General features: G+C 42.2%; 6 protein-coding genes and 1 non-coding gene across 15 annotated transcripts; 2 read left to right on the plus strand and 5 right to left on the minus strand.

Moving 5' to 3' along the window:
* Positions 1 to 12143: 12143 nt before the first annotated feature.
* Positions 12144 to 27451, minus strand: grb7 (growth factor receptor bound protein 7). 3 transcript variants are annotated; one of them, XM_042305926.1, is made up of 14 exons: positions 27295 to 27451; positions 21562 to 21748; positions 21117 to 21237; positions 18376 to 18532; positions 17965 to 18086; positions 17248 to 17322; positions 16767 to 16904; positions 16127 to 16237; positions 15936 to 16034; positions 15585 to 15776; positions 15039 to 15096; positions 14823 to 14910; positions 14590 to 14683; positions 12144 to 13994 (listed from the first exon to the last, which is right to left on the minus strand). In XM_042305926.1, the coding sequence occupies exons 2-14, from the start codon at positions 21732 to 21734 to the stop codon at positions 13848 to 13850; spliced, it is 1575 nt and encodes a 524-aa protein (XP_042161860.1). In that variant the 5' UTR covers positions 21735 to 21748; positions 27295 to 27451; the 3' UTR covers positions 12144 to 13847. The 3 variants fall into 3 exon arrangements, with proteins under 3 accessions (XP_042161860.1, XP_042161859.1, XP_042161861.1); XM_042305925.1 differs by having other exon boundaries at positions 21562 to 21744; positions 27295 to 27449; XM_042305927.1 differs by lacking the exons at positions 17965 to 18086; positions 18376 to 18532 and having other exon boundaries at positions 21562 to 21744; positions 27295 to 27449.
* A 9591-nt stretch (positions 27452 to 37042) lies between these two features.
* On the minus strand, positions 37043 to 43389 carry arf2b (ADP-ribosylation factor 2b). The gene is made up of 5 exons (XM_024387544.2): positions 43283 to 43389; positions 39484 to 39636; positions 39250 to 39360; positions 38991 to 39115; positions 37043 to 38754 (listed from the first exon to the last, which is right to left on the minus strand). Exons 2-5 carry the CDS (start codon positions 39629 to 39631, stop codon positions 38593 to 38595), a joined length of 546 nt encoding a protein of 181 aa, XP_024243312.1. The 5' UTR covers positions 39632 to 39636; positions 43283 to 43389; the 3' UTR covers positions 37043 to 38592.
* A 10930-nt stretch (positions 43390 to 54319) lies between these two features.
* Positions 54320 to 92013, minus strand: LOC112224181 (progranulin). 3 transcript variants are annotated; one of them, XM_024387546.2, is made up of 17 exons: positions 91913 to 92013; positions 89073 to 89172; positions 86517 to 86648; positions 86051 to 86188; positions 85745 to 85858; positions 81579 to 81714; positions 81207 to 81301; positions 80834 to 80963; positions 65623 to 65714; positions 65363 to 65510; positions 65107 to 65204; positions 64604 to 64855; positions 63989 to 64225; positions 60835 to 61104; positions 60476 to 60709; positions 59180 to 59437; positions 54320 to 55689 (listed from the first exon to the last, which is right to left on the minus strand). In XM_024387546.2, the coding sequence occupies exons 2-17, from the start codon at positions 89073 to 89075 to the stop codon at positions 55546 to 55548; spliced, it is 2481 nt and encodes an 826-aa protein (XP_024243314.1). In that variant the 5' UTR covers positions 89076 to 89172; positions 91913 to 92013; the 3' UTR covers positions 54320 to 55545. The 3 variants fall into 3 exon arrangements, with proteins under 3 accessions (XP_024243314.1, XP_024243315.1, XP_024243313.1); XM_024387547.2 differs by lacking the exon at positions 91913 to 92013 and adding an exon at positions 89350 to 89507 and having other exon boundaries at positions 81207 to 81298; XM_024387545.2 differs by lacking the exon at positions 91913 to 92013 and adding an exon at positions 89350 to 89507.
* Positions 92014 to 92608: 595 nt separating this feature from the next.
* LOC112224182 (delta-1-pyrroline-5-carboxylate synthase) lies at positions 92609 to 102856 on the plus strand. Of its 5 annotated transcripts, none has more exons than XM_024387550.2 (18): positions 92611 to 93322; positions 93645 to 93770; positions 94639 to 94790; positions 94963 to 95112; positions 95357 to 95461; positions 95572 to 95730; positions 96294 to 96384; positions 96993 to 97117; positions 97392 to 97536; positions 97768 to 97841; positions 97931 to 98030; positions 98273 to 98493; positions 98646 to 98783; positions 99089 to 99284; positions 99370 to 99491; positions 100528 to 100714; positions 101308 to 101403; positions 101487 to 102856. In XM_024387550.2, exons 2-18 carry the CDS (start codon positions 93671 to 93673, stop codon positions 101690 to 101692), a joined length of 2367 nt encoding a protein of 788 aa, XP_024243318.1. In that variant the 5' UTR covers positions 92611 to 93322; positions 93645 to 93670; the 3' UTR covers positions 101693 to 102856. The 5 variants fall into 5 exon arrangements, with proteins under 5 accessions (XP_024243321.1, XP_024243318.1, XP_024243317.1 ...); XM_024387549.2 differs by having other exon boundaries at positions 92611 to 92794; XM_024387551.2 differs by having other exon boundaries at positions 92611 to 92794; positions 95572 to 95724.
* LOC112224815 lies at positions 98891 to 99021 on the plus strand. Its single transcript, XR_002949496.1, has one exon. It is a non-coding gene; the product is annotated as a small nucleolar RNA SNORA15 (small nucleolar RNA).
* Positions 102857 to 105174: 2318 nt separating the features above from the next.
* LOC112224183 (gamma-crystallin M2-like) lies at positions 105175 to 110237 on the minus strand. Its single transcript, XM_024387554.1, has 3 exons — positions 110141 to 110237; positions 107805 to 108047; positions 105175 to 105809 (listed from the first exon to the last, which is right to left on the minus strand). Exons 1-3 carry the CDS (start codon positions 110147 to 110149, stop codon positions 105534 to 105536), a joined length of 528 nt encoding a protein of 175 aa, XP_024243322.1. The 5' UTR covers positions 110150 to 110237; the 3' UTR covers positions 105175 to 105533.
* A 577-nt stretch (positions 110238 to 110814) lies between these two features.
* Positions 110815 to 113746, minus strand: LOC112223976 (gamma-crystallin M2-like). Its single transcript, XM_024387272.1, has 3 exons — positions 113645 to 113746; positions 111612 to 111854; positions 110815 to 111146 (listed from the first exon to the last, which is right to left on the minus strand). Exons 1-3 carry the CDS (start codon positions 113696 to 113698, stop codon positions 110871 to 110873), a joined length of 573 nt encoding a protein of 190 aa, XP_024243040.1. The 5' UTR covers positions 113699 to 113746; the 3' UTR covers positions 110815 to 110870.
* Between the last annotated feature and the right edge of the window lie 30433 nt (positions 113747 to 144179).

Here is a 144179-nt window from a genome sequence, read left to right on the forward strand (position 1 = left end):
CAGTAAGGAACAACGCAACTGGGCTGATTAGTGCAGACTGGTTTGGGATTCAGGCTGAAGTCTGTGTGGCAGAAATGTAGAGGGACAGACTCACTTGTAAAGAGTATGGGCAGGGTAAGGAACAAGCTTTTGCAGTGTGTGTGTGTGCGCATATGCATGCGCGCATGTGTGTGTGTGCGCAGGCGCACTTGCATATTCGTTTGCGTATGTGTGAGCAAAAACCCAAGTTAAGCGCGATCTAATCAGCAAGCACTTTCTTGCTCTTCCTCTCCACTCCCTCTCTGCCTCTCTCTTTCTCTTCCATACTCTTTCATTACCTACCTTTCAGGTTGTTGTTTTTTTCATCTCGTCAAAGGATTGCTGATAGGAGATTGACATTGTCAATCAGTTTTTGATCCATGCCACCCAATAATGAACCAATGCCTAAAGACCAGAACAGATAAGGAACAGAAATAAGAAGTGCTACGTCTGCTTGTGATGCAGGACTAAACATGACAGTTCACTGTCAGATATCAGGTTTTCAGATGGGCCGAGTGTATAATCAACAAACGGGTAGTTACACATCCACACTGCAATTTAGTAATCAGACATCAGTCTCGGGTTTGTTTGCTCTCAGTCAACACAAGTCGAATCATCAAACCTGCTTAGGAGTAAAGAAAGGTGGGGAAATGCCACATCTGTCACATACAAAATGCCGGAGAGGGAACCCTGAAGACTGATGTCTATTTCTGAACTCGGACAGCAATCATGGCTCCATTTCCTCCATGACAATCCACTGTCAGTAAGACCAGTGTGAAAATAACCCCTTGCCCCCTATGTCTTGGCAGTCAAGGCTCAACCTAGCCTTCCACTGGGCGTAAATTATGGGAGCTCCGGCCATAAAGCTTTCAACCCTGGAAATGGATTTGGGCCAAATCGGTATGGAAATTCAATACTGTTGTATCCAAAGGCATTCAGCTAAGAACCCTTTTCACAAGTCAAAATGTATCAATTTTCCCTGAGAGTTTCACTTTGGGAACTCTCACTCCCTCCAGCGGTATTGGTTGTTGTGGGTTATATGTTTAAAGGTGATATATGTGCATATGTAAGTATACAGTACCAGTCAAAAGTTTGGTTTTAAATATATTTTTACTATTTTCTACATTGTAGAATAATAGTGAAGACATCAAAACTATGAAATAACACATATGGAATCATGTAGTAACCAAAAAAAAGTGTTAAACAAATCAAAATATATTTTATATTTGGGGCCTCCCGGGTGGCGCAGTGGTCTACCAAACTTTTACATATGCACATATATCACCTTTAAACATATAACCCACAACAACCAATACCGCTGGAGGGAGTGAGAGTTCCCAAAGTGAAACTCTCAGGGAAAATTGATACATTTTGACTTGTGAAAAGGGTTCTTAGCTGAATGCCTTTGGATAGACTGCATCACAGTGCCCTGTGCCACCAGAGACTCTGGGTTCGAGCCCAGGCTCTGTCGCAGCCGTCCACGACGGTGTTTCCTCTGACACATTGTTGCGGCTGGCTGCCGAGGTGGATGCGCGCTGTGTTAAGAAGCAGTGCGGCTTGGTTGAGTTGTGTTTCGGAGGACGCATGGATTTCGACCTTCGTCTCTCCCGAGCCTGTACGGGAGTTGTAGCGATGAGACAAGATATTAACTACTAACAATTGGATACCACGAAATTGGGGAGTAAATTTCAACAACAACAAAAAATATATTTTTTTTATATTTGAGATTCTTCAAAGTAGCCACCCTTTCCCTTGCTACACACTCTGAGCATTCTCTCAACCAGCTTCTGCTGGAATGCTTTTCCAGAAGTCTTGACGGAGTTCCCACATGAGCTGAGCACCTGCTGGCTGCTTTTCCTTCACTTTGCAGTTCAACTCATCCCAAACCATCCCAATTGGGTTGAGGTCAGGTGATTGTGGAAGCCAGCACTCCATCACTCTCCTTGAGAGATTGTGATTGTGGGGCCCTTACACAGCCTGGAGGTGTGTTTTTTGGTTACTACATGATTCCATATGTTATTTCATAGTTTTGATGTCTTCACTATTATTCTACAATGTAGAAAATAGTAAAAAATAAAGAAAAACCCTGGAATTAGTAGGTGTGTCCAAACTGGTACTGTATATGAATATAAAGAACCCTATATTTCACTTCAGGGCTACATATATGTTACTTTAACCCTGGACACAGGGAGTAACAGGCTTTCTCTCCTATAGTATTCAATCTCATCTCTCCTACAGTTGACTGGCCTGAGTAATCATCAGGACTCAAAGTCATCTCACCTGCTGTGTGTGCTTGGAGTGAATGAGCTCTTTCAGGTCTACGCTTCAATGCCCTTCCTAGTGCTCTCTGTATCTCTCTGTATCTCTCTGTATCTCTCTGTGTCTCTCTGTATCTCTCTGTATCTCTCTGTATCTCTCTGTATCTCTCTGTGTCTCCTTGCCTCTGCCATCTCTCCCACTGTCAACAAGCTCGATTAAATGATGCAGTGGTTTAAAGTACTTATTTTACTTCACGACATTCCAAAAGAAAATAATGTACTTTTTACTCTTTACATTTCCATGACACCCACAATTATTTGTTACATTTTGAATGCTTAGCAGGACAAGAAAATGGTCCAATTCACACACTTATCAAGAGGACATCCCTGGTCATTTCTACTGCGTCTGATCTGGCAGACTCACTAAACACCCAAGCTTCATTTGTAAATGATGTCTGAGTGTTGGAGTGTACCCCTGGCTCCTTAAATAAAAAAACAAGAAAATGGTGCCGTTTGGTTCGCTTATTGTAAGGAATTTGAAAAGATTTATACTTTTACTTTTGATAGTTAAGTATATTTTAGCAATTACATTTACTTTTGATACTTAAGTATATTTAAAACCAGGGCTTTGACTTGAGTCATTTTGTATTATGGTATCTTACTTTTACTCAAGTATGACAATTGGGTACTTTTTCCACCACTGCACAGGAAAACCTTATTTTCCCCATTTCCGTGAGACAGACCCTTTCCTGTATCCCTTTACTTCCTCAGTCAGTCATTTGCACTTTCCATGTATCTGATATCATGTTTGTTTGTTCCGCGAGGCTTTTGGAAGCGTGAGCTTGACTCATTCCGAGAAGAACTTGACTCATTGTCACTACACAAGAAGAGGCCAATTTCAGGCATTCAAGTCTGAGAAAACGCAACAGTACCTAGAAAACCTCTGTACAGGGTCAAAGAAATATTCTAAATACAAACACATAACATATTACAGACATTTATGGAACAACACAGGGCAATCTCTTCATTCAGTAAAAAATCTCAACTCATGTATAAGGCAAACCTTCTTCACAGACAGGGAATAATTGTTTGCCCACAGTGCTTCACGATTACATTTTTATGCACAGAAAACGTCAAACCTAATACACAACCCATATATTTCATCTTAAATTTACTCTGACGTCCTTTCCACTTAGGCCAGCATGAGACAGCTTCCTGTTTAAAAATCAATATCAATTGTATATATACTTCCTGTTTATTAATCAATATCAATTGTAGATAAAGTGAGGGCTACCTTGATGTACAGCCCAAGGCAACATCTCCACGTGGAGTTTAGTAATACCAATTTAATGTCACAGTGGGGATAATATCAACATCTTGACCAGAGAGCACAGCATTGGCATCCCTTACCCCTATCCTCTTATTTCTCTCTCTCTCTCTCTAATCAATATCATCAACACCTAATTTTATTCCCATTTTGCCTGTAAAATATCCTTTCAAACCACTGTAATACTTTATACATAAACTGTCCCATTCTTAAAAAAACACAATTCAACCAACTGATAGTCCAAGTCACTGACATCCCACCTGCAACCGTATTTGAAATACAGCATGTCAATACAATACTGTACATTTTAAAACATTTATCAATAATCATCATCTCGAAGCGATGAAACACGTGCACAAATAAGACTTCAAACCAGGAAATGAAACGTTAGCATATCAATGAGAACATGAAAATGCTCCAAAGAAATTCCCAAATCAGCTTCCATCCCCCAGGTAAACAGATCAAAGAGAACTTCCAGCCCCCAGCGTTTGAGAGAAAGCCACTCAAGTTTAAAAATAAAAAATACCTGCAGTAACTACAGTATGCACGGAGATAGAGTTGACATGCCTGGGGATGAAGAATTGCCCATTCTGCGCCACGACAGAGTCGCACTTCTATGCTGTCCTGTGCCGTGTTAGTACAGGATCCCTCTCTTCACAGCTCTGCTTTTTATCATTTCCCTCTGGTTTCTGCTCCCGTCATAGTATTTCTTCTTCTTCTACTATTATGTCTTTCTTTCAACCCTCTTCTGCTCTTATCTTCATTCTTCTGTTTTCTCTGCATCCATATTTTGTCTGAGTTCAGTTTTTCTGGTACAACCACACTGCACGGGAGAGTGTGTTAGGTATGGTTGTGAGTGTGTCTGTTTTCGGTGGGTTGGTGGGGGTGGGTGGGTGGGTGGGTGGGTGTGTATGTGAAAGCCAGCATGCTACAGAGCAGGAGAGCCTCTCCCCAATGTCTTTGCATGTCCACTGAATAAACTCATGTTTTATAAATGTAGACCCCTCCCCCCTACACATTCTGCTTAAAGGCACAGTGGTCTTAAATTCAGGGACTGGTATCTGGTCCAAATGACCAGGGACGCTAGATTTAATCTAGGCACGTTATTTAATTGGATACTCTTCAGGAAGTGCGACTTGTAAGGGAATTATGTTCTTATGAGAAATGATTTTCAACCAATGATAACGTCCCAACTATGTATTTATCACGACCACTATGTTTACCATTGATGGAAGGTGTGACATTTTGGACAGTGTGCGGAGTCATCTCATACTTTTCTTTTTAGAGATGTGTCTGACGCTTCAACCAAACTTACTGACGGTTGCAATAAATAATGAACGAAGATGATGTGTCTCGACAAGAGCCCTAAAAAGTGTCCCATGTATGGGTGTACATGAGATGAAGTGGACACAGATGATCTATAAGCAGTGTGTGTTTTGTGTGTATCTGTGTGTGCATGCGCTAGTGTGCGATAATGGACACAGGACAGACACAGTCAAAGTAAATCCTGTGTCACCTTAGGCTGTAATTCAATCCAGTATTAAAGGCCATGAATTAATGAGAAGGTAGCCATGTGTTTTCAGGGTGAGGAGTCCAGGACTGGTATACATCATGTGCTGTATGACACAAGATAACACACACAACATGAAGGCTACCGTCCGTTCAGCACAAAGTCCCATTTAGTTTGTTTGTTGCACAGAAATTGATGCATATGACTTTTTAAAGAAATGCATGCTTGTGTGTGTGTGAGTGTGTGTGTGTGTCTAGGTTTATGCCTGGGTGTGTGTCATGCAAGAGCCTCACACTCTTCTCAATTTACATCAACAAGATAGCCCAGGCAGTAGGAAGTTCTCTCATTCATTTATATGCAGATGATACAGTCTTATACTCAGCTGGCTCCTCCCCGGATTTTGTGTTAAATGCTCTACAACAAAGCTTTCTTAGTGTCCAACAAGCTTTCTCTACCCTTAACCTTGTTCTGAACACCTCCAAAACAAAGGTAATGTGGTTTGGTAAAAAGAATGCTGCTCTCCCCACAGGTGTGATTACTACTTTAGAGCTAGAGGTAGTCACCTCATACAAGTACTTGGGAGTATGGCTTGAAGGTACACTGTCCTTCTCTCAGCACATATCAAAGCTGCAGGCTAAAGTTAAATATAGACTTGGTTTCCTCTATCGTAATCACTCCTTTTTCACCCCAGCTGCCAAACTAACCCTGATTCAAATGACCATCCTACCCATGCTAGATTATGGAGTCATAATTTATAGATCAGCAGGTAAGGGTGCTCTCGAGCGGCTAGATCAGATTTGCCACCAATGCTCCTTACAGGACACATCACTGCACTCTATACTCCTTGGTAAACTGATCATCATCTCTGTATACCCGTCTCAAGACCAACTGGTTGATGCTTATTTATAAAACCCTCTTAGGCCTCACTCCCCCCTAGCTGAGATACCTACTGCAGCCCTCATCCTCCACATACAACACCGTTCAGCCAGTCACATTCTGTTAAAGGTCCCCAAAGCACACACATCCCTGGTCTCTCCTCTTTTCAGTTCACTGCAGCTAGTGACTGGAACGAGCTGCAAAAAACACTCAAATTGGACAGTTTTTTTTCTCAATCTCTTCATTCAAAGACTGAATCATGGACACTCTTACTGAGAGTTGTGGCTGCTTTGCATGATGTATTGTTGTCTCTACCTTCTTGCCCTTTGTGCTGTTGTCTGTGCCCAATAATGTTTGTACCATGTTTTGCGATGATACCAAGTTTTGCTACCGTGTTCTCATGTAGTGTTGCTACCATGCTGTGTTGTCATGTGTTGCTGCCTTGCTGTGTTGTCTTAGGTCTCTCTTTATGTAGTGTTGTGTTGTCTCTTTTGTCGTGATGTGTGTTTTGTCCTATATTCATATGTAATTTCTTTTTCATTTTGAATCCCAGCCCCCCGTCCCCACGGGAGATCTCTTGACTGTTGGTAGGCCGTCATTGTAAATAATCATTTGTTCTTTACTGACTTGCCTAATTAAATAAAGGTTTAATAAAATACATGAAAAAGAGAGAGAACATGTTTGTGTACTGTATATCCTGTGTGTAGTCATGATGTGCCACAGTGCCCGTCTAGTTGTCTGATTTGTTTGTTGGCTGCTTAATAAAACATAGCGATAGATTAAAGATGGACAGGCCTGGCCTTGAGTCCTGTGAGTGGGCGATGCTCTCACTGGGCCAAGTTGGAGTGAGGCCTTCACTTTGCCCTTGAGCGAGCTACTGTATTCGCGAGGAGCGCTTCTCTCTAACGGCACGTCACTTTCAGGACAGGTCGAGAAGACAGGTCGAGATGGGAAGATACTGCAAGATTCATGTTAGTTTCCACTGAATTCCTTGCGGTTCAAAACACTTGAATTATTTCAGAGTATAATTAAAAAATGGAGAACTGGAGAGTTAATCACACCTACAAAAGAGTGAGAGGTTAATGAGATCTGCAGAGAAGAGGGGAAGAGCAGGCAAAGAGTGACCAGAAGGGAAAAGGGGAATGTAGAGGTGGAAGAAAAGGGAGAGAAGGGAGTTAAAGGAAAAAGACAGAGTGGAGGGAGAGAGAGAGAGAGGACAGGGAGGGTGACTGTGAGAGGAGAAGGGAGAGAGAGACAGAGAGAGCAAGAGAGAGAGAGAGACTATAGTGACAGATTCATTGCTGCCCTTTGACAGCAAGTGCAGTTCCTCTTGCACTGTCTAGGCACAGCAGCTGAATAATGAATCTGGTTCCAGGCAACGCTGCAGAATGATTCAGTAATGCTACATTCATTAGGCTGACCCAGCAACAATCCCCACACAGAGAGAGGGAGGGAGGGAGGGAAATAGATGGGAGATGAGAAATCAAACATGAACAGATGTGCAGGATATCAACATGAACAGTTATGCAGGATATCAACACATTGTCTTTTACGGTGACAATCTGTCAAATATATGTATAGGATATTTAACCCTCTTATACTGCTACAGTCTTGGTCCACTTCTCTCCATATCCGCCATTCATTAGAACCTAGCCTTTCACGATCATCTGACACTTCCTCTTCTTCAAGCCATTAATTTACCTGCCCATCTAAAGGCCTATGGAAAAAAAACTGTTGCTGTGGCAACCCCTTGGTGTAGGGCTGGTGAAGCTTGCCCGAGTGGATCTGAAGGGTTAGCCAAGCTATTTATTTAACCACACACAGTTCTAGACCACCAGCGAAATCAAGTCTTAAGCTTTATAACCTACACAAAGCTATACAGCATGGTCTGCCTGTGCACTCTGCTGTCAAACGGCACATGCAGTGCCTTCAGAAAGTATTCACACCCCTCAATTTTTCCCACATTTTGTGTTACAGCCTGAATTTAAAATACACTGCTCAAAAAAATAAAGGGAACACTAAAATAACACATCCTAGATCTGAATGAATGAAATATTCTTATTAAATACTTTTTTTTTTACATAGTTGAATGTGCTGACAACAAAATAACACAAAAATTATCAATGGAAATCAAATTTATCAACCCATGGAGGTCTGGATTTGGAGTCACACTCAGAATTAAAGTGGAAAACCACACGACAGGCTGATCCAACTTTGATGTAATGTCCTTAAAACAAGTAAAAATGAGGCTCAGTAGTGTGTGTGGCCTCCACGTGCCTGTATGACCTCCCTACAACGCCTGGGCATGCTCCTGATGAGGTGGCGGATGGTCTCCTGAGGGATCTCCTCCCAGACCTGGACTAAAGCATCCGCCAACTCCTGGACAGTCTGTGGTGCAACGTGGCGTTGGTGGATGGAGCGAGACATGATGTCCCAGATGTGCTCAATTGGATTCAGGTCTGGGGAACGGGCGGGCCAGTCCATAGCATCAATGCCTTCCTCTTGCAGGAACTGACACACTCCAGCCACATGAGGTCTAGCATTGTCTTGCATTAGGAGGAACCCAGGGCCAACCGCATCAGCATATGGTCTCACAAGGGGTCTGAGGATCTCATCTCGGTACCGAATGGCAGTCAGGCTACCTCTGGCGAGCACATGGAGGGCTGTGCGGCCCCCCAAAGAAATGCCACCCCACCCCACACCATGACTGACCCACCAACAAACCGGTCATGCTGGAAGATGTTGCAGGCAGCAGAATGTTCTCCACTGCGTCTCCACACTGTCACGTCTGTTCAGTGTGAACCTGCTTTTATCTGTGAAGAGCACACGGCGCCAGTGTTGAATTTGCCAATCTTGGTGTTCTCTGGAAAATGCCAAACGTCCTGCACGGTGTTGGGCTGTAAGCACAACCCCCACCTGTGGAAGTCGGGCCCTCATACCACCCTCATGGAGTCTGTTTCTGACCGTTTGAGCAGACACATGCACATTTGTGGCCTGCTGGAGGTCATTCTGGCAGTGCTCCTCCTGCTCCTCCTTGCACAAAGGTGGAGGTAGCGGTCCTGCTGCTGGGTTGTTGCCCTCCTACGGCCTCCTCCACGTCTCCTGATGTACTGGCCTGTCTCCTAGTAGCGCCTCCATGCTCTGGACACTACGCTGACAGACACAGCAAACCTTCTTGCCACAGCTCGCATTGATGTGCCATCCTGGATGAGCTGCACTACCTGAGCCACTTGTGTGGTTTTTAGACTCCGTCTCATGCTACCACTAGAGTGAAAGCACCTCAAGCATTCAAAAGTGACCAAAACATCAGCCAGGAAGCATAGGAACTGAGAAGTGGTCTGTTGTCACCACCTGCAGAACCACTCCTTTATTGGGGGTGTCTTGCTAATTGCCTATAATTTCCACCTGTTGTCTATTCCATTTGCACAACAGCATGTGAAATGTATTGTCAATCGGTGTTGCTTCCTAAGTGGACAGTTTGATTTCACAGAAGTGTGATTGACTTGAATTTACATTGTGTTGTTTAAGTGTTCCCTTTATTTTTTTTGAGCAGTGTAGATTGAATTGGGATTGTGTCACTGATCTACTGTGCAGCGACACTCCCCATCCAACCTGACAGAGCTTGAGAGGATCTGCAGAGAATGGGAGAAACTCCCCAAATACAGGTGTGCCAAGCTTGTAGCGTCATACCAAAAGAAGACTCAAGGCTGTAATCGCTGCCAAAAGTGCATCAAAGTACTGAATTAAGGGTCTGAATATTTATGTAAATGTGATCAGCTTTTCTAATAAATGTGCCTAAATTTCTAAAAACTGTTTTTGCTTTCTCATTATGGGGGTATTGTTTGTCGATTGATGGAAAAAATACAATTGAATCCATTTTAGAATAAAGCTGTTACGTAACAAAATGTGGAAAAAGTCAAGGGGTCTGAATACTTTCCTAATGCACTGGAGTTACTTACCAAGTCAGCATTGAAGTGACCTAGTTACAGTTTACTTAAAATGGCATGAAAATCATAGTCAGCACTTGAAAATGGCTGTTTTTAGCAATGATCAACAGCCAACTTGATAGAGCTTGAAGAATTTTGTGGGTTGAATATGTCAATTATTCTTAATCTAGGTGTGCAAAGCTCAAAGTCTTACCCAGAAACACTCATAGCTGTAACCAATGCCAAAAGGTGATTCTAACATGTATTGACTTAGGGTGTTGAAAACTTACAGTGCCTTGCAAAAGTATTCGGCCCCCTTGAACTTTGCGACCTTTTGCCACATTTCAGGCTTCAAACATAAAGATATAAAACTGTATTTTTTTGTGAAGAATCAACAAGTGAGACACAATCATGAAGTGGAACGACATTTATTGGATATTTCAAACTTTAACAAATCAAAAACTGAAAAATTGGGCGTGCAAAATTATTCAGCCCCTTTACTTTCAGTGCAGCAAACTCTCTCCAGAAGTTCAGTGAGGATCTCTGAATGATCCAATGTTGTCCTAAAAGACTAATGATGATAAATACAATCCACCTGTGTGTAATCAAGTCTCCGTATAAATGCACCTGCACTGTGATAGTCTCAGAGGTCCGTTAAAAGCGCAGAGAGCATCATGAAGAACAAGGAACACACCAGGCAGGTCCGAGATACTGTTGTGAAGAAGTTTAAAGCCGGATTTGGATACAAAAAGATTTCCCAAGCTTTAAACATCCCAAGGAGCACTGTGCAAGCGATAATATTGAAATGGAAGGAGTATCAGACCACTGCAAATCTACCAAGACCTGGCCGTCCCTCTAAACTTTCAGCTCATACAAGGAGAAGACTGATCAGAGATGCAACCAAGAGGCCCATGATCACTCTGGATGAACTGCAGAGACCTACAGCTGAGGTGGGAGACTCTGTCCATAGGACAACAATCAGTCGTATATTGCACAAATCTGGCCTTTATGGAAGAGTGGCAAGAAGAAAGCCATTTCTTAAAGATATCCATAAAAAGTGTCGTTTAAAGTTTGCCACAAGCCACCTGGGAGACACACCAAACATGTGGAAGAAGGTGCTCTGGTCAGATGAAACCAAAATTGAACTTTTTGGCAACAATGCAAAACGTTATGTTTGGCGTAAAAGCAACACAGCTGATCACCCTGAACACACCATCCCCACTGTCAAACATGGTGGTGGCAGCATCATGGTTTGGGCCTGCTTTTCTTCAGCAGGGACAGGGAAGATGGTTAAAATTGATGGGAAGATGGATGGAGCCAAATACAGGACCATTCTGGAAGACAACCTGATGGAGTCTGCAAAAGACCTGAGACTGGGATGGAGATTTGTCTTCCAACAAGACAATGATCCAAAACATAAAGCAAAATCTACAATGGAATGGTTCAAAAATAAACATATCCAGGTGTTAGAATGGCCAAGTCAAAGTCCAGACCTGAATCCAATCGAGAATCTGTGGAAAGAACTGAAAACTGCTGTTCACAAATGCTCTCCATCCAACCTCACTGAGCTCGAGCTGTTTTGCAAGGAGGAATGGGAAAAAATTTCAGTCTCTCGATGTGCAAAACTGATAGACATACCCCAAGCGACTTTACAGCTGTAATCGCAGCAAAAGGTGGCGCTACAAAGTATTAACTTAAGGGGGCTGAATAATTTTGCACACCCAATTTTTCAGTTTTTGATTTGTTAAAAAAGTTTGAAATACACAATAAATTTTGTTCCAATTTATGATTGTGTCCCACTTGTTGTTGATTCTTCACAAAAAAAACAGTTTTATATCTTTATGTTTGAAGCCTGAAATGTGGCAAAAGGTCGCAAAGTTCAAGGGGGCCGAATACTTTCGCAGGGCACTGTATCTAAATCAACAGTGTTTAATTTCCCATTAATCAAAATTATTCCGCTGACTTGTGTTAGACAACTAAATACATTTTCTAAAATCACACTTTGTAACAAAATGTGAAAAAAAAGGTGTGAATATTTTCTGAAGGCACGGTACATGTTGGTATTAAGGTCCATTCTTGTTATTTTTGTTGTTGTAAAGTGCTTCGATGGGAAGATATTTACAGTAAATGCAAATACTGTAACCATAGCGATGAGACAAAAATCCATCTGATCCCGACCATGATTACAGTGCAAACATTTAAAATCAGATCCAATTCAACAAACCGTATAAGAAAATCTATTATTTATTAAACAGTTATGAAAGAGATATAGATATTTGCCATGTTGCATATCACACAATACAATTTAATTCAATGGGGGAAAAAAAAAAACTTAAAACGTGGCACAAAAGTAAACTGGCCTTGAATAACTTGAGATGTATATGTTGTACATCGAACACCACTTAATTCATATAAATGCTATGAGCAATTGCAAGATTTCAAATAAGTCTCAGATGTCATTGATTGAAAGCCCATACAAGCATACACTATGAACATGCAGGGTAGGAATGAACAGCCCGCATCTCTTTTTACAGCTAACTACAAAAACAAGACATCAGAATAGTTCTCCCTCAACCAACATTGTGCAAAAAATATGCATTTAAGAGTGCTTAGTGTTATATGAATTTACAAGGCACTTACTAGTAGTGTGTCCTAGTATGAAAACCATACACAGTGAACTATAAAATAATAATTAAAAACATACATATGCACATTTAGAAGGCATGCCGAGTAGCTACAGTATTTCACCAATCCTGGGGCTTATTCAAGATGGTGCAATTTTACAGAACATTCAGATAGAAATGTATTGTGCTGAAAAGGCTTGATAATTCCTGATGTGAAGAATATGGATTTTCAATAGCTCTATGGAGTTTATTTCTAACTGATTCTAAACATTGCACCTCGCTGGGTAAGCCCCTGATGAATTCCTCAATGACAAATCAGCTCTCACGTCTTTGGCTCTGCTGTCCGGTGTACGAAGAGTGCTCCCTAGTGGTACACTCAGGAACTTGCACACTGTACATTCCACACAGTGAAAGGGGCTCTATTCCACATGTAAATCGCCAAGCCCCTAAAGGATGTGAAAACAATGTTTTTTTTTTCTCAAATTGAAGAACCTACTCAGTGATATCAGTTATAGCCATCCAGCCAACTATCCACAGACGTATTGCTTCACAAGGGAGTGAACAAGCCCTTTAGCAAGTCAAATTCTTTAGGTTTCAGCACAAAATCCTACCACGAACGATGGCGCTCTAAGATCCTAAAGCTGTGCAAAATGCGTAATTAAACTTACCCTCACAGGGATTGCAAGTAATTCATTAAAATGTAAAAAAAATGGGGGGGAGGGGGGAGTGTCTGAAACGACAAATGAGTTAGTTTCAATTAAAAATACATGATTTAAAAGCTACTGCTATGGGTGTATAGCTGTGACCACCCATGTCTAGACCCCTACACACTAGTTACTGCATGTGACTTCAAGCTGCAATTTGTAACTCTTCAAAGTGTGCAACTGCAGCTCACAATTAAGGGTGTTCCCACCTCGAGCATCCCATTGGTTCTTTCATGAATGCCCCCCCCCCCCGCTAGCACAGCAGACGGGCTGCTAGAGCAATACTGTGTCGTGTACTAGCTAACTGGATAGTTAACGACACAGTGTGCTAGCTAGCTTGTTAGTTAGCTAGCGAACAGTGTTGTTCGCGCCTACCGTGTACCGGAGTCGTCCTCAGGATTAGCTGGCTAAGCTAGCACACAGTGTCGTTCGCTCCCGCCTGCCAAACACCTGCCCTCGCCATCTGGAAAACAGTGCCCGAAACACAGGGGCAAAAGACACAGTCTACCGGTGTACAGCTAGCTACAGTGAAACTGACAGCGTTTGAACTACTTTGCCTATATACCTAGCCCAGTGGTCATATGAGGTGTCCCTAACCAAGTGGTCAGAGGGTGACACAGACACAGGGGTGTTTGAGGCAGACAGGGAGGATGCCTCTGTTGATCTGGTGAAACTCCACCAGCTGCAGTAGGTCAATGAAGAGGGTGAGGCCATCATCCATGGTGTAGTACTTCCTACCGCCCTCCTCACACTGCACAGAGAAACATGGGTTTCACAATAAAATAATCTCATCTGTAATCTGCATACCTGTCTGTACTAAAAAAAAAACATTTTTATTTAACTAGGCAAATTCTTTTTTATAAATGGACAGCCTACCAAAAGGCCTCCTGCGGGGACAGGGACTGGGATTAAAAATACAGGACACATCAGTGTGACTTGTGACTTTTGGGTGACTTTCACTTAAGTAAAGTTCTACTCAAGTATGACAATTGGGTACTTTTCCACCACTGGTTATAATAGGATAGGAGGCCAAGAGTCTGTGTAAACAATAGAGAGTCGGAGTCCGGAGTGTGGGAACAAACAGTCTGTCCCACGATTGGGTAAACATGTAAGTTCATAGTCAAGTTGAGGCAAATAGCATAAAGCACAATAAAAAAAAAATTACGACGTGGGGCTAGCCATTGTAATTTCAGAGTCACTCGCCCCAACTGTGCATGTGTGCTGAAGGCGAGCGTTGTTTTTCATATCTACCTAGTATAATTATGACTAGACTGTCTTTATAGCCTTGCTATCTCATAATGAAAGGGCAAGGTTCACATGATGGGGGGAGAGGAAAGTCCACTCACAGGGATGACGAGGTAGTGTTTGGTCTTCAGCTTGTAACACAACGAGAGGACAAAACACTGGGCATGCTGCTGGCTCTCACGAATCAGGAACATCCTACACACAGACACACAATGCGGTAGATGTCACCCAAGGTGAGCATGTTGTTTACAAACTAAAGCTACATGCAAAGGAGCTACATTCAAAGGAGCTGCATGCAAAGATGTGCCCACAACAAGCACACATGCATACATACCCATCCACCAATCCCTGTTCCTCGATCAGCCTCTGGGCCTGCTTTCGCGACACACCACCGTGGAACCAGAGCTGGGTCCGGTGTATGGCTGTGTAATACACACACACACACACTCTTTTACCATTTAGATCAATGTACTGAACAAATATATTCTGTTTGGGGAAAAAACTGTGAATGTGAAACACTTTGACACGGTAGTTGTTTGACTGGACTCACAAGAGGGCCGAGATCCTGGGTTAAGGTTGGGTAGGCTGCACCTCAAGGCTTCTCTCCTCTGAGATACAAGAGACAGGTCATAGTCACTAGTAACTCCAGACTGTTAGGTTGTTGTTATTCCTCCTGTGACCCTCTTGGCCCATTGCCTATTTTTCTTCTCCTCGTCACCTCTCCTCTCTTTTTCCATCATGGAACTTTGCAGAATGACTTAAAATTAGATCATTGTATTCCGATTGAAGATTTTAAATCCCGGATCGGAGGGCTGCTGACCACAGCCTGCACATGTTTTTAGTTTTTTTTATGCTCTCTTATGCACTTTGCACTGTTTTAACTTCCATTCATTGTTATGTTTTACGTGGTGGTGTTCTTCATGTGGAACTATATGTAAGCTGTACTCTTGGCCAGGGATGTAAATCCAAATGAGACTTCTCTGGTTAAATAAAGGATAAAATAATTGATACAAATAAAAATACTACAACACGTCACCCATCTGTATCCTTGTCCAGTCGCATTCTCCACCCCACCATCCGACCCAGTTATCCTCACCCTCCATGCCTGTCCCTCCTCCCTCTCCGCGCTCTGGGCCTCCCAAGCATTCTGGATGACCCGGCCCCCCGCCTTCCCTGAAAAGTCCATGGCGACCAGGCTGGCCTCCGACTCACACCGTTGAGACACAACCTCCTGTAGACGAGGTGCCGACTGGGACAGCTGGTAGTTACAATGCAGCTGCCTCCCATACTGCTCCGGCAGACACAGGAGGAAAAAGTAAAAGGGTATGCAGTATGGGTTTGCCACATTTTGTATGTTTTTATTTGTGTTTGTTTTGGGCATGAATCTGCTTCTATAATAAAGTTCAGGTCATGATGTAATGATATCCGAGTATTGGGTTCTCCTCACCTTGAATAATCTAAATGCAGAGGTCCAGCAGGTGCGCGTTTGTTCATTCTCCGCACACAGCAGCTTCAAGTCCTGCGCACGAATACGGTCTTTGCTGGGCTACACACAAAGAAACGTGTAAGCATCCTATTTCAGAACAATTTCAAAACATTGCCCTCTTGAATGAAGCCCTGGACGGTTGTAGTGGTTACCTTGACGCAGAAGGTGAAGTCCACAGGGGCACCGTAGAGCTTGCGGCTGTTGGTGATACTGTAGACGTTCAGGTCTTCCAGGTCAGCCACGTACTGGAGGTGACGGGGCTCCTAGGACACACAGACCATCAGACGTCACACCGACCAGGCTATCCGTCGATGGGGCATATCGAAACAATATACTACAAATATCTTCATACCTGTACAGTAACTATGCCGCCCCAAGTCATTTAACCATTGACTTGAAATGGAAAGCGTAAAACTAAATTAAATGGCCGTTAAATAGTGGAGGTTAATAAAAATGGTGGATCACATACACTTACCACAAAGGCCTTGTGTGCTAAGTTTGACGTATTGTACATTACTCTCAGTCACCCTTTTTTGGTGTCGTCATTAGCACAGTATACATGATCCCAATTTTAGCTCCAAGACGTCACCAATTTGAAAAAACTAAAAAAGTAGATTGTGACATGGTTCGATAAATAAGCACACACACCGTAGTTTAGAAACTGGGCGTAGTGCTAAAACAATTAAGACATTTCTGAAATCCACCATTTTCATGTACCTTTGCCATTTCTTGTAAATTACTTTCAGTTCTGGATGTTCTATTTCTATCAAAATCTGGTGCCCCATGGCTGACCTTTGATGAGCCTTTGGTGGAGCAGTAGAGGCCTGAACGTCGGAGGAAGAAGTAGACCTTCTTCCAGGCTTTGCGGCTGGGCTCTCTGACGTGGAGGAAGCCCTGGATCTCAGGACATGTCCCTGACTGCAGCAGATTCTAGATCGAGGCAAGGAAACAACATCTGGGTCAAATCCAATGGATCTTTGTCTAAACCGAAGAGAAGCATAGAAAAATCGACAAGGTTCAAAATGTAATCAATTCAACTACTGAACTAAAAACCATTCCAAAAGATTGTTTCTGTACATCCTCTGACATGATTGAAATGTCATTTTCAATATCTGCCAATTCAATTTGTTTCCTGATACACTTTCCTGGCAACCTGATATAGTTTCTAGTTCTAGTTTCTCCTCAGCTAGAGTGAAACCTAACATACACCACAAAGGAGAAGCTATAGTAGAGCACATGGCCTTGCTCCATTTCCCTCCAATTGGCTGCTTACCTGGATGAGTTCTGCCGAGGTCATGCCCTTGGTGACATCAGCACTGTCTGAGATCATGTGCTTGGGGAAGAACAGCTGTAACAGGAAGCTACAGTTGTAAACCAAAGGGCTATTTCAATAACATAAGGTCTCTCTGGTGCCTGTATGGAGGGTTATGAGCAATGGCTTGAGTCTGATAGCAGTGTTTCAAGGGGGTTAAGGCAAGACGTCACGCAAATTGAAGCAAATGTTTAAAACCTGACAAAAAAGGTTTATTTTGCCCACTGTCTGTTAAGACACGCACACCTGTGTGAATCAACCTGCATTACCATCCTTATAAGTAAAGTTTTTTTAATTAAAAAAATAAAAATACTGTGTGTGTGCGTGCATGAAGTCAAACGTTTTAATGAACAGGATGAGCAACATGAATGTGATAGGAACACAATGTTAACACTGATTCCACCAGGACATCCAGATGACGGTGATTATTAACATACTAACCCGTTGCGGAAACGTCTGACTAAAATCTGGCATAACATAAGATCCTATCAGAATCCTTGGACAGAATACAAGTTAGAGCATCTTGTATGTTATACTATTCATCACCATTTCCTTCCAGCCATCTAAGCTGATCTCTGTGTGACCATGCATTCAGAAGGGCCTTTGGCATTTGGCTTTGAAATAGCTTCTCTTCCTAGACAAAATGGTGGAGGATGCAGAAGAGCTCAGCAGGCCTACCACAGGTGTCCTGAAGAACTCATATTTGGCGTAGTTCTTGCGGAACAGAAGCTTGGTGTCGCTCTCGGAGGGCCAGGCAGCCTGCACCTCCACCACCACCTCGTGGTCCTCCAGAACTCGCTCTGGGGGGGGAGAAATATACTTCACACAGTGTAGGACAGGGGGTGACCAACCCTCCTGGAGAGCTACTTGGTATGCAGGCTCTCTCAAGCCAGAGTGAGTCGGAAACCAAACCAACTTTGAGGCTGTCCTAATATGGACACCGTACTCCAGTTGTCTCATCTCGTCGAAACTTTTTGATGTAGACTCGCCTTTAGACAACCCACGAACATTCCAAAAACAATTGCAAATAATTGGAATGCCAATGGCATTTGCTGGGCAATGTTTGGACAGTGTGCAGTCCAGTCTTACCCAGGCCCAAGGCTGAATGCAGCTCGATCAGAGCCCAGTTCTCCTGGTCGCTACAGTGGGCTGTCTGCACCAACAAATGGCACACGTCCCTGGCTGTGGCCCTGGGTATCACCCACAGGGACCGACTGTGACTGTCCTCGCCGAACACCTTGATCAGCTAGACCAGAGAAGCAGACAGAGACACTACATTGAGAAAACAGAGTACATTGCGTAATATTCAACGAACATACACATGCATACCAAGACAAATCCAAAAGAAAACAAATCCAAAATAAAGGCAAAAATTACATAATGAAAATAAATTAAAAGGATTAAAAGAGATCATAGATGAATTATAGGAATGAACAGCAATAGGCCAATTCTGGAACTGTCACATTATTAAGCTTAACCAGGGTGAGAGACTGGGTTTCTGATGGCAAGAATCAGTCAACAGCTTTTATAGTGACAGCCAAAAAGAATCCTTTATTTAACTCCCTTGACACTTCACCCTCCCCTTGAACTTGTCTTATTCAATCTCTCCCGCTCCCTCTCTTATTTACAAGAACTCACACCTCCTCCCATCTTGTTCCAGAACCGGTCTGATGGGATTGGCACACGGCCTAGCCCGAGCCCCCAAGGCCTGAGAGGAGAGCCAGGTACAGGTTAAATTGAGGACTTGTGACAACCCTGACGTAACATCTAGCTCAGTCTCTCTCCTCAGCCAACTCCAAAACCAGTACAACCAGATTTAAACTTCACCTGTTATTTAGCGAAAGCAGACTCGTTCCCGCAAGAGACAACAGGCCAAATAATGAACAAATGCTTGGAGTCTCGTGGGCAGTGTTAAGTAACGCATTAGAGTACTCAGATTACTTTTTGGTGGTAACAAGTAACCTAAAGCGCAATTTTTTAAATTTAAGTAATCAGTTACTTTTACAATATTTCCTTTTTTCTTTGTTGGCGCAAAAAAAAAAAAAATGTTCATCATAATCTTCCTGTTTCTGCACAAACGTTGAGGTGGGTTGCTGGCATGGTAGCTGGCAGATAGCTAGCGAGATGGCAGAGACAATAGCCGTTATCGCGGCAGTATTCACATTACTTTGAATTGGTAGAAGAAAAGGACAGAGGTGACCCCTCGAATCTTGACTGATACTTGCAGTATTCACACGCAAACACAGGATCATCGGGTTCAGGAGACTGCCCCATTTATTGCCTGGTAATAAAGCAAACAATGTAGCTAGAGAATCAAGTTAGGCTCAGTTGATAAGAATTGAAATTTCTCCTGCTCCGTCGTCACCATAAACAGAAAGGAAAGGGAACAACAATTACATTGTTCACAGCCCAGTTCATATTGGTGGGTAAAAACAGAGTGGTAGCCAGTTGTTCTTGTATTTGAAATCTCATTTTACTTTGCCCAGTTGGTTTTATACAGTATATGTATTTACTTATGAATAAATAATTCAACAAAATAATTTATTTAAAGTATAGTAAAGGAGATATTGCATCTGTCATTATTAGTCGAGTTGGTATAGTCCAGAGCTATAGATTAGGCTGTGGATGGTTTAGACCAGGGGGCAACTTTGGTTTTAGAAGTGGGGGGGACATAATTATTATATATAATTTTTTTCTGTCAGATAAACACTCCAAACAGCCTACCCAACCACTCGAAGGCGGCCGCATGGTCCTAAAGCACACCGTTGCCTCGTTAGTGTTATTATTGGAATGTGATACAATGGGGGACAAAAATGCAATTTCAGAATGTGGGGGGGGACGACATGTTCCTGTCCCCAGTGAATGTTGCACCCCTGGTTTAGACTACGCAAGCCATTCAAAAGGTAGTGTGCAACCTTTTACTGGGGATAGGAATAAATGACTAAACGCGTAAGGCATCTTCAGAGGGTTTTCTGTTTTTGGTAACGCAAAAGTAAAGTAACATTTTACTTTTCATAGTCGGTAACGTTGTAAGATAAGTTATTTTTTTAAATGATGTTCTCCAACACTGCTCGTGGGGGATGTTTGCACATTCTTTCCGGGCGAGGTATCAATATCCGCTGAATTCATCCTTTCAGCAAAATAGCTTAGATAAAATGGTCAACATTTTTCCTCTGATGTTTGCAATAGCCATGGGGCAAAACAAAACCAATCTGTACCTAGTAGCTAGGTACATACAGAACATTAAAAGACATAAGTATGGCATTTTAAACAAACTAATACATCTATGTTAATCCAGACAATGATGGATGGTGTCACAACATGATGGAATTTGTCTGTGCAACTATACCACAAGTAAAGATACCGTGGCAGTAACTGGAGGAAAAAGGTGTGTTTTTGTTTGTCTTTATGTGTGTGTGTGTGTGTGTGTGTGTGTGTGTGTGTGTGTGTATTAGAATGTGCTTGTGGCACGCTTGTATGTGGTGAGTGTCATGCCCAGGAGCATCTATGGCATAGTGACAGTCTGTCGCCTATCGTTAAATGCGCACAAGCATACCCAGGGGCCTCTGCCAATCAAATTAACCCCTGCGAACCACTCAGTCAACAACATGAATCCATACAATCCCCTCTGGAGGCTCCTCTGCCACACCAGTCAAATGAACTTGTACTGTATTCTGTATTCCAAAGAGGCAATGTTATCAATGTGACAATTCTACCTACCCAATGCCAATCAAATTAATTCAGAACAATAACCCTGAATATTGCATAGCCAATTACATCATAATAATCATAATAATGTAGGCTTTGCTGAATTGAGCCCTTGATCTTACATGCGTGTCACTTCTCGGCGGTGAGAGAGAGCCAATCAGGACTGGGGATTGAGAGGGGCTGCACAGCTCTGGAAAGGGATTGGGTATAGAAGGAACAGAGGACAGTTCCACGCTATTCATTCTGGAAAAATGTGAAAAAAATACAATTTAAAAAAATAAAACTGAATACAAATACAATACAACTGGATACAACAATGTATAAAAAAGGAAAATAACATTTCACACAATATAACCAATACATTTCAATTAAAAAGGGTCTGTCTATTTTTATGAGTCTTTTGTAATCGTCATGAACAACAGGATGTGACATATGACTCAATATCCGAACATGACTCATTGACTTCTGTGCAGGTAGCAAGTATAAGACGTGTCAAATGGTATTGAGTCATTCACTGTCAACCAATGGAGTCATGGCCATTGGGTAAGTCAAGTCAGGTAGGCCTACCTGCTTCTGCGGATGACGAGGGGCTGGGAGCGGCGAACGGGAGGGGGAGGAGTGTTGACCACCAGAGGAGCCAAGGTGATTGTGGAGCTACCCAGCAGCTCACCCTCCCCACCAGAGTCCTCTTGTCTGTCAGAGCCCTCGAAGACCTCCGCCCATTGCCCTTGGACCTCCATTAAAAATGACCTGGCTCAGTATGTGAGTGAGAAAGTATCTTCGTTATCACATGCAGTATTTAAGAGTTTTGTGACAAAAAAATATATACATTTACAGCCAATGGGCCATGTGCCTAAAATAAACAAGGAAACCAGTATTTCCATAGTGCGTGACAGATTTCACAACATGTACTAATGTCTAACACCTTCTTGCTCGGTTTCAGTGTTATGACAACGTATTAGTCACAGAAGCAACAGTTGAGAATGAAAACGTCACACCTGCTCCCAACTCCGTGGCATCCTCAACCACAATGCCAGCCCAACAAGACATCAAAGCCCTCTCCCTCGTTCAAATTGACAAGCTATATCCTTTGCTTAGTGTTGCTATGCAGAACATAGCACTTATAATGAGCAGAGGAATGCTGGCAGACAACAGTTTTGAAAGAAAAAAAATTGTCTGAATCAGGCAGGCAGACTAGACTGGGTGAGGTGCAGTACTTGTTTCAGTGGATGGCAGAGTTATGGGTCTCCCGCTGAGTGTACAAAGGGGCCATTGTCTGGACAAGATGTACAATGTGTATCGGGTGAAGCCTGCTGCTTCTCTTTATTTGAGCAGCAATTATCAAATCAAATTTTATTGGTCACATACACATTTTAGCAGATGTTATTGCGGGTGTAGCAAAATGCTTGTGTTTCACAACTGTATTGTTGTGAAAGTGTTAGATACTAACAATTTCACAACAATACACACAAATCTAAGCAAAGGAATGGAATTAAAAATATATGGACAAGCAATGTCAGAGAGGCATAGACTAAGATACAGTAGAATAGAATACCGTAAAAACAAATGAGATGAGTAATGCAAAATATGTAAACATTAAAGTGACTAGTGTTCCATTTATTAAAGTGGCCAGCGATTTCAAGTCTGTTCATAGGCAGCCTCTAATAAGCTACTGATGGCTGTTTAACAGTCTGATGGTCTTGAGAAGTTGTTTTTCAGTCTCTCAGTCCCAGCTTTGATGCATCTGTACTGACCTTGCCTTCTGGATGATAGCCGGGTGAACAGGCCATGGCTCGGGTGGTTTTTGTCCTTAATGATCTTTTCGGCCTTCCTGTGACATCGGGTACCATAAGTGTCCTGGAGGGCAGGTATTTTACCCCCGGTGATGAGTTGAGCAGACCGCACCACCCTCTGGAGAGCCCTGCGGTTGCGGGTGGTGCATTTGCCGTACCAGGCGGTGATACAGCCCGACAGGATGCTCTCAATATGCTCTCAATTGTGCATCTGTAAAAGTTAGTGAGGGTTTTACTTGACAAGCCACATTTCTTCAGCCTCCTGAGGTTGAAGAGGCACTGTTACGCCTTCTTCACCACATTGTCTGTGTGGGTGGACCATTTCAGTTTGTCAGTGATGTGTACACAGAGGAACTTGAAGCTTTCCACCGCATCTCCACTACGGTCCCGTTGATGTGCATAGGGGGGTGCTCCCTCTGCTGTTTCCTGAAGTCCACAATCATCTCCTTGGCATCTCCTGGCACCACACTCCCAGAGCCCTCACTTCCTGTAGGCTGTCTCGTCATCGTTGGTAAACAAGCCTACTACTGTTGTGTCATCGGCAAACTTGATGATTGAGTTGGAGGCGTGAGTGGCCACGCAGTCATGGGTGAACAGGAGGGGGCTAAGCACGCACCCTTGTGGGGCCCCAGTGTTGAGGATCAGCGGAGTAGAGGTGTTGTTTCCTACCTTCACCACCTGGGGACAGCCCGTCAGGAAGTACAGGACCCAGTTGCACAGGGCGTGCTTCAGACCCAGGGCCTCGAGCTTAATGATGAGAATGGAGGGTACTGTGGGGTTGAATGCTTAACTATAGTCAATGAACAGTATTCTAACATTGGTATTCCTCTTGTCCAGATGGGATAGGGCAGTGTGCAGTGCAACGGTGTGTTTGTTTGTGAGCGTGTATGTTCTTAAATACGTCAGCAAATAGTATTACATAATTAGGTCACAAGACTTAATCAAAATAATCCTTCAAAAAACATACTGTTACTCCTGATACTGACTCAAGGGTGGACAAATATTTGGAAACTGATTAGTTGGCCATCAATCAACAAAAGAGATAAGCAAACAGTGATGAGGTCACCCACGCAAGAGAGCAATAGAGTGAGCTGCCACTTCACCCGTGCACCCTGCCAGAAAGGTACATAGTGTCCAGACAGACAGAAACTCCAAACAATTATCTGTGGCACTGTCATGTCCTGACTGTGTGTCAACAACACATACTGATACTCAGACACCTGTCCTCATCCAGTCTAAAAAAAAGAAAAAGAAAGACCGAGAGAAAGAAAGAAATTGTTCTAGGCAAAATTTTGATGTAAAATCGGTAGGCAGGTAGGCTAGACCAGCGATTCCTTTTGAGATAGCGAATTCAGAGACGGTGTCAAAATCAGAACACAACTATGACTTCAGTGCAATAAAAATAGCATACAACTTGTTTTACTACGACTGCTGCAGCGCATGGTTGGACAGAGAGAACATTTTGCAGTTTAAATCTTAAATGACAGTGTAAAACATATATTTTTTTAGGGAATACACGTATCGAGTTGAATACTGGATCATTGATGGAGTAATGTGGATCCCTGTGAGCCGCCCAGGCCCTGTCGTGCATCGAAGGGTAGCCTATTGTACTATTACGTTGCATTTTATTGTACCCTCTAAATTTGTTTGACATACCCCAAAAACAGACTTAAGTAGTACTTTAAAGTATTTTTACACCACTGCCAAGAGGTATCTGTACTTTACTATTTATATTTTTGCCAACTTTTACTTCATTATATTCCTAAAGAAAATAATGTACTTTTTACTCCATACATTTTCCCTGACAAAAGTACTCCTTACATTTGGACATGAAAATGGTCCAATTCACACACTTATCAAGAGAACATCCCTGGTCATCCCTACAACGTCTGATCTGGCAGACTCACTAAACACAAATAATTCATTTGTAAATTATGTCTGAGTGTTGGAGTGTGCCATTTGGCTATTCTTCAATAAAATAAAAATTTAAAACAGGAGAATTGTGCCATCTGGTTTGCGTAATACAAGGAATTTGAAATGGTTTATACTTTTACATTTGATACTTAAGTACATTTTCACAAATCCATTTACTTTTGATACTTAATTAAGTATATTTAAAACCAAATACTTTTAGACTTTTACTCAAGTAGTATTTTACTGGGTGACTTTCACTTTTACTTGATTCATTTTCTATCAAGGTATCTTCACTTTAACTCAAGTATGACAATTGAGCACTTTTTACACCACTACCCCTAGGCCAAATTAAGTTAATATCCCACTGGGAACACCACGCCATTTCAACATAGAAATGTGGGTAATACGGCCTCCCAGGTGGCGCAGTGGTCTTAGGGCACTGCATTGCAGCGCTAGCTGTGCCACCAGAGACTCTGGGTACGCGCCCAGGCTCTGTCGCAGCCGGCCGCGACTGGGAGGTCTGTGGGGCGACGCACAATTGGCCTAGCGTCGTCCGGGTTAGGGAGGGTTTGGGCCGGTAGTGATATCCTTGTCTCATCGCACACCAGTGACTCCTGTGGCGGGCCGGGCGCAGTGCACGCTAACCAAGGTCGCCAGGTGCACAGTGTTTCCTCCGACACATTGGTGCGGCTGGCTTCCGCGTTGAATGCGCGCTGTGTTAAGAAGCAGTGCGGCTTGGTTGGGTTGTGTTTCGGAGGACGCATGACTTTCGACCTTCATCTCTCCCGAGCCCATACGGGAGTTGTAGCGATGAGACAAGATAGTAACTACTAATAATTGGATACTACGAAATTGGGGAGAAAACGGGGGTAAAATTTAAAATAAATAAAAAATGTGGGTAATATTTGGTTGACGTGGAAATCTCATTGATCAACCTTTATTCACTCACTCAAAATGTGTCAGAAGTTCGTTCAATTCCCAATGTAATATCACTATGCTTACAACCATCTACACTGAACAAAAATATAAAACACAACATATAGAAGTGTTGGTCCCATGTTTCATGAGCTGAATTAAAAACTGCCAGAAATGTTCCATACACACAAAAAGCTTATTTCTCTCAAATTTTGTGCACAAATTTGTCTACATCCCTGTTACTGAGCATTTCTCATTTGCCAAGATAACCCATCCAACTGACAGGTGTGGCATATCAAGAATCTGATTAAACAGCATGATCATTGCACAGGTGCACCTTGTGCTGGGGACAATAAAATGCCACTAAAATGTGCAGTTGTGTCACGCAACACAATGCCACAGATGTCTAAAGTTGAAGGAGCATGCAATTGGCATGCTGACTGCTGGAATGTCCAACAGAGCTGTTTTCAGATAATGTAATGTTAATTTATCTACCATAAGCTGCCTCCAATGTTGTTTTAGAGAATTTGGAGGTTTGTCCAACCGGCCTCACAAATGCAGACCAAGTGTAAGCACGCCAGCCCAGGATTTGCACATCCGGCTTCTTCACCTGATGGATTGTCTGAGGGGTAGTGGGGGGGTGCTGAGGAGTATTTCTGTCTGTAATACAGCCCTTTTGGGGGAATAGCTAATTCTGATTGTTTGGGCCTGGCTGCCCAGTTGGTCAGCCTATGCACTCCCAGGCCCACCCATGGCTGCAGTCATGTTAAATCCATAGATTAGGACCCAATGAATTTATTTCAATTGACTGACTTCCTTATATGAACCATAACTCAGTAAAATCTTAGAAATTGTTGCATTTATATTTTTGGTAAGTAATAAAAGCACAACCAAATTCTAATGGAAAAACAATGTCAGAGTTTTGGTTTAGTTGTCATCTAAGTGTGTGATCACTGCGCGTTCAACCATTTAAAAAAGGAGAATGTTAGATGTTTTGTATATATGCAATAACTTCATGCGTTATCACTGTGCCTCATCTAATAGCACAACCAAATATCCTGGATTGCAGTTGAGTTCACTTCTAAAATTACATATCGCAAGTGATCAATGCTGTTCGAGATTCTGGCAGATTTTTATAGTAATTGTTAAGACCTGTGATTTTTGCATGCTATCTTGAACATACATGTCTTATGTAATCATAAAAAGCGGGTATAGTTGCATTAGGCTAACCTCAAAATGTAGACACAGATGTGTTACTCATTTTAAGGTTGACTAAATACTGTTACATTCGTTTGCAAGATAACTTTAGGCTAAGGCTATTTACTGTATGACAAAAGTCATGTAATTGTGTTTGGTTGACAACGCAACTAAATATCAACATTTAAAGCATATGTAGAATAGTTTATGCTCAACCTTAAATGAAGCTGTACTGAGATACATTTTCCTATCCTACTAAGAATTTCATTGCACGGTGGAGAAAAACAGGTTGTTGTCTTTCATTTTGAGAACACTACTGTCACACTATATATCATTTGCACCTCAGCCGTCAAAAACAGGGCTGTGTTACCAGTGCAACTTTAGATCACGCATCGCTCGCAATTTCTGTATATTTTAATATGAAGCGCTTCCTCGCTATATCTGGTCCAGATACTGCGCCATTTCAATCCAAGAAATTTACCTTATAATTTGGTTTGGCGAGATGTCAGCTGCCGGGTCATATTGAACAACCACCACCAGAGAATTTCAGCTACCTCTTCCTTCGGACGTAGTAATGTTTTCAGCTTCCCCTCAACCGTAACTTCACTTGTGCGCTTACCACACACACTTGGGAGGAGCGTGCAGCGCAAGGTGGTAGGTAAACTACACACCCATCTTTCTTCTAAGGTAAAGTAGGCTAAATGTCCTTCCTCACCTATTGGGAACAGTTCCAGAAAGTATGACATATTGTTCAAATAATGACCGATTCACAGATAGGATTGGTCACATTGAATATTAAATTTTTTTTTCAAGGTGTGTAAATGTAACCCTGTGTGTAACCCTTCACAATTATTTCAAACCAAATCAAATTTGATTGGTCACACACACGTGATTAGCAGATGTTATCGAGGTGTAACGTAAGGCTTCTGCTTCTAGCTCCAGCAGTGCAGTAATATCTAACAAGTAATATCTAACAAATTACACAACATATACCTAATACACACACATCTAGGAAGGAATTAATTAAAACTATATACACATGGATGAGCGATGTCAAAGCAGAACAGACTAGGATACAGTAGAATAGTATAGAATGCAATATATGCATATGAGATGAGTAATGCCAGATATGTAAACATTAAGTGACTAAGATACCGTAGAATAGTATAGAAAACAGTATATACATATGAGATGAGTAATGCAAGATATGAAAACATTATTGACTAAGATACCGTAGAATAGTATAGATTACTGTATATACATATGAGATGAGTAATGCCAGATATGTAAACATTATTAAAGTGACTAGTGTTCCATTCCTTAAAGTGGCCAGTGATTTCTAGTCTATGCCTATAGGCAGCTGCCTCTAATGTGCTAGTGATGGCTGTTTAATAGTCTGATGGCCTTGAGATAGAAGCTGTTTTCCAGTCTCTCGGTCCCAGCTTTGATGCACCTGTACTGACCTCGCCTTCTGGATGACATCTGGGTGAACAGGCAGTGCCTCAGGTGGTGTCCTTGAAGATCTTTTTGGCCTTCCTGTGATATCGGGTGCAGTAGGTGTCCTGGAGGGCGGGTAGTTTGCCCCTGATAATGCCTTGTGGTTGCGGGCATTGCAGTTGCCATACCAGGCGGTGACACAGCCTGACAGGATGCTTTCAGTGTATCTATAAAGGTTTGTGCATCTATAAAGGGTTGTGAGGGTTTTAGGTGACAAGCCAAATTGCTTTAGCCTCCTGAGGTTGAAGAGGCTCTGTTGCACCTTCTTCACCACACTGTCTGTGTGGGTGGTCCATTTCAGTTTGTCAGTGATATGTGTACGCCAAGGAACTTGAAGCTTTCCATCTTCTGTACTGCGGTCCCATCTATGTAGATAGGGGGTGATCCCTCTGCTGTTTCCTGAAGTCCACAATCTCCTTTGCCTTGTTGACCTTGAGTGAGAGGTTGTTTTTAGGCACCACAGTCCCAGAGCCCTCACTTCCTTCCTGTAGGCTGTCTCGTCATCGTTGGTAATCAAGCCTACTACTGTTGTGTCGTCAGCAAACTTGATGGTTGAGTTGGAGGCGTGCGTGGCCATGGGTGAACAGGGAGTACAGGAGGGGGCTGAGCATGCACCCATGTTGGGCCCCAGTGTTGAGGATGAGCGGAGTGGAGGTGGTGTTTCCTACCTTCACCACCTGGTGGCGGCCCGTCAGGAAGTCCAGGACCCAGTTTCACAGGGCAGGGTTGAGACCCAGGGCCTTGAGCTTAATGGTGAGCTTGGAGAGTACTATAGTGTTGAATGCTGAGCTGTAGTCAATAAACAGCATTCTCACATAGGTATTCCTCTTGTCCAGATGGGATAGGACTGTGTGCAGAGTGATGGCAGTTGCATTGTCTGTGGATCTATTGGGGTGGTAAGCAAATTGAAGTGGGTCTAGGATGGCAGGTAAGGTAGAGGTGATATGATCCTTAACTTGTCTGGCACACTGTTAGCCACCCTGCCACTAGCATAGTCAGTGTATTCAGCTCAGCTATCCCCATTGGGACCGTGTCTGTGTCTCGATCTAGGTTGGGCAAATCTAAACATGGCGGTGTTTGCCTTAGCAATCTCACTGGAATAAAGACCTCCTCCATTCCTGTCATTATTGAAAGAGACAGTGATATCTCACATCTCAAAATAGGGCTCCCTCACTTCCAAGGCAATTATAGTCAATGAACTAATCACTGATCATAATCTTGACATATGATGTGATTGGCCTGACTGAAACATGACTTTAGCCTGATGAATTTACTGTGTTAAATGAAGCCTCTACTCCTGGTTACACTAGTGACCATATCCCCTGCGCATCCCGCAAAGGCAGAGGTGTTGCTAACATTTACGATAGCAAATATAAATTTACACCAAAAAAATGACTGCGTTTTCATCTTTTGAGCTTCTAGTCATGAAATCTATGCAGCCTACTCAATCACTTTTCATAGCTACTGTTTACAGGCCTCCCGGGCCATATACAGCGTTCTACACTGAGTTCACTGAATTCCTATCGGACCTTGTAGTCATGGCAGATAATATTCCAATTTTTGGGGACTTTAATATTCACATGGAAAAGTCCACAGACCCACTCCAAAAAGCTTTGGGAGCCATCATCGACTCAGTGGGTTTTGTCCAACACGTCTCCGGACCTACTCACTGCCAGTCATACTCTGGACCTAGTCCTGTGGAATAAATATTGTAGATCTTAATGTTTTTCCACATAATCCTGGACTATAGGACCACCATTTTAGCAAGCTTACAAGCAAGCTTACAGAAAATTGGAACGGAAATGGCGCTATACCAAACTGGAAGTCTTCCAACTAGCTTGGAAAGACACTACTGTGCAGTATCGAAGAGCCTTCACAGCTGCTCTGTAAATTACATTTGAATGGCGTCAGACCAAGGCACTGCATTTGTCCTCCTGCTCCTAGACCTTAGTGCTGCTTTTGATACCATCGATCACCACATTCTTTTGGAGTTGATGGAAACCCAAATCGGTATACACGGACAGTTCTGGCCTGGTTTAGATCTTATCTGTCGGAAAGATATCCGTTTGTCTCTGTGGAGGGTTTGTCTTCTGACAAATCAACTGTAAATTTCGGTGTTCCTCAAGGTTCCTTTTTAGGACCAATATTGTTTTCACTATATATTTCACCTCTTGGTGATGTCATTCGGAAACATAATGTTAACTTTCACTTTTATGCGGACGATACACAGCTGTACATTTCGATGAAACATGATGAAGCCCCAAAATTGCCCTCCCTTGGAAGCCTGTGTTTCAGACATAAGGAAGTGGATGGCGGCAAATATTTGACGTTTAAACTCGGACAAAACCGAGATGCTAGTTCTAGGTCCCAAGAAACAAAGAGATCTTCTGTTGGATCTGACAATGAATCTTGATGGTTGTGCAGTCATCTCAAATAAAACTGTGAAGGACCTTGGTGTTACTCCAGACCCTGATCTCTCTTTTGACGAGCATATCAAGAATATTTCAAGGACATTTTTTCTATCTACGTAACATTGCAAAAATCTGAAAATTTCTGTCCAAAAATTATGCACAAATATGAATCCATCCTTTTGTCACTTCTAGATTAGACTACTGCAATGCTCTACTTTCCGGCTACCCAGATAAAGCACAAAATAAACTTCAGTTAGTGCTAAACACGGCTGCTAGAATCTTGACTAGAACCAAAATAAAATATCATATTACTCCAGTGCTAGCCTCTCGACACTGGCTTCCTGTTAAGGCTAGAGCTGATTTCAAGGTTTTACTGCTAACCTACAAAGCATTACATGGGTTTGCTCCTACCTATCTTTCCGATTTGGTCCTGCCGTACATACCTACGCATACACTACGGTCACCAGATGCAGACCTCTTTAGTGTCCCTAGAACTTCTAAGCAAACAGCTGGAGGCAGGGCTTTCTCTTATAGAGCTCCATTTTTATGGAATGATCTGCCTATCCATGTGAGAGACTCTGTCTCGACCATTAAGTCTTTATTGAAGACTCATCTCTTCAGTAGGTCCTATGATTGAGTGTAGTCTGGCCCAGGGGTGTGAAGGTGAACGGAAAGGCACTGGAGCGACGAACCGCCTTTGCTGTCTCTGCCTGGCTGGTTCCCCTCTCTCCAATGAGATTCTCTGCCTCTAACCCTATTACGGGGGCTGAGTCACTGGCTTACTGGTGCTCTTCCATGCCGTCCCTAGGAGAGGTGCGTCACTTGAGTCACTGATGTGACTCAACCCGGACAGGAAGATTGGCCTTGTCTCAGGGTAGTAGGTTGGTGGTTGAAGATATCCCTCTAGTGGTGTGGGGGCTGTGCTTTGGCAAAGTGGGTGGGGTTACTGTATATCCTGCCTGTTTGGCCCTGTCTGGGGCTATCGTCGGACAGGGCCACAGTGCCTCTCGACCCCTCCTGTTTCAGCCTCCAGTATCTATGCTGCAATAGTTTATGTGACGGGGGGCTAGGGTCAGTCTGTTATATCTGGAGTATTTTACCTGTCTTTACTCTAATTCGCTCCCTCTCTTTCCTTCTTTTTCTCCTTCTCTCTCTCTCCTTCTCTCACTCTTTCACTCTCTCTCTCTCTTTTTCTCTCTCTCTCTTCTCTCGGAGGACCTGGGCCCTAGGACCATGCCTCAGGACTACCTGGCCTGATGACTCCATGCTGTCCCCAGTCCACCTGGTCATGCTGCTGCTCCAGTTTCAACTGTTCTACCTGCGGCTATGGAACCCTGACCTGTTCACTGGACGTGCTACCTTGTCCCGGACCTGCTGTTTTGGACTCCCTCTCTACCGCACCGTACCTGTCTCTAACTCTGAATGATCGGCTGTGAAAAGCCAACTGACATTTACTCTTGAGGTGCTGACCTGTTGCACCCTTTACAACCACTGTGATTATTATTATCTGACCCTGCTGTTCATCTATGAACATTTGAACATCTTGGTCATGTTCTGTTGTAATCTCCGCCCGGCACAGCCATAAGAGGTCTGGCCACCACTCAGAGCCTGGTTCCTCTCTAGGTTTCTTCCTAGGTTCCGGTCTTTCTATGGAGTTTTTCCTAGCCACCGTGCTTCTACATCTGCATTGCTTGCTGTTTGGGGTTTTAGGCTGGGTTTCTGTACAGCACTTTGTGACATTGGCTAATGTAAAAAGGGCTTTATACTGTAAATACATTTGATTGATTGATTGATTGTCTCTCAAAGCACTTCGTGATGACAGAGGTGAGTGCTACGTGGCGATAGTCATTAAGTTCAGTTACCTTTGCCTTCTTGGGTAGAGGAACAATGGTGGCCATCTTGAAGCATGTGCGGACAGCAGACTGGAATAGGGAGAGATTGAATATGCCCGTGTTTACGCCAGCAGCCTTGAGGACGTGGCTAGGGATACCGTCTGGGCCGGCAGCCTTGCGAGGGTTAACACCTTTAAACGTTTTTCTCACGTTGGCCACGGAGAAGGAGAGCCCACAGTCCTTGGTAGCCCTGCCACTTCTGAGCAACCAAAGAGAGCGAGTTCTGTATCAGGATCAATGGCCCTCTCATATACAGTTGAAGTCGGAAGTTTACATACACCTTAGCCAAATACGTTTAAACTCAGTTTTTCACAATTCCTGACATTTAATTCAAGTAAAAATTCCCTGTTTTAGGTCAGTTAGGATTACCACTTTATTTTAAGATTGTGAAATGTCAGAATAATACTCGAGAGAATGATATATTACAATTACTATTTTGTAGCATTGCCTTTAAATTGTTTAACTTGTGTCAAACGTTTCGGGAAGCATTCCATAGGCTTCCCACAAGTTGGGTGAATTTTGTCCCATTCCTCCTGGCAGAGCTGGTGTAACGGAGTCAGGTTTGTAGGCCTCCTTGCTCGCACACGCTTTTTCAGTTCTGCCCACAAATTATCTATGGGATTGACTTTGTTGTCCTTAAGACATTTTTCCACAACTTTGGAAGTATGCTTGGGGTCATTGTCCATTTGGAAGGCCCATTTGTGACCAAGCTTTAACTTCCTGACAGATGTCTTGAGATGTTGCTTTATCCACATAATTTTCCTACCTCATGATGCCATCTATTTTGTGAGGTGCACCAGTCCCTCCTGCAGCAAAGCACCCTCACAACATGATGCTGCCACCCCCGTGCTTTATGATTGGGATGGTGTTATTCGGCTTGCAAGCCTCCCCCTTTTTCCTCCAAACATAACGATGGTCATTATGGCCAAACAGTTCTATTTATATTTCATCCGACCAGAGGACATTTCTCCAAAAAGTACAATCGTTGTCCCCATATGCAGTTGCAAACCGTAGTCTGGCTTTTGGAGCAGTGGCTTCTTCCTTGCTGAGCGGCCTTTCAGGTCATGTTGATATAGGACTCGTTTCACTGTGGATATAAATACTTTTGTACCTGTTTCCTACAGCATCTTCACAAGGTCCTTTGCTGTTGTTCTGGGATTGATTAGCACTTTTCGCACCAAAGTACATTCATCTCTAGGAGACAGAACGTGTCTCCTTCCTGAGCGGTATGACAGCTCATGGTGTTTATACTTGCATACTATTTTGTACAGATGAATGTGGTACCTTCAGGCATTTGGAAATTGCTCCCAAGGATGAACCAGTCTTATGGAGGTCTACAATTTGTTTCTGTGGCCTTGGCTGATTTCTTTTGATTTTCCCATGATGTCAAGCAAAGAGGCACTGAGATTGAAGGTAGGCCTTGAAATACATCCACAAGTACACCTCCAATTGACTCAAATTATGTCAGAAGCTTCTAAAGCCATGAACATTTTCTGGTATTTTCCAAGCTGTGTAAAGGCACAGTTAACTTAGTGTATGTAAACTTCTGACCCACTGGAATTTTGATACAGTGTATTATAAGTGAAATAATCTGTCTGTAAACAATTGTTGGAAAAATGACTTGTGTCATGCACAAAGTAGATGTCCTAAACGACTTGACAAAAGTATAGTTTGTTAACAAGAAATTTGTGGAGTGGTTGAAAACGAGTTTTAATGACTCCAACCTAAGTGTATGTAAACTTCCGATTTCAACTGTATCATTGGTCCCATCTGTGACATGCACTTATGTCAAAAGCTTTAAAACGGGGAGCGAAGATGGTCAAAGTATTCCAACTGACAGAATAAAACAACAATTCACTTCAACTACAATAACATTCTCAGTAACGATTACATATATTTTTCTTCTTGCTATGACTATGATATGGGGTTGTTTAAATGGATGCACCGACTAAGTCGCTCTAGATAAGAGCATTTGCTGAGTGACCAACATGTAAATGAATGAATATGCACTTGAGCTCTGGCCCTGAACACGTACAAATTTTGTCGGTACGGATCAGATCCAAATCTGAACTAATCATAGACGTCTCGGCTGTTTCACTAGTTGAAAATCACATTATAAACGGGTGGTTCAAGGCCTGAATGGTGATTGACATGACAAATCATTTATTTGTGCTGCTTAAATTACGTTGGAAACCAGTTTATAATAGCAATAAGGCTCCTCTGGGGTTTGTGATATACACTGCTCAAAAAAATAAAGAGAACACTAAAATAACACATCCTAGATCTGAATGAATGAAATATTCTTATTAACTACTTTTTTCTTTACATAGTTGAATGTGCTGACAACAAAATCACACAAATTATCAATGGAAATCAAATTTATCAACCCATGGAGGTCTGGATTTGGAGTCACACTCAAAATTAAAGTGGAAAACCACACTACAGGCTGATCCAACTTTGATGTAATGTCCTTAAAACAAGTCAAAATGAGGCTCAGTAGTGTGTGTGGGCTCCACGTGCCTGTATGATCTCCCTACAACGCCTGGGCATGCTCCTGATGAGGTGGCGGATGGTCTCCTGAGGGATCTCCTCCCAGACCTGGACTAAAGCATCTGCCAACTCCTGGACAGTCTGTGGTGCAATGTGGCGTTGGTGGATGGAGTGATACATGATGTCCCAGATGTGCTCAATTGGATTCAGGTCTTGGGAACGGGCGGGCCAGTCCATAGCATCAATGCCTTCCTCTTGCAGGAACTGCTGACACACTCCAGCCACATGAGGTCTAGCATTGTCTTGCATTAGGAGGAACCCAGGGCCAACCGCACCAGCATATGGTCTCACAAGGTGTCTGAGGATCTCATCTCGGTACCTAATGGCAGTCAGGCTACCTCTGGCGAGCACATGGAGGGCTGTGCGGCCCCCCAAAGAAATGCCACCCCACACCATGACTGACCCACCACCAAACCGGTCATGCTGGAGGATGTTGCAGGCAGCAGAACGTTCTCCACGGCGTCTCCAGACTCTGTCACGTATGTCACATGTGCTCAGTGTGAACCTGCTTTCATCTGTGAAGAGCACAGGGCGCCAGTGGCGAATTTGCCATTCTTGGTGTTCTCTGGAAAATGCCAAATGTCCTGCACGGTGTTGGGCTGTAAGCTCAACCCCCACCTGTGGACGTCGGGCCCTCATACCACCCTCATGGAGTCTGTTTCTGACCGTTCGAGCAGACACATGCACATTTGTGGCCTGCTGGAGGTCATTTTGCAGGGCCCTGGCAGTGCTCCTCCTGCTCCTCCTTGCACGAAGACGGAGGTAGCGGTCCTGCTGCTGGGTTGTTGCCCTCCTACGGCCTCCTCCACGTCTCCTGATGTACTGGCCTGTCTCCTGGTAGCGCCTCCATGCTCTGGACACTACGCTGACAGACACAGCAAACCTTCTTGCCACAGCTCGCATTGATGTGCCATCCTGGATGAGCTGCACTACCTGAGCCACTTGTGTGGGTTGTAGACTCCGTCTCATGCTACCACTAGAGTGAAAGCACCGCCAGCATTCAAAAGTGACCAAAACATCAGCCAGGAAGCATAGGAACTGAGAAGTGGTCTGTGGTCACCACCTGCAGAACCACTCCTTTATTGGGGGTGTCTTGCTAATTGCCTATAATATCCAACTGTTGTCTATTCCATTTGCACAACAGCATGTGAAATTTATTGTTAATCAGTGTTGCTTCCTAAGTGGACAGTTTGATTTCACAGAAGTGTGATTGACTTGGAGTTACATTGTGTTGTTTAAGTGTTCCCTTTATTTTTTGAGCAGTGTATGGCCAATATACCACAGCTAAGGGCCGTGTCCAGGCACTCTGTGTTGCGCATAAGAACAGCCCTTAGCCGTGGTATATTGGCCATATACCACTCTGCCTCTGGGCTTATTCTTTATTATAGTGCAGCAGTTTACTACAGTAGAGAACAGTACAGTAGAGCTTTATTCAGTAAAGTACAGTAGTTTAAGTCAGTAAAGTAGGGTAGAATAGTTTCATTGTACTTTACTGTACTCTACTGTACTATACTCTCTTTACTGTACTGCATTGTAATGTACTGTCCAAACTTGTGAAACAGATGTCTATGATTGGTTCAGATTTGGTCCGGTCCAGACCAAATCTGAACCAATTATAGACGTCTATGTTTGGGCCAAAAATGTCTGTGGATGTTGAAATCAAGGCCGGTCCAAATCTGAACCAAACATAGACGTCTATGATTGATTTGGATTTGATCCGGACCAAAAATCAACGTCCTTGTATGTTGAAATCAAGACTGCACCAAAAAAGATACGTTACAGTTGGTAAATGCTTTGTGGGATCCATACATTTTTTCTTTAAAGCTAAATTCTACTCTTCCCACTGTCACACAAATCATCTCATTGTCAACGCAAGATGTTCAGATCAAATCATATCATTTAATGTGTTCAGGAAAACCCCACAGAAACAGTTGTAGGGGAAAACTTACAGATTTACAATCATTCTTAACAGAAGTGCCAGCATAACCTCCAGTCACACAATTTAAGAGGGCGGTTATCCCCCCGGCCCATGCCCTCTGTAGTCATTCTTACAGCTCTTGGAATGGAGGTACTGGTACCTGTTGGTCTTAGTAACTCAAGTATGAAGCACAAAGTTGCTAAATGTAGCCAATGTTAGCACTCAGACCCTTGAGCTAGGCTTATTTTCTTCATTAGCCTAACCCTAGCAGATTTGGTGCTTTTCCTTCATCACAGCGACAAAATTAGCGAGAAGCTGGGTACAGCCAACCTCTGAGACAAGAATAATAATCTCTTGAACATTTCCAGGTAGAACACAAAATGTAGAGCGTTTACACCCTTGAGGGTACACTACGTTTAATATACAAGATTTGTCATACTGCTCAATTGCATTTGGTTCAGCAGTTGAACAAACAGAAATGCTAGAACTAGAGACAACGGACATGGAACATTTCAAGGAATAAAGTTTGAAGCTTCTGAATGTCAACAGTCGACCAGCCCAATGCAGCCTATGAAAACAACCATGTATTGAAATGCTCAGTTGAATAAATAGGTGACAAATTGAAAATGCAGGAACATATTTGCTTTAAATTCAGTCAATACATTGTCAAAATGTGTCAAGTTTTCACAATTCAAAAATGACCAAAAGGAAGTCATGTAACATTTACCGTTTTTAAATTCAGAACGAATTTTAACCTTAGAGGGAGAATATTTCCCTATGGTTGTTGGTTTGTGCTTCATGGTCTCTCCCTCTCTTGCTGGGAAAAAGGTAGTGTTCGCTAGAGAACCATTGCAAAGAGATGTTGGTAATATAATAATATAAAAAGAAAAGCATGGTTTTCAAATGAGGCAAAGAACGACCAAGAGTGGAAGGAGAACTTTTTGATTTGTTTCAACCTGATACAGGTCACGATGTTGTTTTATCACAGGTGGGGGCTAGGTAAGGTTTCAAAACAAAACACGTTAAAATGCAAGGCCTATTATTCAGTCTCAACACTGGTGGGACAAATAAAGTTAAATATCTACCAAGGAGGGAGAGGAGAACCGTTTGCACTCTTGCTCTTTCTTTGCTTTGTAAAAACCTTGCTTGGCATGGGGGAGAGGGGGTCGTGCAAGACAGAGTTGGCTTGGGTGGGATGTGGTGGGGTGGCGCTTGAGGAGCCAGACCACCATTTCCACCGGAGGTGTGTTAAAGGCACGACAGGGTTACTCCCAATCCCAGCTAACAGACACAGAGACGCCTTCACACCCTCGACTGCAAACACACAGTACACACACACACAAGCAGCACAGGCTAGAGCCCCAGGAGTAAGGATTGATACAGAAAAAGAGATGGAGGATGAGGTTTTTGGAGAAAGACTGTGGAGGGAGGAGTTCCGAGGGGCCAGGGGCTTGGAACCGGTGCTGCCATCTTGTCAGACAGAAAGAAGGGGAAAACAATGGTGGAATGGATCATTTCTGGTTCTTGAGCTGGTTGGAGAGCCAGTCGAGGCCCTCGTAGAGGCCGTCCCCACTAGTAGCACAGGTGGCTTGGATGTACCAGCTGCGCTGGCGGAGAGCGTGGAGCCCCAGCTTGTCTGTGATCTCCGCAGCATTCATTGCATTGGGAAGGTCCTGAGAAAGGGGATTCAAATTATTTATCCTCTACCACACTTTGCAATTACGATATCTTACTCAAGCCCAGGGGTAGCGCAAGGGGTTGGCAATGCAAATAATGTTACGTGTGCATGATCAATGAGTACCGTCCACCCACATAATGTGTTTAGCAGGAGCAAAGAGCACTACAAGGAGGTAAGGCAGTCAGAATTCAGATATGAACACCCTCCTTCGCACAAAGTAAACAAGCTCACCTGTTTGTTTGCAAAAACGAGCAGCACGGCATCTCTCAGCTCGTCCTCTGCAAGCATTCTCTGCAACTCCTCCCTCGCCTCGTTCACTCGCTCCCTGTCGTTGCTGTCCACCACAAAGATAAGCCCTGCAAAGAGGCACACAGTTAGATATTGAGAATGTGTCACGGGTTCTCATGACGAGCAAGCCTTGCTCTCGTAATGGCGGAGCTATCTATGGACCACCGTTGCCAGCGCTCTTCAAAGCGCCATTGGATCTTACCTTGAGTGTTCTGGAAGTAGTGGCGCCATAACGGCCTGATTTTGTCTTGACCGCCAACGTCCCACACTGTGAAGCTGATGTTCTTGTATTCTACCGTTTCAACATTAAAACCTGGACAAAGAACACAGAATGTTACAGAGGCATTAGTGAGGCACATATTTCATACACAGCCTAATCTGGCAGTGGAATTACTTTTGGTGATAGGCTAATGCATTCAAGGAAAGTTGTCCTTACCAATTGTAGGAATGGTGGTGACAATCTCTCCTAGTTTGAGTTTGTACAGGATGGTTGTTTTTCCGGCAGCATCGAGTCCAACCATGAGAATCCTCATCTCCTTCTTGCCAAATAGGCCCTTGAACAGGCTTCCAAACATATTCCCCATGGTAACTTATGTGAGGAGAAAGAGGAATGCAAGGTGAACTGAGGTAATCAATAATGGTACATGTTTACATTTCTAACAGAATGGTATTAGCTATGTAAATTCAAGGGGGCAGATAAGTCTGCAGAAATGAACTCCCAACCACCAACGTATTACCCAAACCCAACAGCCTGTTATGTAGCCTACAGCTTTAGTTAGCTGTATGACTGTGCATGCATTCTGTTCATTTAGCATGTCAGAGCTAAATGCTGCTTTCACTGACTAGTCGAAATGTAGACATTTCCGATTTGGAAACTCATTGCAGAAAGAGGAGTTTCCCCACCAGAATCGACCAATAGGAAGCTCAACGTAAATAAGTTTCAGAGCACTCGGTGGTCCCGTTCTGTGAGCTTGTGTGGCCTACCACTTTGCGGCTGAGCAGTTGTTGCTCCTAGAGGTTTCCACTTCACAACAACAGCACTTACAGTTGACCGTGGCAGCTCAAAGGTGGTATCCTATGATGGTGCCATGTTGAAAGTCACTGAGCTCTTCAGTAAAGTCACTCTACTGCCAATGTTTGTCTATGGAGATTGCATTGCGGTGTGCTCGATTGTATACACACCTGTCAACAACAGGTGTGGCTGAAATAGCCAAATCCATTCATTTTAAGGGGTGTCTACATAAGGTACCAGTCAAAAGTTTGGACACACCTACTCACTAAAAGGGTTTTTCTTTATTTTACTATTTTGTACATTGTAGAATAAGAGTGAAGACATAAAATATAACACATATGGAATCATGTAGTAACCAAAAAAAGTGTTAAATCAAAATATATTATACATTTGAGATTCTTCAAAGTAGCCACCCTTTGCCTTGATGACAGCTTTGCACACTCTTGGCATTCTCTTAACCAGCTTCACGAGGAAGGCTTTTCCAACAGTCTTGAAGGAGTTCCCACATATCCTGAGGACTTGTTGGCTGCGTTTCCTTCACTTTGCGGTCCGACTCATTCCAAACCATCTCAATTGTGTTGAGGTCTGGTGATTGTGGAGGCCAGGTTATCTGATGCAGCACTCCATCGCTCTCCTTCGTGTTCAAATAGCCCTTACACAGCCTAGAGGTGTGTTTTGGGTCATTGTCCTGTTGAAAAACAAATGATAGTCCCACTAAGTGCAAACCAGATGGGATGGCGTATTGCTGCAGAATGCTGTGGTAGCCATGCTGGTTAAGTGTGCCTTGAATTCTAAATAAACCACTGACAGTGTCACCAGCAAAGCACCCCCACACCTCTTCATGCTTCACGGTGGGAACCACACATGCGGAGATCATCCGTTCACCTACTCACTGTGGTTGGAACCAAAAATCTCAAATTTGGACAGATTTCCACCGGTCTAATGTCCAATGCTCGCTTTTCTTGGCCCAAGTAAGTCTCTTCTTCTTATTGGTGTCATTTAGTAGTGGTTTCTTTGCAGCAATTCTACCATGGAGGCCTGAGTCGCTCAGTCTCCTCTGAATAGTTCATGTTGAGATGAGTCTGTTACTTGAAGTCTGAAGAATTTATGTGGGCTGCAATTTCTGAGGTGTAGTAAACTCTAATGATCTTATCGTCTGCAGCAGAGGTAACTCTGGGTCTTCCTTTCCTGTGGCGGTCCTCATGAGAGCCAGTTTCATCATAGTGCTTGATGGTTTTTGCGACTGCACTTGAAGAAACTTTCAAAGTTCTATACATGTTCCAGATTGACTTACCTTCATGTCTTAAAGTAATGATGGACTGTCATTTCTCTTTGCTTATTTGAGCTGTTCTTGCCATAATATAGACTTGGTCTTTTACCAAATAGGGCCAGCTTCTGTATACTACCCCTACCTTGTCACAACACAACTGACTGGCTGAAATACATTAAGGAAAGGAATTCCACAAATTAACTTTTAACAAGGCACACCTTTTAATTGAAATGTATTCCCGGCGACTACCTCAAATGATTATTTATTTTATGTAACTAGGCAAGTCAGTTTAGAACAAATTCTTATTTACAATGACGGCCTACCCTGACCAAACCTGGACGCTGGTCCAATTGTGCACCACCCTATGGGACTCCCAATCACGGCTGGATGTGACACAGCCTGGATTCGAACCAGAGACTGTAGTGAAACAGTGCCTTAGACTGCTGCACCCCTCGGGAGCCCAATGAAGCTGGTTGAGAGAATGCCAAGAGTGTGCAAAGCGGTCATCAAGGCAAAGGGTGGCTACTTTGAAGAATATAAAATATGTTTTGATTTGTTTAACACTTTGTTGGTTACTACATGATTCCACATGTTTTATTTTAGGCTGAGTTTCTGTACAGCACTCTGTGACATCAGCTGATGTAAGAAGGGCTTTATAAAGACATTTTATTGATTGATTTCATGGTTTTGATGTCTTCACTATTATTCTACAATGTAAAAAAAAAACATTGTACAAATAAAGAAAATCCATGGAATGAGTACGTGTCCAAACTTTTGACTGGTATTGTACTATTATGTATATATTTCAATAACAAAAAATTGGGGTTGGGGGTAAAAAAAAAAAAAAACTCCAGGCCACTCCTGAACTTCTAAAACTAGACAAAGTACGTAGAAATTATAATGAACCTATACATTTTAAAATAACTGCACTTTATCAGCCCCGCAAATTGCTTTTGACTAACAAATCAGTCCAGAAAAAAAATCAGTGTGGCCCACGAAATTATTGCACCACTCACGTTAAGTGCACATGGCATAAACTACTGCCTTGTTTAACACAATTCGGAACCTACGAGATCAAATTTGCGTACGCTTTTATTCGTGGAGCTTCCGATCGGCTGATTCTGATACTTTCCAACTGGAAAACTCCGACCTCTGGCTACAACGACTTTCCAAGTCGAAAATATCCCGAGTTTCCTTCATCGCTGCATACAACCTGCAGTACAATTGATGTCAGCTGACACGCCACTGCAAGCTGCTTGGAGCCTATCAGGGGTATGAGCTCAAAAGCTGGAGTTCTGGGACAATAATCATCACCATAATGTAGTCATTATTTTGCCAAGTTGTGATTGCTCCTCCGTCCTAGCATAAATACTCTATGCAATTATGAATGCACCTACGTTAGCCATGCTATCCACGATTAGTTCTGGCCGAGGAAGGCCTCCCGCTTAGCTAAGCCTGAATGCTTCCCATCAGATGTTGAAAGCAACATACAACTGTGATTCAAATATAAACATTTACTTCGCAACAGTCGTATCTGGTAGACAGTGAACTGGACGGCCGACATTATTATTCTAGCTAGATAAAGCTAAACGAAGAAGCTTAGCTAGTTAGCCAGCATGGGCAGATGCTAGTTAACAGACAACCATAACACAACAAACTGAGGATCTCAGGTATTTCATACGTTTACCGAACGTGTCGTTTTACACACATTTGGTACTAATCATATGCCAAAACTATGGTCAGCAAATGGCCTGAAGGACGAGGCAATGTTAGTTAACTTAGCAATAGCCTATGTAGCTAGCTAATGACGCGTCAGATGTAGAGGAAATGATGACGTCATTGGAGCAAGCGGAAACGGGACATTTTTGTCCGATTTTAGTTAAATCTAACATATACATTATTGTATGTTAACATAACGTCATGTACGCTGTTATGTACGTATGATATATTCACCTTAGAACACGGCTTCTCGATCTTTCGTCTCTTTCAGTCACTCCAAAATGGCGTTTTGCGCAACTCATGAGACACCGGTGTGTGGGCAATTCCTACTATTAATCTTATCCAATCATATCACCTATTGTATTTAAAGACCCCCCCTGTTATACCATGTTATCCAATCACGGGGCCGAAAGGATTTGTAGACAAGGAAGTGAAACAAGCTACACATTTTAGCCAACTACTTTTGATTCTCATTGTCAATGCAAGGTGTGCAGTGGCAGATAATAGATTCGGATCAATGCAGTAATTAGTAGAATCTTCTGTCATTCAACTCATTGTGCACTGACTCTCCAGTGAGGTCATATATCAGGGTGTCTTCTTTCCCAAATCCACAGAGCTTGTTTTAAACAAACTTTTCTGAAGTATTCCAACTCAAAATAACAGATGTTAGTGGACTCCTGATGAATTATTCCCAACATGATCGATTGTCTTCAAAACATGAGTGGTATGCACCATGCCTACATCACACAGGTAAAAGGCAGAATTGTTGAGGGACACAGACCATCTATCGTTATGAGTAGCAAAACATCTGTCAGAGAAAAAGGTCTATGGATCTGTAACCAATGTGATCTTACTTCATTACACCTTTGCATTGTGTTTTTAAAGAAAGGAGGTAGAAATGTATAGGGATAAGGTGACTAGGCATCAGTATATGATAAACAGAGTAGTAGCAGCGTATATGATGATTGTATGTGAGTGGGTGTGTGTGCGTGTGTGTGTATAGAGTCAGTATAAATGTATGTGCGTGTGAGCAAATTATGGAGTGAGTGTTTTGTGTGTTGGAGTGTCAGTGTATGTCAGTGTGTAAGGTCCTGTGAGTGTGCATCGAGACAAAATGGCTACATGTATAATGTAGTTCGTTATTTAGCAGTCTTATGGCATGGGGATAGAAGCTGTTAAGGAGCCTGTTGGTGTCAGATTTGATGGAGCGGTACCACTTGCCATGCGGAAGCAGAGAGAACAGTCTATGGCTTTGGTGGTTGGAGTCTTTAATGATTTTCCGGGCCTTCCTTTCACACAGTCTTATATCGAGGTCCTGGATTGCAGGCAGCTCGGTCCCAGTAATGTACAGTCGTGGCCAAAAGTTTTGAGAATGACACAAATACTAATTTCCACAAAGTTTGCAGCTTCAGTGTCTTTAGATATTTTTGTCAGAAGTTACTATGGAATACTGAAGTATAATTACAAGCATTTCATAAGTGTCAAAGGCTTTTATTGACAATTACATGAAGTTACATGAAGCAAAAGGTCAATATTTGCAGTGTTGACCCTTGTTTTTTAAGAGCTCTGCAATCCACCCTGGCATGCTGTCAATTAACTTCTGGGCCACATCCTGACTGATGGCAGCCCATTCTTGCATAATCAATGCTTGGAGTTTGTCAGAATTAGTGTTTTTTTGTTTGTCCACCCACCTCTTGAAGATTGACCACATGTTCTCAATGGGATTAAGGTCTGGGGAGTTTCCTGGCCAAGAACCCAAAATATCGATGTTTTGTTCCCTGAGCCACTTAGTTATCACTTTAACCTTATATCAAGGTGCTCCATCATGCTGAAAAAAGCATTGTTCGTCACCGAACTGTTCCGGGATGGTTGGAAGAAGTTGCTCTCGGAGGATGTGTTGGTCCCATTCTTCATTCATGGCTGTGTTCTTAGGCAAAATTGTGAGTGAGCCCACTCCTTTGGCTGAGAAGCAACCCCACACATGAATGGTCTCAGGATGCTTTACTGTTGGCATGACACAGGACTGATGGTAGCACTCACCTTGTCTTCTCCGGACGAGCTTTTTTCCGGATGCCCGAAACAATTGGAAAGGGGATTCATCAGAGAAAATGACTTTGCCCCAGTCCTCAGCAGTCCAATCCCTGTACCTTTTGCAGAATATCAGTCTGTCCCTGATGTTTTCCTGGAGAGAAGTGGCTTCTTTGCTGCCCTTCTTGACACCAGGCCATCCTCCAAAAGTATTTGCCTCACTGTGCGTGCAGATGCACTCACACCTGCCTGCTGCCATTCCTGAGCAAGCTCTGTACTGGTGGTTCCCTGATCCCGCAGCTGAATCAACTTTAGGAGACGGTCCCGACGCTTGCTGGACTTTCTTGGGCGCCCTGAAGCCTTCTTCACAACAATTGAAACACTCTCCTTGAAGTTCTTGATGATCCGATAAATGGTTGATTTAGGTGCAATCTTACCGGCAGCAATATCCTTGCCTGTGAAGCCCTTTTTGTGCAAAGCAATGATGATGGCACGTGTTTCCTTGCAGGTAACCATGGTTGACAGAGGAAGAACAATGATTCCAAGCACCACCCTCCTTTTGAAGCTTTCAGACTGTTATTCAAACTCAATCTCCAGCCTTGTCAACCCTCACACACTTCTGTGTTAACGAGAGAATCACTGACATGATGTCAGCTGGTCCTTTTGTGGCAGGGCTGAAATGCAGTGGAAATATTTTTGGGGGATTCAGTTCATTTGCATGGCAACGAGGGACTTTGCAATTAATTGCAATTCATCTGATCACTCTTCATAACATTCTGGAGTGTATGCAAATTGCCATCATACAAACTGAGGCAGCAGACTTTGTGAAAATGAATGTGTCATTCTCAACTTTTGGCCACGACTGTACTGGGCTGTCTGCTAAACCTTTTCAACCTCCTGAGGGGGACTGTCGCGCTTTTACAACTGTGCACAATTATATGGACCATTTTTATAGAACTTCTTAGTGATTTGGAGACAGGATGCCTGGGCAAAGCCTGGTGGTGGGGGGCATGATGCCGGGGCAAAGCCTGGTGGTTGGGGGCATGATGCCTGGGAAAATCCTGGTGGTGGGGGGCAGGATAGAGGGGCAAAGCCTGGTGGTGGCGGGCAGGATAGAAGGGCAAAGCCTGGTGGTAGATTCATCACTCGCATGTCAATATCAGATTGGGTATTTTGTCATCAAACATAACAATGACAAAAATAGTACAAAATACAATAAATGTAATTACCTGACGAAACACACAGGGAAGCAAATTAGATGGGCAGGACAACAGTATGTTAAAGTCTGTAGATTCATGATTTGTCTGTTAGCATGGAAATAACTGTGAATGAGCAGGGAGCTAATGCAACCATTACAATTTAGCATGCTAGCTAACTCGCTCTTACAGCAATAACATACAAAAGCATATCCCAGGAAGCCCCCAATATCTAACAGGTACCACACATATACAGTGGGGCAAAAAAGTGTTTAGTCAGCCACCAATTGTGCAAGTTCTCCCACTTAAAGATGAGGGAGGCCTATAATTTTCATAATAGGTACACTTCAACTATGACAGACAAAATTAGCAAAAAAAATCCAGAAAATCACATTGTAAGATTTTTTATGTATTTATTTGCAAATTATGGTGGAAAATAAGTATTTGGTCAATAACAAAAGTTTCTCAATACTTTGTCATTGCCAACAAAGGGTATATAACAGAGGTCAAACATTTTCTGTAAGTCTTCACAGGGTTTTCACACACTGTTGCTGGTATGTTGGCCCATTCCTCCATGCAGATCTCCTCTAGAGCAGTGATGTTTTGGGGCTGTTGCTGGGCAACACGGACTTTCAACTGCCTCCAAAGATTTTCTATGGGGTTGAGATCTGGAGACTGGCTAGGTCACTCCAGGACCTTGAAATGCTTCTTACGAAGGCACTTCTTCGTTGCCCGGGCGGTGTGTCATTGTCATGAGTTTTTACCAAAAAATTATATTTTGGTGTCATATGGTCAGATGAAATTCTCCCAATCTTCTTCTGGATCACCCAAATGCTCTCTATCAAACTTCACATGGGCCTGGACATGTACTGGCTTAAGCAGGGGGACATGTCTGGCACTGCAGGATTTGAGTCCCTGGCGGCGTAGTGTGTTACTGATTGTAGGCTTTGTTACTTTGGTCCCAGATCTCTGCAGGTCATTCACTAGGTCCCCCCGTGTGGTTCTGGGATTCTTGCTCACCGTTCTTGTGATCATTTTGACCCCACGGGGTGAGATCTTGCGTGAAGCCCCAGATCGAGGGAGATTATCAGTGGTCTTGTATGTCTTCCATTTCCTAATAATTGCTAGTTGATTTCTTCAAACCAAGCTGCTTACCTATTGTAGATTCAGTCTTCCCAGCCTGGTGCAGGTCTACAATTTTGTTTCTGGTGTCCTTTGACAGCTCTTTGGTCTTGGCCATAGTGGAGTTTGGAGTGTGACTGTTTGAGGATGTGGACAGGTGTCTTTTATACTGATAACAAGTTCAAACAGGTGCCATTAATACAGGTAATGAGTGTAGGACAGAGGAGCCTCTTAAAGAAGAAGCTACAGGTCTGTGAGAGCCAGAAATCTTGCTTGTTTGTAGGTGACCAAAAACTTATTTTCCACCATAATTTGCAAATAAAATCATAAAAAATCCTACAATGTGATTTTCTGGATTTTTATCTCTCATTTTGTCTGTCGTAGTTGAAGTGTACCTATGATGAAAATTACAGGCCTCTCTCATCTTTTTAAGTGGAAGAACTTGCACAATTGGTGGCTGACTAAATACTTTTTTGCCCCACTGTACATACATACATGCATGCATGCATGCATACATACATACATACATACATACATACATACATACATACATACATACATACAGTACCAGTCAAAAGTTTGGACACCTACTCATTTAAGGGTTTTAATTTATTTTTGCTATTTTCTACATTGTAGAATAGTAGTAAAGACATCAAAAGTATAAAATAACACTTGGTAGAAACTCCCCAAAAAGTGTTAAACAAATCAAAATATATTTTATATTTGAGATTCTTCAAATAGCCACTCTTTGCCTTGATGACAGCTTTGCACACTCTTGGCATTCTCTCAACCAGATTCATGAGGTAGTCACCTGGAATGCATTTCAATTAACAGGTGTGCCTTGTTAAAAGTACATTTGTGGAATGCATTTTTCTTAATGTGTTTGAGCCAGGCAGTTGTGTTGTGACAAGGTATGGATGGTATACAGAAGATGGCCCTACTTGGTAAAAGACCAAGTCCATATTATGGCAAGAACAGTTCAAATAAGCAAAGAGAAATGACAGTCCATCATTACTTGAAGACATGAAGGTCAGTCGACACGGAACATTTCAGTCACAAGCGCTATGATGAAACTGGCTCTCATGAGGACCGCCACAGGAAAGGAAGACCCAGAGTTACCTCTGCTGCAGATGATAAGTTCATTAAAGTTACTAGCCTCAGAAATTGCACCCCAAATAAATGCTTCACAGACTTCAAGTAACAGACTCATCTCAACATGAACTGTTCGGTGGAGACTGTGAAACAGACCTTCATGGTCGAATTGCTGCAAAGAAACCACTACTAAAGGACACCAATAAGAAGAGACTTGCTTGGGCCAAGAAACACAAGCAATTAGACCAGTTGAAATTTGTCCTTTGGTCTGGAGTCCAAATTGGAGATTTTTAGTTCCAACCGCGATGTCTTTGTTTGACGTGATGTGGGTGAACGGATGATCTCCGCATGTGTTTTTATGGTATGGGGGTGCTTTGCTGGTGACACTGTCTGTGATTTTATTGAGAATTCAAGGCACACTTAACCAGCATGGCTACCACAGTATTCTGCAGCGATACGCCATCCCATCTGGTTTTTGGCTTAGTGGGACTATCATTTGTTTTTCAACAGGACAATGACCCAATACACCTACAGGCTGTTTAATGGCTATTTTACCAAGAATGAGAGCAGTGGAGTGGTGCATCAGATGACCTGGCCTCCAGAATCCCACGAACTCAACAAAATTGAGATGGTTTGGTATGAGTCGGACCGCAGAGTGAAGGAAAAGCTGCCAACAAGTGCTTAGCATGTGTGGGAACTCCTTCAAGACTATTGGAAATGCATTCCAGGTGAAGCTGGTCGAGAGAATGCCAAGAATGTGCAAAGCTGTCATCAAGGGGCGGCAGGGTAGCCTAGTGGTTAGAGAATTGGATTAGTAACTGAAAGGTTGCAAGTTCAAATCCCCGAGCTGACAAGGTACAAAATCTGTTGTTCTGCCCCTGAACAGGCAGTTAACCCACTGTTCCTAGGCCGTCAATGAAAATAAGAATTTGTTCTTAACTGACTTGCCTAGTAAAATAAAGGTAAAATAAAATTAAAAGGGTGGCTACTTTGAAGAATCTCAAATATAAAATATATTTTGATTTGTTTAACACTTTTTTTGGTTACTACATGATGCCATATGTGTTATTTCATAGTTTTGACTGGTGAAAGAAAATTCAGTAACACTTTACTTAACACCCAGTATCATAACACGTTATGACACGGTCATAGCATGTCATAACAGCTGACATAACCTTTTATAATATGGTCATAGCATGTCATAACAGCTGACATAACCTTTTATAATATGGTCATAACACTGTCATGACACATTTAGACCTGTTGTGCTATATATTGCATTATTTTATGGCTGGTTATGACACCTACATAAGAGTATAAAAACCTACTTCTGTAGTTATTTTATGGCTTGTTATGACCCCTTGTTATCTGTGTCTGTGTACTCTCATAACTGAAATGAACCACTTGAACTAACTTAACCACAGGTACTGTATCTAAACTATGTTTCATAGGTTTACGGGTTTCCAATGTGTCTTAGTTCATCTGTTTTGGAAAACAAATAAACCCTATCCCAAAGTATAACTTGTAAAGTTCTCCATTTTCATATTTGTTCACTATTATGTGTGGTTCCAGTGCAAAGTTGTAGGAACTTTCAGAAAGTAATCCTGATTCTTGTACATGCACCACTGTAAAGTTCCCATTCCGTGTAAAGTTAGGCATTCAGCTAAAACCCTCAACCTTCAAATCTAGAATCTTACAGTGTGAGAACCTTGACATCTAAGCCCTCTGTACACCTAAGGTAAAATAATGGCCCATCTACAATGTCCACTTCCTGTTATCTTCATTGTTGACCAACACCAACACACCCTCCCTAGCCCTAATAGAAATTAAACCTTTAACTGTCATTCAATTTTGCAGCCAGTGATTGTCAAGCAAGTAACTGCCGGTCTTACGGTAATTGACCATTTAATTAACAAACACATTTAGCATCTCCTGGCTTCCACGCACAGCCAGTCAAGTAACTGATGCGGACCTTTGGAACATCTACATTAAAAAAAAGTCTGGTCCTAAAGCACACCATTGCCTTGTTTTGTATCACATTCCAATGATAAAACTGGGGGGGACATGTCCCCCCCGTCCCCAGTGAAAGTTGCAGCCCTGCTAATAACCATCAGCAGCAGCAGAGTTTGGAGATGCCTGTTGCCAGTTCGTCTTGTCTCGTCAAGCCTACCAGCGTGTTTTCCCGTACTCTTGTTTTTCTAGTCCCCGTTTTCTAGTCCTCCCGGTTCCAACCTTTTCTACCTTCCCTGACCTCGAGCCTGCCTGCCTTCCTGTAGTCATCTGACTCTGACCTGGTTTACAAATTTCTGCCTGTCCTCGCCCTGCCTCTTGTCTATTAATAAATATCAGAGACTCGAACCATCTGCCTCCCGTGTCTGCATTTGGGTCTCGTCTTGTGTCGTTTATAGGTTTTAATGACAATAAAAAAATAGGTAGTAATCCAACCTACTGGAAAGACAAAACAGCTGCTCCTTTTCTGAGAAGTTCTTATTTTTTTTGTGGGTAATATTGCAGTTCCATTAATGTAATTATTGTAGCTTCCATTAATGTAGTTGACTGCATCATTTCCAATCCCTCATATTTCTTTGGGTAAAATTCTATGAGAAGTTCTCTTTGTATTAGTAGAGACAGAGTACTTTGGGCAGTTGGACTTAGCGACTTGTCTGTTCTGTGAATGTGTGTGGGTTTCTGTGTATGTTTGTGTGTGTGCTGTGTTCCAAGTGTAACCAACCAGCATTCTGCATTCTGCTGACAGGCCACTACTGTTACTGTACTACTCTAGGCTCAGTACTGTCTTGAGTCTAGCAGTTTTACTGTTATAATAGTATTTTCTTCGATGTGTCTTTTGACTAAGCAGGTAGTCTTTTTAATTTGGGGTTAAATACATAAACGCAAACATGCACCTCCCTATATCAAACTGGCCTCCCAATCTCGGTCCTCATTTCATTCTGTTGTACAAAGAGATGTTGTATTGACACCTATGGCATGAAATACGTAGGTATAACATGGATATAACATCAATAAATAAACAACAAAGAATCACAATGTAGCGTAACTCAATGAAGGTAGAATAGCAGTATTGAGACTGATTGATCAAAAAGTGCAATTTAGTCCACTAAAACATTTAAGCGGAGTAAGTGAAACTGGTAAAAGTTATGGTAGAGTGAAGATAAGCTTTTCATACAAATCGGGGAGTTGGCACTGGTTCATTAAAGCTTCCCATCCAACACATTCTGATCCTCAGAATTCCCACGGGAGTTAGCAACATGCCAGAGGGGGTGTCATGATAAAGAACAGACCACCCATGACACATTTTCTCTGGCAACATCTGATCTGGCAAAATCTGAACTGAAACAAACCAATGAAGAGGCGCTCTGGAGGAGCACACAAACAGGTCAACGAGTTTCATCCGTTTACTGTTCGAGTGCCCTGGGATCTGTCTATGTACTTGCAAAAGGCTTTGTTTACACTTGGAAAATGTCCGTTATCAGAAGTCCATCTCCGTGGCAGTCAAATTGATTTATGTTTCTAGCCATTCAGAATAAGGTTGTACTCTTGTACTTCTCTCATTAAGGTACAAAATATATCAATCATATTCTTCACTTTAAAAATCATGAATTGAAATGGCTGGAAACCTTAGACTGTGGCTTTTTACAATGGTGCCATGTGGCAGAATACAACAGAGGGTTGTAAAAGCCAAAGGGCCCATGGGCCAGAGAATTACAGTGCTGACGTGCCTCATTGTTAAAACCCCTAGAGTTGATGTCCGCTCCCTGTAGAAATCTAATTAGCATAATACAAAGAGCAACTGCCTTTAAAAAGCAACAAATCCCTTTGATAACGGCCTATGCCGGGATCGATATGAGTCAGAAACAGTTATTCTAGTGTCAAAATGTAATAGTGTCAATAGGATGATTTTGGTCATAAAGTCAGTCTCGTCTAAAACGAAGTTTGGAACATCCAAGCGTCACAAAGGGTTGGGTTTTTATCTGAGGATGTACAGTGCCTTCAGAAAGTATTCAGACCCCTTTACTTTTCCCACATTGTTACATTACAGCTTTATTCTAAAATTGAATAAATACATAAAAATCCTTAGCAATCTACACACAATACCCCATAATGACAAAATGAAAACAGGTTTAGACATTTTTGCAAATATAGAAAAATACCTTAAGCATTCAGACCCTTTGCTATGAGACTCTAAATTGAGCTCAGGTGCATCCTGTTTCCATTGATCATCCTTGCGATGTTTCTACAACTTCAATTGAGTCCACCTGTGGTAAAGTCAATTGATTGGACATGATTTGGAAAGGCACACACCTGTCTATATGACCAAGAACACGATGGTCACTCTGACAGAGCTCTAGAGTTCCTTTGTGGAGATGGGAGAACCTTCCAGAAAGACAACAATCTCTGCAGCACTCCACCAATCAGGCCTTTATGGTAGAGTGGCCAGACGGAAGCTACTGCTCAGTAAAATGGACATGAAAGCCCATTTTGGAGTTTGCCAAAAGGCACCTAAAGACTCAGACCATGAGAAACAAGATTCTCTGGTCTGATGAAACCAAGATTTAACTTTTTTTGGCCTAAATGCTAAGTGTCATGTCTGGAGGAAACTTGTCACCATCCCTATGGTGGTGGCAGCATCATGCTGTGGGGATGTTTTTCAGCGGCAGGGACTGGGAGACTCGTCAGCATTGAGGCAAAGATGAAAACCTGCTCAGGACCTCAGACCTCAGACTGGGGCGAAGCTTCACCTTCCAACAGGACAATGACCCTAAGCACACAGCCAAGACAATGCAGGAGTAGCTTCGGGACAAGTCTGAATATCCTTGAGTGGCCCAGCCAGAGCCTAGACTTGAACCCGATTGAACATCTCTGGCGAGACCTGAAAATAGCAGTGCAGCAATGCTTCCCATCCAACCTGACAGAGCTTGAGAGGATCTGCAGAGAATGGGAGAAACTCCCCAAATACAGGTGTGCCAAGCTTGTAACGTCATACCCAAGAAGACTCAAGGCTGTAATTGCTGCCAAAGGTACCACAAAGTACTGAGTAAAGGGTGTGAATACTTATGTAAATGTATTTTATTTTTATAAATGAGCAAAAATAAAATGTTTTTGCTTTGTCATTACGGGGTGTTATCTGTATATTGAGGAAAATAAACATTTTACTCCATTTTAGAACAAGGATGTAACCTAACAATGTGGAAAAAGTCAATGGGTTTGAATACTTTGAGGGCACTGTACTAATATGGGGTGAACAGCTGCAGTGATTGATAGACCTGACCATCAGCCTGTTTACATAAGACAACACGTTGCACATTTTTCACTTGCGAAATACTGCACCAAACCTGAGATTTAAAGACGCTATTAGCAAAAGAAATCGGCGGGTTCAGTGGCTCTTTAATAAGCTAGATGTTTTTTTATTGTTGCATCGGCTGTGTCTCAATCCACCGCACCCGCCGATTTCGGCCATCCTCATTTGCGGTGAAGGATAGCAGAGCTAAAAGTGGTGTTTGGCAGACCAAAACATCCCCCCAAATTTTTTCCGGTTTTGCTCTACAACTCTCGGTACCACCGATCTGCCAATTTATGTCTGTAGCATCCAAACAGATTGGGATACACACTAATATTTTAACTAGGCAAGTCAGTGACGGCCTACCCCGGCTAAACCCTAACTATGCTGGGCCAATTGTGAGCCGCCCTATGGGACTCCCAATCACGTCCGGTTGTGATACAGCCTGGAATCGAGGGGGGCAGAAGTGCATAGAAAGTTCAGCATCCTCCCCTAGGGTATATCCATAAACCATAGCCGCCCAGAGTCAGACAAAAACATGACTCATCCATTGTTTATTATTATACTATAGTGCAGCTCAACACAAAATGCTTTTCCCTACCGAAGAACAAAAACTGAAATATTTGAAACAATTTTATTTCACCTCAGTGACAACTCCCCTTCATAAGATAAAATATTTGATAAGGAAACTATAATTAACCAAGAAACATGTCCTTCATTTAACATGACATTCATGTAAAAAAAAAAAAATCCAAAACTATAGAGTACAGATACAAATTTGGGACGTTAGTCGGGAATGGGATGAGAGTTATGTGCTAACTGGTATTGTTTGCATTGACTTTCAAAGTATTACTACTGGTTACCATGACTACGGCTGGTAGAACAGAGTGCTTAGTATCAATTTTGATATCAACTAACATTGTACTAACCAATCTTACAATTCCTATGTACTGGATTCACTTCCCCATCACCTGTTCAAGCACCACAATTCCTATACTGAAAATCAAGATGATCAACAATGGGTATTATGACATCAAGAAAAAAAATGGCTTTTACTTAAGGGGTTTGAGTGACAGTATTTTTATTTTAATGACAGAAAACTGTCAGAGGCTGGACCATTTTGATGTTCACAGAAAGTGATGAACCCAGGCCAGAGGGCAAAACATACATAAAAAAATCTAGCAAAAATGTCAAAGTAACACTCAGTTGGCTGATCAATGGCTCTGTAGTGCTTTGAGAAAGAACGATATACTAACGCTCACTTACTAATGCTAGGTTGTGCCTGCAGCAATGAAACATGATAATAAGCTTTCTTATACTATGTAGCTGTGTTCTTGAGAGTTTGTAATATACCACATTTTTGATACATCTTAAAGCAGGTTTATTCTGGAGAATGATAATTCTTGTTCCAAGAGACTATAATAAATTCATGTTTCTCATTTGCATAGAGAAAATGGCATATGGGGCAGTAGTAACTAAGCGTAAAGACATTGAGACAAACCTACAAGCTAGCTGCTTAAAAAAAAAAAAAATTAAATAAAAAAACTTTGGGATGGCCATTGGGTGGAGATGCTGAATTCTCTACTTCCAAACATTTCTATTTCCTGTTCTACCCCAATTGAACCAAATTAAAATCACTGACAACAAAAAAAAACATACACAATAAATCTCCTGTCCCTTGTCCAGTTTCCATTAGGTTGTTTGTTCCTCTTATGGAATGTGCTGCAGGGTCCAAATCAGTGCTTCCCGATTTTAACTCAAAGTCAAAACGGAACTAAGTCCCTCTTTTTGTCGTGGCTGTAGAACATGTCCCAGGTCAACTCAGCCTGCTGGGAGCAGCCTCCCCGCTCCAGGTCACATGTGTATCCCACGGGGCAGCAGTGCCTGGTGTCCGCGCAGCATATGGCCTGTGAAAAGAAAGCGAGTTTAAAGGATTAGTTCAGGATTTTACAAATTGATGGATCAGTAGAAAATAATCCATGGTTATGTTCTTTAAAACAGCCACCACAAACTTCAACTAACTTTAGCCACCCCAACCTATCAATCAATGGAAGTGATGGTCATTTGAATTAATATATATATATATGAAAAAAATACAGCATCACCAGACTCTGACGTCTCTTCCTGATGGCTAAACAACCTTCCGTGCATTTGCTACTTTATGCACAATTATTTTACATAGCTGCTGCTTTCCCCCTCCCTTCCTGTTCTCACTAACCCCGCGTGATGATTGGACGTCTTTGTCTTGTCTAAGCAATGACTGCATACATGAATGGATAAAGCCATCGATCAAGTGACATCAGCCATTCCTATGTGAAGATTCAATAGCGCATTAAAGCCAAATAAAGTTGGTTAAGATGATGTCTCATGGAAACCTAACATGCACAGTTTGAGCTACTCCAGGAAGAGAAGTTGCAGGCTAGCTCAGTCCTGCCCCCTCATTGAGTAACTCAAGTTGAAGGCAGACTAGAGTACTGCAGGATGCCATGAGCAACTCAATTATCGGTATAACACCCTTCCCTTATGGGAAAAATGTTGTTTGAAAAATAATAAGAAAAATGTTAGAGTAAATGTATTTATTGGTTTCTTTTCATTTGGATAAGAGATGTAATGAATTGAAGTATTTGTTGACGTAACAATAGAAATGTAATGATTTTAAGATTGTCATATTTGGTGTGGGGTGATGAAAAACAAATTGGGTTCCGAGCAATTCTGACAGGAAAGAAAGTATCCCCGCTGAAAAAGTTTGACTACCAAATGGTATAACCTTTTCTGTGTGCGATTTAAAAATAATCCATTCATGCATCTGGTGGATATTTTTTATTCATACAATTGACCATGAAGATTGACGTTTTTCCATTCACTATAACGGGGATCCTTTTTTCTGCTAACAATGTCTGCAGTACCGCAGTTGGCCTTGAACTTGTGGCGGGCGGGGGAGAATGACTGCCCCTTCTCATTGAAACCACGTTGTACAAACTTCGTCTGTTGTAACTATAAACCACACACACATCTAATTTACTGCCTACACACACACAATGTACACTGTGCGGGAGACTGATCACTTAAATTGACGGGCATGTTGTCAAACTTCACCTACTTGCGTGGAAAGGTTCGCCCAAAGGCTAATCTGGTGAATTTCAAATTATGTGCTGACCATCAAATCGTGCAGTGTTGCATGGTCATTGAGAAGCGCAGTAAGTTGAATGTTAGTTATGGTTGAAATGCCGATAGCTTTGACTCAATGCAACGTGTAGACAGTGTAGGCTACACGTTACATGTTGACTACGTATGTTGACATATAGGCAGGAGTGTAGTGCAGCTGGAGCGTACGGAACGACGCCATGCCACTTCTCCGAATGTTACTGGTTTCAATAAGTCGGAGCAAAGTTTCAATAAATTGGGAGCAAAGTTGAATCAATGTCTCACGAGATCACTTGATGACTAATATCAAATACCAATATAATAGCATAGCATAACGCTTATGTTAGACAGACATCAGGCAATTCCTTATGCGATTTTAGGAGGACTGTGCTCATGTGCCGATTTCTCTTTCATGCAGCCAAAACTCAGTGCACACCACTATGTGGTTTGATTGAAACAAAATACAGATTTGCTAGCTTATTCACACCATCGGCTCTAAGTCACTCACAAAATAGTACTTCTACATCATGAAGGGGGGGAGCAGCTGCTATGTTAAAAAATATTTTAAAAAGTGGGTAAAGTAACAAATGTACAGAACGTTTTAAGGTTGTTTATATATGGGGAAGAGGTGTCCTGGGGGACAGGGCAGTTCGATCTGGTCGCGCATCCTTACAAAAAAATAAAAGGCTACATTTCCTTTATGTACCAAATATGGAGTTGATTAACTTCTTGGATATAGGGGGCGCTATTTTCATTTTTGGATGAAAAACGTTCCCGTTTTAAAACAAGATATTTTGTCACGAAAAGATGCTCGACTATGCATATAATTGACAGCTTTGGAAAGAAAACACTGACGTTTCCAAAACTGCAAAGATATTGTCTGAGTGCCACAGAACTGATGTTACAGGCGAAACCCAGATAAAAATCCAATCAGGAAGTGCCGCATTTTTTGAAACCGCCTCATGCCAATGACTCCTTATATGGCTGTGAATGGGCCACGAATGAGCTTAGGCTTTCTGTCGCTTCCCCAAGGTGTCGACAGCATTGTGACGTATTTGTAGGCATATCATTGGAAGATTGACCATAAGAGACTACATCTACCAGGTGGTCTGTTGGTGTCCTCCGTTGCAATTATTGCGTAATCTCCAGCTGCAGTATTTTTCCGTTCGCTTCTGATGAGAAACCAACTGTCACGACTGATATATTATCGAATAGATATGTGAAAAACACCTTGAGGATTGACTCTAAACAACGTTTGCCATGTTTCTGTCAATATTATGGAGCTAATTTGGAAAAAAGTTTGGCGTTGTAGTGACTGCATTTTCCAGTCTTTTTCTTAGCCAAATGTGATGAACAAAACGGAGCTATTTCGCCAACACAAATAATATTTTTGGAAAAAATTAACATTTGCTATCTAACTGAGAGTCTCGTCATTGAAATCATCCGAAGTTCTTCAAAGGTAAATGATTTTATTTGAATGCTTTTCTTGTTTTTGTGAAAATGTTGCCTGCTGAATGCTAGGCTTAATGCTCTTCTAGGCTATCAATACTCTTACACAAATGCTTGTGTAGCTCTGGTTGAAAAGCATATTTTGAAAATCTGAGATGACAGTGTTGTTAACAAAAGGCTAAGCTTGTGTTTCAATATATTTCATTTCATTTGCGATTTTCATGAATAGAAAAAGTTGCGTTATGCTAATGCATTATAGTTGAAGTATTTTTCTGTCGATTTCTCAGCCAAGCAGGATGAACAAACGTGACGTTTTTCGCCTACAAAAATATTATTTTTGGAAAAAAGGAACATTTGCTATCTAACAGAGTCTCGTCATTGAAATCATCCAAAGTTCTTCACAGGTAAATGATTTAATATGGTTGCTTTACTTATTTTTGTGAAAATGTTGCCTGCTGCCAGCACAGCCTAGCATAGCATTATGCCATGCTAAACTTACACAAATGCTTGTCTAGCGTTGGCTGTAACGCATATTTTGAAAATCTGAAATGACAGTGTTGTTAACAAAAGGCTAAGCTTATGTTTGAATATATTAATTTCATTTGCAATTTTCATGAATAGGAAACGTTGCGTTATGGTAATGTACTTGAGGCTATGATTACGCTCCCGGATACGGGATTGCTCGTCGCTAGAGGTTAAAGAACATCTCAACTTGTCAAATGTACACACATTTCCCATCTACATCAAAAGTCAAAGTTCATTATTTCAAGTTAGGATTTTCATTCCAAGTAGCAGTTTCACTACCTTTGGTGCAGGGCAGCAGGACCATTCCGTGGGTGAAGTCTTGCAGCAGGTTTCCAGTTTGGGACAGCTGTACCCTCCAGTGCGGTCACAAGTCACATCTATACTCATCTCTGCTGCCCTCTGCTGGGATTCTGCTACCTTTGTCAGGGGCACCGTACGGAGGAGTATAGCCTCTACCAGTTTCTCACAGGTCCCAGTCTGCATGTTGCAGCTGTAGCCTTGGGGGCAGCAGTGCTCATGGTCTGTACAGCAAACAGCCTGCAGATTGGGGACGATAAGGAGAGCGTCAACAAGATGTATCTGTGAGGCGAAACGGGGAAGTAGTCAGACTACTTCCCTTTTTCCACATTTTGTTACATTACAGCCTTACTCCAAAATGGATTTCATTTTTTTCTTCATCAATCTACACACAATACCCCATAATGATGACAAGTTTAGATTTTTTTGCAAAAATATATTTTTAAAACTGATAACTTAATTACGGTAAGTATTGCCTTTGCTATGAGACTCGAAATTGATCTCAGGTGCATCCGGTTTCCATTAACCATTCTTAAGATGTTTCTACAACTTCATTGGAGTCCATATGTGGTCAATTCAATTGATTGGACTGTTGTTGGGTATGTTTTTCAGCGGCAGGGACTGCGAGACTAGTCAGGATCGAGGCAAAGATGAACAGGGAGCAAAGTACAGAGAGATCCTTGATTAAAATCTGGTTCAGAGCACTCAGGACCTCAGACTGGGGCAAAGGTTCACCTTCCAACAGGACAATGACCCTAAGCACACAGCCTAGACAACGCAGGAGTGGCTTCGGGACAAGTCTATGAATGTCCTTGAGTGGCCCAGCCAGAGCCTGGACTTGAACCGGATCTAACATCTCTGGAGAGACTTGAAAATAGCTGTGCAGCGACGCTCCCCATCCAAACTGACGGGGCTTGAAAGGATCTGCAGGGAAGAATGGGAGAAACTCCCCAAATACAGGTGTGCCAAGCTTGTAGCGTCACAACCAAAAAGACTCAAGGTTTTAATCGCTGCTTCAACAAAGTACTGAGTAAAGGGTCTGAATACTTATGTAAATGTGATACATTTTTTTATAAATTTGCTAAAAGTTTTTTTTGAACCCAACCTTTTTGCTTTGTCACTAGACAATAATAATATTGTCTGTAGATTGAGAGGGGGAAAAACAATTGAATCCATTTTAGAATAAGGCTGTAACGTAACAATGTGGAAACTCAAGGGGTCCGAATACTGTACGAATGCACTGTATATAAATCCAATCCATTCTCAATGGAGACACACCTTGACCAGGGGACAGCAGCCCCATTCGCCTGTGGGCAGCTTGCAGCAGGTGGCCCCCGAGGCACAGCTGCTCTTGTCGTCACACTTTACGTCTTTCAACATGGCTCCCTCAGTCAGGGCCTTCACTTTGCGGTACCAGGGAATGGTCAGGGGGCCCTTAGTGCAGGAGGTCTTGTGGCCATCACAGCTGTAGCCGCTGGGGCAGCAGTGGTCTCCGTTGGCACAGCACACCGCCTGGGGAGGAGCAGACCATCACTATAATTTCAGCTACAAATTCTGTTACATTGCCACTGCTTTGTTCATCATAATAATAATAATAACAACAACATCTTGAAAAGTCCCCAGAGTAGCCTACTTACCTTTGGCAGGGGGCAGCATCCCCACTTGCCAGCTTTGTTCATGAAGCAGCAGGTGGTATATTTGGGACAGCTGGTGTGGGGGTCACACATGTTCTTGGCTAGGGGGAAGGAGGGGGCAATGGCCTGAGGAAGCACTCTGTGCAGGAGCAGGGCTGGCACCCTGGGGATCCAGGGCAAGCTGAGGGTCCCGGCTTTGTCACAGGTCTGCTCGGCCACGTTACACGTGTAGCCTTTAGGGCAGCAGTGCTCATGGTCGTCGCAGCACACCGCCTAGGGGGCAACAATAACATTATTTCAAATCCTAACTTAAGAGTTAAGAGCCCTTGTTTTGCGGTCACCAAAAATCGAGGCTGGTATCCACAAAGAGGCGTGCTGAGCCCACAGGAGGTTTGTGGCACCTTAATTGGGGAGGACGGGCTCGTGGTAATGGCTGGAGCGGAATAGAATGGTATCAAATACAGCAAACACATGGAAACCATGCGTTTGATGGCATTCCATTCACTCCGGCCATTAATAGGAGCCGTCCTCCACTCAGCAGCCTCCTGAGACAGTTTATGAATATGGGCCCTTATCTACAGTATATGGTGTCCTAAATTGCAAAAACACAAGTTATGTTTCTGTAATACACACCCAGAGCCAAGTCGTAAAACAAATGTTATTTCAGAATTATACATAACTCTTCAATTCATCTCAGTCTACGAATGGAGTCATTAACCAGGTTTCCATCCAACCTTTTTGAGAGTAAAGCACATAAATGTCATGACAGGCCTGGTGGATAATGAATTTTGAATAAACTTCAAATGTCGACGTAACAAAATACGTTAGACAAGGTGGGATCTTTTTGTGTCTGTAAAATGAATTAATAAAAATCAGTGGAAAGGCTTTTGTGCAAATATTGATATAATAACCATCAGAGTAAACTTGGAGTCAGGAGATGACATGTGTGGTCCTCCCACTACGACTCGTCGGGAAAGCATGCAGTTTATTAGGCTACAGATTAAGTTATGGTGAACTTCACAGGGTGGTGAAAGTGCAAGGTGATGAGCTTGATGTTCCTTTCCAATAAATATTGAGGGTGTTATTCTGGTAACATGATCATCGATGCTTGGCTGCCGTTTGGCAAACAAAAATTAATTGCGCTCTTCCGTCCATAATAAATCTCATGTGGGCTATACGTGTATCTGTGCGCTGTTGACTGGAACGGACGTGCCATTACCAGAGTGGGCACACTCGCTATATAAAACACTTTTTTTTGTGAGAGAACCAAAATAGTTCAATGCAATGGAAACACATACATACATACATACAGGTGAAGTCTGAAGTTTACATTAACTTAGGTTGGAGTCATTAAAACTTATTTTCCAACCACTCCACAAATGTCTTGTTGACAAACTATAGTTTTGGCAAGTCGGTTAGGACATCTACTTAGTGCATGACAAGTCATTTTTACAACAATTGTTTACAGACAGATTATTTCACTTATAATTCACTGTATCACAATTCCAGTGGGTCAGAAGTTTACATGCACTAAGTTGACTGTGCCTTTAAACACCCAGAAAATTCCAGAAAATGATGTCATGGCTTTAGAAGCTTCTGATAGGCTAATTGACATAATTTGAGTCAATTGGAGGTGTACCTGTGGATGTATTTCAAGGCCTACCTTCAAACTCAGGGACTCTTTGCTTGACATCATGGGAAAATCTAAAGAAATCAGCCAAGACCTCAGAAAAAAAATTGGAGACCTCCACAAGTCTGGTTCATCCTTGGGAGCAATTTCCAAACGCCTGAAGGTACCACGTTCATCTGTACAAACAATAGTACGCAAGTATAAACACCATGGGACCACACAGCCGTCATACCGCTCAGGAAGGAGACGCGTTCTGTCTCCTAGAGATGAACGTACTTAGGTGCGAAAAGTGCAGATCAATCCCAGAACAACAGCAAAGGACCTTGTGAAGATACTGGAGGAAACAGGTGCAAAAGTATCTATATCCAGAGTAAAACGAGTCCTATATTGACATAACCTGCTGCTTAGCAAGGAAGAAGCCACTGCTCCAAAACCAACATAAAAAGCCAGACTACGGTTTGCAACTGCACATGGGGACAAAGATCATACTTTTTGGAGAAATGTCCTCTGGTCTGATGAAACAAAAACAGAATCGTTTGGCCATAATGACCATTTATGTTTGGAGGAAAAATAGGGAGGCTTGCAAGCCAAAGAACACCATCCCAACTGTGAAGCACGGGGGTGGCAGCATCATGTTGTGGGGGTGCTTTGCTGCAAGAGGGACTGGTGAACTTCACAAAAGAGATGGCATCATGAGGTAGGAAAAATATGTGGATATATTGAAGCAACATCTCAAGACATCAGTCAGGAAGATTAAGCTTGGTCGCAAATGGGTCTTCCAAATGGACAACGACCCCAAGCATACTTCCAAAGTTGTGGCAAAATGGCTTAAGGACAACAAGGTCAAGGTATTAGAGTGGCCATCACAAAGCCCTGACCTCAACCTATAGAATATTTGTGGGCAGAACTGAAAAAGCGTGTGCGAGCAAAGAGGCCTACAAACCTGACTCAGTTACACCAGCTCTGTCAGGAGGAATGGGCCAAAATTCACCCAACTTATTGTGGGAAGCTTGTGGAAGGCTACCCGTAACATTTGACCCAAGTTAAACAATTTAAAGGCAATGCTACCAAATACTAATTGAGTGTGTGTAAACTTCTGACCCACTGGGAATGTGATGAAATAAATAAAGCTGAAATAAATCTCTACTATTATTCTGACATTTCACATTCTTAAAATAGTGGTGATCCTAACTGACCTAAGACAGGGAATTTTTACTAGGATTAAATGTCAGGAATTGTGAAAAACTGAGGTGTGAGGTGGCTAAGGTGTATGTAAACTTCCGACTTCACTGTACATACATACTTTTTTGGGGGGGTAAATGGGAATTTAACCCCAAAATGTATTTTATGCGTACTACGTCACCACACTCAACCTTTTATCTGCAACAAGTTAATTTAATGGAAACATCTCTGGTGGAAAAATGCTCTTTGTTTTTATTCTAATTTGAGAATATTCGCATGAAAATCTGTCGCCAATTGAATGGGAAAATCGTTAAACCACCAGATGGGGGAAAAAAATTAACTCACATGAGGTAGAGGACAGCATGCCCACTGTCCTGAGTTCTGTCTGCAGCAGGTGGTGCCCCCGGGGCACATGGTCTGTTCGTCACACTTCTCAGTGGCCAGTTGTGCCTGCGTGGTGAGTGCTGCCACCTTGGTGACCCACGGCATGTTGAAGCCTGAGGGGTCATCGCAAGTACTGGCCTCCAGGTTACACACAGTGCCGTGGGGGCAGCAGTGGAGGTGGTCATCGCAACACACAGCCTGAGGGCCACAGAGAATGCATGGCGTTGTTATTACTGATACAACAGCTAGGCTACCTTTAGGCTATAAACGTGATGCTTATTTGCTTCGGATTTAATTAAAATGACTCGCCGAGATGATTGAAAACAAGGACTATTCATAAGTGTATCAAATTAGCACCACTTGGAGTGACTGTACCAGGGACAGTAAGCGTTTTCCCAATTAGGCAATTCAAATCCAGTCACTTTAGGAATATAATTTAACATGGACGTCATTTAATCAAATACAACCGGAGGTAAAGCTACCTAAAGTGAACTAAAAGGTTAGACTCTTAACAAGGACTGGACATGGCAAATAAGTCAGTGGGGGAGAGGGGGGTAAATGTGGAAATGTTCATACATTGGGCAGGGGGCAGCATGCCCAGTTTCCTGTGGTGGTCTTGCAGCACGTGGATTTGCCCGGGCACGACGTGGATTTGTCACATGTGCTGTTGGGCAGCGGCTCCTCCTGCGACACATAGCTGAAGGCGGGCACCTTGTCCAGCATGGGTACCAGGGCAGAGCCCGAAGTGGGATCATCACACGTACTCTCTGCCAGGTTACAGATGGTCCCGTGGGGGCAGCAGTGGAGGTGGTCATCACAACACACAGCCTAGAGGGAAGTCAAGGAATTAGTGAGGGCGGGGGGGGCGCTCAGGAGGAGTCTACAGTGTTTCTGTTCTCATATCTGTAATGCTACAAGACAGATGTAACACCACTGACCGTGAAAAAAAGAGCGGCACTCACTTTCAACATTGATAAATGAACCTAATAAATCAGGTCAGGGTCTCAAGGGCTGAGCACTACTGTCAAGTGTGGCAGGAATTATGGCTGACACACACATACACAAATTGTTTACAGTACCTTTGGTAAGGGGCAGCAGGCCCATTCTCCATTTAGTAATTTACAGCACGTGGTTCCATCAGCGCAGGCCACAGAGTCGTTGCAGGGCACAGCATTGACTGAAGGGCATAGAGCGCACACATTCACATGTTAAATGTATGGACATTACACTTCTGTCGCTATGCAACTTTTCATCTTGAATATATCCCCACTGAGTCTGTTGCAAATCGATGTTAACGTCATGCGCCAATGTTTGATGTGTAACTTTGTCTCTGACCGGTGCTCTGTAGGGATGTCGTGGTCAATGTGGCGGGGAATTTGACAGCCATGGAAGTTTGGCCGTGTTTAGACACACAGGTGCTCTGTTCCAGGTCACAGGTGGTTCCCCCAGGACAGCAGTGGAGGTGGTCCGGACAACACACAGCCTGAGGAGAGCAAGAGGGGTCTTGATACAGCTGAATCCTGCAGGAGCTGATATTTCCTGGCAGCTGAATATGGATGTGTGGTGAGTTATTGGCTTGAGAGCAGATGACTCACACTTGGCATAGGGCAGCAGCCATAGCTCCTATCCCCCAACAGGCAGCAAGTGGTCTCATCAGGACACGATGACACCTTGTCTGGGCAATCCACTAAAAAGAGATGCACATTAAAAATAAATATCAACAGAATTCTTATTCTATTCTTAGAGGACTACAAGACTGCATAACCACCGATTCAGCTGGAAAATTACGGGTTTACACTACAAAATCCATTAGTAACATTCAGTAGCCAGGGATTAGGGGAAGAAACGGTTGTTAAGTTCGTTTTAAAATGATAAATTGTAATTATTTCACCTCCATGGCCTATTTATTGCCTTTACCTCCCTACAGTTGCACACACTGTACATAGATTTTTCTATTGTTTTATTGACTGTACATTTGTTAATGTGTAACTGTGTTGTTTTTGTCACACTGCTTTGCGTTATCTTGGCCAGGTCAGAGTTGTAAATGAGAACTTGTTCTCAACTGGCCTACCTGGTTAAATAAAAGGTGAAATATATATTTTTAATTATCCATGTATTTGTGTTATCCCGGTGCTACAATATGACACCTCGCTTCGACAAGAAGAGGTCGTATGAAAGTGTATGAACAATGTAATTGGAATCTGGACACGGGTAACTAACCTGGACGACAAAAAGCGAGCACTTGCAGTGGTATTATCACTCGAGAGACAGAACTGGAAATATCCCTGGAGGATTTGAACAAGGATGACGGTGTGTGAACTTTGATCAGAGCACTGGGCCTGTGTTTCTTAAAGAGAAAGACAGTGCCTACATAGAATATTAAAAACTGGCAGTGTTAGAGACATTTCAGTTGCAATGACAGACTACATAATTGCTTTCGAACAGAGGTACAATAGGATGCGCAAGACAGACATGGTTCTCCCGGATGCAGTGTTAATTTTCAAGTTGCTAGATACTACCTGGATGTTAGGGAGAAAGTTGGCTTTGACTGCTTGTACTGTGCTGACTTTTGCGTTAATAAAGTCGGCACTAAAGATACTTTTGGGTGAAAAGACGTCTGCCGTGCAAATAACAGATGGAATGCAAGTGAGTGACGCGGCATATTACACTGAGCAGCAGAGGGGAAAAAAAAGTGTCAACAAGTCACGTTCTCAAGACAACCAGTCGAGGGCGCCATTGCCCGGCACAAATCCACTGGACAGACATGGAAGGAGCTCAACATTTTCTATTTGTCAACGCACTTACCATTGGGTTAAAGACTGTCCTCATAAAAATGAACAAGTTAAACTAACAGAGGAAAATGTAAACAGATAGAGCAGTGTAATGTTACACTGCTTTCTGCTGTGATTGATACTGCATATACAAGCAGTGTGTGGTGCAAAATTCCTTGCTAGCTATGTCAAAGAACTAAATATGAAAGGAGTACAAAATATGATTGACACACCAAGCAACAGAGCGTTCAAATGTGGATATGGGAGAATCGTCCATTCTACCAACAGTCAAGATACCAGCAAAAATGGGTCTGACCAAGAGGCACATTGAAACATAGGTGGTCCCTGCAGATATCCCCTTACTATCCTGACTGGTTGCATCACTGCCTGGTATGGCAATTGCTCGGCCTGTGACCGCAAGGCACTACAGAGAGTAGTGCGTATGGCCCAGCACATCACTGGGGGTAAGCTGCCTGCCATCCAGGACCTCTACACCAGACAGTGTCAGAGAAAGGCCCTAAAAATGGTCAATGACCCCAGCCACCCCAGTCATAGACTGTTCTCTCTACTACCGCATGGCAAGCGGTACAAAAAGGCTTCTCAACAGTTTTTACCCCCAAGCCATAAGACTCCTGAAGAGGTAATCAAAATGGCTAACCGGGATATCTGCATTGTGTCCTCGGTCACCCACCAACCCCTCTTTTACGCTACTGCTACTCTGTTTATCATATATGCAGTCACTTTAACCATAGCTACATGTACATACTACCTCAATCAGCCCGACTAACCGGTGCCTGTATATAGCCTTGTTACTGTTATATTTCACTATCTATTTTACCCTTGTTTTTATTTCTTTACTTACCCATTGTTCACATAATACCTTTTTTTGCACTGTTGGTTAGAGCCTGTAAGTAATCATTTCACTGTAAGGTCTACAATGGTTGCATTCGGCGCACGTGACAAACTTTGAATTAATTTGATTTATTCAGCAAAGCTTCCCTCAATAAGGCAGGGGCTGCACTAGACAAAAAAAATTACAAGGAAGTGATGTTTAAACAACCAGTGACCCTTGAACTTACTACCTCTGTCTAAAATGTTTACACAATAGTAGCCTAAGACATCACACAGAGTCCATGTAAAAATGAGATTCTGACAAACAGAGCACATGGAGATTGACAGTCCCAGAGAACATGAACACACTGGAAAAACAAAGTATTAAAACTTAAACAGTTTTGACATGCTACAGTTGAGACTTCAGAAATGACTCAGCAGTTCTGGGAATAATGAGTGTATTTACATTCTACAGCAGATAGTTAAGTTGTGAGACATGTCAGAAATATACAGCAAACCTAAGCTGTTAGTTTGCCACTGGCTTCCAAATACAATGAAATGGTGGCTGTAGATCTATGAGCTTGGACCAAGTGTGTGGCACCTTCACATTGTCGACCACTTCACACGCTTCAGCGTTGGAAGCATTGTGAATACAAAGAAAACCAGTGAAATCATCCAGAATTTCATTCATTCCTGGATAAGTGTGCCTGGCCATTCCCATAAATTGTACAGTGACAATGGAGGATAATTCAATAATAAAGGAACTAAGAGAAATGGCTGAGAAATTCAACATGGAAGTAAAGTCAACTGCTGCATACAGTCTAAGGAGCAATGGACTTCTGGAAAGAATCAAAACACTCACAGATATCATGTTGAAAGTGCATGGGTGGGACAGCACCTTTCAGTACCACATGCAACGAGAAACGCGTTCACTGAAGCAGAGTGTTCAGAGAGAATTCGCAAAGCTCTGCGTAAACAGCTTCGACCAACCGATGAGAAGTACGACACTGGAAACAAAGTGTATTACAGGCAACATCCGCATCGAGCTAAAGGCTAGAGCTGCCACTTTCAAAGAGCGGGACACTAATCCGGACACCTATAAAAATAAATCCTGCTATGCACTCAGACGAACCACTAACCTGTTGAGTGTAGGGGGCAGTATTTTGATGTTTGGATGAAAAATATACCCAAATGAAACTGCCTATTTCTCAGGCCCAGAATATGCATATAATTGTCAGATTAGGATATAAAACTTTAAAGTTTCCAAAACGGTCAAAATATTGTCTGAGTTTAACAGAACTGATGTTGCAAGCGAAAACCTGAGGAAAATCCAACCCGGAAGTTATGTTTTTCCTGAAAGCTCTCTGTTCCATAGCCTGCCTTCGCTCCATTTAAAAGGCATATCAACCAGATTCCTTTTCCTGTGGCTTCCCCATGGTGTGAACAGTCTTTAGACATAGTTTCAGGCTTTTATTTTGAAAAATGAGCGAGAAAGATCACATCGCGTCATTGGATGCTCCAATTGAAGAAGCTACAGTCCTGGTTGAAATATTATCGATTATATATTGCAAAAACAACCTGAGAATTGATTATAAAATACGTTTGACATGTTTCTACAAACTTTACGGATACCATTTGGAATTTGTCTGTCCGGTCTTGACCTCTCGAGCCTGTGGATTTCCGAACATAACCCGCCAACCAAATGGAGGTATTTTGGATATAAAAATAATCTTTATGGAACAAAAGGAACATTTATTGTGTAACTGGGAGTCTCATGAGTGCAAACATCCGGAGATCATCAAAGGTAAGCAATTCATTCTATTGCTTTTCTGACTTTCCTGACCAATCTCCTTGGCTGCTAGCTGTTTGTAATGTTTTGTCTACTGAGAGATGTCCTTACATAAACGCTTGGTATGCTTTCGTCAAAAAGCTTTTTGGAAATCTGACACGCCAGGTGGATTAACAACAAGCTAAACTGTGTTTTGCTATATTGCACTTGTGATTTCATGAAAATTTAATATTTTTTGTAATTTAATTTAAATTTGGCGCTCTGCAATTCAGTGGATGTTGACGAAAATGATCCTGGTAACGGGATGGGTGCATCAAGAAGTTAAACAAGCAAAGCGTCAATACAGGATTAAGATTGAATACTACTACACCGGCTCTGATGCTCGTCGGATGTGTTAAGGCTTAAACTGTTACGGACTACAAAGGGAAACCCAGACACGAGCTGCCCAGTGACGCAAGCCTAACAGACGAGCTAAATACCTTTTATGCTTTCATCGAGGCAAGCAAAACTGGAGCATGCACGAGAACACCAGCTGTTGTGGATGACTATGTGATAATGCTCTCGGTAGCCAATGTGAGCAAAACAGGTCAACATTCACAAAGCCACGGGGCCAGATGGATTACCAGGACGTGTACTCAAAGCATACACGGACCAACTGGCAAGTGTCTTCACTGACATTTTCAACCTCTACCTGACTGAGTATGTAATACCTACATGTTTCAAGCAGACCACCATAGTCCCTGTGCCCAAGAAAGCGAAGGTAACCTGCCTAAATTATTACCGCCCCGTAGAACTCACGTCGGTAGCCATGAAGTGCTTTGAAAGGCTGGTCATGGCTCACATCAACAGCATCCTCCCGGATTACCTAGACCCACTCCAATTCGCATACCGCCCCAACAGATCCACAGATGACGCAATCGCACACTGCCCGCAATCGCACACTGCCCTTTCCCACCTGGACAAAAGGAACACCTATGTGAGAATGCGAGTTCATTGACTACAGCTCAGCCAGCGTTCAACTCTATAGTGCCCACAAAGCTCATCACTAAGCTAAGGACCCTGGGACTAAACACCTCCCTCCGCAACTGGATCCTGGACTTCCTGACGGGCCACCCCCAGGTGGTAAGGGTAGGCAACAACACATCTGCCACACTGATCCTCAACACTGGGGCCCCTCAGGGGTGTATAATTAGTCCCCTCCTGTACTCCCTGTTCACCTACGACTGCGTGGCCAAACAACTCCAACACCATCATTAAGTTTGCTGACGACACAAGTGGTAGGCCTGATCACCGACAATGATGAGACAGCCTATAGGGAGGAGGTCAGAGAACTGCAGTGTAGTGCCAGGACAACAACCTCTCCCTCAATGTGAGCAAGACAAAGGAGCTGATCGTGGACAACAAGAAAGTGGGCCAAACAAGCCCCCATTAACATCAACGGGGCTGTAGTGAAGCGGGTCGAGAGTTAAGGTTCTTGATGTCCACATCAGCAACGATCTATCATGGTCCAAACACACAAAGACAGTTGTGAAGAGGGAACAACAAAACCTTTTCCCCCTCAGGAGACTGAAAAGATGTGGCATGGGTCAACATATCCTCAAAAAGTTATACAGCTGCACCATCAAGAGCATCCTTACCGGTTGCATCATCGCCTGGTATGGCAACTACTCGGCATCTGACCGTAACTCGCTACAGAAGGTAGTGCTACGGCCCAGTACATCACTAAGGCCAAGCTTCCTGCCATCCAGGACCTATATAATAGGTGTCAGAGGAAAGCCCATAAAATGATCACAGACTCCAGTCACCCAAGTAAGACTGTTTCTCTGCTACCACACGGCAAGTGGTACCGGAGTGCCAAGTCTAGGACCAAAAGGCTCCTTAACAGCTTCTACCCCTAAGCCATAAGACTGCTGAACAACTAAATCACATGGCCACCGGACTATTACATTGACCCCCCCTCCATTTGATTTGTACACTAATGCTACTCGCGGTTTGTTATCTATGCAGTCACTTCACCCCTACCTACATGTACAAATTACCTCTAACCTGTACCCTCGCACACAGACTCAGTACCCCCTGTATAGAACCGCGTTATTGTGTTACTTTTTACTTGAGTTTATTTGGTAAATATTTCTTTAACTCTTTCTTGAACTGCACTGTTGGTTAAGGGCTTGTAAGTAAGCATTCCATGGTAAGGTCTACACTTGTTGTATTCGGCACATGTGACAAATAGTTTGATTTGAGACATTGGCCAAAAATGTGTCTCAGCAAAGCGGGTGTGTACTCTTAAAGAATCCTGAACTTGAATAGTGCCAAAAGCACATCTAGAGGTTGAGGAGCTGGCTGCTACACAACTCCCAAAAGACTCCCCGACATGCACCACAGAGTCACTCAGATTGCTGCTGACAGCATGGAACATAGCTGATTAAGGGATATTCAGATCCGACCTCCGCCTGAAGCTAAGAGCGAAGGAACACAAACTAAAAAGGTGTGTGTGTGTGTGTGTATGACCTGGCAGGTGCATCACTCTACTGGTACAACAAAGTCAAGGCAACAATGCAACAGTACAGGTGAAAAAATGTCACAAGTGGATCCTGCAGTCTTCTATTGGCTTGATCAAGACTTACATGACTGGAGTACTTGCCTGTCATGTTGATGACTTCACCTGGGGTGGCTCACAGACCTTCGCTACAATTGTGAATCCACACCTCAGTTGTTTTTCAGGTCGGCCGTGAGGAGCATGTTGGCATTGAGTTTATTATTGTTGATGGAAAAATACTGATGCAACAAAGTAGACCTGATTTAAAATGTTTGATGGCTACAACTTGGCATCCAACACAAAACACGCCCCTGTACAAATCATTCATGAGGCAAACAAAGTAGTTTGTAAACTGGCATCACAACAAGTGACTAAAGTTTCAGCATGACCCAAAACATGACTCTGAAATGAATTGTCTTCTGTGATGCTTCGCTAGGGAACCTTACAGATGGTGGCACACAAGGTGGACATCTAATCATGTTAATGGGTGAAGGAGGAAGATTCTCACCTTTCTGTTGGCAGTCAAAAAGGATCCGAAGGATTGTCTGAAGCAAACTTGCTGAAGAAACCTTGCGGATGTAATTGACAATGCCATCTTTCTGGCAACCCTGTTCTCAGAGCTTACCACTGGTGAGACAAAACAGCACATTCTACCTGTAGTTTGTGTCACTGACAACTACTCCTTAGTTGATGCTGTGAAGTCAACCGAGTCTGTCACAGAGAAAAGACTTTCGTCTCGAGATTAGTAGCATTATCAAACATATTGAAGTAGAGAATCCAGCGGATTCTGTGGTCGGCCACAAAAGGAACAGCTTGCTGACTGTCTGACTAAAAAGGGAGCATCTGGTATTGTGCTCCTAAAGGTACTCCGTAATGGAAAGTTGCAGCTTGAGTAATACAAAATGGTTAAACTTCTCACACAAATGTTGGTCAAAATTGTCATCCGGTGACTGTCAAGCCAATAACTGTGTCTCACGGTAATTGACCGTTAATAAACGTCAACACATTTGGCATCTCCTGGCTTCCACACACAGCATACAAGCCACTGATGCATGACGCGACTAACGATGATTTGAAAAAGGCAGCTTGAAAAAGGCATGAGCTCTGCTTTTTTTTTTGCGCAGGCTGTACACACTACAGCATTCACAATTCACGGCGGCATCCCCTTTGTGTGGCTGTAATGCACCCAAAAAAAAGCCATGCCTTTTGCTGCCAGTGGCCATTGGGCTCGGAATCACCTCTCACTCACATGGCTCTCCGGCACGTGATCGGGTCTTTCTCACAAGCTACAAATCAAGAGACACGTCGGACTCTATGCGCATCCTTATTACAGAAAACATTTGACCTCTATCATTGCCAACAAAGGGTATATAACAAAGTATTGAGAAACTTTTGTTATTGACCAAATACTTATTTTCCACCATATTTTGCAAATAAATTCATTAAAAATCCTACAATGTGATTTTCTGGATTTCTTTTTCTAATTTTGTCTGTCATAGTTGAAGTGTACCTATGATGAAAATTACAGGTCTCATCTTTTTAAGTGTGAGAACTTGCACAATTGGTGGCTGACTGAATACTTTTTTGCCCCACTGCATGTATTAGAGGTCGACTGATTTTTCAACGCCTATACCAATTATTGGAGGACCAAAGAAGCCGATACCGATTAAAATCGGCAGGTTTTTTTATTTTATTTGTAATAATGACAATTACAACAATACTGAATGAACACTTATTTTAACCTAATATAATACATCAATAAAATCAATTTGGCCTCAAATAAAACATGTTCAATTTGGTTTAAATAATGCAAGAACAAAGTGTTGGAGAAGAAAGTAAAAGTGTAATATGTGCCATGTAAAAAAGCTATCGTTTAAGTTCCTTGCTCAGAACATGAGAACATATGAAAGCTGGTGGTTCCTTTTAACATGAGTCTTCAATATTCCCAGGTAAGAAGTCTTAGGTTGTAGTTATTATAGGAATTATAGGACTATTTCTCTCTATAAGATTTGTATTTCATATACCTTTGACTATTGCACTTCAGTATTACCATTGTAACAGTATAGCATTCCGTCCCTCTCCTCGCCCCTACCAGGGCTCGAACCAGGAACACATCGACAACAGCCACCCTCAAAGCAGCGGAACAGGGGAACAACTACTCCAAGTCTCAGAGTGAGTGACGTTTGAAACGCTATTAGCGCGCACCCCGCTAACTAGCTAGCCATTTCACATCGGTTACACCAGCCTAATCTCGGGAGTTGATAGGCTTGAAGTCATAAACAGCTCAATGCTTGAAGAACAGCTGCTGGCAAAACGCACGAAAGTGCTGTTTGAATGAATGCTTACGAGCCTGCTGATTCCTACCATCGCTCAGTCAGACTGCTCTATCAAATCATAGACTTAATTATAACATAACACAGAAATACGAGCCTTTGGTCATTAAAATGGTCAAATCAGGTAACGATCATTTCAAAAACAAAACATTTATCCTTTCAGTGAAATACGGAACCGTTCCGTATTTTATCTAACGGATGGCATCCCGAAGTCTAAATATTGCTGTTACATTGTACAACCTTTAATGTTATGTCATAATTATGTACAATTCTGGCAAATTAACTACAGCCTTTGTTAGGATTAAATGGGCTTCACAGAGTTTGCAATGAGCCAGGCGGCCCAAACTGCTGCTTGCACGGAACGCAAGAGAAATGACACAATTTCCCTAGTTATAAAAAATTCATGTTAGCAGGCAATATTAACTAAATATGCAGGTTTAAAAATATATACTTGTGTATTGATTTTAAAGAAAGGCATTGATGTTTATGGTTAGGTACATTGGTGCAGTGCTTTTTTCGCAAATGCGCTTGTTAAATCATCACCCGTTTGTCGAAGTAGGCTGTGATTCAATGAGAAATTAACAGGCACCACATCAATTATATGCAACGCAGGACACGCTAGATAAACTACTAATATCAACCATGTGTAGTTAACTAGTGATTATGTTAAGATCGATTGTTTTTTTGTAAGATAAGTTTAATGCTAGCTAGCAACTTACCTTGGCTTCTTGCTGCCCTTGCGTAACAGGTAGTCAGCCTGCCACGCAGGCTCCTCGTGGAGTGCAATGTAAGGCAGGTGGTTAGAGCGTTGGACTAGTTTCCGGAAGGTTGCAAAAACGAATCTCTGAGCTGACAAGGTACAAATCTGTCGTTTTGCCCCAGAACAAGGCAGTTAACCCACCGTTCCTAGGCCGTCAATGAAAATAAGAATGTGGGGGGACGGGACGCTAGAGAGCGTGCTATGGAGTAGACGTGCTTTGCTAGAGCTCCGCTCCACTTTGAAACAAATTTGTATTTATCTTAACCTCTCACGACCTAGATCTTCAAACAAATATGACAAAGGGAAAAGGCACCAGAAAAGGGAGCGCTAAACAAGATAACTTGAATGAGATAGACAGCGAACCAATTTCAACGTCGCCAACCCACGAGGAGTTAGCTGAAGAGGCTAGCGTCCAAGAGTCCCCCACAGAGCCTACGCAAAGTGACATACTGGCTGCCATAAACTCACTAAGCAAGAAGGTGGACACAAGGTTGGCTGATATCTCAAAGAGTATTGGGACTTTGGCCGAAACTGAAGGCAACTCAGAGAAGGGTGCATGAGGTTGAGCAGACGACCACGAGGCCAGGCTACAGGACATAGAGAAACAGTGCACAACGCTCAAAAATGACAACAAAACCCTGAAAGCCCGACTGGAAATGCTCGAGTCGCATTCAAGACGCCAGAACATCCGAATATGTGGCATCCAGGAGGACAAGGAGAAAGGGAAACCCACTGAATTTGTCTCGGAGCTGATACCGGCCCTGCTGGGGAGTGAACACTTCAAAACGGCCATCCTGATTGACCGCGCACACAGATCTCAGGCAACGAAGCCGGCCAAGGGAGGGCCACCAAGGCCATTCATTGTCTGGCTGCACTATCCCCAGACCAGGGATCTCATCCTCAAGCTGGCTAGTCTAAAGTTCCCCCTTAACTTCAACGGAGCCAGGGTGTCTTTCTACCCAGATCTTACCTTGGAGGTGAGTAACCAACAGAAAGAGTATGATGAGGTACGAGTCGGGTGGATCGGTCAGATATACCAGTCTAACTTTGATGCAAAAGCGAGAGGGGTAGCAATCCTGATAAGGAAAAACATTCCGTTTGTTTACTCATCCTCGATTTCAGATCCTAATGGTCGGTATATTATGGTGGCTGGTACACTGAATTCGAAACCAGTAACCTTGGTCAATTTATATGGACCCAACTTCGATGATCCATTATTTTTTCAAAGGATATTTAAGGACATACCAAATATCTTGGATACAAGTGTTATTGTTGGAGGGGACTTTAACTGTACGTTAGTTAGATCCTCTTTTAGATAAACAGCTATCAAGGTCACTTCAACAATCAAATGCCAGTGTCTGTCTAAATACATTGATGACAAACCTTAACATTGTCGATATTTGGAGACTGACGCACCCAACAGACAGGGATTACTCTTTCTTTTCATCAGTTCATAAATCATATTCCAGAATTGACTATTTTTTGTTGGACTCCAAACTAATTTCATCAGCTGAGTCGGTTACCTATCACCCTATTCTAATTACGGACCACTCTCCTGTGTCCATGGTGCTGAAACTCGACAATATGTCGACAGGTCGGCGACCGTGGCGCTTAGACGCATACCTGCTGAAAGATGAGGCTTTTTGTCAGTATTTGAAGGAGCAGATTGCCTTTTTCCTCTGAACTAACGACACGGGGGATGTTGACGACTCTACCCCTTGGGAATCTCTTAAGGCTGTGATTAGAAGTTACATTATTTCTTATACATCAGAGGAAGAAACGCGCCAATACTAGGCTAAGAGAAATTGAAAGAGAGTTAGGTTTTATCCCGGGCCGACATACACACTACAATTTGAGACGTCTTTTCAACGTAATGTATCACGATCATAAGGTTGAGGCAGTGGTAATAGCTCTTGATGCAGAGAAGGCGTTTGACCGGATTGAGTGGAAATATAGGATGTCGGTTCTGGAGCACTTCGGGTTCGGAAAGGAATTTATTAATTGGATAAGAATTATTTATGCACACCCAATGGCATCCGTGGTAACCAATCAAGAAATGTCGCAGTCATTCCACTTGTTCAAGGGGTGCTGACAGGGGTGCCCTATTTCGCCTGCTCTCTTCGCTATAGCCATGGAACCCCTTGCTACTCGCATTCGGGCATGTGCCGATATAGCTTCTGTTAAAATAAAGGACACGCAGCACAAAATTTCCCTATATGTAGACGATGTTCTTTTGTCCAAACCTAAAACTTCTATTCCACCCTTACTTAACTTGATAAACACATTTGGCTCCTTCTCTGGCTACAAGATAAACTGGCAAAAAAGTGAGTTGATGCCAATATCACGGCCTGTGGATATGCAATTTCTGCAATCTACCCAATTTAGAACAGTGATGGACAAGTTCACAAGCCATGGCATTGTAGTGACAAGAGACCTTGATCAGCTATTGAAAGCGAATTGGGACATGAAAATATATCAGCTTAAACAAAATATAGATTTTTGGAAAACTCTGCCTATCTCCTTGGTTGGTCGTATAAACGCTAAAATGGTTGTCCTACCCAGGTTTCTTTACCTCTTCCAATGTCTACCCAATTTCATACCACAAAGCTATTTTAAGAAACTGGATTCAATAGTAACTCCATTTTTATGGGATAACAAGGCAGCCAGAATTTCAAAGAAGCATTTATGTAAGTACAAAAGAGGGGGGCTTTGGCCTTCCTCACTTTAAACTGTATTATTGGGCTGCTAATCTGAACATTGTGTCTTTCTGGAGGGAAAGCTTACCTGCGATGAGACAGAAGGATATGCCTGCATGGCTTCTGATTGAGCAGGCCTCCTGTCAACGTTCCTCACTCCCTGCACTTGTTAATAGCCCATCATATGTGAAAAAAATCCACTTATGACTTTAACCCAGTCATTTGTCATACGCTTAGGATCTGGAAACAGATTAGGTATTTTCTTAACATACCCACTGTATACATTGACAGCCCGATTTGCCTGAATCATGCTTTCCACCCCGCATTGGATGATGTGGTGTTTTCACAGTGGAGGGAGAAGGGGCTCACAACAATTGGTAACCTATACATAGATGGTCAGTTAGCTTCATTTCAACAATTACAGGGAAAGTTCAACATGCCAACAACACATTTTTTCAGATACCTCCAAATCAGGAATTTCGTAAGGACACATATCCCACAGTATGGCATGAAGGCAAATAGTCCTACATTAGATAGCTTGATCCTGGTCAAACCTCATTCAAAAGGGTCGGTCTCTAGACTGTATGATGTGCTACAGGCCCACATAGAGGTATCCACAGACACCATTAAAAGGGCTTGGGAACAAGAACTTGGGTCAGAAATCTCAGATGAAGACTTGGTAGAAGCTCTCAGGAATATAAACCACAGTTCAGTGAATGCCAGACACAACCTTGTACAGTTTAAGGTGATACACAGGTTACATTACTCAAAAGTAAAACTGCATAAAATATTCCCGGACACCTCACCACTGTGTGAGAGGTGCAAGCAGGATGAGGGGACGTTGACCCACTTATTCTGGACATGTCCTAAGTTACATGTTTACTGGGCTCTCATTTTTGATTATTTATCTAGAGCCTTTGATAGAGTTCTAGCCCCAGACCCATTGACTGCTCTGTTTGGTACAGTTGATGGGAATAACCACGAAGGGAAAGCTGTCTCTCTTTGTACTCTATTAGCCAAAAGGCTCATATTGCAATTTTGGAGACTGTACTTACCTTTGAAATGTGGTTACGGGATTTAGGGAATGTAATACATATGGAAAAGATTCGATACAATACCTCCAATAGAAGTCCAATGTTTTACAAAATATGGCAGCCGATACTGGATAAATGGTCTATTCCCGCTTCATAACTGGGTTGACGATCTGCTGCTCTGTGCTGTACTCCACTCAACATTTATTTTTGGCTTAACTACAGTGCTTGTAATGACTATATGCTGTCTTCATATACATGTACCACCTAATAAGATTTTGTTTTATTTTGTGTATGTGTGAGTTAAGTTTTGTCCTCTAAATTGGCCATCCCATTCATTCAACAGTACAATGAATGTCATTGTTAGTATTGCTGTCTTTTTTATTTGATTTTTTATTGTAAAATAATAAACATTATATAAAAAAAGAAAATAAGAATGTGTACTTAACTGACTTGCATAGTTACATAAAAGGTGTAAAAAAAATATTTAAAAAAATATAAAAATAATAAATAAAAATCAGTGTCCAAAAATACCGATTATCCTGAAAACTTTAAAATCGGCCCTAATTAATCGTCCTTTCCGATTAATTGGTCGACCTGTAGTATGTATGCCAGTTAGGCTTTTACACCCCTTGTAAAGCCGATTAATGCACTTACATTTTAAGAAGTTATTTGGCCACTTTAGTTGTGATACTACAAACCTTATCAAAACATAGGCCTACGGGCTAGGCAACATGAGGTGTGCGACTCGAAAAAGTGGCAGAGAAAAAAAGGCTGTGTTTCTTATGCTGGGCATCATTCATTTAAGTAATGTTGTCACCCATCAGACTAGTCTTGATTTAAATCTTGTCTTTACATATACTAAATATGAGTGAAATTTGTTGTGTAGGCAACAGCCATACACACAACCCATTTGTAATTGGTAACTTAAATAAAACTTGGGACATTATTTTGTTGATGTTTTACTTGTCTAAAGCCTCTTAAGGATTGGACCCTTTTTTTCAATTTTCACCTAAAATGACATACCTGCCTATAGCAACCATTTGAAAGGAAACACTTAAGTTTGTGGAAATGTGAAATTAATATTGGAGAATATAACACAGATCTCTTAAGATAAAAACAAAAAAGCATGCATTGTCAAAAAAATATTTGAAATGCAAGATAAAGGCAATTATCATTTAGGAGTATAGGCGCTATTTAGATTTGGGCCACTAGATGGCAGCAGTGTATGTACAAAGTTTTAGACTGATCCAATGAACCATTGCATTACTGGTCAAAATGTTGCCCAAATGTGCCGAATTGGTCAATTGATACATTCAAGTACATAACTATAGCGAACATACAAAAAATAATATGGTAATAAAAATGTAGGAATGTCATTAGCGTCCCTACAGAAAATACACTAACCTTCACACATCTAGATATGGGGGGGGGGGGTTCAAACTATAGAACCCAGTTCCTACATTTTAATATAACAATGGATTTATCAAACAAAACTACGCTACATGTTCTCTCTGGGTCCCTCAGGATGACAAATCAGAGCAATATTACTGAATGTAAATACATTATTTACCTTCAGAAGGTGAATGTATAAAGCCAGTTGTATAAAGCCAGTTGACAAAAGTTGTTGTTGTTGTGCACGCTTCAAACAATAGCATGGTATTTTTTCACTGTAATAGCTACTGTAAATTGGACAGTGCAGTTAAATTAACAGGAATTTAAGCTTTCTGTCCATATAAGACATGTCTATGTCCTGGGAAATGTTCTTGTTACTTACAATGTCATGCTAATCACATTAGCGCACATTAGCTCAACCGTCCCGAGTGACACAGTGATTCCGTAGAAAAGTTGGGAGATTATGTTCATGTTATAAGTATCCCTATATTTCTGTTATTACAGTGCCATCACTCTGTTATTAATACCCATGCGCAGTAGTCTCACTGTAGATGGACCTGCCCTAAGTGCAATGGCAACTATGTACTGTGGAAATAGTGACGTAAATGTTGTTCAACTGGAACCTAGTCGCATCTTTTTGCGTTAACAGTTGGTGCCTCACCATCGTTGGAGATGGCAGGGGTCTTCTTAGCCAGTGGGGTCTGTGTGTTGGGGGATGTGCACATATCATGCTCCAGGTCACAGGTTGTATTGCCGGGGCAACAGTGGAGTTTGTCGGTACAGCACACAGCCTGTACAGAACACACATTGATTAAACATGTAGTTCATCAGTTTTGAAATTGCTCAACCTCTGCATGTCCCCATCTCTCTTTAGCTACCCTTTCCTCATGTTGAAACACTCAGACTAAGAACTGTCCGTCACATGTATCTTACACAGACTGTGTGCAACACATATTGTGTAATTTGTTGTGTAGGAATAAAATGCTTGAGATTATGTGACCCAGGGTCCTCTGTACTGCTCCAGTTCCACTCACCTCCAGGTAGGGGCAGCAGCCATAGTCGCCACTGGTCAGCAGGCAACAGGTGGTTCCGTTTGGGCATCTGCTCGTACCACCTGGGCAGGTCACTGCTTGTCCAACCACCAGGAACAGAGACACATGGGGAAAATTAATATTAAAATGGATTAGGCCCAAAGAGAACGGTGTTGTGTTCATTAGGCACCAAATCAAAGGCAACAGACTGAAAAGGAATAAACTGGACTTTTAAAATATATATTTTTTCATTTGTAGAATTGTATTATTATTATTTTTTATTCCCATTGTTTGCCCTAATGGAGACAAGCCTGGAACATAATTCAACAACTTCACAATGATCTTGTTGTTTATTTCTGTCTGTTCCTTCAGTACCCGTCTGCTTCTTCATTGCAGGCCGCTTTTCCCTCATGGCAAATGTCTCCAGGGTGGGAGACACACACTTGGAGTGGGCTAGGTCACACTTGGTGCCCTCTGGACAGCAGTGCATCTTGTCCTCACAGCACACTGCCTTGAGAGAGAGAACAGAAAACAAAAGTTCAGAATGCTTCAGAATAGGGTTATTAAAGAGCAAATCCAACTCTGCCATTAGTTTGTTGTATATTATGCAGAGATGGCAAAGATGCATTAAAATGTATCTCATTACAAAATAAAGTCTTCAGAGCTTTGTGGCCAGCAATTACCCACCCCCAAAAAAATTTGGGGCAGAATTGGTGTTAGAAATGAGATCCTGTGTTACCATTACGTAATCAGAGGTGCAATGGAGGCGCAAAAATGTGCGTGAAAAAAGTTGAGGTATAGGACTCACTTCCCGAGTTCACTTCCCCCTTTTGGAACAAATTAACTGAAATATCCTCTCTCTGGAAGCGCATCCTTGTGGTTCAACTTTCTTTTCATGGTCTTTCACCAACACCTCTCATGTCTTCACACAATAGTGCCATAAGACTTCTTATGGGGTCAGGGGTGGAAGTATTAATTTATTCCCAGTATGGTACCCCCCTGTGTGTGCACCCTGCAGTACTAAACATAGATTTACATATAGAATCCCATTTAATAGGATCTCTGTGCACCAAACAGTAAAAATGTATTGTTTATTACCTTTTAATGTCGCAATAACATTATAACTGGCTATGTTGTCATCTGATTGTCAAACAATCACTTCAGCAGTAAGCCTGTAAGCCTGGCTACCTGCACGTTCACATACTCTAAAATAATTATTGAATCCATACAGTGCACCCGACATTTGACGGATGAAAAGAGACCAAGAAGGTGTGATTGCCATTCATTTGGCCTACATTTGAAACCTGAATTGACGCGCCCACTGTCCGCGCACGCCTCTGTCACTCACCTCTGCCTTATTATTGTTGAAACACACCGCATTATGGATCGTATTTCACACGTTTTCAAGTCCATTTGGAAATGTTTCATGCAGGTGACATGCGGTAATGATAAAGAGTACAGTTCTTGGCATCTTTAATTGTCGTCATAGGCTCAACATAACGTTGATGATGTGGTTGTTACAAGAAGCACATGAATGAACTCTAAAAATCACCAGTCAGGATTCCTATTCGACTCAGCCATGCCGCATCGTCCAACATTTCCTCATCTCCCACCCCTTCGAATGCAACTAGCCCCGATGCTCCTCCCTCTTTTGCCCTGCCCAGCTACAAAGTTCCTCAATGCAGGTAGTCACTGAGTCGCTAAAGGAGCTCTTTAAACTTGAACCCCCCCAAAAAAACATCTGCATCAGATGGTTTAGATCCTTTCTTCTTTAAGGTTGCTGACCCTATCCTCACCAAGCATATCTCCTCTCTGGGGAGATTTCCATTGCTTGGAAGGCAGCCACGGCTCATCCTTTATTTAAAAGGGGAAGATCAAGCTGATCCTAACTGTTAAGCCCATTTCTATTTTGCCCTGTTTATCAAGTGTTGGAAAAACTTGTCAGTAATCAACTGCCTGGCTTTCTTGACGTCTATAGTATTCTCTCTGGTATGCAATCTGGTTTCCGCTCACATTTTGGATGTGTCACTGCAACCTTGATTCTAAGCAATGTTGTGCTGTTATTTTTATTGACTTGGCCAAAGCTTTTGATAGGGTAGACCATTCCATTCTTGTGAGCACGCTAAAGAGTATTGGTGTCTCTGTGGGAGTCTTTGGCTTGGTTTGCTAACTACCACTCAAAGAGTCAGAGTGTAGTGTATAGTCAAGTACCCCAAGGATCGATCCTAGGCCCCACGCTCTTCTCAATTTACATCAACATAGCTCAGGCATTAGGAAGCTTTCATCCATTTATACGCAGATGATACAGTCTTCTAATCAGCTGCCCCCTCCCCGGATTGTGTGTTAAACACTAATTGCTATCTCTGAGGGTTTAGAGCTTGAGGTAGTCACCTCACACAAGTACTTGGGAGTATGGCTAGACAGTACTGTCCTTCTCTCAGCACATATCAAAGCTGCAGGCTAAGGTTAAATCTAGACTTGGTTTCTTCTATAGTAATCATTCCTCTTTCACCTCAGCTGCCAAACCAACCCTGATTCAGATGACCATCCTACCCATGCTAGATTACGGAGATGTAATTTAACTGTAAACTGGTAATCTCTGTATACCTGTAGCAAGACCCACTGGTTGATGCTTATTTATAAAATCCTCTTAAGCCTCACTCCCCCTTATCTGATATACCTACTGCAGCCCTCATCCTCTGCATACAACACCCATTCTGCCAGTCACATTCTGTTAAAAGGTCCCCAAAGTCTCCGCTTTTCAGTTCGCTGCAGCTAGCGACTAGAACGAGCTGCAAAAAAAATCTCAAATTGGACAGTTCTCTTCATTCAAAGACTCAATCATGGACACTTGCTGCGTGATGCATGATGTAATTGTTGTCTCTTGCCCTTTGTGCAGTTGTCTGTGCCCCATAATGTTTGTTCCATGTTTTGCGCTGCTGCCATGTTGTGTTGCTACCATGTTGTGTTGCTACCATGCGGTGGTGTCAAGTGTTTCTGCCATGCTGTGTTGTCGTCTTAGGTCTCGCTCTATGTAGTGTTGTGGTGTCTCTTGTCGTGATGCGTGTTTTGTCCTATATTATTATTTATTTTTTATCCCAGCCCCCATAGGTCTTTTGGTAGGCAGTCATTATAAGTAAGAATTTGTTCTTAATGGGCTTGCCTAGTAACATAAATAAAATAAACCGGTACGACGTACCATCACTATTACGTACCGGACAGTACCGGCTTACTTTCACCCCTCTTTCTGATACCAATGCAGATAATGTGGGTGATATGGGACCACAAAATTGTGAATTGTTATAAAACTTAGAGTACTTAAAAAATACAATGTACCATTCTCTGAAGTATCGTGTTACAAATTACATGGTGACTTATTCCAACGCCTTCAAATACAAATGTCCCAAAAAATTGAGGAATATTTACTCTATGCTTATGGTAAATCATATATTCATGCTCATGTTAATTCTTAATCTGAACAATAAATTAACTTTTGCTGAATAGTAAAATGCCTATGATCGGTAACTTGAGGGTAACCAGCTTTGCAGAACTACCAGAGGAACCAGGCGATAACGTGATGTAGGGAGGGTAATTGGCAGAAAGCCCAGAATATTGTGTGTTTGACTGAGAACAGGTGCTGTGGGAACACAAACAGTTTCTGCAAGAAATAGACACTCCCTATAACTGTAGAGCATGAACAAAGGTTTATGCAGTCCTACTTTAGATGTGTCTGGAGTGAGTCTCCCTTGCTGCAGCTTGTAATAAAGTAAATGAACAGCTCTTTCTGATATTTGCCACAACACTGTATATGCATACCCAAATCAACTACATTTGCCACCTGGAACAGGGTAAGCCGTTTCAAATGATTAATACCATAATACAATAAGTAACAATTTGCCCCCTGAAGTGTTAAGCTACAATCACATATTTACAATAATTCTGAGACAGAGTGAGTACTACACAAAGAGAGCCCACTTTTGCAAGTACTGTAGAAAAAGTCAAACCTATTCTACATTAACTGAATGTAGCCAACTCATTAACCCCTTGATTCCACTTAGTGAAAAACCCCTCCAGCAGCCACGGTGACTCACTTCATTAACTATGTTTAATCTGTTTCCTCGTAGTCAGGTCAGGTCACTTTCTACGCAAATGTACGTTCTAGTAATAGCTGAAGCCAAGCATAAGGGGGCATTGAAACTTAACATGTTATTTATGACGCTCAAGAAGACGAGAGGGACTTGAATCAATTCTCTCAAAAGGGTCACTGGCGTATTTTAGTGTGCATTGTCGACAGTTGCAGAATCATCTGAAAGATCTTTGCAACACATTACAGTGGTGGTTCCGGGTGAACATTGTACAACCATAGGCAATGGACCCGAGGCAACAGTTAAACGCAAAGATCCTCATTTTGACAGCGCTAAAATATGCAAACCTCTACTGTATTATTCACATCACCTACAGACATCTCTGCAATTTAAGACTGTCAAAATTACACTCAAAGGACTTCCAGATAAGGAATAAGGGACAAGTGTGTAACGTACCTTGGCCAGCGGACAGCAGCCCCAGGAGCCTTCTGGGAGTTGACAGCAGGTGGTGTCGTCCGGGCACTCCGACTCGCCGTCGGGACAAATGACTGCCCTCACTCCCTCCACCATCTAAATGGAGTGACAGGCAATGCATACCAACGAGGGTTGGGTTGACACATACGTCCAATTCACACAACTAGTTAAATAACATTGTTGAAAAGGCTTAAAAATAATCATTAAGAAATATAATCTATATTAAACAAAACAGACACTATAGTTTATAATACACAGAGATAGAGAATAATGTTGCATTCTCTTTACCAGAGGGCTGATGATGTGTTGTGCGGGGACTCTTCTGACCCACGGCAGAGAGACTGTTTTATTGAGGCACTTGGAGTGGACTAAGTCACACACTGTCCCCTCATAGCAGCAATGCAGGTGGTCGGAACAGCACTCAGCCTGGAGATGGGTTTTAAGACAATTTGATCTTTGAAAAAGTCATGAGTTGGCAGTAAAACAGTCCATTTTATAGCTATGTTACAACATTCAAATGAATAGAACCCCCACAGAATTAGCAATACCATCAAAACACTGTGTTGCTGATGATGGTGTTGCTGGGCTATGGCCATAAAATTAGCTTTGTTCTTTCACACTATGGTGCTGAATAAGCATTTTCACACTACCAGTTCAAAGCAGGGTCAGCTGGACCGAGATTGTCCTGCATACCTCATTTAACCAAGCAGTCACTCAGATACAAACTTTAGACGACTGGGGACTAATCACTTACATTTGGTAATGGACAGCAGCCATATCCACCACTGGGGGTCTTGCAGCAGGTGTTGCCGTCGTCACACATCCCACCATCGGGACAAATCAGGGCTGAGGTCAGGCCTAGGAGGGCCAAACACACCACCCCTATCTGCACAGTTTTGAGAAGAGGGGTTAAGAAAACCTAAGACCATGTGCTCGCGTTGTTGACGAAGTTGGCTATTACCCCGTGCGCATAAAAAGTTTTCTTGAAGCAAGGTACAGTTTAACTCCAAAAATGTTTAATTTATTTAAATAAAAAAATACAAATGACAGGTTAAAAATCAGGCTTTGATCTAAAAGGCTAAAAACAGGGATAAGTTCAAAAAGTTAAGAGCATAAAATGTAGCAAACAAATGCTCTCCATCATTGCTGGCCCTATAACAAATAAACACAATAAGAAATGTATGAGTCTTTAGGTGAGGATGTGCCATCATCCTCACACGGGTGTATATTTGACTTATTCTGCTACATCAATAGGTGGTGGTGATGAATAACGTTGTGCACATGGTGAACTATTGTTTCAGCAGTAGGCCTATATACAGTAGACGAATTTGCCCAGTCTAGGAATGCATAAATCTGTTCATAACTCCATACATTTGCTCTGCGGTTCATGTACTTTCAAAGCAAATATTTATACATACTGCATCACACTGAAAATGAAATCGCCAATCTAGGTCTTTATATCTACATGGCACAAAACGTTCACATCTAGTTTGTTATCTGTGGATGTATTAACCTGAAATGGCCTACTTCACTCTGAGTGTTTAATAGTCACATGTACAGTTGAAGTCGGAAGTTTACATACACCTTAGCCAAATACATTTAAACTCAGTTTCACAATTCCTGACATTTAATCCAAGTAAAGTCCCAATTTTAGGTCAGTTAGGATCACCACTTTATTTTAAGAATGTGAAATGTCAGAATAATAGTAGAGAGAATGATTTGTTTCAGCTTTTGTTTATTGCATCACATTCCCAGTGGGAATACACTCAATTAGTATTTGGTAGCATTGCCTTTAAATTGTTTAACTTGGGTCAAACGTTTTGGGTAACCTTCCACAAGCTTCCCACAATAAGTTGGGTGAATTTTGGCCCATTCCTCCTGACAGAGCTAGTGTACCTGACTCAGGTTTGTGATGGCCACTCCAATATCTTGACTTTGTTGTCCTTAAGCCAAAGTTGTGGCAAAATGGAAGTATGCTTGGGGTCATTGTCCATTTGGAAGAACCATTTGCAACCAAGCGTTAACTTCCTAACTGATGTCTTGAGATGTTGCTTGAATATATTCACATAATTTTCCTTCCTCATAAAGCCATCTATTTTGTGAAGTGCACCTCTCCCTCCTGCAGCAAAGCACCCCCACAACATGATGCTGCCACCCCTGTGCTTCACGGTTGGGATGGTATTCTTTGGCTTGCAAGCCTCCCCCTTTTTCCTCCAAACATAACGATGGACATTACGGCTAAACAGTTATATTTTTGTTTCATCAGACCAGAGGACATTATTCACAAAATTACGATCTTTGTCCCCATGTGCAGTTGCAAACCATAGTCTGGCATTTTTTATGGCGGTTTTGGAGCAGTGGCTTCTTCCTTGCTGAGCGGCCTTTCAGGTTATGTCAATATAGGACTCGTTTTACTGTGGATATAGATACTTTTGTACCCGTTTCCTCCAGCATCTTCACAAGGTCCTTTGCTGTTGTTCTGGGATTGATTTGCACTTTTCTCACCAAATTACACTCATCTCTAGGAGACAGAACCAGTCTTCTTCCTGAGCGGTATGACGGCTGCGTGGTGCCATGGTGTTTATACTTGCGTACTATTGTTTGTACAGATGAATGTGGTACCTTCAGGCGTTTGGAAATTGTTCCCAAGGATGAACCAGTCTTATGGAAGTCTCCTATTTTTTTTCTGAGGTCTTGGCTGATTTCATTTGAATTTCCCATGATGTCAAGCAAAGAGGCACTGAGTTTGAAGGTATGCCTTGAAATACATCCACAGGGACACCACCAATTGACTCAAATTATGTCAATTAGCCTATCAGAAGCTTCTAAAGCCTTAACATCATTTTCTGGAATTTTCCAAGCTGTTTAAAAGGCACAGTCAACTTTGTGTATGTAAACTTCTGACCCACTGGAATTGTGATACAGTGAATTATAATTGAAATAATCTGTAAACAATTGTTGGAAAAATTACTAGGCTTCGAGCTCCTACATGCAGGACTAAGGGAAACACAATGAAGGACTAAGGGAAATACAATGACAATGGAGAATAAATAAATGGCTATTGGGGGGAGGCAGAGTAAAGACTTGACGGGATGGGGGATCATAGGGGAGCAACTTGACCATTGAAGGGGTGTGGGGACCTACTATCACATACCAGAAAAGTTCTATAGCTTGAATGTTATCAGTGGATTTTCAGCACATTCGTCTCATTTCAAAGTAATGCAGCCAATTTAGTTAACTAGTAAGCTAGTTACAATTATTTTAATTGTCTAAACCAAACCAAAATCTATTGATCCAAAGAATCTCGTACCATTGTGTTCAGAGAATCTGAGAAGAGTAAGGGTAGATGAGGGAATATCGTCAGATGTGTTATTCAAGTTGGGAACTGCAATGCATAGTCTTCATATAGTCTAAAGATAGAGGCAAGAAAACAAGTTCATCATTATTAACTGATCAAAACAATGAATGACAGAGCTGACAGTTGTCGCTAGCTAATTTAGCTAACTAGCTAGCTAGCATAGCAAGTTAATAAACATAAAATGGGTTAGGCGTAACGCCAGACAAAATTAATTACATTTGTTATTTACCTTCGTTAGTGTGCGATGTAAAAGCTCGAACTAGTTAAATTATCTTTCATTCGAAGCGACGCTGGAGTATTTTGCAATCTGGAGTGATTTCAGATTTTTTTTCTCCCAACAACGGTTATCACATGATATTCGCACCTTATGACCAATGGCCTGTTCCAGGGTCGACTTTACATCAGGCGCGCTGCACATAATGATCAGCTCACTCAACTCTGGAGAACTGACATCTCAGGAACATCAATAAAATAAATGATTGCTAAATATCTTTGTCAATAGTGTAGCTCAGGGTTGCCCAAACACGGTCCTGGGCCCCTCCCTGAGTGCAACCTAGCAATGCACAGCTGATTCTACCCTGAACACGCTGGAGAAGATGTTTGACGTTTTACATGCTCCTAACCGATTGGGTTTTTATGTTCGTTTTTTTGTGTTGTTCGTAACTTATTTTTTAAACTTATTTTATACATAATGTTGCTGCTACCGTCTCTTATGACAGAGAATAACTTCTGGATATCAGAACGGCGATTACTCACCACGAACTGGCAGAAGCTTTTTTTTACCTTTAACAATTCCAACGTGAACGACATACTGCTTTCCCGGTGACAGGCCCAAATCCCCGTCATTTGTTTGAAGAGATGACGGAGGAAAAAGAGGACAATGGGCAGCTACCTTCTGAGAATTCGCAGGCGATCGAATAAACTCCCACTGCCTTCAATTCTTCTAGCTAACGTGCAATCATTGGAAAATAAAATTGACGACCTACGAGGAAGATTAAACCACCAACGGGATATTAAAAACTGTAATATCTTATGGAGTCGTGGCTGAACGAAGACATTATCAACATACAGCTGGCTGGTTATCCACTGTATCTGGTAAGACAAGGGGTGGCAGACTATGCATATGTAAACAGCTGGTGCACGATATCTAAGGAAGTCAAGGTTTTTCTCACCTGAGGTAGAGTATCTCACGATAGGCTGTAGACCACACTATCTACCTAGAGTTTTCATCTGTATTTTTCGTAGCTGTCTGCATACCACCACAGACTGATGCTGGCACTAAGACTGCACTCAATTAGCTTTATTTCACCATAAGCAAACAGGAAATGCTAATCCAGAGGCGGTTCTCCTACTGGCCGGGGGACTGCAGGGAAACATCTGTTTGACCAAATGTCTATCAGCATGTTAAATGTGCTACCAGAGGGGAAAAAAACTAAAGACCACCTTTACTCCACACACAGAGATGCATACATAGCTCTCCCTCGCCCTCCATTTGGCAAATCTGACCATAATTCTATCCTCCTGATTCTTGCTTACAAGCTCAAATTGAAGCAGGAAGCACCAATGACTCGGTCAATAAAAAAGTGGTCAGATGAAGCAGATGCCAAGATACAGGACTGTTTTGCTAGCACAGACTGGAATATGTTCCGGGATTCTTCCTATGGCATTGAGGAGTACACCATTGGCTTCATCAATAAGTGGATCGAGGACATCGTCCCCACAGGGATTGTACATACACACCCCACCCAACCAGAAGCCATGGATTACAGGCAACGTCCGCACTGAGCTAAAGGCTAGAGCTGCAACTTTCAAGGAGCGGGACTCTAACCCGGATGCTTAACCTCTCCCTGTCCGAGTCTGTAATACCAACATGTTTTAAGCAGGCCACCATAGTCCCTGTGCCCAAGAACACAAAGGTAACCTGCCTAAATGACTACCGATCCGTAGCACTCACGTCTGTAGCCATGAAGTGCTTTGAAAGGCTGGTCATGGCTGATATCAACACCATTATCCCAGAAACCTTAGACCCACTTCAATCTGCATACCGCCCTAACAGATCCACAGATGATCCAATCTCTATTGCACTCCACACTGCTCTTTCCCACCTGGACAAAATAAACACCTATGTGAGAATGCTGTTCATTGACTACAGCTGAGCGTTCAACACCACAGTGTCCAAAGCTCATCACCAAAGCTCATCACAAAGCAAAGGACCCTGGGACTAAACACCTCCTCTGCAACTGGATCCTGGACCTCCTGACAGGCTGCCCCCAGGTGGTAAGGGTAGGTAACAACACATCTGCACGCTGATCCTCAACACAGGGGCCCCTTAGGGGTGCATGCTCAGTCTCTTCCTGTACTTCCTGTTCACTCATGACTGCATGGCCAGGCATGACTCCAACACCATCATTAAGTTTGCTGATGACACAACAGTTGTTGGCCTGATCACCGACAATGACAAGACAGCCTATAGGGAGGAGGTCAGAGACCTGCCGCCATGTGGTGCCAGGACACCAACATCTCCCTCAACGTTATTAAGACAAAGAAGATGATTGGAATACAGGAAAAGGAGGCCCAGGCACACCCCCATTCTCATCAATGGGGCTGTAGTGGAGCAGGTTGAGAGCTTCAAGTTTCTGGATGTCCACATCACCAACAAACTAACATAGTCCAAGCACACCAAGACAGTTGTGAAGAGGGCACAAAACCTATAACTCCTCAGGAGATTGAAAAGATTTGGCATGGGTCCTCAGATCCTCAAAAGGTTCTACATAAGACTCCTGAACATCTACCTTTGACCTTTTTCACCTGCTCCACGTCGGAGGCCAGCCTGCCCAGTGCCAGGCCGCACTCGTCACCCCGGGTTACCACGGCGCTTCCCAGTTTGACCACAATCCTCTTGGCCTGGTGCAGCTCCCCACGATGAGCAAAGGAGTTACCGTTGGCACGTGCCGGGGACACTGAAAGAATACAAGTTACTAGCCTGCCTTATGGTGGTGCCAATCTTGAAGCACTGGTCGAGCACTTTATAAAATGTATGCTTATGCCCCCCCTTTACACCGCTGCTAATTCTACCTACATGTACATATTACCTCAATTACCTCGACCAGGGTACCCCTGTATATAGTCTCGCTATTGTTATTTTACTGTTGCTCTTTAACTACTTGTTACTTTGATTTCTTTTTTTTCTTTTTTAAACTGCATTGTTGGTTAGTGGCTTGTAAGTAAGATTTTCACTGTAAGGTCTACTACACCTGTTGTATTCGGCTCATGTGACTAATACAATTTGATTGGATTCAAATAATCAAAGCTCGATGATGAGTTGATTCATTGAAACAGCTGTGTTGTGCTAGGGTAAAAAATTATAACGTGTGAGATGTGAGGGGGTGGTGGTTCAAATGAAGATAACCTGGAACGCGCCCAGTCTTTGCGTACAGCTGATTTCTGACCAATCACTGCGCTAGGTGTATGGCTCTGTAACTTCCGTTTACGCCAAGCTATTCGTTCCCAATGCCTCCTCCCCAACTGTTATTGCTTCCCTCTCACCGGCCCGAAAGAGAAGAGAACCGAGAACACCTGTAATTTCCATCAACTAAATCACTGCGCGCGTACTGTAACGTGTGAGTGTGTTGTGGCGGTTGAAGTTTAGCAAGAATTTGCAACGAATTCTGGTGGTGAGTGAGTAAATGCACACATAGCCACCTGACCTGTATAGTAAGTAACGTTAGCTAGCTAGCGGTAACGTTAGCTGCTTATGCTGGAACAGCCATGTGGTGGTGCCGGAGCCTCTGCTGCCTGAGCATGATACAGATCAGTCTGTCTTGGGCTACTCAGTGACACGTTGTTGACAATGACAGCTTTGAGTGGGTGATATGTTTTGTTTGAACTATCATCTGTCATTCTTGAGAAGACACCGACATGTGTTGCTCTGCCTTTTTTTCTCCCAATAAGGGGCACATAATAAGTGATCCTGCAAGGAGCAGGGATGGTTTCATCAGCAACATAAAAGCACATGAATGGGAGGAGTTTCTGTGATTTAGACCGGATTCAGCTCTCCTATTGGTTGAGGGCAGGCCTTGTTTATACTGTATGGAATGTGGAATAGAAAGGTTGGAGAGTAGTCCTTTTTTTAAACGAGATGGGCTTGATAGACGTGGCTGCATAACAGACAAACAGGACTTGGAGATTAAGCAAGTATTTCTGTGAGTTTTTCTGTTCTTTATCCAAATGCAAAAAATACTCACCTTATGCCGTTTTGTATGTATGTATGTATGTATGTATGTATGTATGTATGTATGTATGTATGTATGTATGTGTATAACTATATAACCTTTTATTTAATTATGCAAGTCAGTTAAGAACAATTTCTTATTTACAATGACGGCCTACAAAAAATGTAATCCATATGTGACTTTTAAATGTTGAACTGTGATTTGAATTCTTCAAGTGCAAAAAATGAAAAAAAAAGAGAACTTGGAACATTGAAGATTTGATAGTGGTTAAATTATTCTCTCTCCTCTCTAGCTGTTGGAAGTGCGGGTCAGTTGACCATGCTGCTACAGAGGCTGTCTCTGTGTGCTGGGCTCCCCTTGGGCCCTAGGACTCGAAGCACCATCATCTGCCCTCGTCTTGCTAAACCACTGACACAAGGCAAGTGGGACTGGCAAACATGCATACATTCACATACCCACACACATGCATGCATACAATGCAGTAGGCTACACCAGTCATTGAGGAGCGGTATAGATATCTATGTAGGATACATTTTGAAAATAGTAGGCTATTATTCCAGTGATTTTCAATAGTTTCTGTAGCTTGAGATTTTAGTAATGGCACGATAACTGCATAGCATATGTAAGCCTTAATATGGGACCACAAGCCAGTGATGTATTTGTTTGGTTTCTTCCCTCAAGCAAGAAGGATAGCCTAGTTCCCTAAATGTATCAAGTCCTAATCGTTTAATGCTATCATCTTGCATACCTGTGCATACTTGTTTATCCTCCTGGTGCAGGATGAACCAGATTGATTGCATCAAGATAATGGAGGCCTATCCCTTTCTGGCCAGCCTCTCTCTTTGTTTCTGTTGCCCCAGACTTTGACTCTCACACTCACTCACGCACGCGGTTGACTGCATTTTAGTTGAGAGATGTGTGCAGTCAGCGATGGCTTTGCCGGTTGCCGTGCTGATGTGGCAGTTTGCACCCTGCGTTTTTCATCTCCGTGGATACCAGGGAATTTAGGAGGGGGGTGAGGGGGTCCTGGCTGCTCTGTTTGTCTAACTCTTTATATAATCAATGATGGAACAAAACCAAACCCAGCTCACACCCACTTACCACATGATCATACTGGTAGGAGATGTACTGATGTGTGTGTGCGCTAATGCTGGTTAGGCACAGTGTTTATGAACATTGCCTCAAGTTAAACAAGGGAGGCCATAAGCATACATTTTATAAAGTGCTCGACCAGTGCTTCAGATTGGCACCACCATAAGGCAGGTTAGTAACTTGTATTCTTTCAGTGTCCCTGGCGCGTGCCAACGGTAACTCCTTTGCTCATCGTGGGGAGCTGCGCCAGGCCAAGAGGATTGTGGTCAAACTAGGAAGCGCCGTGGTAACCCGGGGTGACGAGTGCGGCCTGGCGCTGGGCAGGCTGGCCTCCGTCGTGGAGCAGGTGAGGAAGGTCAAAGGTAAAAATGTTGATGGGAGAACAGGACCTTCACTCAAGACATGGCTTAAAGCTTGTATTTTAACAGCTGTCTGCTTACTGTAGTTTATTCGTTGTTGCAAGGCTACTTGAGAGGCTTTAAATGCGGGTCACTGAGATAGTTTGTGTTTGGTTGCAGGTGGCCATGCTACAGAACCAGGGCAGAGAGATGATGATCGTCACCAGCGGGGCGGTGGCCTTCGGCAAGCAGAGACTGAGGCACGAGATCCTGCTGTCCCAGAGTGTCAGACAGGCCCTGCACTCTGGACAGAACCAGCTCAAAGACATGGTGAGACCAGGGCCCATTATCCACAAAGCCTCTGAATAGGAGTGCTGATCTAGGATCAGTTTTTGCCTTTTCGATCATAATGAATAAGCTTATATGGAAAGATTAGCACTCCTTTCTGAGACTCTGTGGATACGAGCCCAAGTCTTATACAAACTGCTCCAAAATATGGTGAAATCAACTTTATTATAAAACAAATCTATTCATATCATTCCTTTCTCTCTCTCAATCTATCTGTCGGTTTCAGTCAGTACCTGTTCTGGAGGCACGGGCCTGTGCGGCAGCCGGACAGAGTGGCCTGATGGCCTTGTATGAGGCCATGTTCACCCAGTACAGCACATGCACTGCACAGGTATGCACACTTTCTCTATGTATTTGAATTCACACTGTTACCCAGGACAATTACCTCTCAATAAAGTTGTATTGAATCGAAAAACAGGATTTGCTCTGATTTAATCCCAGGTACTGGTCACAAACTTGGACTTCCACGACGACCAGAAGCGGCAGAACCTAAACAGCACATTACAGGAGCTGCTCCGCATGAACATTGTGCCAATCATCAACACCAACGACGCCGTGGTGCCCCCGCCTGAGCCCAACAGCGACCTCCAGGGGGTAAACGTGGGTACAGAGCACAGGGGTGGTCCGGAGAGGGCAGGACAGGGGCGAGGGGTGTGTATAGCGGTGTAGTTAGCAGCTAGCATACTACCATACGGCTGGAACTCTTCACCGGCTCGCTCTACCCGCCCGCTACTCCCCCCCAAAGGATGTGCGTGCAGGGAGGGCTGGGGAGATGGGAGAAGGTAATTTCCTTCTATATGTTAGCTGACTGGACCTAAAAGCGTGGCTGTCTGGTCTCACTCCTGGAGGTAGACGCATGCTTCTTTTCTCCTTCCGCAAGCTTAGGCGGAAACGAGCAAGTTCTTCCGGTGTAGAAAAACACACTAGTACTAAACAACTAAGATTGTAGTGCCAGTAGCTTTGCTAACCCACACAGTAGGAAAGCCAATATCAACGATAGCCAATCTAGTAGTGCTTCACTTTATAATAAAATGCTTGGATTTCAATCGCACCTTTTCTTTTACGCTGACCTCAATTTCGACTGACAACACTCTATTACTTTACCCCAATCTTTTTCGATGTCTTTCTGTGAGACTTAGTCGGTGTGTTTTCCTCCACGTTAGGTCATCAGTATAAAGGACAATGACAGTCTGGCTGCACGCCTGGCTGTGGAGATGAAGGCAGACCTGCTCATCGCTCTCTCTGACGTAGAAGGTAGATTGCTAACACAGCTACACATTAACACCCATTAGGTAACGCGCCATATGCCTGCGCTCTGGCTCAAAACAATACACGGTAATTAAGGAGCATTACTGTAAGAGGGGGAACTACAGAGGGGTATACTGCAAAGTAGGATCAAGGAGTTAGCTAGCTAACTTGCCTAAGTATTATGAAATAACTTAACTTTTTTTTTTGAAAGATACAGTAAGCTTGAAATGGGCATGGTCTTATTGACTCAACTAAAAACACGTATCCAAGTTTAGCTTTCTTAATGAACCAGAAATCAGTAGTTATTTCTGGTTGTTTATCCTACTTCGTGGGTATACCCCTCAGGTCCTTTTGGTTGTGTTCATTAGGCACTGAATGGAAGAAAACAGACTTAAACTGGCCGTGACTACCTGAACTTGTACAATAGGAAACACTCATTTTTGTTTTCTGTCAGAACTTTTTAAAAATGTCTTCCATTAAGTACCCTAATAAACACGACCCTGGTTGTATTTGGAATTCACTGATGGATTGGGCAGGGAGGTAATCTTTGTGCATGTTAGGCTAGCACCACAGGAAACAATCATGTAACCATAGTTACCTCCTATCTCTTGTAGGACTGTACGACAGCCCTCCTGAATCGGATGACGCCAAACTCATTGACATCTTCTACCCTGGCGACCAGCAGTCGATCACCTATGGGACAAAATCCAGGGTGGGTTTAGGAGGCATGGAGGCAAAGGTAATTACAAAGACACGCGTAGATTAGAATAGAAAACTGTGTCGTTCAATACATGTAAGAGTTGAGGACTACATGTAAGAGTTGAGGACTACACATCTGTAATCAGGTTTTAAGAAAGTCTTTTGAAATTAGTTGCAGACTTTGGAACTCTGTGTGTCAGAGTGATATTTGAAATCAACCCGCAGTGCAAGTCTTTACATTTGGGGCTAAATCCTTACTCGAGAAACAAGTGGGGAATTCAAATAGCCTACGTGTATCCCACCTCTACCCTCAGGTAAAGGCTGCCCTGTGGGCCTTACAGGGGGGCACGTCAGTAGTCATCGCCAATGGCACCCACCCCAAGGTGACGGGCCACGTGATCACTGACATCGTGGAGGGCAAGAAAGTGGGCACCTTCTTCTCCGAGGTCAAACCTGCCGGTGAGTTCTTCCTAGGGTCATCTCTTTGGGACGGACACCGACGATAAAGGTTATTAGAGTGATGATGATTATGACAATAATGAGCATAATGGTGATAATCATGGTGAGGATCATGATTGTAGTTCTTATGGAGACGATTAGGATTATGATCACGCATGCTCATGTCCAATAGTCCCTTTTGCTGTTTTGTATCTGTTGTCATCTCATCCGCGGTAATGTGTCCATCTCCAGGCCCCACCGTGGAGCAGCAGACTGAGATGGCCCGGAACTCCGGCAGAACCCTGGCAGCCCTGCACCCGGACCAGGTCAGACACTCATACACAGTTATATAGTATACGTGATCCCAGGTGTGTCTGTGGTTAGTTTAATCTTTAATGAATCGTTCCCACCCCAGAGAGGCGTGATCATCTGTCACCTGGCAGACCTGCTGGTTGAGAAGAAGGAGGAGATCCTTGCTGCCAACAAGACGGACATGGACCTAGCAGCCAATGCGGGTAACTATTCCCGTCACGCCCGTCTTCTCTCTGATTGAATCGATGGTGTTTGTCAAAACAGGTCCTACTCGTCAGGGTGTTTTACTTACCAACATCCCGTTGTGTGACTGTGATAGGATGTTGATCATTTGAGGGTGCTGTTGCATTTGAAGGTGTATAAGAGCATCACTTGAGTAGTTGAAGGGATAGTCAGGGGTTTTCAACTACATTTAATTTCTATGTGTTCTCCATCCTCCTATCAGGCCAGTTGTCGTCAGCCCTGCTCAATCGTCTGAGCCTGTCCCCGGCCAAGCTAAATAGCCTGGCTATAGGGCTGAGACAGATAGCCGTGGCCTCTCAGGACAGCGTGGGCAGAGTCCTGCGCAGGACAAGAGTAGCCCACAACTTAGAGCTGGAGCAGATCACTGTGCCCATAGGAGTACTGCTGGTCATCTTCGAGGCCCGCCCCGACTGCTTGCCGCAGGTAATGTGTTTGTGTGTGCGTTTGGGCTCGTCTATGTGTGTGAGAGTTGTGTTTGTGCATCGTGGACCATCTTTAGGTAACATGGGGTGGTGTTCGTGCTGGTGGTTATGCAATTATGTGGGTAAAAGGCTATTGTTCTCATTTGTGTGTAGGTATCAGCTCTAGCCATAGCCAGCGGTAATGCTCTGCTGGCAAAGGGGGGTAAGGAAGCAGCCAACACCAACCGTGTCTTACATGAGCTGACCCAGGAAGCACTGGACATCCACGGGGTCAAAGAGGCTGTACAGCTGGTAATCAGAGCTGGAAAAAACATCCCATTTAAGAAAAACGGCATGGAAGATATTTAAATACAATTATTTATACTGAACTCATAGTATTCGAAATCGTAGAACACTAGGTATGAGTGAATTCTGTGTTACTCTGCCAGTAGTAAATATAGTCAGACACCATCCAAAAGAATCCTTTCATTCCTCCTTTCCTAAGGTGAGTGCTGTCCTGTACATACTCAGCGGAGAATTGAATACAACGTAGCAGTGTATTCCCCCTATAGAAAAAAGATCCCAGAATGCAGTAGGGTTTATTTTGCGTGCTCCAGGTGAGTACCCGTGAGGAGGTGGAGGACCTGTGTAGACTAGATAAGATGATAGACCTGATCATCCCGCGAGGCTCATCTGAGCTGGTCAGGAACATCCAGAGAGCAGCCAAGAGCATCCCAGTGCTGGGCCACAGTGAGGGCATCTGCCACATCTACGTCGACTCGGAGGCCGCCATCGACAAGGTCATCAAGATCGGTCAGTGGGAAAATACGCGCAGACACACACATTTTAATTTACTACCAATGAAGGAGAAGGAGTGATTGATGTTTTCTCTCTCCAGTCAGAGACTCTAAATGTGACTACCCTGCGGCCTGCAATGCCATGGAAACGCTGTTGGTGCACAGGGATATCCTCAGGACCACTCTGTTTGACCAGATCATAGACATGCTCCGCACCGAACGGGTAAGACCACACACACTCAAATACGCAGGTACAGACACATTGACATAAACAAGTGATATTATCCTCCTCTTCATCTCCTCTTAAATACAGGTTCAAATCACTTGGCTAAATAAGATACAGTAAGGACCGACTGGCTGCTTGTTTGATGGAATGGTTGGTTACGTTTGACTACAACTTCAAATCAAATATTTATTTTCTTTCACTAAGGTTGGATTGAGGTGGATGGGTTTAAACATGTTGATTAAGTGCGTTTTTCATGTCTCATTGTTGACGGTTTATGCTTCTAAAACCCAATTCACAAAAATGAACATTAACCATTTACAATCCAATTGATGATAATCATAACAAAAAGACTTCCAAGTATCACTAATACTTTTGTTGTGATTCGCTATGACAGATCTATCTATGGCAATCTATGGAAACTTTGGTAATTTATATTCTTAACTTTAAAAAAATAAAAAATAATCTATTCATATAAAATATTCATTTTTTTCTTGATCTGTAAAACTGTGTTCATATTGCCTAAGAGTCTCTCTAGCAAGATAGATCATATGGTTAAAGAGAAAATAGCCTGATTATTGAAAAAATAATCTCATCAACATTGACAGCATTTGCAATTATTTCTGCAACTCTTCCAACTACTGACTTTTCACAACTGCCAACGGTGTGGCGTCTAAACATTTACAACAGACATATGGACATCGTAAGATAAATTAAAGCATGTTCAAATATAAAGGATATTCCATTCTGAAAGCCTCATATTAAACACCAATGGTATTCAGTTGATGGGTTACATTTAGGATCATGTTTTACAGCTTTGTCATTCTGTTTTTTTATTTTTTTATTTAAAGTCATCTTATTTTATTATCTTTGTCATGTTGTGAAAATTGTGTCTAGTTTACTGGTAAACTTAAAAGTTACCGGTAATATACCCTCCCTTTCCGACCCTAGATGCAAGCAAACTCCCCGATTTGATTGATTAATTGACCGATCGCCGTATGTAATGATGACCCCCTTCCCAATGTGACCCCTTTAGGTGAAGATCCATGCTGGCCCCAGGTTTGCCTCCTACCTGACCTTTAGCCCATCTGAGGTCAAGTCTCTGAGGACAGAATACGGGGATCTGGAGTGCTGCATCGAGGTGGTGGACAGCATGCAGGAGGCTATAGACCATATCCACAGATATGGCAGCTCCCACACCGACGTCATTGTGACTGAAAACGGTAGCTATCACTGGCTATATAATAGTTGTGAGACGTTTCTCTCTCTCTTTTGTCTTCACTTTGATTCACCCAGGTTAGTCTGGGTGAGAGAGACCAAATCTCTCTTTCAGGAGAGACCTGTCTGTCTCTCTTTTCCACCCTTGTCCCTTTCTTCCTCTCTTTGTCTAATAAGTAATGACAGCATTTTTTGGCTTTGTGTAAAACCTCCCCATGAGACTACTTTGAAGAGGACAGAACTGATTTGAATGTAAAATAGGTCTTGCTAAGGGATCTTTGTTATTAATTTATATGTAGTTATATAATTGATATTCTTCTTGAATGTTTCTTGAATGTTATTTTCTCCTCAAGTTTTATAATACATTTTGATGGAGTACTTTACTGACAATCTCTAAGATATGTTGAATTATAGATAGATTTTTATTGGGTTCCGTGCAGAGGACAGATCATTTTCTGTCTTTGTTCTACCATCTAGTGGCCACAGATTGTATAATATGTTGATCTAAATTGAATGATCCATTGTGTGCATTAGAGGAAATATAGCTGAGAGATGATGACAGTGACAATGATGGTAGCTGTGATAATGATTCTTACAGAGGACACAGCAGAGCAGTTCCTGCAGCAGCTGGATAGTGCTTGTGTGTTTTGGAATGCCAGTTCACGTTTCGCAGATGGCTACCGCTTCGGACTGGGTATGCATCGTTTTTATTTTAATTATTTTATCACTGACTTCCTGTTCAACTATCTCACTCACTCCCTGTCTCACTCCCTCTAGGTGCTGAGGTGGGCATCAGTACAGCTCGTATCCATGCCCGGGGCCCCGTGGGCCTTGAGGGTCTCCTCACCACCAAGTGGGTTCTGAGAGGAGACGGTCACACCGCAGCAGACTTTTCTGAACACGGCACCTTGAAGTACCTCCACGAGAACCTGCCAGTCACACAGCCACAGCCAAGACAGATGACTGCCCAGCGTGAGGACTGACCGAGGACCTCTGAATAAGAGACACGCTCAACCATTTCCCCCGAGAGCAAAGCTATCCCCTGGTACCAAAAAAAACACTCCCATTGTCTTATTCATTCAGTCTGGATCAGAGTTTACATCGATTTTTCATTCTAACTCGGCTCTCAAAAGTTTAATTGCGGTGCTTACCTCACTCAGTATTCCAGTCACTGCTTGTTCATGGGCCCTTCCTGTGACCAAGCAGTGAATACACTCATTATTGGGACCCTGTTGGACTGTAGAAGGTCTCACATCCTTGGTTCAGGCCTTAATTGGTCTAGAAGATATTATACGCAATAGGGATGAGTTCGGTGCGTATACGCTCTCCAGGACGCACACCTAATGGGAATTGTTGCTTAAGCTAGTTTACATCAGCGTTATTATTACTATCAAAAGGTTTCCCACTTGGTTTTAGTTCCTTTTGATTGGTCTGTCGTGCTGTACATTTATGAATGGCTGCTCAATCAGGTCAGACCCTTACCCTGAAAGTATTGATTTGGTCTCACACCAGAGACTAACGTGTACATTTACTCTAATTAGAAGTGATACAAGTGCATAACCAAACCAGTTTTTATGCTAGGTTTAAGGCTAAACCTAATTTGGGAAAGGTACTGATGTGTAATTTTATATAGTGCTTGATGTATAGGTCTCCATGGCCAAACATTGTATGAATTGCTGTTAACATTACTACTGCAATCCTTATTTATATGTGGTTAAATGACTAGTGATGAACCACTGGATAAACAATATTTAAGTCTTAAATGTGTTTCGTCATAAAAATATGAGATTGATGAATAAGAAATTGACCCGATCTGATTCGTAAGCCTTCAAGTTAGATTTTATATATAAGACTTTGTTCTTCTTTTGAATGCAAATGATTTATTCTCCTGCTTTTGCTTTTTTTTCATGCTGTCTATTAATGTGGAATTTACAGTGCCCAGAGCCTCTGTCAAACACAAGAGCAGTAATTGACAAGCTGCTTCCCATCTCATCCAAGGGACTATTGCCTTAAGATACAGTGCCGCTGTAACATTCCAGCCTATGAGCTTTTATATCTGATGTCAAGTAACGCACTCTACAGATCAGTTCAGGTTTTTTGTCATTCATAGACCGTATTGTAGAATAAAAGTTTTTGTTGAATATGAATTGGATTGATTTTGTATGGGGTTTTACATGCATACCACCACTCTTTCTACTTCCACAAATAACAAATTAGCACCAAAGAAGTCATACTGATCTGAAAACAAACGTCTAAAAAGACTTTTTAATGGTTCTCATCTGGGAATAGGATTTTGCTGTAAGTGGGGCATGGAAGATTGAAGACAATACTATAGAGGTTTAATTATCCAGCTATCAGGAAAGAAAGCGGGAAAGAACTGAGACTAATAATGGAATCACAGAGTATTTTCTTCTGTGGTTTTTCTACTCGCAGATAAAGAATTCATCCTCCAAAATGCACTACTTACCCTTCAATCAGCCTCCCATCACAAATACAAAGGGTTCATAGATGAAGAATAGACAGGGTCTACTCAGATCTCACTCTTTTTTTGTACTCTTTCTTTGGAAGGAGCTTGATATTTGTAATGCGAAGAATGACTTGCAGAGGTAGAGAGTCTGATACATGGATGTTGAGGAATATTTAGCTGGTCTAGAATGGCCAATTGAGGGATCATGCAGCTTTAGGCCTATTAGATGAGAGATCATGTAGCTTTTGGCCTAGTAGGTTCCTATACGTTTTTATTTCATTACCATAAAGAGGTAAACATACTGGAACACATACAGCACATAATGTACATGGCTGATACTAGATTGAGATCACTGCATCATGACCTCCAGCATGAACTTCCATTTACGACAGACGTCAAGCACCCTGTGAATCTCCTGTCATCTTTTCTCTGGCGTTTCTCCGTTTAGGCAGAGCCAAATCCGATGTTGCACCCTGTTGACACATTGACGACCGTGGGGATTGGAGTCCACATATATCAGAGGACGCAGGGCAAATGACTGGACTTTTACTGCAAAGTCGACAGTCCTTTAATTGAACATTACTCAAGGCCAAAACTCATATTTCTTATTTTGCTTGATCTTAAGAGACTCTCAAAAGTGTTCCCTGCTGAGCTTCACATTTTTTTGAATCAATAATTAACGGTCAAAGTTATTTATTCATGTGTATCTTTGCCAATTATGGGCGTCTAATTAACAATTTCAATAATTGATATTTATTTCTGAAAGGGTTTCGTATCTCTGGCTGATGAAAAATGCATGAGCAGGGATGCAAACGTGGTTTTGTTTTTTTGGTTCTGAGAGGGCTTGATGCTCGGGGCTAGTACCAGGACACTTTGACTCTTCCTCTTTGAGTTGACGCTATCTCTGTGATGTGGGTCTAATACGGGCTTCTTTCATGGACCCCAAGCGCCTGCTCTGTACCATGTGATCTCATAAAAACTCCTACAAGCCTATCCTCATATAGCCTTTTTTTTGTTCTTTAATAACCGGCTTCAAAGAATAATATCAGTTTCCATGATCATTTTGCTTTGTGTATGGGGGGGGGGGATCTCATATCAGTCTGCAGAAACTGGTTGAGTTGGACCTTTTCCCTCTGTGGCTATACCAACTCCATGGCTAATGTTTGAAACTCCAAAGAATTACCGTTAACAAAAGTATGCATAAAAGTGTGTTCCTGTAACCTCTTTTGATAATGAGGGTAGTTAAGAAGGATCGGACCCTTTTTTAAATTTTTGCCTAAATCTAACTGCCTGTAGCTCAGGACCTGAAGCAAGGATATGCATATTCTTGATACCATTTGAAAGGAAACACTTTGAAGTTTGTGGAAATGTGAAATTAATGTAGGAGAATATAACACATTAGATCTGGTAAAAGATAAACAAACAAAAAACATGCGTTTTCTATATATTTGTTCCGTCATCTTTGAAATGCAAGAGAAAGGCCATACACTGAGGATCTTAGGTGTAAAATAGATGTTGTCCACAATATGAGATCAGTGTGTGCAAAGTTTCAGTGAATAATTACATCGCTACACAATATCTGCCAGGAGTTTACCCAAATGTGCCAAATTGGGTATGGAGCCAGAGACAGCTGTGGGGTCAAACTGTTGAACCCAGTTCCTACATTTCAATATAAAAATAGATTTTTTTCAAACAAAACTACACTACATTTTATCTCTGGGACCTTCAGGGGTGAATCTATCAAACCATTTGCATTATAAAAGTATCCTCAAACAATAGCATGATCTTTTTTTGGCTGTAATAGCTACTGTAAATTGGACACTGCAGTTAGATAAACAAGAATTTAAGCTTTCTGCCCATATAAGACATGTCTATGTCCCGGAAAGTTGGCTGTTGTTTACAATGTTTTCTAGTCACATTATTGCATATTGAGCAACAACTGCCCCGGTTTAGGGACACCGATGTCGTAGAGGTTAATAACAAAAAAAGGCCCTTTGGTTGACTTTGATCAAATTTTCATTTATTTTGCTTATAATAGGACAGGAGGTTGAGGACTGACAAAGCACATCATTCTGCTCTGTAACAACAAAGGCCAGAGAGTCCATCACTGTTACCATACGAGCATCGCCTGAGCCCCGAGGTCTACTTTCCCAGTCTAAGCAAAGCAGCAAAGACCCAACACCAACTGGTCCAAAAACCCCAATCACGCTAATGTGATTTCAGGGTCAGAAGATATAGTAGATACACCACAGTAGATACACAACAGTCAAACAATGCTAGCAATAAAGGGTAGGGGTACAGTACAGGATTTATAATAGGATTGCATTAGGAGAGGATGAGGGGATCTCAGTTGACCTTCAGGGGATCTCGGTGACCCGTCTCAGGGAGCCGATGCTGGGGCTGGAGCTTCCCCACTCGCTGTGCCTCCTGTACTCGCCAGGACGAAGGAAGTACTGACGACCCCTGTAGTGGGGGTGCTCGTGGAGGATCCAGTAACCCTCTATGACATTGGCGGAGGAGATGTCTCGGCTGTGGAAGCGCTCGTGAAGGTCGGGGCAGTCCTCCATCACCTCCATGTTCTGACCACCGAAGTCAGAGCGCTCGTAGATCTTCATCCTATAGTTTCCATGATACTGGGAAAGAAGAAGACAGACGAAATGGAGAATGGATATAGTTAATGATACTGTTGACTTGACAAACAATATATAGATGGTAATGTAAATGTTCCATAATGAGAATGAAACATAACTTCAACCATGAAGTTTGTGAAGAAGAAATGCACCATGTGTTTTAAAACAAGGTGTTCAAAATAGGGTGGCATTTGTGACTCTATTTGTCATAGTCTCAGCCAAATGTCAGTAAGATTCTCGACCCAAGTGTAACAGTATAACTTTAGACCGTCCCCTCGCCCGAACCAGGGACTACTACTTCAAGGTCTCAGAGCAAGTGACGTCACTGATTGAAACACTATTTAGCGCACACTGCTAACTAAGCTAGCCGTTTCACATCCGTTACACTCACCCCCCTTTTGACCTCCTCCTTTTCCGCAGCAACCAGTGATCCAGGTCAACAGCATCAATGTAACAGTATAGACTTTACGACCGTCCCCTCGCCCATACCCGGGCGCGAACCAGGGACCCTCTGCACACATCAACAACAGTCACCCTCGAAGCATCGTTACCCATCGCTCCACAAAAGCCGCTGCCCTTGCAGAGCAAGGGGAACTACTACTTCAAGGTCTCAGAGCAAGTGACGTAACCGATTGAAACGCTATTTAGCGCGCACCGCTACTAAGCTAGCCGTTTCACATCCGTTACACTCACCCCCTTTTGACCTTCCTCATTTTTCACAGCAACCAGTGATCCGGGTCAACAGCATCAATGTAACAGTATAGACTTTACGTCCGTCCCCTCGCCCCGACCTGGGTGCGAACCAGGGATGCTCTGCACACGTCAACAGTCACCCTCGAAGCATCGTTACCCATCGCTCCACAAAAGCCGCGGCCCTTGCAGAGCAAGGGGAACTACTACTTCAAGGTCTCAGAGCAAGTGACGTAACCGATTGAAATGCTATTTAGCGCGCACCGCTACTAAGCTAGCCGTTTCACATCCGTTACACTCACCCCCTTTTGACCTTCCTCCTTTTTTTCACAGCAACCAGTGATCCAGGTCAACAGCATCAATGTAACAGTATAGACTTTACGTCCGTCCCCTCGCCCCGACCTGGGTGCGAACCAGGGATGCTCTGCACACGTCAACAGTCACCCTCGAAGCATCGTTACCCATCGCTCCACAAAAGCCACGGCCCTTGCAGAGCAAGGGGAACTACTACTTCAAGGTCTCAGAGCAAGTGACGTAACCGATTGAAACGCTATTTAGCGCGCACCGCTACTAAGCTAGCCGTTTCACATCCGTTACACTCACCCCCCTTTTGACCTCCTCCTTTTCCGCAGCAACCAGTGATCCAGGTCAACAGCATCAATGTAACAGTATAGACTTTACGACCGTCCCCTCGCCCATACCCGGGCGCGAACCAGGGACCCTCTGCACACATCAACAACAGTCACCCTCGAAGCATCGTTACCCATCGCTCCACAAAAGCCTTGCAGAGCAAGGGGAACTACTACTTCAAGGTCTCAGAGCAAGTGACGTAACCGATTGAAACGCTATTTAGCGCGCACCGCTACTAAGCTAGCCGTTTCACATCCGTTACACTCACCCCCCTTTTGACCTTCCTCCTTTTTTCGCAGCAACCAGTGATCCGGGTCAACAGCATCAATGTAACAGTATAGACTTTACGTCCGTCCCCTCGCCCCGACCTGGGTGCAAACCAGGGATGCTCTGCACACGTCAACAGTCACCCTCGAAGCATCGTTACCCATCGCTCCACAAAAGCCACGGCCCTTGCAGAGAAAGGGGAACTACTACTTCAAGGTCTCAGAGCAAGTGACGTCACCGATTGAAACGCTATTTAGAGCGCACCGCTAACTAAGCTAGCCGTTTCACATCCGTTACACAAGCAATGATGAAGTAAATGCTAAGATAGAACAAATCTGTAAACACTGTGGCCCTCAACTCAAGGGACTGAAAACTATGTGGGACTGAGGACACCTGATGTAGTACACTCACAGGGGGCACCATACGGCAGGAGCGGATGCAGTCGTTGAAGCCAGCCCATCGCTGGTAGTCAGGGTACTCGCCCTTGTTCAGCATGTATTGGTAGCCAGTGTAGTTGGGCTTCTCGTAGGCCACCCAACAGCCACTGTCCACCTTTATGGAGTTACAGCGGCTGAAGTGGTTGTGCATCTCAGCACAGTCGCTGCTGCACTCATAGTGCCGGCCCTGGAAGTTCTTGTCCTCGTAGAAGATTATCTAGAAGAGAGAGATGGAAACTTCAAATCAAAATGATACACACATATTGAGGAAATGTTTTACAACATATCACAGAATAAAAACAGAATTCCATTTTCATTCAAATGATTTTTATCATTAACTCTATTCCAATATACACCATTTATGATGTATAATTGAAATAAAACAAGCTTATCATCATAATATATATTTTTAGTACAAGTGACTAAGAAGAGAGTGTTAATGGACCAATAATACATTTTCCACTTCTCATTTTCATATCCCAAAAACCACACATCCTTGAGGCCCCAAGCCCTGCCCACAGGTGATGCTTCATTGTTGCTTGCACTTCACCTGTCACAGGTGGTGATGCTGCTCTTTACCACGTGACCCATTTGATGTTCATTGTTTTTGATAGGCTAGAAAGTATGCCAGCAATTTAGTAAAATAATTTTTAAACGGCAACAGAAAGCAAGCAAAACAACCCGACAAGAGGAGCAAATTACTTCCGTCTTCTGGTTTCGTTATATATATGGAACATGTTATTGCTGACAAGCAAAACATTTGGGGACCATGTCATCAATGAACTAATGAAGCAAACAAAGTTTTCCTTTAAGTTTAACTGCAAGACTGAACAAGTGAAAAACCTTTGTAAAATGTAAAAAGATTACGCTACTTACACAAGTAGGCGCCTAGCATTTATTGAAGTCCACATAGGTCTAAGTGTGAATTAAATTCATCTGTTAATTTACAAAATGTTAACATACCAAAAGTGTTCATTTTAAAATACAAGAATAATCTACCTAATGTGTTGCACAATGTAAATGTATTGTCGGGCCACAGTTAACCCATTCATAGATGCTAACTGCTAAAGCGCCTATTGAATATAGTATCTTCTGGTTGGGGGAGTTTTGTTAAGTTCCCCGACGCTCATTCTGAACGTTAAAACGCGTCACTTGTGGTACGGTTTTGGAAACATAAGGAATATATCTTTCATATCACCGATAAATAATGATACAAAAAATATTCAATTACTATACACCTTTAAAGGGGCCATTAGGGTTAATGTTTTTTTTTCTCATTAGGGTTAATGTTCCCACACGGCCATATCTCCACGTTACATCACTTTTTTACTTGAGACGGAAAACCACCTATGCTATCTAGCGAGCTCCGAACACCTGTGTGGAAGCGTAAGGGACACGCTCTTTTCACGCCACTTTGATACAAAGTAATTTTCCTAACCTTAACTTCAGTCTCCTAACCTGCTACGTTAATTCTCCCACGTTAACCTGTTAAGAAAAAGTCACTTCAGTATCGAAAAATATATATATTTCACGTAAGTGTAACTTGGGAGGAATTGTAGTTTGTCAACTGGAGGCACACACAGTTTGTGGCTCTGTGCTAAACTGCTACAGTGAGTGTATCTTTATTATTAGAAAATTATTTCTCGCAGATATGAAAGATAAGGGGCTTTGCAACATATATATTTCGAAAAAGGTTTGAAAGCGATGATTATTGACGTTTCTAAACGCGAAACAACGTCGGAATTGAAGTTGACATGGTGCTAACGGTGGGCGAATGTAACCGCTGAAAACCCTACTGATGGAGAAGAATGGTTTTCGAGAGCTAGGCCGTAGTGAGCAGTTAGCAGAAACAGAAATCAGGTGTGCCAACTCTCACCCCAGTAACGTTATGATTCAACTAAGTAACCAACAGCAGCAAACAAACACAATTTTGCCCATATAGTTGATTATTATTAATAATAATAGGTGTATATAATAATGTTGTCCTGGCTAAAAATGCATTATGTAGGGATAGGGTGCCATTTGACATTGCTGCCTTTGAGGCATTTGTGTGGCCCTCCTCTGTCCAGTCCACTCACATGGGTTTTGAGCCTTTGACACATTCTATTCAACATCTCCTAAAATCCCCATCCATTATCATTAATGGCCATTAATTTCTGCATTAATTGCAAGATAATTAGTTATTTATAATAGTATCCAGCAAATCTAAATATGAAACATGTATTCTGATGACGGGTTTATCATAGAAAATAGTTAATTGAGCCTCATTCCTGTATTTCCCTGTGTAACGCATAGTGTGTTCATGCTTACCTTTCCCATTGTGACTGTGTTTAGTTCGGACCGGACTAGGTAGCTAGCGTTACTGGACCTCTTTATAGACCCTGCAGGGATCAGGGCTTTGAAATTGTGGCACAAAGCTTTGTCGTGTCAGCACAATGTGCTCTACAGACTACAGAATACTATAGGACTGGCCCACAGCAGCAGCTCTTTGTCTCTGTCAAAAGCGCTCTGTCTATCTCTCTCTCTATGGAAAATACTATAACTGCACTTTCCCGAAGTCCCACAATAAGAGTTGCCACATCTGCCTTTATTGGCATTGAGGTTAGCAATGTATAGACAGACAGTCAGAGGGAGAAAATTACTATGGCCTCCTAAACAGCTTTTGAATAGATTTGAATGTGTTGCAATGAGTTTCTGATTTGCAGTTTAATTCAGTCAATGTTAGTTAATCAATAATATACTTAACAGTATATTTTGTATGTTGATTTGGTTGTGCTTATGACATGCTTGTTCACAACTGATTTGTCCAGAAAACCTTTAATGAGGGTGCAGACGACTTTTAGGGCATCTAATTTCCCTGTCTAATAACCATACAGTTTATCCAACACTTGCTAATTGCTGAAACTTAATTATTAACACACAAGGTAACTTTGCTATTGGTTTTTCCAATGATTTGAGATAAAAAAGAAAATCACACAGAGAAGCCATGTTTAAAAACCAGCACGTTTAATCACTTTGTTACAGTCCATAGGTGAGAAGCTTACAGGCCACTCCTCATTCTCCTGAAGGAGCCCACCATGGGGTTGTGGCAGCCCCAATCGCTGCAAGCCCTGTACTCGCCGGGGCGGAGGAAATACTGACGACCCCTGTAGTTGGGGTGCTCATAGAACACCCAGTAGCCTTCCATGACATTGGAGGAGAAGATGTCACGGTGGCGGAAACGCTCGTATACGTTGGGGCAGTCATCCATGAACTCCATCATGTGACCAGACATCTCGGGCCTGTTGTAGATCCTCATCCTGTAGGCTCCTCTGTACTGTTGGCGGAAGAGACAGAACGGCAGGCATAGAGAGGACAAAAAGGGATTTGGGGTAAAATTATCACAGCGGGTCACAGTAGAGTTTTTTACACTGGGTGAACTAAGCAGAGGTAAACATACATACATTTCTACACATCGAATAATACCAGAGACTTGCTTCCCTTAGAAACAGATTTTCAGTCAAACTGTTCAAAATAGCAGCATAATATATTTTTGGCTTAACTGACAAAAACACTGAGCGATGATGAATAGAATGAAAATGAATAAAAGTCTTTTGGGGGGGGTGTAGCCCATTCCTTTAAAAAATGACTGGATCTCCTTGTGGACTTCGCCACGGAGACTTTCATGCTTTGACTCCTCTCCTTATCTATCAATGACATCAAGAGGCAAGTGATTGATGCTGATTTCTAAAGCACTGTTTGATGTGTGGCAGGGTTAACCCTATCAGTTTGACTGACTTACGGGGGGGAACATCTGGCAGGAACGGATGCAGTTGTTGAAGCCCATCCAGTGGTGGTAGTCTGGGTACTCGCCCTGGTTCAGGATGTACTGGTAGCCGTTGAAGTTGGACTTCTCGTAGGCCACCCAGTGACCGCCGGTCACCCTGATAGAGTTACAGGAGTTGAAGTGCCTGAAGGTGTCGGCACAATCGCTGTTGCACTCATAATGACGGCCCTGGAAGTTGTGGCCTTCGTAAAAGATAATCTATGAAGAACAGAAATGTATAAAATTGTTTATATATAGAGTTATTTAGACTGAGTCAAGGATGATGATAGTAAAAGGCGAATGGCTTGACTGAAAGCAGTACTCATGCATGTGGTGTTGATCGACCAATAGGGGACACATTTCACTGCACCTTTTATAGATGCTGTAAACTATGTAAGTGACACAGGCAACTTCACTTTTGAGAAAGTTAATGCAAGGCACAACAGTTCAGTTAGAAACCAACATTACTATACTAGTACTAGTATGGTCTCCATAGGTTAGTGCCCCAAATCTGAGATTTGAGAGCAGTTTTTTCTCCATTAATATTTTAAAGATGCACTCTCAAACTGTTTTTTTTTGTGTACAACGTCATACAATTGTGTACTACGTCATTCATTTTGTGAAATATATTACGAAATGCTTTCTATGATATCATACAAATTTTACAATTGCTGTGATATGTTACAAATCCAATTTGTGCAATATGTTGCGAATTTGTTGTGCTCCTGGAGTGCATCTAAGGATCTACGGGATTGGTGTCCCTATACCGGGACGGTTGTTAATGTGACAAGAAGGTTAAAATATCAAAACAAACTCTGAACCAATTACATTAATTTGAGGACAGGTCGAAAAGCATTAAACCTTTATGGCAATTTAGCTAGATAGCTTGCACTTGCTAGCTAATTTGTCCTATTTAGCTAGTTTGCTGTTGCTAGCTAATTTCTCTTGTGATATAAACATTGAGTTGTTATTTTACCTGGAATGTACAAGGTCCTCTACTCCGACAATTAATCCACACATAAAATGGTCAACCGAATCGTTTCTAGTCATCTCTCCTCCTCTGCTTTTTCTTCTCTTGACTTTATATTGCAATTAGCAACTTTCATAAATTAGGTGCATTTCCGCGACCGACCTCGTTCGTCTTTCAGTCACCCACGTGGGTATAACCAATGTGGAGGTGGCACGTGGGTACCTGCTTCTATAAACCAATGAGGAGATGGGAGAGGCAGGCCTTGCAGCGTGATCTGCGTCAGAAATAGAACTGACTTCTATTTTAGCCCTTGGCAACACAGACGCTTGTTGGCGTGTGCGAGCAGTGTGGGTGTGCAATAATTGAATAATATATATTTCTACATTTTGCAACGCGAGCGGTGTAGTCAGCCTGTAAGGGATATTATGGCCTTTCTCTTGCATTTCAAAGATGACGGAACAATTATTTTTCTGAAAACACATGTTTTTTTGTTTGTATTATCTTTTACTAGATCTAATGTATATTTACTAGATCTTATATTATCCTACATTAATTTCATATTTCCACAAACTTTAGTGTTTCCTTTCAAATGGTATCAATAATATGCATATCCTTGCTTCAGGTCCTAAGCTACAGGCATTTAGATTTGGGAATGTCATTATAGGCGAAAATTGAAAAAAAGGATCTGATCCATATTAACTACCCTCATTATCACAAGAGGTGTTCCCTTTTTCCCGATCCTTAAGGTTAATTGACCTTTTCTTTGGATTCCTGTTTTATCCTAGGGAGTATAGATGGGATTTTTAAAAATATATAATCCAAGTAATACAATTTTGTGGAAAAAAGTATCTCGCATCCTTCCATGTATTGGTATTAGTTCCAAGACTGAAATCTTTGACAAATCTTTGACAGCTTCATAAACTGTATGCGTAGCTTACTTGCCAAATCGCTTCACTATACGCCTTAATAGCATTTGGTGCTCTACATAATTTTATCAGCAGTCATCAAACAAGTAACCGAAATGTGTGTTAGTTCATACCTTTCCCATGGTTGGAGGACTTGATGGTGGCACCGTAGCCTCCAACAGGGTCATAGGGCCTTTTATACTCTTCTACTGACAAGAGTGCTCTGTTGCGTCGTAGTGACTAGATGTTACCTTTTTAAACGTCACTGACCATTCCCATTGTCTCTCAAACCATAGGCTAATCTTTTTCCCCCGCAAGTGCTAGTTTACCTATACAATATATAACATCCACCCCATATAGCTGCCCATTCTATGTTTTCTGTACACAGACCCTTGTTCAGCCATGGCCTAGTGATGCACCCATTGAAACATCACACAAAAGGCCTTTAGGTATGTAGTGTGAACAACAGAACCTTTAACGTTTACAGGAGGTGAGACGGTTCATGTACTCTCTAGCAAACAAAACAAAGCCATATCTTCTACAAATATTTGGGGTTGATGTGAAAAAGATTATTGAACATTGGTAATAGAATGTTATGAAAATGCAAATGGTTTATCAGAGTTTATTTCGGTGTGGGTTCATGTTTTCCCTCTCCCTGATCGCAGGTCACGAAGTCTCGGTTGTGTTCTGTTCATAGACCTGTGTGTGTGTAAGTGATTCTGATGATATTGATTGAATCAAGCTCTTGTGTTGATGTAATCTAGAGTGATATGTTCTCTTTTTGCTTCCATAGCCTGCAGACCTACTCTGATGCCATGTACAGATAACAGTGTTCTGTGGTGTGTGTGTGTGTCAAAAGGAGGGCATAGTTGTGTGTCTGAGTCTATGTGAAAAGCAATAGTGCTTTGGACTTCTGTCTTTGGCTTGTAAAACATACCCCAGAGCGGAAGGGAAAAAGCCAGATAGAGTTGCCCTTGTGTGTTCTGTTCCCAAAGCCCAGCTGATGCTAGAAAGGTCAGTCTCATCCTTTAACCTTTCATGAGGATAAAGAGCCCATGTCCTCTCTCTAAAATTGTATGCTTCTTTCTGCTTCAACTTTGCAGAAAGACAATGCATTCTGAAACACAATAGCCGTTCGGTTCCCGGGCAAAAACCTGCTACTCTGGTAGTTTCTATAACCAAATGTGACTCATGTTGATAAGCTTTTATTTTTTTAATCAATCATTGCCTTGAAATTCCCATAGGCTTCAATAGATTTAATGTTTCAAGTAGCTCTCTTTTTCCACAACTGAAGTCATTGATATCCTTTTATCACATTGTGCAGTGTAATTTATCTGATTTATCAGATGGTTTTGGCTTGTGCAGAGTAGAAAATGTGACCAAATTGAGGTATTGGTATTGGGTGTATAATATATATGTATATATATATATATATATATATATATATATATATATATATATATATATATAGAGAGAGAGAGAGAGAGAGAGAGAGAGAGAGAGAGAGAGAGAGAGAGAGAGAGAGAGAGAGCCACTGCCCCAGAGAAGCCAGTAGAACAGCCACCTCAGACCCGGACCACAGCCTCAACACCACAGTGGGACAGACAACACAGGACCCAGCAGATAGCTCCTCTGACAACCCCCCAACACCCAATGAAGACACACAAAACCCAGAGATTGTGTTTAGACTCTAATGGTAAATACATTGATGAAAATAAATTATTTCCCAAACACAAAGTGGATAAGCTCTGGTTCCCAAACAGTTGACACCCCTACAAACAAACCCTGGCCACACCCTATATAACCCCTTCAAATCAAATGTAATTTGACACATCCGCCGACTACAACAGGTGTAGACCTTACAGTGAAATATTTACTTACAAGCCCTTAACCAACAATGCAGTTTTAAGAAAATACCTATAAAAAATAGTAGGAGATAAGAATAACAAATAATTAAAGAGCTGCATTAAATAACAATAGTGGGGCTATATAAAGGGGGTACCGGTACAGAGTCAATGTGTGGGGGCACCGGTGTTGAGGTAATTATGTACATGTAGGTAGAGTTATTAAAGTGGCTATGCATCGATAATAACAAAGAGTAGCAGCAGCAGTGGGGAGGCAATGCAAATAGTCTGAGTAGCCATTTGATTAGCTGTTCAGGAGTCTTATGGCTTGGGGGTAGAAGCTGTTTAGAAGCCTCTTGGACCTAGACTTGATGCTCCAGTACCACTTGCCGTGCGGTAGCAGAGAGAACAGCATATGACTAGATTGGCTGGAGTCTATGACAATTGTTCAGGCCTTCCTCTGACACCGCCTAGTATAGATGTCCTGGATGGCAGGAAGATTGGCCCCGGTGATGTACTGGACCGTACGCACTACCCTCTGTAGTGCCTTGCGTCCGGAGGCCGAGCAGTTGCCATAACAAATATTTTTGTCGTGCCCTCTTCATGACTGTCTTGGTGTGCTTTGACCATGTTAGTTTGTTGGTGATGTGGACGACAAGGAACTTGATGCTCTCAACCTGCTCCACTACAGCCCAGTCGATGAGAATGGGGAAGTGCTCGGTCCTCTTTTTCCTGTATTCCACAATCATCTCCTTTGTCTTGATCACATTGAGGGAGAGGAAGTTGTCCTTGCACCACACAGTCAGGTCTCTGACCTCCTCCCTATAAGCCGTCTCATCGCTGTCGGTGATCAGGCCCATCACTTTTGTGTCATCAGCAAACTTAATGATGGTGTTGGAGTCATGCCTGGCCATGCAGTCATGAGTAAACAGGGAGTACAGGAAGAGACTGAGCACACACCCCTGAGGGGACCCCGTGTTGAGGATCAGCGTGGAGGATGTGTTGTTTACTTACCCTTACCACCTGGGGGCGGCCCGTCAGGAAGTCCAAGATCCAGTTGCAGCTTAGTGATGAGCTTTCAGGGCACTATGGTGTTGAACGCTGAGCTGTAGTGGCTATGAATGAATAGCATTCTCACATAGGTGTTCCTTTTGTCCAGGTGGGAAAGGGCAGTGTGGAGTGCAATAGAGATTGCATCATCTGTGGATCTGTTGGGGCGGTATGCAAATTGAGTGGGTCTAAGGTTTCTGGGATAATGGTGTTGATGTGAGCCATGACCAGCCTTTCAATGCATTTCATGGCTACAGACGTGAGTGCTAAGGGTCGGTAGTCATTCAGGCAGGTTACCTTAGTGTTCTTGGACACAGGGACTATGATGGTCTGCTTGAAACATGTTGGTATTACAGACTCAGACAGGGAGAGGTTGAAAATGTCAGTGAAGACACTTGCCAGATGATCAGTGCATGCTCGGAGGACACGTCCTGGTAATTCGTCTGACCCAGCGGCCTTGTGAAAGTTGACCTGTTGAAAGATCTTACTCACATTGGCTGCGGAGAGCGTGATCACACAGTCGCCCGGAACAGCTGGTGCTCTTATAAATGTTTCAGTGTTACTTGCCTCAAAGCGAGCATAGAAGTGATTTAGTTCGTCTGGTAGGCTCGTGTCAGTGGGCAGCTCTCAGCTGTGCTTCCCTTTGTAGTCTTTAATAGTTTGCAAGCCCTGCCACATCCGAAGAGCGTCGGAGCCCATGTAGTACGATTCGATCTTAGTCCAGTATTGACGCCTTGCTTGTTTGATTGTTCTTCGGAGGGCATAGCGGGATTTCTTTTTCTTAAGCTTCCAGGTTAGAGTCCCGCTCCTTGAAAGTGGCAGCTCTACCCTTTAGCTCAGTGCGAATGTTGCCTGTAATCCATGGCTTCTGGTTGGGGTATGTATGTACAGTCACTGTGGTGACGACGTCCTCGATGCACTTATTGATAAAGCCAGTGACTGATGTGGTGTACTCATCAATGCCATCAGAAGAATCACAGAACATATTCAAGTCTGTGCTAGCAAAACAGTCCTGTAGTTTAGCTTCTGCTTCATCTGACCACTTCTTTATAGACCGAGTCACTGGTGCTTCCTGCTTTAATTTTTTATTGTAAGCAGGAATCAGGAGGACAGAGTTATGGTCAGATTTGCCAAATGGAGGGTGAGGGAAAGCTATGTACGCATCTCTGTGTGTGGAGTAAAGGTGGTCTAAAAAAAAATTCCCTCTGGTTGCACATTTAACATGTTGATAGAAATGAGGTAAAACTGATTTAAGTTTCCCTGCACTAAAGTCCCCAGTCAATAGGAGTGCCACCTCTGGATGAGCGTTTTCCTGTTTGCTTATAGCGGAATACAGCTCATTGAGTGCGGTTTTAATGCCAGCCTCAGTCTGTGGTGGTATGCAGACAGCTACGGAAAATACAGATGATAAACTCTCTTGGTAGATAGTGGTCTACAGCTTATCATAAAATACTCTACCTCAGGTGAGCAAAACCTTGAGACTCCCTTAGATATCGTGCACTAGCTATTGTTTACAAATATGCATAGGCCCCCACCCCGTGTCTTACCAGAGGCTGCTGTTCTGTCCTGCCAATAGAGGCATGTATCAGATGCTCAGCATGCTCTGCTCTGCTATTTATGCTGCAGTAGTTTATGTGTCGGGGGGCTGGGGTCAGTTTGTTATATCTGGAGTACTTCTCCTGTCCTATTCGGTGTCCTGTGTGAATCTAAGTGTGCATTCTCTAATTCTCCCCTTCTCTCTTTCTTTCTCTCTCTCGGAGGACCTGAGCCCTAGGACCATGCCCCAGGACTACCTGACATGATGACTCCTTGCTGTCCCCAGTCCACCTGGCCATGCTGCTGTTCCAGTTTCAACTGACCTGAGCCCTAGGACCATGCCCCAGGACTACCTGACATGATGACTCCTTGCTGTCCCCAGTCCACCTGGCCATGCTGCTGCTCCACTTTCAACTTCCACTTGACTGTGCTGCTGCTCCAGTTTCAACTGTTCTGCCTTATTATTATTCGACCATGCTGGTCATTTATGAACATTTGAACATCTTGGCCATGTTCTGTTATAATCTCCACCCGGCACAGCCAGAAGAGGACTGGCCACCCCACATAGCCTGGTTCCTCTCTAGGTTTCTTCCTAGGTTTTGGCCTTTCTAGGGAGTTTTTCCTAGCCACCGTGCTTCTACACCTGCATTGCTTGCTGTTTGGGGTTTTAGGCTGGGTTTCTGTACAGCACTTTGAGATATCAGCTGATGTACGAAGGGCTATATAAATAAATTTGATTTGAATTTGATTTGCTCAAACCTAATCCTCCGAACCTAAACCACAGAAACAGCAACACTGGACACTATGGAACGCAAAGCTTTTACTAAGCTGGAATATACAAGGTCTGAGGTCATCTGCCTTTGGCCTAAAGAGCAGGAGCCCAGACTTCACCAAAGGAATCAGAAATACAGACATTGTCATCCTACAAGAAACATGGAAAAGAAGAAATGGGCCCAAAGGTTGCCCTCTAGGTTTCAGAGAGCTGCATCCACCAAACTACTAGGTGTGAAATCAAGGAAAAGAATCGGGGGTATGTTAACTTGGTATAGAGCAGACCTAATTTACTTTTAAATTAATCAAAACAGGAGCAGTTTGCATCTGGTTAGAAATAAGGGGGGGATTTCGTAACCCTTGAACGAGATGCATAAATTGAGCGCCCCACACAAGTAATTTCCAAATATTAATCTTACCTCCACTTTGAAGTTAAAACCCACTAGCTTTATTCAAAAAAAGTAATGGCAGCTACGAAAGGCAACATTACGTGACATTTTTACCCGGGCTCGAACAAAAGCCGCAGAAAATGCTAGCGCCTTTAGCCAGGAGCAGGAGGACTCACCATTTCCCGAGGCCCAACAACTGCGAACCACGTCAAATAAATGATTTCCCAAGCTGAGATCCCACCATACAGAACTCCACGACAAACTAGATGGCATTAACTCCCAGCTCAGTGAGATAGGGTAAAAAGTGACAACCCTGGAAAATGCCCTGCCTGCCTGCCTGCCATCAACAACAAGATAGCCCTCAACGCGGTTCGCCTGGTTGAGGTAGAGAGGAGAATCCTATCCTTGGAAACTCACTAATAAAGACTCAATAATCCATGCTTTCTGACAATGTTATGAAGTCCAAAATTTGTGGACACAGCTAGAGAGTTGGCTGTCAGAAGTATTACAATGTAAACTTACTTTTAATCCATCTGTCTGCATTCAAAGCATGGCATAGTGAGATACCCAACGGGCAGGACGATTCTTTTCTCATCACTCATCTTGAAAAAACGTATAATAAAAACGTGGAAATCAATCAGCCATCATTATCACAATGGAAAACTTTAATGATTTATTATAGAAATATTGAAATAGCATGGGCGACCGAGAAAAACAATTGATCAAATGTAAGGCCAAGTGGCTAACAATAATACAGGCACTAGGGCTGGGGGTGTGAGCATGCCGGTCTGGGCAGATGAGATGTATAAGTTTGTATATGGAGCAAAAATAATAATTATATATATATATATATATATATATATATATATATATATACAGTATCAGTCAAAAGTTTGGGCACGCCTACTCATTCAAGGGTTATTATTTATTTCTATTAATTTCTACATTGTAGAACAATAGTGAAGACATCAAAACTATGAAATAACACCTATGGAATCATGTAGTAACCAAAAAAGTTAAACAAATCAAAATGTATTTTAGATTCTTCAAAGTAGCCACCCTTTGCCTAGATGACAGCTTTACACACTCTTGGTATTCTCTCAACCAGCTTCACGAGGAATGCTTTTCCAACAGTCTTGTTGGCCGCTTTTCCTTCACTCTGCAGTCTGACTCATCCCTTCTCAATTGGGTTGAGGTCGGGTGATTTTGGAGGCCAGGTCATCTGATGCAGCACTCCATCACTCTCCTTCTTGGTCAAATAGTCCTTACACAGCCTGGAGGTGTGTTGGATCATTGTCCTGTTCAAAAACAAATATTAGTACCACTAAGTGCAAACACGCAGCGCAAAATTGGGAGGATATCCGCTATCTAGAAAAGAGCCGTTAAATTCTACAACCAGCGATTACCAAACCTTCCATAAAGCCATAACCTATAGAGAGATATACCTAGAGAAGGGTCCTCTCAGCAAGATGGTTCTGGGAATCTGTTCACAAACAGAACCCACAGAGCCCCAGGACAGTCCTAAACAAAGAAACACAGTGTAAAAATACCTGACCAAAATATTTGACCATATTAGAGACACGTTTCCCTCCGATTACACAGTTCCACAAAAAATTTAAAAACAAATCAAATGTTCATTAATTCCCTTATCTATTAGGTTAAAGACATCCTACAGGGAGTAGGTGAGGGCCCTGGAAGTGCGGTGCCAGGAAAATAAACTATCACTCAACGTCAACAAAACAAAGGAGCTGATTGTGGACTTCAGGAAACAGCAGAGGTAGCACCCCCCCTATCCACATTGACAGGACCGCAGTGGAGAAGGTGGAAAGCTTCAAGTTCCTCGGCGTACACAACACTGACAAAATGAAATGGTCCAGCCCCACAGACGGTGTGGTGAAGAAGGTGCGACAGCTCCTCTTCATCCTCAGGAGGCTGAAGAAATGTGGCTTGGAACCTAAAACCCACACAAACTTTTACCGATGCACAATTGAGAGCATCCTCTCAGGCTGTATGACCACCTGGTACGGCAACTGTACCGCCCGCAACCGCAGGGCTCTCCAGAGGGTGGTACGGTCTGCCCAACGCATCAATGGGGGTAAACTACCTGCACTCCAGGACACCAACATGCACCCGATGTCACTGGCAGGCCAAAAAGATCATCAAGGACAACAACCACCCGAACCAATGCCTGTTCACCCTGCTGTCATCCCGAAGGCGAGGTCAGTGCATCAAAGCTGGTACTGAGAGACTGAAAAACAGCTTCTATCTCAAGGCCATCAGACTGTTAAATAGCCATCACTAGCACATTAGAGACTGCTGCCCTATATACATAGACTTGAAATCACTGGCCACTTTAATAATGGAACACTAGTCACTTTAATAATGTTTACATATTTTGCATTACTCATGTCATATGTACAGTATATACTGTATTCTAAAATATTCTACTGTATCTTAGTCTATGCTGCTCATCCAAATATTAATTCCATTAATTTAATTGGATTTGGGTGTATTTTGTGTATTGTTGTGAAATTTGTGGATATTCTTGTTAGATATTACTGCACTGTTGGAGCTAGAAACACAAGCATTTCACTACACCTACAATAACATCTGCTAAACATGTGTAAGTTATCAATAAAATGTTATTTAATTTTATTTGAAATACCACAGTGTCACATCACAGCAGCAATATGTGTTACCTGTTGCCACAAGAAAAGGGCAACCAGTAAAGCACAAACACCATTGTATATGCAATATTTATCTGTTTATTTATTTTCCCTTTTGTAGTTCAACTATCTGCACATTGTTACAACACTGTGCATAGCCAATAATATAACATTTGAAAGTTCTCCATTGAGGAAAGGGGGGAAGGGTTGATCTGCATCTCCATCTTATCCAAGGATCACATATATATTTATTATTTAACCTTTATTTAACTAGGCAAGTCAGTTAAGAACAAATTCTTATTTACAATGACGGCCTTCCTCTGCCAAACCCTCCCCTAACCCGAACGATGCTGGGCCAATTGTGCGCCGAACTATGTGTCATGACGTTGGCCTGGGGGTAGGTTTATGACAGTCATAAATACCTCTTTCCCCCTTTTTCCTCTCTCTACCCTACTGATGTTATATTTGCAAAACTCTTGGTTAACATAGAGATTCTGGGAACATCAGAAGGTGGGGGGGGAATGAACTACATTCTGGTAATCCGACCAATGGAACATATGCGGTGGTACTTAATGAATATGATGTCAGTTCGGTTGTCATCTGAGACATTCTCAACAATGATAAGATGACATAAACTCTACAGTGGAAAGTCTACACATCAGAGTTATCGGATTCACATGGAATTGTTGTTCAATTTAAATGTTTGAATATGAAAATATTTGTGATGGGATGAAATGTGATTTTAGCTTCTAAAATGTGAGATTTGGGTTTTCATAAGATAGGGCTCTGTTCAATCAGTGGCCTGCCACTGTGAAGGGACATGGGCTATAAAACTTTTCAAACACACCCTCCTCTCCCTTCCTATATAAGCCCTTGACGACAATGTAACCTCCTGTTACGAGGACGTGAGGACGATGGTCCGATGTCAGAATGGTTCAGATAATAACTACAGAATGAAGCCAACATCAGCGTGAGCTTTGGTTGCGAATGGTATGAACTTTGAACTGTTATTCACTACAGAAGTGATACCTCCTAGCCGTTGAGTTAGCAACAGCCGCTGCAAACGATGGTTAGGAAGGAACAGACAGAGTATCCCGTCTACCATACAACGACGTTACTACAACTACAACAGCAGAGACATTCTTCAAAAGAACAAAGGGCTCGGTTGGGCAACACGGCCTTCCATCTACCACCAACCTACCGAAGCACAGCTCAGAGTAAATATTTATTGCATTTTCCTTTTCCAAATGGGCGGTAATTTAGAATGCATAAGATACTGTATTTACGATAGCACAGCTTCACCCTTTGTTCCTCAGTCTTCCTGCTCTTTCACTCAAACCCAGACCCTTTTCTTTTGTGTAACAAGCTGTCATATCTGTTCCGCCCGCTAGGGACGTTTTCCTTTATGACGTAATTTGTAATCAAGTTATGATTTAATTATGTGTATGTGTAATTCTGTGTGATTAGTTAGGTATTTAGTAAATAAATAATTAAACCCAATTTTGTATTGCTGGTTCAACTTGTTAGCCAGGGTTCCTGCAGATAATCAAGAATTTACAACTTTCAGATGAGACTGAATAAAGATGACGATTAATATTGACTGCTATTGATGTAAAATATTACTAGGTCTTTAGGAGTTTATTCAGAAGATAACAGCTCTATAAATATTATTTTGTGGTGCCCGACTCTCTAGTTAATTACATTTACATGATTAGCTCAATCAGGTAATATTAATTACGGAGAAATTATTTTATAGAATAGCATGTCATATCACTTAATCCGGCATAGCCAAAGACACGACATATGGGACTCCCAATCACAGCCGGTTGTGATACAGGCATCTGTAGACCACTGCGCCACTCGGGAGGCCCATACATATAGTGCAATATGTTTAATCACATAGGAGATGACAATACTATTAGCATACTGACAGTCAGAAAGGGGCCTTGGTGATTGATTTGCACCCTGCAGTTCTGAGAAATCAAAATGTTGACAGACGTCAGCCTAATGCTGGTTAACTCTTTATTTTTATTTTTGATCTTACAGGCTTGGGAAAGAAAGAGCCATACCACATAGTTGATACCTAATTAAAGTGAGACTATAACATCCTGCAAAACAGATTAGTAAAAACAAAGAGACATTGAATTGCACACAAAAAATGAATTTGGCTTCAAATTACAAATCATGATGTATTTAACTCCCTGTCAAAAATCATCACAATAGCCTAACCACAAAATATTGCAGGCAGAGATAGGACCACTTAAGTAGGCCTCCAATGTGGCCCTTTCTAAGCAGTAATTTAAAAAACGCTACCGTGCTGACTCTGCTGAGGTGTAAACAAGGGGTCTGTATGAATTTGATGGAGTCTTCTCTTCAGAATTCGCTAATCTGGTGTTGAAAACGCAGCGTGATCAGACAGTGCTAGCCAAAGCCGCCCACGTCGGGAAAGAGAGCGAAGACCTGTTTTGCTGAGAGATCATCCTCCCCATTCTTCCGTAAAAAAATCTCCAGGCGGATTCTCTCTCTCTGTCACTGCCAGCGCGCGCTCTCTATCGGAATTGCCAGACGCGGACGCAGGAACTGCTATGAGCTCGAGCCAGAACCGGGATTTACCGATGCGTCTGATGTGCTCCATCTTTTTGCTTGGGGATAATTAAAAGAGGAAATGGCACTGGAAGAACAGAACAGAGGAGGAGATGGAGAGGGGGCTGAGCAAATGTATGCAGCTGTCATTTATTTTAAGTAGTTCACATGTTGTTTTTCCCTCAGTGTGACTTTGTTTAAAACTTTTCTCACCTGAGGATTTTGGCCAAAACAACACATAGGTGGACATTTGGGGGGCTTAGGCCTAAGCTTTATTATAGGCTTACAATGCAATTTTCCTGAAATAACCATGTAATTACATGACTACTTGGAAATGCCTAGGCTACAATCCAAACACATAGCTTGAACCTTGTACCATGAACTAGGCTAACTGAATAGTAAACCTACTTCTTCCTATCCAAACATTCACATCAGTTTCACATGAAGGAATAGATCCTAAATGGATCCTGGTCTCTGAAAGTGTTTCTCCATCTCTAAACTCTATAGTTTTGATGTGACATGTCTCCCATGCCCCAAAGCTGACAGTAGCCTATAATGAACAATGTTTCTCCGTTTGATCCATGCACCGTTTTTTTAGGACTAGCCTAAGACATGACCAAAAAGTTGAAATTCTCTTTATATCTCCTCTTACAATACACCTCACACATCTCTAACTTTCACCAATCCCTAAATGTATAATCACATGTGATGCCATTTCTTTCTTCCCCAAAAGTTGTCTTCAAAGCAAATGTGTTCTGACAACAGTTAGTGACAAGTGCGTCAACGGAGAGGCGGGAAATCAGCCGTTGGCCTTGCTATCAATTATTGATCGCGTCGCCCCTGACCAGCCAGCAGACTTCTTGTGATAATGAAATACATTAATAAAAAAATACAAAATTGACAAATGTCAGCCCCATTGTTGTGTGAAGGCTTATGAGTTTGATTGACTGCCTGCACATTTTCCTAATTCGATAGTGCGGCAGAACAAAGGAGGGCCCTTCTTATTGCCCAAGGCCACTTGCAATTTATTTAGAGGGGCTGTGCCGCTGTCCCAGCAGGTAACAATACTGAACCAAGCCACTCAGGATAATCATAGCTTTGAGGTGTCCGCCCACCCACCCCCACCCCCATAGGCCACACAAACACACACACATGCACGATTAAGGGGAACATCCATATTAGGCTGATTAGATTCAATTGGTACACAAGGGTGTATTTGGCACTCACATTCTGAATAGCCTCAAAGGAATATCCACCTTACCTAGGCCAAGTTTTTGTTTTATATCATTTATTTATAGTTCATTTCGGACCCATGTTCTGATTTCCAATAGGCCCATAATCTGCTGAAAATACCACATGTCAATTCTCCCCCCTAATGAAATAAAAATGATAATTCGTTGTTTACTTTGAATACAGTAGCCCTGGTCTGATCAATTATTGGCTGCCCGATACTAAGCAGTTGAATAACATAACCTGCAGTTAGACAAGAAGGACAAAACGTTCCGTGTCACAAGAAAAAAAGATGATTGGATATTAGAAATGAAAGGAAAATGCTTTCTATTGAAAAAAAAGTTATTCACAACAGAATTCTTGGAATAGGTTACATCATTTAATGGGGGTAAACATATTTGAGCAGGTGCGAGACATATCTGGAAGTGGAAAACAAGTTCCATTTTCGCAGGAGCATAGTGTTTTCTTTGTAGTAGGCTACATCTGCATGGCACCTTGATACGTTATTTTAGAAAGTGTGTTTGAAAACCCGTCCTGTGCACCGCATAAATAATACACGGCAGATAGCATATTAAAAGGTGCTCATATTCTGCATCCGGATGCACTCCGGTGCTTACGAGCATGTGCCAAACACAATAGGGGTCTCAGATCTCTTCCCCATAGGAACCCGTCAAAAAACAAAAGGATGAAATACCACACCACTTTTTACTCGCCTGGCGTATCTGTTATCTCTCAATTTCCAAATTACAGTTAGGTAATTATTTCAGAATTGTTTTTAATAACCAGAACCCAAGAGAGACTAATATTTGAACATTTGAGAAGAGGTACAAACTTAAGAAAATTGTAAACAGTCTTCCTTTTTTCTTGCATGGTAAAACATCTGTTTGTTTTTTATTCACTTTTTATAATTTTATGCAAATAGTAAATTAGCCTATCATTTATTGGGTAATATGTTTCATAGGACAGGAGATTTAGGATTCAGTAATGTAGCCTAATATTGACTGATTGCACAGGTTGTGACACATGTTTTGCTATTAAATAGGTATATTTGGATCAAGACTTTTCTTCTTAAAGCACCATAAAAATATAGAATGTTTTTTTTGTCTCATACTAAGAGGAAGATGGAATATGTAGGCTAGGCTACAATCAATTTATTTTAAATAGAGGTGAATTTCAGAATCATGGTTATCTTACCTTGCTGCTGTCCTCCCATAACTGTGAGCTATTCAATCGCTTTGTTTTAGAGATTGAATAGTCTCCGATTAATTCATTCAAAGTCTATGTGATGTGGGATCACTTTCCTCTCACAGTTTTTTTTTTGTCCTCTCATTTGTCGAGCAGAAACACTTGATGTGGAGGGGTGAATAATATAATAATATTGCTTTTAGGGGTTTATCTTTTTTGGTGAAAATGACAGATGAGCCAGACCATGTGTTTCACTCAGTACTCAGCGCTCAGTAAAACACTACCTACTGCATCTGTATGGAACCTCCTCTTTTATGAGATGAACATTTTTTTTAAAGTACATTGGTCAACGTTTTATTGCTCATTGTAGAATTCAATGACATAATCCATTTGGGATCTATGTGTCATTAAGACTCCAATGCTGTGTTGCAAGTTTATGGTTCCAACTTGTTAGAACGAGCATTCTTTACCATTAGAGGGCACTAGAACCCAAAACATAGGCCTTTCTCAGATAATCTGTCTCCTGCCTTTATACCTGAGGCAGTTTATGGAGAGAGAGAGTGAGACTTTGGGCACTCAGTCACAGATGTATATTTGCTGAGTTAGACATGGAGTACATATATGTGTGTCCTCCAGGGTAGATGTAGGGACCACACAGCACAGATCTGTGTTTACTTGCTCTGTGGTCCTTCTCTTTGCACAAAATCCTATCAATGTGTTGCAGACACGGTTTTGCTCAGTGGAGGTGGCACCAGATCGTTTTAACCAGCCACTGAGAGAGGTGACCTGTCACAAGGAATATAACAAGCAAACTTTTGCTGTCACACTGGCTGCCACAAGACTGTGTATCTATGGTACAGTATATGCTCACCAGACCTTGGTTCGAATGCTATTTCAATTACTTTAAATACATTTGGAAATAAGTATTTAGATATTTTTTATAAAACAATTGTTGGATATTGGAATGTATTTGGAAATATACTTGGAAAATACTGAAATACCCTGTCTCAAATACACTCCCATACATTTACCCTAGGTAAAAGTATTTCAAAATACTTTCAAAATAGTTGGCTATATATCGGAAATTATTAGAAAATACTTCCAATAGAGCCACATTATTTGAACATTTTAAAATACACAGAAAACAAGTATTTAATAACAAATACGCAAATACACATGTATTTGCAACCAGGTCTGACACTCACCTGATGTATACAGTCACCTCCAAAATGATTGGCACCCTTGATAAAGATGAGCAAAAAAAGACAGTATAAAATAAATAATACAAATACTGAGCTATATTGTATGCTCAAAAATGTTGTAAAATGTTATTATTTTATACTAATTCAAATGCACGGATAAAGAGATTTTGTCTAAAAATAAAAATAAATAAAAAAGGGTCAATATTTTTGGCAACCCTAAAGAGTCTTATCAATAAAATCTGACAAAATGTAATCTGCATTAAGTTAAAATTCTACTTTGTTAAGTTTATTTCAGTTTAAAGAACTGTATTGAGGCCTTCCATTGCTTCCTGTTTCACTGGGGTATACAAATTAGGTAACATGTGTAAAATCTATTTGTCATCCATCAACATGGGGAAAGGCAAAGACCTCACAACCGAAAATAGACAAATGGTGGCATTGGCAATGGGTTCAAAAAATAGCTAAAGACTAAAAAATAAATATACCACTTATCACTATTAGGGGAACAATTAAGAAGTTGAAAACCACTGTGGTAAACTTGGCTGTTAGAGGAAGCAAGTGTATCTTGTCCCCATGTTCATTGAGGAAGATCGTTCTGGAGGCAAAGAAAAATCCAGGGGACACAGTTGGAGAATTACAAATCTTGGTCGCATCTTGGGGTCACCAAGTCTCTAAATCTACAATTAGATGCCACCTCCATGTCAATAGGCTCTTAGGGAGGTTTGCCAGAAAAAAATGCCTTTAGTGAGAGCAACCAACAAATGTAAACGCCTGGAGTTTGCTAAACTGCATTGGCACTTTGATTGAACCCGAGCTCTATGGTCAGATGAGACGAAAATAGAGGTCTTTGTCCACGTAAACTAGCGGTGGGTTTGGCGTTGAAAGGATGCATATGCAGAAAATAATACCATACCTACTGTAACGTATGGTGGTGGTTCATTAATGTTGTGGGGCTGTTTTGCATGTTAAAGGTCCGATGCAGTGGTTTTTATCTCAATATTAAATTATTTCTGGGTAACAATTAAGCACCATACTGTGATTGGAATTATGAAAATGGAATTAAAAAAAAAAAAATAGCTTCTTGGCAAAGAGGAATTTCTCAAGCAAGAATTTTGCTAGGACTGTCTGGGAGTGGTCTGAGTAGGGAGGGGAAAACTGAAAACTAGCTGTTATTGGCATCAGTCTAGTAACTAATTTAACACCTGGTGATGTCGTCCCACTACAACAGGCTGACAATTCAGGGGCCTTTTCAACCAGCTCTTACAATAAAAGGGCATTATCATGATTTTCACAATTTCCCAGTATTATTCCAACCTCAAAGTATGGATATATACAGTTGAAGTCGGAAGTTTACATACACCTTAGCCAAATATATTTAAACTTTTTCCTAGTAAAAATTCCCTGTCTTAGGTCAGTTAGGATCACAACTTTATTTTAAGAATGTGAAACGTCAGAATAATAGTAGAGAGTATGATTTATTTCAGCTTTTATTTCTTTCATCACATTCTCAGTGGGTCAGAAGATGACATACACTCAATTAGTATTTGGTAGCATTGCCTTTAAATGGTTTAATTTGGGTCAAATGTTTCGGGTAGCCTTCCACAAGCTTCCCACAATAAGTTGGGTGAATTTTGGCCCATTCCTCCTGACAGAGCTGGTGTAACTGAGTCAGGTTTGTAGGCCTCCTTGCTTGCACACGCTTTTTCAGTTCTGCTCACAAATTTTCAATGGGATTGAGGTCAGGGATTTGTGATGGCCACTCCAATACCTTGACTTTGTTGTCCTTAAGCCATTTTGCCAAAACTTTGGAAGTATGCTTGGGGTCATTGTCCATTTGGAAGACCCATTTACGACCAAGCTTTAACTTCTTGACTGATGTCTTGAGATGTTGCTTCAATATATCCACATCATTTTCCTACCTCATGCAGCCATCTATTTTGTGAAGTGCACTAGTCCCTCTTGCAGCAAAGCACCCCCACGACATGATGCTGCCACTCTGGTTGGGATGGTATTCTTTGGCTTGCAAGCCTCCCCCTTTTTCCTCCAAACATAATGATGGTCATTATGGCCAAACAGTTATATTTTTGTTTCATCAGACCAGAGAACATTTCTCCAAAAAGTACGATCTTTGTCCCCATGTGCAGTTGCAAACCGTAGTCTGGCATTTTTTATGGCGGTCTTGGAGCAGTGGCTTCTTCCTTGCTGAGCGGCCTTTCAGGTTATGTCGATATAGGACTCGTTTTACTGTGGATATAGATACTTTTGTACCTGTTTCCTCCAGAATCTTCACAAGGTCCTTTGCTGTTGTTCTGGGATTGATTTGTACTTTTCGCACTAAAGTACGTTCATCTCTAGGAGACAGAATTCGCCTCCTTCCTGAGCGGTATGACGGCTGCGTGGTCCCATGGTGTTTATACTTGCGTACTATTGTTTGTACAGATGAACGTGGTACCTTCAGGCGTTTGGAAATTGCTCCCAAGGATGAACCAGACTTGTGGAGGTCTTCAATGTTTTTCTGAGATCTTGGCTGATTTCTTTTGATGTCAAGCAAAGAGGCACTGAGTTTGAAGGTAGGCCTTGAAATACATCCACAGGTACACATCCAATTGAGTCAAATTATGTCAATTAGCCCATCAGAAGCTTCTAAAGCCATGACATCCTTTTCTGGAATTTTTCAAGCTGTTTAAAGGCACAGTCAACATAGTGTATGTACACTTCTGACCCACTGGAATTGTGATACAGTGGAGTACAAGTGAAATCATATGTCTGTAAACAATTGTTGGAAAAATTACTTGTGTCATGCACAAAGTAGATGTCCTAACTGACTTGCCAAAACTATAGTTTGTTAACAAGAAATTTGTGGTGTGGTTAAAAAAAAATATATATAAAAAAAAGCGAGTTTTAATGACTCCAATCTAAGTGTATGTAAACTTCCGACCTAAACTGTATATAAAACACAGGAAACCACGTTTTTGACTGCACTGGGCCTTTAAGGTCAACAGCAGCATTAACCTTTATTGTTTGTTGAGTCATTGCGTTCTAGGAATATGGGACAAATACTAAACTTTTGATTACTTTAACACACATACATTGCATTCGGAAAATATTCTGTTACGTTACAGCCTTATTCTAAAATGTATTAAATATTTTTTTCATCCATCTACACACAATAGCCCATAATGATAAAGCAAAAACAGTTGTTGTATTTTTGGTGCAAATTGATAAAAAATAAAACATTTACATAAGTATCCATACTTTTTAGTCATTACTTTGTTGAAGCACGTTTGGCAACGATTACAGCCTCGAGTCTTCTTAGATATGATGCTAAAAGCTTGGCACATCTGCATTTGGGGACTTTCTTCCATTCTTCTCTGCAGATCCTTTCAAGCTCTGTCAAGTTGGATGGGGACTGTCGCTGCACAGCTATTTTCAGGTCTCTCCAGAGATGTTTGATCAGGTTCAAGTCCGGACTCTGGCTAGGCCACTCAAGGACATTCAGAGACTTGTCCCAAAGCCACTCCTGCATTGCCTTGGCTGTGTGCTTAGGGTCGTTGTCCTGTTGAAAGGTAAAACTTTGTCCCAGTCTGAGGTCCTAAGCACTCTGGAGCAGGTTTAAGGATTAAGGATCTCTCTGTATTTTGCATCGTTCATCTTGCCCTCGATCCTGACTAGTCTCCCAGTCCCTGCCGCTGAAAAACATCCCCACAGTATGATGCTGCAACCACCATGCTTCACCGTAGGGATGGTATTGGCCAAGTGGTGAGTGGTGCCTGCTTTCCTCCAAACATGACGCTTGGCATTTAGACCAAAGAGTTAAATATTGTTTCATCAGACCAGATAACCTTGTTTCTCATGGTCTGAGAGTCCTTTAGGTGCCTTTTGGCAAACTCCAAGTGGGCTGTCATGTGCCTTTTACTGAGGAGGGTTTTCTGTCTGGCCACTCTACCATAAAGGCATGATTGGTGGAGTGCTGCAGAGATGGTTGTCCTTCTGGAAGGTTCTATCATCTCCAAAGAGGAACTCTGGAGCTCTGTCTTAGTTTGGCCGGGCGGCCAGCTCCAGGAAGAGTCTTGGTGGCTCCAAACTTCTTCCATTTAAGAGGCCGCTGTGTTCTTGGGGACCTTCAATGCTACACTACTTTTTTTGGTACCCTTCCTCAGATCTGTGCCTCGACACAATCCTATCTCTGAGCTCTACGGACAATTCACTCAACCTCCTGGCACTGTCAACTGTGGGACCTTATATAGACAGGTGTGTGCCTTTCCAAATCATGTCCAATCAATTGAATTTACCACAGGTGGACTCCAGTCAAGTTGTATAAACATCTCAAGGATGGTCAATGGAAACAGGATGCATCTGAGCTCAATTTAGAGTCTCATAGCAAGGGTCTGAATACTTATGTAAATAAGGTATTTCTGGTTTTTATTTTTTATAAATTTGCTAGCATTTCAAAAAAACAGTTTTTACTTTGTCATTATGGGGTATTGTGTGTAGATTGATGAATAAAAATATGTATTTAATCCATTTTAGAATAAGGCTGTAATGTAACAAAAAAAGGGAAGGGGTCTGAATACTTTTCCAATGCACTGTATAAGTGAATTTGTCCCAATACTTTTGGTCTCCTTAAATGAAGGAACTATGTAAAAAAAAAAGTGCTATAATTCCTAAACTGTTCACCCAATATGGATAAAAAATACCATCAAACTAAAGCTGAAATCCAAAGTGATGGAGTAGAGAGATTAAACGACTAAACATTTGTCACTGTCCCAATACTTTTGGAGCTCACCGTAGCTCAGTATTTGTGTCATTTATTTTATACAGTATTTTGTTTCTTGTCTTTATTAAGGGTGCCAATAAATTTGGAGGACACACACACACACACACACACACACACACACACACACACACACACACACACACACACACACACACACACACACACACACACACACAGTCAACCCTACAACAATGGGTGGTTGGCTTTGTACCAGTATGCAGCTCAGTGTGTTTTTGAACTGTGAATGTGGATGCTGATTGAGAGATCTGTGGAAAACCTGCAGGACTGCAGAGATGGCAGTTCTCCCATGGAGAGGGGCTCTGTCCAGGCCTTTGTGCTGTTGACCGTTTACTCCATTCATTTTGCTTCGTTTTCTCACATGTGCAAAAGCACCAGTATGGCCAATTCATCATTCAAAAGTATGTCCTCTAGCCAGTTTATCTGTGCTCATAGCACGCCATATGTACTGTGTGCCATATGCATTCAGTCAAAATTCTGGATATGGAATAGCTGGCTAGCAAGAATACTCTTGTCGTACATCATTGAGGACCACATGATGTATCTGAATTAAGTCATCCATGTTCCCTCAGGATGCTCCCTGCATTGTTGGAAAAGGACCTGTAAGTAAGCATTTGCACTGTTTACAAAGCATGTGGCAAATAAAAATTTGATTTGATTAATTGCAAACTCACATACTCTCTTGTAATAGTCTTTTCTGTAACAAAAAGGCACATTAAATTGGTTGTTGTATGTGTTTGCCGGTGGGAATCAATTGTCGGCTCGTGCCTTAAGATGGTAAGATGGGGTAAAGCAATTGTCATTACATTAGTGTGTGCAGTTGTTTTGTGTCTGTGGATATGGTAATGAGATGCACAGGATGCCTGACTACATGCGAGAAAGAGGTCTCAGAGGAGTTAAGAGCAGCGCTCCCCATCCCTGGACTAAAGCTGATAGAGGTCCTCAACACAATCCCTGGAAAACACACTGCTCCACTCACTCGCTAGGGACTTTCAAACAAATTAAGAAAGCAATGGGACGACGAGGGAGAATCCAATGCCTATTCCCACCATCAAGACCCACATTCCTCTTCTTGTGCTTTTAACTTTTGTTTTCTCTCACTATCTCTCTCTCTCTCTCCCTTTATCTCTTTTCCCCTCCGCAGTGTTGTTTCCTTAGTTTGCTTTCCACTCGTACTCCTCTGGCAGTCGCAGAGCGCTGCAGCCACTTTCAAAGGCTCGGCTGTCACGCACCGGCTTTGAGTCGCGTTTGAATTTTTAACGTACATGTTGTCAGGGTGCCGTCAGGAGTGATTGACAGGTTCGTCCCAGAGCAGCACCGGGCTTGGCAGGCTGGCTGTCTTTTGTCAGAAGCAGCTGAGGAAAAGCAACAAAGGAAGGAGCATAGGAGGAAAAACACACATAGGCCTGAATAAAACACTGCTCTTACCCATTTCTCAATAAAGACCAAATTAGATTAAACTTAAGGCAGGCAGTCGTCAGGCAGACTTGATATTTTCCGCCCGTTGTTCTTGTAGTATTGTTTTGATGGTAGGCCTACTGCTCAATAGCTCTCTCAACTGGACACAAACAGAGCTCAGAAAGAGTTGCTTATAGGAATGGATGATGTTTACGCTGTTCGTTATAAAGAATGTGCTATATTGATTTACTTGACTGATTTCAGTTCAGCCTACACTCACCTCGTTTTGTAGATATGAGCTATAGCCTCAGAATGGCCTTGTTCTGAATAAGAGACTGCTTAATACTTTGATACGGGATGTAAAGCTGTTACTCGGAAACAGAAATATAAGACTAGTTCCTAAGAACATGATGGCACCCGCTTTACCCATAGGCCTACTAAGAAATAATCAATGGTCAAAGAGTTTATTGAATCGAGGGCCATAACAGCAAGCATAACATGATTGCTCAATAGCCTATATACTTGGCATCAATAAGATGGAGAAAGTCATCCAAAGACAGCCAGCCATGCATTGTAATGTTGTCAGGGGCAGAGATTCAGCAGGAGGCCGAAGGTTCAGGTGCATACGTGTCCATATTTATTTACAATGCTCAAGTACAGTAGGTGATAAAGACGATGAGAAATACACCTAGACAAAATACTTACTTGCCTTCATTACAAAACAACAAAACTAGCTGAGCCTCAAGCAGGTGAACCCCGTAGCTTCCATAGGTATTACAGGTTGGATGTGTACCTGGCTCGATCCCCACTTGAATTCAAAACCAGAACTGAATTGTCACCTAAAACAGGCTCATGCCCGAGGACACTCCCTGGAAGATACCAACAGGCAACGGCAACATGTAACACCAAAACTGGCAAATTATACAAATGCAACTGGCATTCTCATAATAAGCACATTACATAATATTGCATCTCAGTAGAAACACGTTCTCTGGAGTGATGAATCACGCTTCGTCATCTGGATACCAGCAGGACGCTACCTGCCCCAATGCATAGGTGGTGGAGGAGGAATAATGGTCTGGGGCTGTTTATCATGGTTCGGGCTAGGCCCCTTAGTTCCGTGAAAGGAAATCTTAACGCTACAGCATACAATGACATTCTAGAGGACTCTGTGCTTCCATCTTTGTGGCAACAGTTTGGGTAAGGCCCTTTCTTGTTTCAGCATCACAATGCCCTCATGCACAAAGCTAGGTCCATGCAGAAATGGTTTGTCGAGATTGGTGTGGAAGATCATTAATACAGGTAACGAGTGGAGGACAGAGGAGCCTCTTAAAGAAGAAGTTACACGTCTGTGAGAGCCAGAAATCTTGCTTGTTTGTAGGTGACCAAATACTTATTTTCCACCATAATTTGCAAAAAGAATTCATTAAAAATCCTACAATGTGATTTTCTATATATTTTTTTCTCATTTTGTCTGTCATAGTTGAAGTGTACCTATGATGAAAATTACAGGCCTCTCTCATCTTTTTAAGTGGGAGAACTTGCACAATTGGTGGCTGACTAAATACTTTTTTGCCCCACTGTAATTATACTCCTTATAGTGTGATCCTAATTATGGAGTATTTCTAGATTCTGAAATGCACATTTTCCAATGAATTGAACATATTGATATGAATATCTCAAAAGTACCCTTTTTGATTTAGCTATTTTTTTTTCATATATCGTTTGTATTCAATATACTCTTCAAAAATGTCAAATTTCCAGAGTGGACTCTATGGTACATTTATTATTCAATCACAGCTCTCCTTTAGGATTGCATATTCAGCATATAACCAGCAGAGGGAGTTCCCTTTTTAAATATTTTTTTCATTGGTAGTTTAAGTTATCACCATTCAATCTACTCATAACATTAGGAATAGTAGGCTTGCATTTGTCTGCAAATGCGATGATAGAGGCATGCATACATTTGGTATAAAGGTTCCTTTTTATGATGAAAAATAGCTTCCCCAAAACTTGAAACTCACGCGACACATGCTAGTTGCTAGACTACAAGCTATCTAGCTAGCAAATGTTGGCTAGCTTAGTGTTGTTGCTAACACCTGGTTAGCTTAACAGCTAAACTAGACTTGAAATTGATCTGACATGACTTACCCGTGATGAAATGATCCAGGCAGACCCGTTACTGACAGCTGTCTGGGTTCAAGTTTTGACGGGTTAAAAGGTTTCTTTGCTTTTCTGACAGTTATTGAGTCTTATCTTGGTGTCACCAATGTTTCGTGTTTGCGGGGAATCTTTAAACATCTTTTTCCCCGTTGTATTTCCTGCAGCCAAATGCTCTACAGAAAATGACCATGGTGATGAATCAGTGTTAGGCACTGTTGTCATGCAGTTTGGGGTAGCCACTTGGCTGTTGTTGTCAGAAGAATGAATGCGGTAGTCTTCCAACATGGCCGCCAGGAGGCATCGTACTTCAACTGTTTATTCACTGTGTTGGTGGTGCACATAAAATGTATCATAATTTCAAAAGTAGCAGAAACCCGGCTCTGGAAATGTGATGTACTTGAAAAGTATATTGTGTCAAATGTAACTAAATCAAAAAGGGTACTTTGGAGATATGAATATGAATATTTTAAATTTTGTATACATTTAAGTGATTTTTTTAATTTCAGAATCTAGACATACTCCATATTTTAGAAGACACTATAAGAAGTATAATGACACCAAGATGTTGTCTGAATTATTTACGGTTCACGGATCATAGGGTCTTACAGAAGGCATGTTTTGGTCTAAACAGGCCGGAAATGGCCACTTTCATCACGATAAAAAAATAACAATTGTGATACAAATGTTAACTTCGGGATCGGTGTCCCATCCACGGGACGGTTGAGCTAACGTAGGCTAATGCGATTATTATGAGGTTGTAAGTAACAAGAACATTTCCCAGGACATAGACATATGTGATATTGGCAGAAAGCTTAAATTCTTGTTAATCTAACTACACTGTCCAATTTACAGTAGCTATTACAGTGAAATAATACCATGCTATTGTTTGAGGGGTCGTGCACAATTTTGAACATGAAAAGTTATTAATAAACAAATTAGGCACATTTGGGCAGTCTTGATACAACATTTTGAACAGAAATGTAATGGTTCATTAGATCAGTCTAAAACGTTGCACATACACTGCATTCACAAGTGGTCAAAATCGAAATTGCACCTGGACTGGAATAATTTCTCTTGCATTTCAAAGACGATGGTACAAAAACAATACAAAAGAACAGTTGTTTTTTTCTTTGTATTATATTTTATCAGATCTATTCTTTTGAGCTACATGCAGTTAGATTTGGGTATGTCATTTTAGGTGAAAATTTTAAAAAAGCGGTGGTACCTTAAAAGTTTTAAAAGCTAGTCAAACATACTTCCTCACAATTAAGTTTCTATGTGAGAATTGACAGAACAATCTGAGATAGCAAAATTATTTTCGGGCCACACTGGCATGGAATCACCCCATGGTAGCCAAGGACTGTGTCATGATTGCTGCTGTTTAGTCTTGTCAGTGCTGCTGAGCCACATCATCACATTTCCCCATGCTTTACAAGCGTTCTGTATGAGAGGAGTCCAAGCAACATCAGTGTTTGCTGGGGATTTAGTTGTGAACAAGTTGTTCCTTTCAGCCAGTCCAGGCAGATGGGGTGTTGTACATGCAAGCATAATGTGGGAGCTACTTTGTAGTGTCAGACATGTGACGGGGGGGGCAGGGACGGCATAACTAATACCCCTCTTTGCCAATTGTACAATGTACAGTATTTAGACTGCCATTTTTGTGTTTATTTCATGTTTTATTATTGGCCCATCCACCAACTCCCCTCTCAAAATACATTTGTTTTACATTTGAGTTTTTTTACAGGTATGTTGATACGTATACAGTACGAGTCAAAAGTTTGGACACACCTACTCATTCAAGGGTTTTTCTTTATTTTTACTATTTTCTACATTATAGAATAATAGTGAAGACATCAAAACTATGAAATAACACATGGAATAATTTAGTAACCAAAAAAGTGTTAAACAAATTGAAATACACTACTGTTCAAAATGTTAGGGTCACTTAGACATTTCCTTGTTTTTGAAAGAAAAGCACATTTTTTGGTCCATTAAATTAACATCAAATTGATCAGAAATACAGTGGAGACATTGTTCATGTTGTAAATTACTATTGTAGCAGGAAACGGCTGATATTTTCATGAAATATCTACATAGGCATACAGAGGCCCATTGTCAGTAATCATCACTCCTGTGTTTCAATGGCACATTGTGTTAGCTAATCCAAGTTGATCATTTTAAAGGCTAATTGATCATTAGAAAACCCTTTTGCAATTATGCTGAAAACTGTCAACCTGATTAAAGAAGCATAAAACTGGCCTTCTTTAGACTAGTTGAGTGTCTGGAGCATCAGCATTTGTGGGATAACAGGCTCAAAATGGCCAGAAACAAGACCTTTCTTCTGAAAGTCTATTCTTGTTCTGAGAAATGAAGGTTATTCCATGCGAGAAATTGGCAGTTTACTACTCCCTTCACAGAATAGCGCAAACTGGCTCTAACCAGAATAGAAGAGGAGTGGGAGGCCCTGGTGCACCACTGAGCAAGAGGACATGTACATTAGAGTGTCTAGTTTGAGAAACATACGCCTCACAACTCCTCAACTGGAGTTTCCTCTTCACTGTTGTCGTTGAGACTGGTGTTTTCCGGGTACTATTTAATGAAGCTGCCAGTTTAGGACTTGAGGACACAACATGGCATTGGAACACAGGAGTGATGGTTGCTGATAATGGGCCTCTGTACACCTATGTAGATATTCCACACAAAATCTGCTCGTTTCCATCCACAATAGTCATTTACAACATTAACAATGTCGACACTGTATTTCTGATCAATTTGATGTTATTTTAATGGACAAAAAATGTGATTTTCTTTCAAAAACAAGGACATTTCTAAGTGACCCCAAACTTTTGAACGATAGTGTATATTTTAGACTTGAGATTGTTCAAAGTGGCCACCCTTTGCCTTGATGACAGCTTTGCACACTTGGCATTATCTCAACCAGCTTCATGAGGTAGTCACCTGGAATGCATTCATTTAAGAGTTGTGCCTTGTTAAAAGTTAATTTGTAGAATTTATTGCAAGATAAATAATAAATAATAAGCAAAAAGAAACAACAGTCCATCATTACTTTAAGACATGAAGGTCAGTGTAAGGACTGATTCCGGACAGGAGAAGCAGGTACGGGGAGTCAAACATTTATTCAGGAACAGACATAGAACATGACAGGAACAGCGTCAGCACACGGGAAAATAAGGACATATGACAAACAATCCCGAAGCAGGGAACAGAGCTAGGAAACAGATATAGGGAAGGAAATTACACAAGTAATTGATTCCACGTGAGTCCAATGAGAGCTGATGTGTGTGACGGGGAAAGGCAGGTGTGCATACTGAAGGTGGCTTGAGTGCGTAATGTAGGGGAAGGAAGAGCGGGAGCAGGCATGACAGTCAGTCAATCCGGAAAATTTCTACCTTCAAATGTCAAAGTTTCTTCAATTGCAATTGTAAAAACGGTCATTCACTATGATGAAACTGGCTCTCATGAGGGCCGCCACAGAAAAGGAAAATCCAGAGTTACCTCTGTTGCAGAGGATAAGTTCATTAGAGTTAACTGCACCTTAAATTGCAGCCCAAATAAATGCTTCACAGAGTTCAAGTAACAGACACACCTCAACATCAACTGTTCAGAGGAGACTACGTGAATCAGGCCTTCATAGTTGCATTGCTGCAAAGAAATCACTACTAAAGGACACCAATAATAAGAAGAGACTTGCTTGGGCTAAGAAACATGAGCAATGGACATTAGACCAGTGGAAATCTGACCTTTGGTCTGATGAGTCCAAATTTGAGAGTTTTGGTTCCAACCGCTGTGTCTTTATGAGAAGCAGAATAGGTGATCTCTGCATGTGTGGTTCCCACCGTGAAGCCTGGCGGAGGAGCTGTGATGGTGTGGGGGTGCCTTGCTGGTGACACTGTCAGTGACTGAGTTAGAATTCACATTTAACCAACATGGCCACCACAGCATTCTGCAGCGATACGCCATCCCATCTGGTTTGCGCTTAGTGGAACAATCACTTGTTGTTCAACAGAACAATGACATAAAACACAACTCCAGGCTGTGTAAGGGATATTTGATCAAGAAGGAAAGTAATGGAGTGCTGCATCAGATGACCTGGACTCCACAATTACCTGACCTCAGCATATGTGGAAACTCCTTAAAGACTGTTGGAAAATCATTCCAGTTGAAGCTGGTTGAGAGAATGCCAAGAGTGTTTAAAGCTGTCATCAAGGAAAAGGGTGGCTACTTTGAAGAATCTACTATATAAAATATATTTGATTTGTTTAACACTTTTTTTGTTACTACTTGATTCCATATGTGTTATTTCATAGTTTTGATGTCTTCACTATTATTCTACAAAGTAGAAAATAGTAAAAAATTGGTTGGCGTGTCCTAACTTTTGACTGATACATTATTGATACATTTTACATACACATAGACTGCTGTTGTAACATTAAGAAAAGTCTGAGAACTTTCTGAGAACGTACTCTGTAATAACTTACTCTTACTTGGCAATTTAAGTAAAATGTCTGGTGTATCCCTTCTATTGCAAAATGCATGCGTTTCTTTCTTTTTGGTGAGTCTTTTTTTTTGTGGCCAGGCAGTGAATCCAACCAGTCAAGTGTCTTTATAATTTGGAAGCATTCCATGGTGTGGATTTTTGTCCAAATGGATTTAATCATCTCAAGCGAATCATCTCAACAGTCTATGTCAACAGCCGTAGATTTCAATTAGCGGTGAAAGTGTACGCCTGGTAAAAAGGACGTGTTTTTTCTTATCTATTCTAGAGGGCCGCACATGATGGAGAAAGAGTGACTTCCACTCCCCCACTGAAAGGTTATGCTTTTCGTTCACCCGGCATCTTTCTAAAAGAACACATTTCTGCCCGTTTGATAACTCCTTGACATTTGACAGTCTTTTCAGACCAATCAGTCAGCGCTGACAGTTTTTTTTCAATGCTACCCGTCTCGAGGAGTAGCACTTGGGGAAAAACCGTCCTGCCACTTTTCGCAAGCCTATCAAAGGCAGCCCTTCGCCACGACGATCAACATCTGATACCACCACCACTGCCATCAATGTTTTTGGACTTCTTTCATTTTTATTTATTTCATTTTTTCTCTTAAACCAGTCTTCTGAGGCTTCATCACGAACATCAGAGCTGAACCCTGATGGAATGAAGTGCCCCACTTTCCAGTGTCAAATGGTGGCAGATTATTCTCGCCGCCCTAACCTTCTCCCAGTGTTGCCAGAACATTACAGTGACGTAGTTTTCACCAGAGGCCTCACGACTCAACTAAACTCTTCCATATTGGCGCTTACTGCTTTTATTCTCAAAGGATCATTTTCCCCATATATTTTCTATATAGTCATACAATTAGACCTACTGTGCATTATCTAATGTATAGCCTATTATCCCGGAGGAGAGCGAGGGCTATAGGAACGCAACAAAGCTGTCAGTCTCTGGTTACATAATTCATATCAGCCATATTCAAACAAAATTTAACATTGTCATTCATCTAGGCAGGCGTGTGTGTGAAAGCACAGATAACTCCAAAGTAATAAATTAATAACGCTCTACCATGGGAGCATGTGAATGAGCATGTTTAGTCATTCTGTTTGACAACAAAAGGAAACGGCCTATTCCGGGGAGTGGAAATCAAATTCACACTGATATTGTTGCCTCCTCCAAATGAGTCTGAGCCTGTACTGGCAGTAAAATGGCTCAAATTAACTGTATGTGAGCAATTTTTGTTTGCCCTTAAAGAGAGGAAGATATTCAAGGAAAACAGTATGCAGTCAGTGTCCTTGTTCTTAGAAAGCATTGTTTGTTGAAGAAAACATTAGTTTATGATTGCTTATAAACCTTGATAAAGGATTGGGAACCTTGAATCTGTAGGTAGCCGGAAGTGCATGTTTATTTGTTGATGCCTAGCATTGTAAACAACCAGCTCAATTATTTGAGAAAAGTTGCTCTGATTGATACACTCAGGTGCAACCTCAGTATGAGCAATTTTCGGTGGTAGAAATACAGTTGAAGTCGGATCTTTACATTCACCTTAGCCAAATACATTTAAATGCAGTTTTTCACAATTCCTGACGTTATATACCAGTAAAAAGTCCCCGTCTTAGGTCAGTTAGGATCACCACCTTATTTTAAGAATGTGAAATGTCAGAAAAATAGTAGAGAGAATCATTTATTTCAGCTTTTATTTCTTTCATCACATTCCCAGTGGGTCAGAAGTTTACATACACTTAATTAGTATTTGGTAGCATTGCCTTTAAATTGTTTAACTTGGGTCAAATGTTTTGGGTAGCCTACCACATGCTTCCCACAATAAGTTGGGTGAATTTTGTCCCATTCCTCCTGACAGGGCTGGTGTAACGTTTGTAGGCCTCCTTGCTCGCACACGCTTTTTCAATTCTGCCCACAAATTATCTATGTGACCAGGTCAGGGCTTTGTGATGGACTGTCACGTAGAGTAGGCCAGATGGCTAAACTGGATAACCTAACCTCTATAAAAATAAAAAGATGGCGGAACCGCAAAAGTTCTTCTGTGCAAAGGTGTTTATTTACAAGTGATTCCGGAACAGAAAACAACAGTACTGCCATCAACGTCTACCTTATGGGACAGCTTAACAACAATGCTGCCCCATCCACAGCTCAATCCAAAAAAATCCCCCTTAGAGACTGGAGAGAGGCTCCTTTTGTAGGGCTAGCCCCTCCCCTCAGAACAATTAACCCTAATTAATTAATCAATTAACAATACAAACCTACATTTTCCATGAACTAAACATACTAAAGGATATACATTGCAACACGGTTTTAAACAATATCACAACATAACATTTACAACATTACATCATTACTGACAATATCTTTCAATATGCCCATATGCATTAATGAGCCATTTGGGACAGGCACTATAAAGCCAACCCAATTCCCTTAGCTCGGGTCCTTTTCCAGCATACCCAGAAGCTACAGAGATGGAGAGAGAGGAACAGAACAAACAAACAATGTGCTCATCCACAACATTGATAAGTATAATAATGCATGCACCAAGACAGAAGTTAAATTGTGTGTCGACCCACATTGTTTACTTATGGTATAATGGCGCAGGGAGGAGTGATGAATATGTGTGTGCGTTAAAGAACCAAATGCTGCCCGCAGCCAGTGACGGACTTCTACGTCACATGGACACTCCAATACCTTGACATTGTTGCCCTTAAGCCATTTTGTCACAACTTTGGAAGTATGCTTGGGGTCATTGTCCATTTGGAAGACCCATTTGCGACCAAGCTTTAACTTCCTGACTGATGTCTTGAGATGTTGCTTCAATATATGCACATAATTTTCCTACCTCATAATGCCATCTATTTTGTAAAGTTCACCAGTCCCTCTTGCTGCAAAGCACCCCCACAACATGATAATGCCACCCCCGTGCTTCACGGCTGGGATAGTGGTCTTCGGCTTTCAAGCATCCCCGTTTTTCCTCCAAACATAACGATGGTCATTATGACCAAACAGTTCTATGTTTGTTTCATCAGACCAGAGGACATTTCTCCAAATAGTACAATCTTTGTCCCCATGTGCAGTTGCAAATCGTAGTCTGGCTTTTATATGGTGGTTTTGGGGCAGTGGCTTCTTCCTTGCTGAGCAGCCTTTCAGGTTATGTCGATATAGGACTCGTTTTACTATGGGTATAGATACTTTTGTACCTGCTTCCTCCAGCATCTTCACAAGGTCCTTTGCTGTTGTTCTGGGATTGATTTGCATTTTTCGCACCAAAGTGCGTTAATCTCTAGGAGACAGAACGTGTCTCCTTCCGAGCGGTATGACGGCTGCGTGGTCCCATGGTGTTT

Source organism: Oncorhynchus tshawytscha, linkage group LG25 (assembly GCF_018296145.1).
Source record: "Oncorhynchus tshawytscha isolate Ot180627B linkage group LG25, Otsh_v2.0, whole genome shotgun sequence".
Taxonomy (NCBI): domain Eukaryota; kingdom Metazoa; phylum Chordata; class Actinopteri; order Salmoniformes; family Salmonidae; genus Oncorhynchus; species Oncorhynchus tshawytscha.

What these genes read in the sequence shown, in the direction of transcription:
- LOC112224183 (XM_024387554.1), bottom strand. An exon ending in CCTGCCGTATGGTGCCCCCT is followed by an intron (nt 105,810 to 107,804) that starts GTGAGTGTACTA and finishes CTTCTTTCCCAG; the next exon opens with TATCATGGAAACTATAGGAT.
- grb7 (XM_042305926.1), bottom strand. Translation starts at nt 21,734, where the DNA reads ATGGAGGTCCAAGGGCAATGGGCGGAGGTCTTCGAGGGCTCTGACAGA. An exon ending in GCATTCAGCCTTGGGCCTGG is followed by an intron (nt 18,087 to 18,375) that starts GTAAGACTGGAC and finishes CTCCCCCCCCAG; the next exon opens with AGCGAGTTCTGGAGGACCAC. An exon ending in AGGAGGGACAGGCATGGAGG is followed by an intron (nt 15,097 to 15,584) that starts GTGAGGATAACT and finishes CTTGTATCTCAG; the next exon opens with AGGAGAGAAGCCTTGAGGTG.
- LOC112223976 (XM_024387272.1), bottom strand. Translation starts at nt 113,698, where the DNA reads ATGACCCTGTTGGAGGCTACGGTGCCACCATCAAGTCCTCCAACCATG. An exon ending in GTCCTCCAACCATGGGAAAG is followed by an intron (nt 111,855 to 113,644) that starts GTATGAACTAAC and finishes TGTTCTTCATAG; the next exon opens with ATTATCTTTTACGAAGGCCA. An exon ending in CCTGCCAGATGTTCCCCCCC is followed by an intron (nt 111,147 to 111,611) that starts GTAAGTCAGTCA and finishes TTCCGCCAACAG; the next exon opens with TACAGAGGAGCCTACAGGAT.
- arf2b (XM_024387544.2), bottom strand. Translation starts at nt 39,631, where the DNA reads ATGGGGAATATGTTTGGAAGCCTGTTCAAGGGCCTATTTGGCAAGAAG. An exon ending in CACCACCATTCCTACAATTG is followed by an intron (nt 39,361 to 39,483) that starts GTAAGGACAACT and finishes TTCTTTGTCCAG; the next exon opens with GTTTTAATGTTGAAACGGTA. An exon ending in CTACTTCCAGAACACTCAAG is followed by an intron (nt 39,116 to 39,249) that starts GTAAGATCCAAT and finishes GCCTCTTTGCAG; the next exon opens with GGCTTATCTTTGTGGTGGAC.
- LOC112224181 (XM_024387546.2), bottom strand. An exon ending in GCTGCTGTCCATTACCAAAT is followed by an intron (nt 86,189 to 86,516) that starts GTAAGTGATTAG and finishes ACCCATCTCCAG; the next exon opens with GCTGAGTGCTGTTCCGACCA. An exon ending in CCTGCTGCCCCTTACCAAAG is followed by an intron (nt 64,856 to 65,106) that starts GTACTGTAAACA and finishes ACTTCCCTCTAG; the next exon opens with GCTGTGTGTTGTGATGACCA.
- LOC112224182 (XM_024387550.2), top strand. Translation starts at nt 93,671, where the DNA reads ATGCTGCTACAGAGGCTGTCTCTGTGTGCTGGGCTCCCCTTGGGCCCT. An exon ending in ACAGCACATGCACTGCACAG is followed by an intron (nt 95,462 to 95,571) that starts GTATGCACACTT and finishes ATTTAATCCCAG; the next exon opens with GTACTGGTCACAAACTTGGA. An exon ending in GGACCTAGCAGCCAATGCGG is followed by an intron (nt 98,031 to 98,272) that starts GTAACTATTCCC and finishes TCCTCCTATCAG; the next exon opens with GCCAGTTGTCGTCAGCCCTG.